This window comes from Aotus nancymaae, unplaced genomic scaffold (genome assembly GCF_030222135.1).
Source record: "Aotus nancymaae isolate 86718 unplaced genomic scaffold, 86718_ANA_hifiasm-v0.15.2.pri h1tg000016l, whole genome shotgun sequence".
Lineage (NCBI taxonomy): Eukaryota > Metazoa > Chordata > Mammalia > Primates > Aotidae > Aotus > Aotus nancymaae.
Window position 1 is genome coordinate 49,545,221 of NW_026988428.1, and position 112,489 is coordinate 49,657,709.

At 38.8% G+C, this 112,489-nt stretch overlaps 2 protein-coding genes across 4 annotated transcripts; both read right to left on the reverse strand.

Annotated features, from left to right (window-relative positions):
- Window positions 1-61,130: 61,130 nt before the first annotated feature.
- LLPH (LLP homolog, long-term synaptic facilitation factor) lies at window positions 61,131-66,750 on the reverse strand. The gene is made up of 2 exons (XM_012444967.3): window positions 66,436-66,750; window positions 61,131-61,486 (listed from the first exon to the last, which is right to left on the reverse strand). Exons 1-2 carry the CDS (start codon window positions 66,644-66,646, stop codon window positions 61,308-61,310), a joined length of 390 nt encoding a protein of 129 aa, XP_012300390.2. The 5' UTR covers window positions 66,647-66,750; the 3' UTR covers window positions 61,131-61,307.
- Window positions 66,751-72,111: 5,361 nt separating this feature from the next.
- Window positions 72,112-104,044, reverse strand: TMBIM4 (transmembrane BAX inhibitor motif containing 4). 3 transcript variants are annotated; one of them, XM_012444935.3, is made up of 8 exons: window positions 102,957-103,580; window positions 91,778-91,856; window positions 88,504-88,612; window positions 87,438-87,543; window positions 82,993-83,026; window positions 80,933-81,050; window positions 73,933-73,978; window positions 72,112-73,387 (listed from the first exon to the last, which is right to left on the reverse strand). In XM_012444935.3, the coding sequence occupies exons 2-8, from the start codon at window positions 91,800-91,802 to the stop codon at window positions 73,181-73,183; spliced, it is 645 nt and encodes a 214-aa protein (XP_012300358.2). In that variant the 5' UTR covers window positions 91,803-91,856; window positions 102,957-103,580; the 3' UTR covers window positions 72,112-73,180. The 3 variants fall into 3 exon arrangements, with proteins under 3 accessions (XP_012300358.2, XP_012300356.2, XP_012300357.2); XM_012444933.2 differs by lacking the exons at window positions 91,778-91,856; window positions 102,957-103,580 and adding an exon at window positions 103,868-104,044; XM_012444934.3 differs by lacking the exon at window positions 102,957-103,580 and having other exon boundaries at window positions 91,778-92,681.
- Window positions 104,045-112,489: the final 8,445 nt, after the last annotated feature.

Here is a 112,489-nt window from a genome sequence, read left to right on the forward strand (position 1 = left end):
TGTAACATTTTTCTCATTATGGTTTTCTAATCCTTGAGCATATTTCTTGGCATCTGACATTCTCTATATTTTGGCGTTTTCAGTTCTTATTTTTTCTCTAAAAATAAGCTCATCAGCACCACAGCCCAAGACAGTTTTATAAAATATTTTATTTACAGGTACACAGGTGCAGACATGTATATACTGAGATAAGCGTAATGCTTTGCTGAATGAATAACTCTTTCTGGCCTTCACATTTTCCTCCATTTTCTCCTTTTCCAGTGGCATAATCAGCACCTCATTCAGTGCATATCAAATTATGTCCACATTTGTTTAAAAGATCTAACCTTTCACTAAGTTCAATTATAGGTCTTTCTACAAAACAATTTGATATTCTTCAGTAAGACTGCCATCCAGATTCTAAGTTTAGTTTCCTTTGGTTGAGCTCAATATGCATTTATAGGACCTACTATGTGCCTGATTCTATTAGGTTGAGTTGGTTATTTTCACAAGCTGATTGGGTAATGAAAACCACATTGTGTTGAAGCACAAGCTGGAATGAGGACAAGATGACACTTAACTCAAGCAAAGAAGCACCAGTAGCAAGTATGAGCTGCAGATAGATAGATCACTCAGCTCCCAACATATTTGAATTTGCTTTCATGTCACAGATCATTTTCAGTTGCCTTCCTAGACACTCCACCCACAGTCCTGCCCAGAGAGCACAGTTGTTGGAAACTGTTTCCTGACACAGTGATAGTCTGTCAAACCCTGGCCCAGGATCTGACATTGCAAAATCTGCCTGCCTTTCTAAGAGGACCTGAGCAACCTATTTCTGCGAAAGCACCTGCTGAAGTAAGAAAGAAAAGCTTTAGGGCTGGATAAAAATAGATCAGTATTAGTGCTTGTCCTGAGAAGATGTAAGGATGATTGTGTGATTTTTTTTTCCCATGCTCTTCAAATTTTCCGTAGTTAAAATGTAACTTTCATAATTGGAAAAAGTAACTTTTAAAAAGTAAATAAGGAAAACCGTATCTTAAATTGGAGTGTCCTACCATTAGAAACTCTAGGATAGAGTCATTGTAACTGGTGCTATTATCAGATATTCTTATTTGTATTTTAAATTCAAATGCGTATTAAATTCAATAATGCAGCCACTTTGAAAAAGGACCCTCAACAGAATACACACGATTGCTTTTTTCTTGGATGACAAGATTTCAGGCATGAGTGAGATCGAAATGGTTTTGTTTCCTTCCTTTTCCCTCCAAGTTTTCTAAAATAAGCATGAATAACTTTTATAAATTAGAAACACACCAATAAATGTTATTATTTGGAAAGAAGATTTTAGACTCACTGAAGCCCACAGATATTTGGACTTTGCCCTAATTTATTTCTACTCTCCAAGAATTTGCCTGCTTTCAGAGTGGTAGACCATTTCTTAAAATAACATTCAATAAAGTAATTTGCTTTTATGATTTTATAATTAGATAACTTGCAAATATTCTTGATTTTTAAGTCTTTTTGGTGTTGGGATAAACTGAATTCAGGAAACTGTATAGTTAACACAATTCAATCTTGTTTGGATATGGCCTTTTAAATGAGCAAGCATCAGATTGACAATGTAGGGCTTGTGAAAATGTCTCATTACCTAGGATTATCATAATCCTGGAAATGACACATTTTTAAATTTGCAGGTTCATTTTAAGACCACAGAGAAGGCTGAAAGGAGCCTATATTTATTGTGACCAGGTGTTCCTGGTCCACTATCTTTAACAGCCAAGACCACATTGCTCTATCCCCAGAGCTCTGTTCAGGAAGGCATAAAAGGTATGAACATTTAAGAGGGCCTGGTAAAATCTTCACCTTAACTGCTCAAAGTGTACCTCATTCTAGGGGTAAAACTTAGCAGCTTCCAACTAAAGGTGAGAAGCACTGACATTTCTAAAAACAGATGTTGAAGTCAGTAAACTCAGTCTATGTCTAAAATATCATCCTACTGGACTACATAAGAGTTTATGAAATTGAATTCATTAAAACAAACAAACATGAAAAGGCAAACAAACATGAAAAGCCAAATGATAGAACTGCCAATTCTAGGCTTAGCCTGAGTGGACTCATTATAGAATTTCTTTTGTTTGTTTGTTTGTTTGTTTGTTTGTTTGTTTGAGATGGAGTCTTGCCCTGTCTCTCAGGCTGGAGTGCAGTGGCATAATCTCAACTCAATGCAGCCTCCACCTCCCGGTTCAAACAACTATTCTGCCTCAGACTCCTGAGTAGCTAGGATTACAGGCACCCACCACCATGCCCAGCCAATTTTTATATTTTAGTAGGGATGGGATTTCACCATGTTGGCCAGGCTGGTCTTAAACTCCTGACCTCGTGATCCTCCTGCCTTGGCCTCCCAAAGTACTGGGATTACAGATTGTGAACAATTTTCTCTAAACCTTCAACCATGTATCCAGTGGCACCTAAGCTCAATATAATCTAAGCATGAGCCACTGTGCCCGGCCCATTATAGAATTTCTATGTTTCCACTTAAAGACAATCTTTAACATCAAAAAACACAATTTAAGACATATAGTACTTTAAAACAATACCACTCAGAAAAAAAGGGAAAGATGCACACATCAATCTGTTTTAATATACAGGATCTGTATATATAAGCCTAAAATAGATTATACATTTTAAATGTAACTAAGGATAGTATCTTCTTCAATGGGTGCATCACTGAGAAGAAAGCTCTCTCAACACTTTATTCTATTAACAGCTTTTTTCACAAAGACTGGGGTGATCTTTAAAGATCTATTACTTTAAGCAGCAAAGTTCAGCTCAGTGAATAGCCTACTAAGGGCACACAAGCTAAGTGTTCAACACTGAGCCCTAGAGGCCACTGGTTGCTCTGCAAGGTTTTGTAATAACTGGTGAAGTCCTTGGGCCTGAGCTAGGCTCTCTCTGTGGTTTGGTTTGCTTTGCATATGCTAGAACGTGAATGGTAATGAAGCATAGTGGTTAAGGGCTGGCACTATTCTGCAGCCAGACTGCTTGTGTTCAAACACACAGGTCACCTACTTACTAGTTTGTGATCTTAAGTGGCTTATTTTAGTTCTTTTTGCCTCTATTGCCTTGCCTATAGATAAGGATAGTATTGATAACACCACTATATCATAAGGTTGGTGTAAGGTGTCAACGAAGTTAATTCATGTAAAACTCTTCAGGCAATGCCTGATACATAATAAATTATAATGTAACTATTAACTGTATTTATAAATGTAGTCAGTGTGGAGATACAAGAAGGAAGGAAGAGCAACTGCCAAAAATCATCTTCAAAAAATTACAAATGGTATGAAAATCGTCTTAGAAAAAATTACAAATGATATGCATGGTTCTAAGTTATGAAGTCTCGGAGGGTTTGTTGGTTGTGTTATTTTTTTCCCCTCTTCCATCTGGGTGAAAGTCTCCAAAAAATTTGAATAGAGACTTCTATATTATCATCCAAACTTTCCCATAAACAAAAAACAATCTCCCACAAGGCTGAGATAGCATTTTTAAAGAAATAGCAGACACTTGTGAAACATGTTCCTCCATAAAAGTAATGACCAAAACTTGGTCACAATTTCACTTAGAACCTATTGTGTTAAGAAGTGAATCTCTGGGGGACTGAATATCGATTGCTTGCCTGTGTCCAAAATATTTTTTAATCACAGACCATTGCTTGCCTGTGTCCAAAATATTTTTTAATCACAGACCGCCAGTGGGAAATGGCACAGAAGAGTAAGGAGGCTTCCCATATCTAACAAATGGGAAGCACAATGACAAGAGTCTAATTCGCAGATTTCTCAAAGGCCTTTCCAACAGCTATTATAGCAGTCAAATGAAGGGGAAGGTAACTGTGGATTATTACCTTTCACTCAACACTTTTTCCTCTGCCAAGAATTTTTTAAATGTCACAGGAATATAATTCACATGCTTCACAGATTGTGAACAATTTTCTCTAAACCTTCAACCATGTATCCAGCAGCACCTAAGTTCAATATAATCCGAGCACGACAGCAAATGGCCAACACACCATCTGTCCTGCCACTCCACCTCCCCAGGGTATGAAAGAGAGGACTCCATGCGGCACTTGACCACAGAGGCAGAAAAACAAATGCTGCTGGGAGTGGTGTGATGTGAACATGCTATAGCTCTGCCAAAACATGTGAAAAGCTGGGAGCCATAGCACAAAATGAGTGCAGTGAGAAACTCCTGTTGATGGTCATTTTATCGACTTGGCTGAATGTACAGAGGGAAAGATCCTCTTGAGCACTGCAGTGCCAGTCATTCACGAGTTGTGAAAGCTTGCCATATGCCAGGCACTGTGCTCAAAGCTTTACTGCAAGTATTATCTCATTTAATCCTATGAACCCTATTTTACACTTAAGACACGGAGGCACATGCAGGTTAAGTATTTTACGCAATGTCTCCCATTGGCAATTGTGATACTGCATTATCAATACTCAGTATGTACTTGAATAAATGAGTGAATGTGTTTCAGAGTAGGAGTCTAGTTTCTCAACACACAAAGTCACTAGGTATTCACTAGATCTGAAGGGAAAGGACACCATAAAAGGGTGAGAATCTTTGAAAATGACTCAGATCGCTTAACAAAATGGCAAAGAATCATTAAATGCATACTGCAGAGAAACATAGTGATCATCACACACCCTCCTCCTCCTTATCTTTTCTTCTGCTGTTGAATCTCCCTCAAATATATTTAAACTGACTTTTAATGGTCCTGGGTAACCATTATGATTGTGGTTTTGTTTGGAGCTAGGAGTTTATTGGTCTCCCATAAATGGTAGCAACTCTCTCACAGTAGCAGTCATCTGGTAGGAAGCCAGGCACTCCTTTGTTCATTCATTTATTCTACAAATATTCATTGAATGTCTATCAAATTCCAGGCCCTGAAGATAGGGTGGTGAACAAGATTCAGTCTTGCTTTCAGAGTCTTACAGTCTAGCAGGGAAATCTAATGGTAAACAAATAATTGATTGCCCAGGAGTTAATAAATTACAATTGACATGCATGTTATCACAAAGAGGTACATCACACAGAGAGATGTAACAGTGGTGTCAGCCCAGCCTGGAGGAGTCAAAGACTTCATTGACATGATGTTTAAGCTGAGACCTATGGAAAATGAATGCATGTTTGTTGGGAGGCATGAGGGCCAGGTAGGTTTAGGTAAAAATATTCTAAACAGAGGGAACAGCATTTGCAAAGACCTTGAAACAGGAAGAAGCTGGATGCAATATGGGTATTCATTTTAATTATTAAATAATTAACAAGTGGCTCACACCTGTAATCTCAGTAGGGAAGGTTGAAGCAGGAGTATCACTTGAACCCAGAAGTTCAAGACCAGTCTAGGTAACATAGACCTCATCTCTACAAAAAAAATGTAAAATTATCCAGGCATGTTGGCACTTCTCTGTGGTCCTAGCTACTCAGGAGGCGGAGGTGGGAGGTTTGCTTTAGCCCCAGAAGTCACATTCTAGCCTGGGCGATGGAGCAAGACCCTACCTCAAAAACAAAAAACAAAAAAACAACTAACTCTTTATTGATTGGCAATATAGTAGTATCTTCTGGAAACTGCCATATAAGATGAGCACTAAAAAGTAAGATACTACAAAATAGACCCCAAAAAGGTATTGAAACCCTAAACAATCACCATTGGCTGTGGTGCAGAAAATCTTTTGGAATTATTTGCTCTAGAAGCAACCTCTGAAGTATTCACGAGTCCACCATGAAGATCCCAAGTCCTCTCTCAGCCTCTGCCTGCCCTATTTTCCACTGTAAAGAATCCAGCATAAGAAGGCAGAGGGAAAGGGGGAGAAATAGAAAGAATCCTATCAGTCTCTGGCATTTTAAAACAAGTTATTCCCCAAACATTCATTTGATGATTATTCTGGTCTTCCAGCAAAGCGAAGCAGGGTGGCAGCTGGCCCACTGCACTTCCATGGTGCGCCCACACCACACACACTTCCTTCCCTGAATGCCTCCACCCACCTTTAACTTAGACATATGCATTTGCCAAAGTAAACAGAGATGCCTTAAAAAAAAAAAAAAAAGGATAGGAGGGAAATGCGGAGAAAGGGGAACATAAATCCCTCCAGGACTTCTTGCACTTTATGATTTACACAGCAAAATCATCTGAATGCCAACCTGACTCCTGTAGCTTTTCAAAACACATGAACATCTTGGTCCCCCAGCTTAAGTGGCCTAAAAAGCAGGCCCACCAACTGATCGCATTCAAGGTGTGTGGTCCAGAAAAGCAATCCATTGGAGGACAAAGCCCTCACCTCTTCTTTGCAAGTTCATTTGGTTTCCTCACTCATTGTTTTCTCCAGGTAATGCCTGCAACCGAAGTAGGATCAGTAAAGTAAGCAACCCCAGATAAAGCACAGGAAACATAGGAGGGAGGAAGGGAGGGAGCGGGTGGAGGGAGGTGCCCAAGAGGGAGTCAGGAGGCCTCCCTCATACTGGGACCTTAGGAAGAGTCTGATCAAACCCTCTGATGCTTCAGGTTCTGGGTAATGCATCAGAGAGCTAAAATTACTAAATTTTTACTTAGAAATGATTATGAAGCTGAATCACGGGTCACTCCGTATTTTCCTAATTTGGAATCCCTGGACACTACTCTGACTAAAACAGTCCCAATTTGGCATGGAAATGAATTAAGAGCCTCTCAGCACACATGGGTTTTTAACAATCTCAAACCTTTTTCAAGAGGCTGGGCCGGGATTTAATTTTGCCCACCTCTCTGCATAAAATCACTCAGTTTATGACTAGCTTTTAAAAGTGAATTCTGAAGAAATTATATACTAATTCAGCTTATTCTTAGTTCTGTTTTGAGTTTTAAAGCAATCCTGTTGTTAACCAAGCAAAACAGTTTTGACTTCAGCATAATAAATAAGAAAACAAAACATAAAAGCTATAGGTTGACTTCTCTTTTCTTCAGAAGATTTCCTCTCTGTCAATAGTTCTTAAAGCAGGAAAAGTCAGAGCCTCAAGGGTAATGTTCTCATTTTCATTTTGTCCTCACTCAGTTTCCACAAACACAACCACTATGTTGCCCAATGGCAGGAAACATGTTTTTTATTTTTATTTTTGGAAACCATAGTGTGAATGGTACAATGTAGAATAACTGTTTCAAAAGTATATCAAGGATGGAGCTTGTAGAATATTCTAGAACATTGGCCTGACATACATCAGCTTCCACATTTCCACTGTGCTGCTCCCAACCACTCTCTGTCCAAAATAATTCTTTTTGTCACAAAAGCCCAGTGCAAGGGAGAAAAAGAGGACTAGGGGAAGCAGGGCTGGGTGAGAAACAGGTTTATTAGAAACACACATTCAATCATCCTTCTGAGCCACTGTTGCCCTGAAGAAGCCTAAAGTCGATTTCCTTTTCACATCTTCTTAAATTGAAGTATTTTCCACAGAGTGCCATTTCAGCCCCCTCATTGTGAATATTACACAAAGATTCACACGACTTTCGGAACTTATAACAACTATAGTTCATTTCACTCTTGCAACCTTGAGCTTCTTGCATCGTCATAGTTTCCTGTTGTTCCCCCTAAGCTTTTGCTCTTCACAGAGGGACATCTCTGGGCAAAGGCACAACTTTTGCCGATAAAGTTAAATTGACCCTAGTGATACAAGGCAATTTGAACTGACAAAGAATTCAAACTAGGTAGGATAAGGAAAGGTGCTTGGAAACTAATGGCTTAGCTTTTGAATGCTCTGTTCCCAGGCTGTAATCCCGGGAGTATCAAACTTCTAGGACACTTAATATGTTGCTGATGGTGTGCTACTTCAGCAACAAACTGTTTACTACATAGAGAACAAGAGAAAAAACAATTTTCCCCGGAAGTGTTGGAGAATGTAGATATATTTAATAACATTTGATGGGGATGGAGAAAGAGCTTTTTTTTTTTTCAAGGAGAACTTTTTTTGGCACCACAAAATTAAAGGATTTTCTAACCCGGTCTTCTTTTCGTCTTTCCCAGAGAAGGAAATTGTAAAGGCCAGCCCTTGAAAAATAATATAGCAAAATCTAACTTTATTCCCCTAATCTCTTAATAATGCTGCAGCTGGCCATGATCTATTTAGCATAACACAAAAATAATGTATTTGTACCAAGCAGATTTGAAATGCTTTAAAATAATGAAAGCTATTTACTTGATTGATTAAGTTAAAGTGTTTACATAAAAGTGTCATATTTTGACATCAGTCATACAACACCACATCTGGTACTTCTAATTAAATTGTGTGAAAAGGACTACATTTTTTATTCAGTTGCAACAATATGGCTAATGGGAAGTACAAACGTATTCGTCATGCCCAGAGCCTGGGATCTGCAGTTATGGCATGTGGCTGCTAAAATCCCCAGATTTGGATTTTGCAAAGCTTTCATAGCCTCCAACACATGTTTTGCCTGAACAAAGACTGAAAAACTGAGCTCCACCTCTGTGAGTCAACCGTTACTATTTTTCCTATTTTGATTTAAACCTCTCCAAGCGCCATCAGAGAACTAAAATGTAATGAGAATTAGAATAAAGTTGTCTTAAGGAATTGGTGCTCAGAGCCCAGGTAAGGCGCTTTGTTTTGTTAAACTTTATTCCTGCAGATTAGGAAATAAACTCAAGAAACTTTAATGGGGGAATAGGGAAGTGAAACCCTATTATTCATTCAGAGCAGGAGCTCATTTGTATCATGGCGAAGTGTAGAACTCATACATACCTTAAAAATGGCCTGCTCCTTGCTGAAGCACTTGATTTAAACCACTGAGAATTTTTTCTTCCAAAGTCAGGATGAAATATTTTACATCTAGCAAATAAAGGACAAAATGGCTTGGCTAGTTAGGGCATGCTTATTTCACTTTTAATATAGACAAATAATACTTCAAAATCCTCTTTTTATTTTTTTAAGTAAAATTATGTCCATCCCATGTGCAGATTCAATTTACAGACTAAGTACACAACCAAACCTAGCCTCCCTGGGAACCATCCATTTGCTTAAGAAGGTGGAGGAGACACTGCTATATTTTCTTAAAGAGATTCCTGGCATTTTTTTCCTCCTTCGTTTCGCCTTAAAGACTACCTTGAGAAATGTTGCCCAGCAGTAAAAGGAAAATGAGTTCAAGCTTCGAAATCAGGAAATTTGGGTAGTAAAATGTACGTTATAAAGTCGATGTTGATCGAAAAATAAATCGAGCCCTTTTAAATAGGTTGTCAGCCATGAGAAGTGAAGACTATCTGACTTCCGACAGAATTTTTCAAACCTTCCTCAGGCAAAGGCTGCCTCCAAAAGGCTCAGAAGCTGCAAAAGGATACATTGGCCCAAGACGGTAAAGTATTTGAACACACATATGGGATAGGCACTTATTTACCATGTACTATGTTCAATTTAAAGAAAATAAACCCAAACGCGGGAACCATGAACAAATAGAGGGCACGGTTTTCCATAATTGCAAGGAGGCTTAGGTAATGTTCTATGCGGTGTTTGATTTAAAATGTTAAAATATTAACAGAAGTTTTCTACAGCAGAGTGTTCCTATCACAGTGAAATGACTCATAAGAATGCTAAATTCAAACCAGATGGGCACAAACATTAACTGAAAAAAAAAATCAGATATTTAGGGGTCAGCATGGGTCTTCATAAAAATGAAGACCTTGTCTGAGTTATTGAAAAATGAACTTTCAGTGATAAAAAAGAAAACAAGAGAAAATATTAGTGACTTTATTTTAATCATACAAGCCACTGTCAATTAGAAGAGCTAACATTTACAAAACTTTATACTGCCATTTTAATTTGAAAAAGATGACTATGGTGATCTTGAGACTTCAGATAAACAGGGATGTCAGTGTCTCCTCCATGGTCAGAGTCAGGGACTCATTAGTTCAGCTGTGCACCATGCTAATCATCTACCAGAATCTCCTCGCTTCCCACTGAAAAGGAACCCTCATTGAAGATTTGTGTGGTATAGAAATCTCCAACCATCAATCCGCGGCATAATGCCAGCCTTTGCTCTTCCTTCAGCAGACCACAGAGGAAAAGTCTCACTGCTGGGTCAGACACCCCACCAAATCTCCTCTGCTCTTTTGTTAAAAATATGTTTCCTTGCATTTCTTTTGTTTGTTTGTTTGTTCCTCCAGAACTTTTTACCATTTGCAGATTGTCTGCAACATGTGCTGGGTTTAAATGTGTACATACCCTACAGGAAGAAAAATATGCGGGCTCGGAATTAATATTGTTTTTGACTTATAGAGAAATTCCAGTTGTGTTTAACTTGGACTGTGGGATCCAGGAACTTTACAGAGAGGAGAAACGAATGTGTTTTGAGCAAAAATGTGTATGGGGAGTTCCCTACTGTTTTGTTGCTGGAATCTTGGACAACACAGGGAAAAATGACAAGCACATAATTTAGTCTGGCAGCCATACCACTCTGTGCTGTGAGCCTGTCAGTTCTTACTAGCTAAGTAAGGGCTGGCCTGCTTTGGTGCGAGGATGAGAGACCTCCCAGGAACAAGTAGGTACTTCAGGAAATGGTGTTTCGCATTCAGTAGGTGGCCTCTCCTCGCCGAGTCCGTGTGAATCGATGCCCCGTGTGGTGTTAGGGGGCACTGTCTGCACTGAGCTGTTTACCTTTTGTATGAAACTTAAAACCACAGACCTAACCATTTGTGGTCACCAGAGATCTTATGGCAGACTTTCTAAAAGCAGTTGTGTTAACTCCAGAATCCTGGCCGGAATCCAACTAAAGTAATTACATTCTGCCTCCCTAAAATCCCCCCTGCAGTTTCAATTGAATACAATGGTCTCAGCCTCTGTCTCAAAGTTGGGCATGATGTTAGCATTCCATGCAGGAACAGCCTGTGATTCCATGCTAAAAGAAGTGATTCCTCAGTCCTCACCAAGGTGTAGTGATGCTTAATTAATTAGTGCTCATAAAAGCCTGTGGAGAACTACAGTTTCTAAGTGCTCACAGTACGCAAAGTGGCAGGAATGTTCACATGTTCATCTGTCTGTAAGAGCCAGCAGCCAGTGTGGTCTCAGACTGCCTTCATAGAAGTAGAAATTCAGGACCAGGGAGGTAGGGTTGCATTCCATTGCCCGCTGGCCTGGAAATACACCATATCTGGAGCAGTGTGCTCAACTCTGGAGATGCATTTGAAAAGGGTACCTCATCTAGGTAGAGCAAGTCCTCAGAGACCACCAGAATGATGAAGGATCTAGAAGTGATGTCATATGAGGGATGGTTAAAGGAACTTGGGACGTTTAGCTAAAAATAAAAGAAGGAAGGAAGGAAGGCATCCATTCACCAAGATCAAATTCAAGTCTATCAGATGAAATGCCTTCCTCCAATAACTCATTTAGTCCTTACTATCTGCAGCACTAATCTGGCCCTTTTCACAGGCTCTTATTGGCTATCTCATTAATTCTGGATGTCTTTTCTTGTTCAACATGTTTCTACGATTTCCCAGAAGCAGGCGCCATGCTTGATACATCTCCGTATCTGCAGTAGTGGTAAGCAAAGCAAATTCAACTCAGTCCTTTTCAAGAGCTGTTTATTAAGAACCTGTGACATGTGTGCTGGCTGTACAAAGATGAGCAAGATAAACCTGCCATCAAGTGTGACCTCTAACTGTATGGCATAAAATTATAAAATAACAGATAAATAAAAGAAAGAAAAAATCCCACCAAATTGGAAGGTTCAGGAAATATTTTTATGAAGGAAGAATAAATACGTTTGTTAATAAGTTAACATGTCAGGGGAAGACATCTTACAGGGAAAGAGCCTTAACCCTTTCCCCACTTAGGAAAAAAAAAAGTGCAGCTCTCTGCCAGCACTCATTTAATTTTACATAAACACGCTCCTGGAGGATGAAGCAAATCTGACTGATTTTCAATGTGAAAACAAAATATAAAAACTGTTCTTGGAGTTATTTTTAAACAGAACTAACATCAGAATTGTCTGATTCATCAAAATGGTCTATTTCAGAAAAAATCAGATTAATCCTCAGCCAACAACTGTTCGAGGACGATGTTACCACGTGTAGGAATGTCACGTTTTCTAGGATTTGACATTTTCAGCAATCAAGGATTACTTTATTTTTTAAAATGAAAATACCATTACTAAAAACTGAATTCTCTAAATAGAATGATGTCTTTTGTTTCCAAAGTCGCTATAAAAGAGAGATGCAAAAATGATTAACAATGAAAGTGAGGTACTTGGTGGCAAAGTTATCTAAGGGTAAATGCTATGGCTGCAAGTGCTGCCGGTGAGTCTTCAGGGGGCAAACAGGCAGAGGGTTTAGGTGCAAGGACCTGAAAACACGGAGCAATTTCTAAGAATTAAGTAAAGATGTTTCTTGAAATAGAGGATATAGTTAGGGGAGGAAAATAAAACAAAGGGAAAGTTCAATTAGGAATATATTTTGGAGGGCTCTGAGAAATTACTAGGCTATGGTTTGAATGTGTCCCCCAGATTTTATATGTGGGAAATGAATTCCTAGAATTCATAAGTTGATGGTATTTGGAGGTAGGGCCTTTGGGAGGTAATTGAGATTAGATAAGGTCCTCAGGGTGGGGTCCCCATGATGGGACCGGTGGCTTTCTAAGAAGACAAAGAGAGCCCAAGCTGACACATGGGCTCCTACCCTCTTGCCCTGTGCACCTCTGCCATGATACAACCCCACATGAGGCTCTTGCCAGAAGCTGACCATATGCAGCCTCTCAACCTTGGACTTCCCAGCTTCTAGAACTGTAAGGAACAAATTTCTTTTCTTTATAAAGTACCCAACCTCAGGTATTCTGTTATAGGAATAGAAAACAGACTAAGATAGTGCTTTACTGCCCAGTAAAGAGCAGTTGGCTATCGAAGCGGGAGCTACTGAGATGAGCCCTCTGCCTCAGGGTGCTGCTGTGACAGGGTTGTGCCAGGCGGATGAGAGCCGAAGGCTGAAGTCCAGGTAATTTCTGGGTTAACCAGGGAGGGGGGCTTTGGTGCAAAAGATGTGGGAGTGGGAGCCCCTTTCTCCATACCGCAGGTGACCCCATACTGGTCATCATCTTGACCTTCTGTGAGTGGCATGGCTCACCCTCATTACTTTCCCTGCTGCCCACCAGCCCCACCCTGGCAGGCTAACTGCATGGTACACCCGGTGCGGGGGCGGGAGATAGGCTGAGAATTCTAAGCCTCAACCCCACCAAGTCTTGGAAATTCTAGCTCTTTCTCTCTCTGCCCCTGTAACCTGTATCAGAAGCTTAGAATAATTGCTGAGGGACTGCACCCAGAAAAGGAGGGGTGTTACTGGTGAAACTGGATTTACTCTTTAGTTGCTAGGTCTGGCTCCAAGTTCTAGGTTTCCTCGGTCCAAGTTCTAGGACCCTTAATATGAGTCACTCCTCCTGACCCTTTCCTCAGGGAGTTTGGTGAGGAAAGAACATGATTAGCATATCCTTAGAGACTGCTGTGGCCTAAGAATAGAAAAAGAGGAAATCACTGCACTGTGGGGTATTCCAGTCCCTCCACTTCATGCTTCTCTTGGGCCCAGAGACTTTTCCTTTGCAAACAGTGCAGTTCTTACATCCGGGGCATAAGAATTTTGTTCTTTCCTGCACTTTGAGGAGACTACAGTGTATTTTGCCTTAAATATATGCCCTGACATTTTACCAGCTTCACTGCATATTTCATTTCCAATACTGAGTTTAAAATAAAAATGAATTAAATAAAACCTGACTGAAATTAACGAGTTTTGTTTTGCTTAATCTTTTGTCATAAATTGTGACTAGCTCCAATGATTTCACAAATTACTCTCTCTAAATTCTTGGAAAGTGTGTTTGAGGCTGCCCTATTTTGAGATTATAGACAGTCCAAAGATACAATCTGATCAAACGTTTTACCAAGATAAGGGACAGGAGCTGGTGACAGAATAAGAGTGTTTCCAAGTGGGTTCAGGACTGGGAGGGAAAATAATCCAAAGTCATGACCTGTCTTGTACCAACACTGAAATACAACCGGCATAAGCTTCCTCTTAGAGAGTTCTGGGAACCTAGAAGGTCCTCTTACGCAAACACCTTCACTTAACAATGAGAAACATTAAAACTGAAAGAGAAATTTTCTTAAACCCTGTTAAAAGAAATAAATGTGTAGGAACAGATTATAGTCAATTTCTATAGTTTTTAAGGTTGGTTCATCAAACCTATGTTTTGTCGATCTACTAACTACAAATTCGAATGCAAGAGGGACCAATATATAAAAATTCATTCCTTTTCTGGTTCTTGAACATGCAAACACAAACACATTCAATGATAATAACAGAAGATTATTAGGATGTGTCTATTGCAAGCTGTTTGTCTTATTTCAGCCTCTTAGCATCCCTGGGAGGATGGCATTATCACTTCGTTGTAAAGATGAGGAAACTTTAGCCAAACATGTTGGCTAAAGTGACAAACTTGTAAGATGTGAAAATGTGATATGTCTGGCTTCTAAGCCTAATGTTTTCAGTTGCAACATAACTTTTTCTATGTTGATTTCTCATAATCCCTAGGTTTATATGTGAAAATTTCAGTTATTTCCATTTAAGAAATGTTTCACCCTCTGAACCATGTGAGGGTCGTTACGTGGCTTGCTACCAACTGGCCATTACAGTTAATTCACATACCTTCCAGTCTCAGTATCATCAAATCCTTCTCGAAATAAAATTATTCAAAACTCAGATCCAAGGATCTGAGGGTTTGAATAAAATTATTCAAATAATCCAAGGATTTGAATAAAATTATTCAAAATTCAGATCCAAGGATAAGGAAAAAGTGAGCAGAGGGGAGTCCATTCCGTTTCACCTTCCTCTAACTAGTTCAACACTCTTCTTTTCACTTATTTAGCTATTCCAAAGATAGTTGGTCCTGCTTAAAAACAGAGGTGCAACAACATTCCATTCAAAAAAACAGCTAGCATATCTTCTGGCATTCTTAAAAAAGAAGTTCAACCCAGAAATCCTATAAGATTCTTATCTTTTTTCTAAGGCAAGGGTCTCCCTGTGCCACCCAGGCTGGAGTGCATTGGTGCTATCTTGGCTCCCTGTAAACACCACCTCCAAGGTTCAAGTGATTCTCCTGCCTCAGCCTCCTGAGTAGCTGGGACTACAGGTGCATTCTACTACACCTGAATAATTTTTTTTTTATTTTATTTTCAGAAGATACAGGTTTTTGCCATGTTGACAGGCTAATCTCAAACTCCTGACTTCAAGTGATCCTCTCACCTCAGCCTCCTGAAGTGCTGGGATTATGGGCATGAGCCACTCACCCCGCCAATTCTATAAGATTCTATAAGTTTTCTTGTGCTTGCCAGGTGTGGTGACTCATGCCTGTAATCCTAGCACTTGGGAAGGCTGAGGCAGAGGGTCATTTAAGGCCAGGAGTTCTGGGTTACAGAGAGCTATGATCATGCCACTCACTCTAGCCTAGGCAACAGAATGAGACCTTATCTCTATTTTTTAAGAAGTGGGGTACTGGTTGAGGTGGCCTACACCTGTAATCTCAACACTTTGGAAGGCCAAGGTGGGAGGATTGCTTGAGGCCAGGAGTTTGAGACCAGCCTGGGCAACACAGCAAGACCTCGTCTCTGCTAATTTTTTTTTTAATTAGATGAGTATGGTGATGTATGCCAGCTGAGCTTAAGCCCAGGAGTTCAAAACTGCAGTGAGCTATGATCATGGCTGCATACTCCAGCCTGGGCAACAAAACAAGACCCTGTCTCAAAAAAAGAAAAAAAAAAAACTTTCTACAGTGATCATGAGAGGCAAACTTTCTTTTAAATTGAGGACAGAAGAGCAGTGACAAGGAATATAGGACTATTTTCTGATATCTTCAAGGTGTCTGAAATTTTTTAATGGAAAAATACACTGCAACGCACTCTAGTTAATCCGACCATTTGTTCTTTTAACAAATACTTACTGAGTACTTCTTTTGGATTAGACACTATCAAACTTACAATAGAGCCTCATAATTGAGATCTGAAAGCTGTACATTTCCATCCAATGATGCAAATCATCAGGTAGCTTTTTTATGCAAAAGAAAAAAGTACAAATTTTGTTGTGGAAGCTATACAGGTTGACACTAGTTGCAAGGAAGAACACACAACGTCTTATGAACTTGAAATAATGCTTCAAGCATTTCTTGCTTCCCACACAAATATATATCCGGCCACAAATGTAAACACTGTCCTCCCGCATAGTCCTGGCATTGCAAAAAGAAAGAAGCCTGAAACAAGGAGCTCTCACCTTATGGCCTCTGTATCTCAGCTCACACATGGTAACAGGACCTTTTCTGATACAGTCTAGTGAAAGTTCAATCAGCTATCCTTGACTGAGATGCATATTTTTAAATACAAAAAAATGGAAAATGTTCATAATATTTTTAATTTAGTCCTCTAGAAAGAAAATAGATTTCAATGATTGTATTATCACAATTACTATTACTGCCTTAGATATAAATAACATTTTTCTTAGAAAAAGTCAGAGTTTCTGACAAAGAAAGTGAAACTCAGATTATTTCCTTTTTTTATTTTTTTGAGACAGAATCTTGCTCTGTCACCCAGGCTGGAGTACAGTGGCACGATCTTGGCTCACTGCAGTCTCGACCTCCTGGGTTCAAGCAATTCTCATGCCTCAGCCTCCTGAGTATCTGGGACTAGAGGCACACACCACCACACCCAGTCAATTTTTTTAGTAGAGACGGGGTTTCATCATGTTGGCCAAACTGGTCTTGAAATTCTGTCCTCAGGTAATCCTCCTGCCTCAGCCTCCCAAAGTTCTGGGATCACAGGTGTGAACCACCAAGCCCAGCCCAGATTAATTAATTTACTTAATCACACAGGTGCTTTCTAAAGGGCAAAAGTAAAAAACATATACTATTGTTGGAATTGATACTACTATTTTGGGACACAGCATTCACTTCCAGAAATTTATCCTACAGATATGCTCACATAAGCATGCAAAGTATACAAAGGATGTTCATTGGTGTTAAAACAGAGAAAAACTAGAAATGAGAAACTGAGTGTCTTTTAACAGAGGATTGGTTAAATGAATTACGTTACATCCGCAAATAGAAAGTGAAAATTTGTTTTAAAAAATGATTTAGGTGGCTGGGTGTGGTGGCTCACGCCTGTAATCCCAGCACTTTGGGAGGCCGAGGTGGGCGGATCACGAGGTCAAGAGAGCGAGACCATCCTGGCCAACATGGTGAAACCCCATCTCTACTAAAAATACAAAAATTAGCCAGGTGTGGTGGTGCACACCTGTGGTCCCAGCTACTCGGGAGGCTGAGGTGGAAGAATCACTTGAACCCAGGAGGTAGAGGTTGCAGTGAGCCGAGATTGTGCCACTGCACTCCAGCCTGGCGACAGAGCAACACTCTGTCTCAAATAAATAAATAAATAAATAAATAAATAAATAAATAAATAAATAAATAAATAATGATTTAGGTCAATATGAGATGATATGGAATGACCATAATACATAAGGTCTTTTGACCCTAAGTTTAGTGTTCAATACACTATGTTGTCCACTTCGGTTAAGGTTGGGTCAGTAAAACAGAAGTTACTCTATGGAGGAAGGACTTTAATGGAGGGAAGCAGAGACTTACATAACCATTGGCAGGGTTGGGGAACAAAGGTCAGGGAAGCCATCACCCATTATCCCAGTCTGCAAGACTATGTGGGCAGTTCTCAAGAGCTCCTCGGGAGGCTGGCTCCCAGCCTGCACTAAAGCAAATGACTCTCAAAAAGCCACCACCAACTCCAGCAGCCACTTGCAGGACCAAAGCAGGTAATTAGCAGGAGCTCACACAGTAGCAACCATAGACTACTGTGCGTCTATGTGTGGTCAGCCCACGTGCCAGCCTGAAACTGCCTCTGAAGAGTAATGGTCCCTCCTCTTCTCCCTTCAGCTCTCACCAGGGGTCTCACACTGGCCCACTCAGGCCCAGAATGAAGTGGAGAGGGAGATTCTTGGAAATGTGATGCAGAGGAGACTGGGGAAGCTGGGGTGGCAAAGATGTGGATTTGACACCAGGCAGCCTATCACTCTGCCATTTACAATAGAGGTTAGCATTAGAATCCTTTGACTGGTGGCCATGGCATATTTGAAATATAATTTTACAATGAAAATTTTAATTCATAGCCAATTTCTCTAAAACAGCATCTTTAGGACATGTGCTTAATTATCTCTTGAAGGTAGAAGTCATCTCTTATTTTCAGAACTGAGAAATCAAAAAGAACTTCTGAGCTTCAAAAAATGTGCTGCCTTTTTTTCAAGTCCTTGCAGTAGAGGGAAGAATCTATAAAAAAGTTTGGCCTTTTGATTTACATAATAATAACATCAGTTAACCCTTAAACTAGTGTAGTGCTTATTTGTGCAAGTGCTGTTGCACACAAAATGTTTCATGTAATCCTTCAGCAATCCCTGAAGTAGTAGCAGCCTCATTTTACAGATAAGAAAAATCAAGGGTGAGAAATTTCCACAAGATCACACTGTAACTGTTTTGTGGAATCTAGACCTGAAGTCCAACTCACTCGAAAATCCATGTTCTAATCAACTCCAAGATCCATGTCTTCATGAATTAAAAATTCTAATAATTGTGTCCTTTATGAAATATGATTTGTGAGGCTGAGGCAGAGGGAGGAAAATGCCTTATCATGAGTTGAGGCAAGTATTTAATAAATCCTGGGTTTAAATTAAAATGTTGAATGCTTTGACATCCCCTCTAAAATATTTGCACTATTGTTATTTAAGCGTCTATATTGCCAGTCGTACCAAGTCACCGTTCTTTAAAGGTACCGTTTGCTTCAAAAGAGGCAAAATTCACAGTGCAGAAGGGTAACTAATTTTTTTTCTTTAGAGAAAAAGAAACGGAATTTCTCTAAATGTCTTGAGTACATGGTATAAGAGAAGGGACTCTAGATGGGAAAAGAATTTTCACTTTCAGGAGGAACTTGATTTTACCCACAGGCGAATAGGTGATTTTATCTGTGCCCTGAGGAGTTCTCTTCCACCTCTGCCTTTGCAGTATCTCTGCTTTGGTTTTGATGAGGTTGGGTTCCAATGGGTTACAGTTCTTGTAGTGTCTGCACAAAGCCTGCTAAGCTACAGGATTTTTATGAGTATGGACTTCAGTGCACCAGATTAGTGGCTACTTGATTGGTAATTTGATTCAAGCATAAGGCAAGTTCAAAGGGGATCAAAACTATTAGTAACCTGGTAAAATCTGGTTCTAAGAGAGCTCAAAGAGAGTTTCAAGAAGCTTTCTTGAGTTAACAGCTGTGCTAAGAATAGACCCAGGTCAGTGGTTTCCCCTGGTTGGCATATATACAATGGACCTGACTGAAAGGCTAAGCCTTAGCCATGTCACTTTGTCCCTTTGATTCTTGATAGTCTGTGTAACATTTTGACCTTCAGAACACTCCCCCCAGTAAACCTTTCCACCTTCATATTATAGCCTAAACTCAACCTCTGTTCTGCCCCATCCTCTTTTTTTGCACTTTGTCCTATGCTTCCTTTCTTCCTAAAAGGAAACGTGATGAATAACATAGTGTATAAATCTCTTAGATGCAAAAGATGGAAAATCACTCAATTTAGCGCAGGAAAAAGCAAAGATATTTAATTGGCTCATGAAAGTGAAGCCTATTCTATCATCAGACACAGTTGCATCCAGGGACTCTGATAATATTAATTACATTTGTTTTCTCTACCTTTTGACTCTGGTTTCCTCAGCATTATCTCCTTTCTTGCAAACTCTGCCCTCGTGTTGGCAAGAGAGCTGCCAGAACTCCATGCTCACAGCCCATCTTCTCAGCGACTTCAGTAGAAACAGTTTTTTTTTTTTTTTAATTAAAGTTGCTTTGTCAAAAATTATGAAATTAGGTTTACAGATCTGATTGGTTCCATGTCCACACCAAAAGCCAGGAGTGGTCCATCCCCAAAGCCAGGAGTGGAGTCAGCTCCCCACAAACTGCATGGGATAAGAATAGAGACAGGAAAGTAGGCAGCTGTCATCAGAAAAACGGGGAATAAGTGTTGAATGGATAAAACAAAAACTGATATGCACTCAAAAGATGGGATCTTTCTTACCCCAGAAGCCAAGTCTTGTGAGGCAGATATATGCACAAATAGATAATGACCAACCTTGTGCAGTCCTGCAGGTCTTCATATTACCCAAAGAAGTATATTTGTACAATAAGTATTGCCAAGAGTTTATTTTACTTCATTGCTATTTTATGAATTGCTGCTGTTTTGAGGCAGAAATACTAAAATTGATTTCTTTGTATCTAATTCCATAATAAATTATTTTAATTTTGAAAAAAAAATCTCATGCCTGATAACTATTTTTTTTTGTGACTTTAGGTCTTTGTTTTTATGCATACATGTATTTTTTACAGTTGAAATCTTGGTGGTAAACAACACTTTGCTTTCAACTTTTTTAAGTTATATAATTATAAACATCTTTCCATATTGTTATAAAAACAATCTAATGATCTGGTCCAGTGATTGCATAATATTCCCTTGAGCAAATCTCCTAAGGTTTCCTTAACCATTCTCCTATTGTGAGAAATGTAGGTGGTTTCCAAATATTTACTATTATACAATCCACTGCAATAAACATCTGTGTATATGCAGGGTTTTTTCTAAAAAATTACTTCCTTAGATTACATTTCCTAGAGTAGGATTACTGGAACAAAAAGTTAAAGTATACAAAGAGGGTTATAAACATGGGATCTGAAATCAGATATCCCTGAGTTCAAATTCCAACTTGGTCATCTATGTGACCTGAGACACGTCACCAACCCAGCTTTTCTGAATTTCCATATCCTATCTGTAAAATGGGAATAAAGATATCTATTTCCTAAGGTTGTTGAGAGGCTCATGTGGAATCATGCATATAAAGTATTTAGCATAGTACATGACACACAGTAAACACCTCCACATCTTGTCCTATGACTCTTGATGATGTATTGTCATACTGCTTCCTTAGAAAATTTTACTAATCTACACAGAAGTCTACCCAGTTTTATTACATTTGTAATAAATGTCTTATACTTGTCAATCTTACAATTTACCAATTTTGAATGGTATCACAAGGCATTTTAATTGGAAGTTTTCTGGCACTAAATAAATTAAACTTTCCCCCATGTATTTTTAAACCAATTGTTCTGAACTAAAGGACATTATCCTTTCAAACCTCAAGAAGAGGGTCACTTAGAATTAGTTGTTCTCAAGATTTTCCTAATCTTAAATACCCAAAGGACATGATGAATCTCATCCACAACAGTGACATTTTGTGGCAGAGTTTTTTTCACCTGAGGACCATATCCCTTGGATGTCATACTAGAATTGGAAAAGACATGTTTTGAATAAGTCTCTCAGTTGACTTAACTCATTCAGTTAAGAATCACTCATCTAAATAAACATATACATTTGACTGCATCAAAGGTTTAACACGGAAATATCCATACCTTTTCATCATCCTGGCTTTTCTATCTATGAATGTGATATTGGACAGTGCATGAGATTAGAGGATTTGAGAAACAGGCAATACAGAGTGGATGTGTGTGGAGGTCCCTCTCAAATGAAACCTCAGTCGTACACTTGCTCTACTTCTTAGCAACATAGAGATTCAATTCTACCATTACCCTGGTAGCTGCAACGAAAGTCAGCAAGTAATGGGGTGATAGGAGGTGCAGTGAGAGACAGAAGGCTCATCAACACTTGGTGACAGAATGATTGGTTTCCCCACACCTTCCCTGACCCAGTGATAGGAAGGAGATAACAACCATGAAGGACCATGATAGCCCCAACCTCAAAAGGCCTCTCTTCACATAGAGTCAGTGTTCTGGGCCCAGGTAGGACAGAAGGATCATTCAGTAAATAAAAACAAGCAAAACAAAAACAAAACACAGTGAAACAAGGGAGAAGTGGGAAGAGAGGCCCTATGGGAAAGGAGCGGCAGACAGCTAATTAATAAGGAAAAGTATATATATGTTGCTGTCTTCTTTGCCATCTTCAGCCCAGAAAGAGAAATCAATACTGGATTTCTAAGCTCATCAGTTGGTCTTATAATATGGACTTCCCGATGCTACTGCCACCTGCCCTCACTCAGGATGGCGAATATGTAGCCATTTCTGTAGTTCATCCACACCAAAGATCAAGCTGAGCAGCCCTTGATGTGAAAGTGATGGAGTTACTGCTTTAAACCATGATTCCTGTCTGATAACACAGCATGAAAGAAGCCTCCTAAATGACTGAGAAGAAATTTACAGCCAGTCAAACAGGTTACAGACTGAAGCAGAGTAAACTTCACCTGGGAAAGTCAGACAGGTTTCTGGCTGAAGATGGCATTAGCTTCTGAGCTTTCCCTAGACTTAATGAAAGCAATAATAAAGAAAAAAATTTCAAAGTGTATACCCACAAGTATAAAGAGAAAGAGAAAACAGTAACAACAAAAATTTGGAAGCGAGAAAGCTGTTGGACAAATGGAGAGGCATTTGGCAGACTTGAGAGCTAAAACTTAAGCCAACAACTGGGAATGCTGACGAGCAACTTGAATTACGCTAGGGACGCATAAAAGGCTTAAATATTGGTGGCACAACATCTTTGGTAGCAGGGATGAGGATGAGACTGAAAACAGAGGAACTGTTGGAAGTCTGTTTGAGAAGTAATTAATCCCTCACCAGATCCTTCTATTTCACTCCTTGCAGTTAATGAATTGCCCTTTTTCCACCCCAGCAGAAGACAGAAGGCTCAATCTCTGGAGAGTAAAACAGAGGGTCCCTAGACTGGAGGACACCAGGCTCAGTCAAGTGCAAGGACGTTATGTTGAAGACATAAGGAGTAAGAGAGAAGTTAAATTTTTTACGTTGAGATTACCCAGACTTCCTCTCCTATTGAGCTTCCAGAACCCTGAGATGTAGACAAGAGATTAGAAAAGTCTTCTCCAGTTCATGTGATTAGCCTTTGAGAAAAATCCTCAACGAAATGGCCCAGCGAGCTACTAGTCACACACTCCAAACCGCTCTCACATGCACAGAGCTTCCAATCAGCTTGGCAAAGTTCAAATATTATAAGCAGACAATAAAGATCACTAGACCTTTGAAGAAATCCTCTAATGAAAAAACAGGGGTCCACTCAAATAAGGAGAATAAAACAATGCAGGGAAACAAACTATACAGTAGAAAAAAAGTCAAAAACTGCCCTGGAGAGCCTAAGAAAGATAAAACAGTTGTGACACAAGAAAAAAAGAATGTTCAGAGAACAAAAATGGAATCCTGTATATTAAAACATAATAGCAGACATAAAAACTGAATTGAAGGAATTCAATTATATTTTTTAAAGGTCAACATTGCTAAGAACATATTTACTATTTGTCATGTCTATTAGGGTAGGGAATACCTTAAGAGTATTTATTAAATGATTATCTAGTCATTTTGAAATAATTCATTACCAAGTAGGAGTTCATGTAAAAATGCTCTAAATGTGTCCAATTACCATCAATATGTGAAAACTTATAGAGGCCAAGTGCATTGGCCCAGGCCTGTAATCCTAGCACTTTGGGAGGCCAAGGCAGGTGGATCACCTGAGATTAGGAGTTTGAGACAAGCCTGGCCAACATGGTGAAACCTCACGTCTCTACTAAAAAAAAAAAAAAAAATAGCCAGGCATAGTGGTGCATGCCTGTAGTCCCAGCTACTCAGGAGTCTGAGGCAGGAGAATTGCTTGAACCCAGGAGGCAAAAGTTGCAGTGAGTTGATGAGATCACACCATTGTACTCCAGCCTGGGTGACAGAGTGAGACCCTGTCAAGAAAGAAAGAAAGAGAGAAAGAGATAGAGGGAGGGGAGGGGAGGGGAGGGGAAGGAGAAAAGCTTACAGAAACAAGGTCATTGAATTTTAGCACTTGAAAGCATAGTTTCATACCACCAAATCTGTACCAAATACTTGGTACTTTACAATCACCACCACCTCACGTCAATTTATTGGAAGACCTACTTATGGTAGATCCGATTATTTTTTGGATTTCCTCTCCATTTCACTGATGTTAGGCACAAACATGTGATTTGTTTTGGTCAATGGAATGTGAGCTAAAGGAATAGGGGACCAGTTCCTAGCTTAGGCTTTCAAAGCCATCGCTTGTTCCACTCAGTCCTCTGGGAGCTTTTGGCTTCTGCCATGGGAAAAACATACTCCAATTCACTGTTGTTCCTCCAGCTTGGACACTAGAACCAGGCATGATAGGCAGAATTGAATTCCATTTGAACCCTAGCAAACCCATTGACACATGCGAAAAAACTACATGCTTACTGTATGTATTGCAGTCGGTTATTACATAGCAAAAGTAACTAATGAACTTACAGATTTTTCAAGGGTGCTTCCAAATTTTACTTGAAGAAAGGCCTGCCCTCCCCCCAAAAATTTCAGGCTATTTAGAAGCTATATACAGAAAAATATTCAGGCTTTATTCTCCCGTCTACGTGGCATTCATATTACTCCTCATTTTTATTTAGTTTTTATTTTATAGATACCATTTTCTGAATTGAGCATGTGTTCATACCCATTTTTAGAATCCCATTACTTACACCAGAGTATTAGCAATCTTCCAAACATGGCAGAACTAAGTGACTTAGACCAGTCTTTCCACTGACACAAACTAAAAGAGTTGGAAGTATCATCTTAAAAAGCTTCAAGAAGCTAACAAAATAGGGTTGTATTATTGAGCCAAAATTCAGGTGAAGACAAGACCCTAGAGAGGTAAGCCCAGCATTCAAAGCTGCTTTACTCTGAGAGCATTTGTTAATCCATAAGAAACAAGTTTTGAAACTAAATTGTGCTTTGAGTTGACTTCAAAGGATTGACAGGATGAAAGTAAAAGTCTGGAGCCTACCAAAGGCAAAGACTCCAATAAACTCTCTCTTATTTCAGGGTAAGGGTGACATGGAAGTAACCCAGCCTTCGCATAGATTTATACAGCTAGCCTCATCTGGGTTGTTCATGCAACTTCAAGCCTTGAAGGTGGATTATGGTGGTCCCAGATTGTTCTTGTTCCCAGGCTCATGGTTGAAGCAAAATAATGTGCTGTAGAGGAAAACTGATTTGTAGGCATCAAAGGAGTTCTACTAATACATTTTTCTAAATATGATGTCCAACACATGGCCAAAAATAACCAGATACACAAGAAAACAGGACACAGCAAATGACCACTAACAGAAATAACAGATAACAGACCCACAAATACCAAAGACATAGAAAGCATCAGATGAGGACCACAAAAGAATTATGTTTATTTTTCACAAGGAAATAAAAACCAAGCCAAAATATGTCATTGGAGAAATAGAAACTATGAAAAGTGGCAGAGCAGATTTGAATTTTTAAAAATTCCACATATTCAAAAATATAAAAATCAAGACATTAGACAAATATAGGGAACTATCTATATCAGAGTCAGGGCGGATTATGGTACTACACTTCTTCCAGGTTGACAAATTTCTGCAGCAATAATTCTGGCTCTTAAAAGAGAATTTATATAATTATTTACATTTTTCTAGCTATTTCTAATAGTTGGTGTATGAGTAAGGCCGTATCAGAGAAAAACTGTCTATGTGCCGACATGGAATGCACTCTGTTAAGTAGCAGTATCTTATCTGACTTTAGCTTGAATCTCTCTTTTTGTCTCTCAAAGAATGAATTATTTCTATTGACTGGAGTAGAAAGCCAAGTCAAAAAAATAAAACAGACATTGATCTGTTCTGTGATTTAAAGCAGCAGCTGGCAAATGTTGAGCCTCCAGATACAGTCATTTTAAGGAGCAGTTCCATTATAGGAGACTGGAACATAGTCCCCATTAGCTTTTTGAGTCTATAAGGCAATTTATTTCAGCATGTAGCAGGAGTGGATCCAGAAGAAAATTTAGAAAGAATAACAAAAAGTATACAAGGGAAGTCCAACAATATGTCTCTCCCTTTCTTACCTTTTAAAATAATAAGAATCCAGGCTGGGTGCAGTGGCTCACACCTGTAATCCCAACACTTTGGGAAGCTTGGGTGAGAGGATTACCTGAGGCCAGGAGTTTGAGACCAGCATGAGCAATATAGCAAGACCCCATTTCTAAAATAAAAAATAAATAAAATTAGCTTTCCTCATGGTGGTACACAACCGTAGTCTTAACTACTCAGGAAGCTGAGGTGGGAAGATCACTTGAGCCCAGGAGTCTGAGGTTGCAGTGAGCTATGATCACACTACTGCACTCCAGCCAGGGCAATGCAGCAAGACCCTGTCTCCAAAAAATTTACTTTTTAATGTTTTCACTAAGGGAAGAATAAGCTCCGTCATCAGAGGACCCTGCAAATTAACTTTGGCACATTGGTTTTCTCAGCCTTTGAGGGAAATAACTTCCCCATGACACAAAGCCCTGAATCAGCATCTAGGATGTAAATAATTATGAATTTTTTAAAAAATGAGCTGTGTTTAGAATATAGTAGGCATTCAATAAATATTTAGTAATATTAATAATGTATGTTCATTACTAGCAGCTTTAATCTTTGAGGTAGATACAGTTGTCAAACTAAGGCTCAGAGAGGTTAAGCAACTTGCTGAAAATCACACAGGATGTATTGGAGCAACAATTCAAAACCAGCTTGGATACAGGCTAGCACTAGACAACAATCTTCCTTATTGAATGAACTGAAGAAACTCCCCGGCTTTCCCATTCCTTTAACTCCCCTGTGAGGTGGGAAGAATCAGACTTAGCTTGTTTTTGGCATTTAGCAGCCATTAGGCATATTTTTCTCCCTGTGCTTTCTCCTTTCAAGAGTCTTAAACATTCCTAGGGACAATACAGCAATATATTGCTCTTATGATTAACTGTTTGCCGGAACAATGGCCTGGGCCCTTTTTGCGTATTTCAGGCAATTCCTCAATAGTGTTCATACTTACTTTTATGGTTTGCCATTTGAAAGATCTATTTGGAAGACTGAAAATAAAACTGCTTTTCCCACAGACTAGTTTCTGTTTCCATTTGGCAAACTCTAACACTTCTTTCTCCTCATCTTTGGAATTCAGCTGAGGTCAATATGGCTTTGCTTTTGGCCTACTCTTTACTATCTTATCTTCATCCTTGCGCGCCAGGAAGGCCAATGAGCTCATGAAAACATGGCTGCCCCAGGGAAGGATGACACAAAGACTCCTAAAGCTGATGACATTTGAGTCTGTGTCCCCATACCACATACAACGGCACTTTCCCCCCCCACAGGTCAGAGCTCCTAGTGACACTAGAGACTCCATCGCTGCTAACACCGGGCCTTGGGTGAAAGCCGTTGTCCAGGATTTCACCAGCCTGTCCTTACCTGCCACTCAACTTCCTGAATGAGTTCCCCAAACCAACTTGTAACTCAAATGATTGAAATTCCCACAGACACCCAACACCAGCTCACCCTCTCTGGACACTCTTAGGACTTTTACTTCCCTTTGATATCCAGTTACCTCAAAGAATGAGTATTTATTTCTTTGTCTGCAAGAAATAACTCTGTGTCAAGTGTCAAAGCCAGGAATGAAATAAATTCTGAATTAATGATGGGAGTCAATATCTGTAATTACAAAGAGATCAGTAAGTCTGTTGGTCGCTGCATACAAAAAGAAAGAGTGCCGTTGAGAAAGGCAAAGAGGCATCCCTGAGGCAGCACTTGTGTTTTCAAAGGGAACAAAATTACAAGCAAAACACATTCATCCCAGGAAGCTCATCTTGTTTTGCCCACAAATTGTGTGCGCCTTTAGTTTTGAGTCTTCTATGCTCCCAGTTTCTCCTCTTAATGTACCTCTGGAACTTTGGTGTCTCTCATTAATATTCTTCTGATTATAGACCCCCAGTTTTGCTTTGGTGTCAAATAGTTTTGTCATGCAACTTGAGTCTCTGATCCTCCAATCTGTCCTTCAGTTTTTGTTTGTACTCTACCACATCTTGTTTGACCACGTACCCAGTAAGAGAATATCCGCACAGTGACAGCGGAAGGTTTTGTTCAGACTTTCCACCCAAGGCAATGGTTTGTTTGGTTAAGGGATAGCTCCTCTTCCAAACAATATATCTACCACTACATTCTAAGAGTTATTCCCTACTCTAAAACCTTCAGGTTGGAGTGTGGGCTGGAATCTGAGATGGAGTGGCATTCCTATTCCAAACCATATCCATATATCTGCTCATCCTGATCTTGCTGTACGTGTTTGTGTACATAATTCCATATGGATGCATACAGAAAGTTAAAAACATTTATTTCAGTTGTTCTTTAAAAACACACAATGTATTGCACCACATTTCTCTTTCTTCCTATGAGTGTGTTTCTTTCACATGGGTATTTAGATAACCAAAAATATTCTCCTGAGTTTTCCTGAGCAATGGTATGACATATAACCACTAAACCTCATATTAGGAAAAAGTTGGCTTAAATAAGAAATTGAAAAATCTGCCTGCAAATAATACTGTAAAAGTTTACAGTCCATCCTAACCATCAAGGATATTTTCCATAACTTTAGGGTTTGATAGTAAAATATATACACACACATATGTATGTTTCTAATAACAAAGCACTAAAGTAAAATAAACCTGCTTGTCCAAATACGGTTGCGTTTCAGTCAAAGTTTTGCTTAATGTTTTGAGAAGTGCTTTGATGAAAATAAATATTCTCAGCCGTAGATTTTATGTCAGATGCTCAGGGTGCCATCTACTGGCCGACTCTGGATTGGGACAGTTTTGTTTTCGGCAGGATCCAAACTCCATGTTGCCATTGATCCACAGCTTCAATGGTGGCCCAATTTTAAGATAATGCCATCTGTGTTGATTTCTTTTTTTCACAGAAAGACATCCAGATTGCTGAGTTTTATTAGAATGAGATGGCATCTCTTTCTTGAACAGCGATCTTTCTCTTTTCTTTTTTCTTCCTTTCTTCCTTCCTTTTCTTCCTTCCTTCCTTTCTCTCTCTCTCTCTCTCTTTCTCTCTCTCTCTCTTCTTTCTTTTTCTTTCTGACAGAGTCTCACTCTGTCCACCAGACTGGAGTGCAGTGGTGCGATCATGGCTCACCACAACCTCCACCTCCTGGGTTCAAGAGATTCTCCTGCCTCAGCTTCCCGAGTAGCTGGGATTACAGGCATGCGCCACCACATCCAGCTAATTTTTGTATTTTTAATAGGGACAGAGTTTTGCCATATTGGCTAGACTGGTCTTAAACTCCTGACCTCAGGTGATCTGCCCACCTCAGCCTCCCGAAGTGCTGGGATTCCAGGCGTGAGCCACCGTGCCCCCGTTGAACAGCAATGTTTCTAATGACACGAGACCTGAGCTGCATGCTGCCCTAGTCACATCGATTGCTGTGAAACTGCAGCCAGATGCCTTGCTTTGTCTGGAACTGTTTGAGTATCAGGTTGAGGAGAGGGAGCAGGGCAGGCCAACTGTGTCTTCATGGAAATACCATCCTGGGAACATAGAACATTCCCAGTAGAATGATGCAGATGAGAAACAAGAGAAGGTGTTTGGTGTTGGGGTCAAGACGGTCATCTCTCTGAAAAGAGCAATTAAGAGTCCTCCTTTCTGCCCTTCAGGAGCTGTGAGGTTATTGCAGGCTGCAGGAGATGTGCACCTTACCCCGAGATTTTTTTTGGCAAGTTCTCTCTTGAGGTCCCTTCCTGGAGAGCAGGTCCAATGCCTTCTGCCTTCATCATCTCCCCAGTGAGTGCATGCTCTTTTTATGGTATTTAGAAGCCAAGCTTGTGTCCCCCTTCCCTTTAATGTTTTCTGCGTCTCAGGTGCAAAAGGGCTCTTGTGGACATTCCACACAACACTAATGAATCCATTTATCATCCCGCCCAGCCCCCTGTGGAGCTACTCTGAGTTCAGAGTTCCCACGGGCTCTGAACTGAGCTCTGAACCAAGCATACGGATGATCTTAACAATTAGCCTCTCTCCCCGAGAAGAATAGAAACTTGGAAAAGACCTTAGTGTTTCCAAGAGCATACAGCATAAAGTCCCAGACCCCAAAGGGAATTTTGAAGGTAAGCCCACCTCAGCCACAGTGGGAGGGTTTCAGAACTGCCCCAGCTGTTGTGGAAGCTGGGGACTGAGCAGTCATGGCCCTGTTACACAAGGGGGTCGTCCACAAATCAGGAAGTGTCGTGTACGTCTCTGTGTGGAGACCACCTGATCATACTTCTAAAATCTCCTTTTTATTAAAAAAAAATCTATGAAGAAATTATTTTCCAAGAATTAAATTAAATTCCAAACCTGATGTGTATGTTGAGGCTAGAATCCAAGATTCAGAGGAGGATAGAGTCCCTCTTCAACCAAGTATCAAGCGAGTCCCTTTGAAATGCTGATTACCTGAGGTGGCTAAAAAGATTACGTTAAAAAGTTGGTAGAAATTGGGAATTAAAGATAGTTTCTTCACCCTTTACATCAAACACAGGTTTAACTGTATGTCCTTAAAAATATTCGCATGAGGCCGGGCGCGGTGGCTCACGCCTGTAATCCCAGCACTTTGGGAGGCCGAGGCGGGCGGATCACGAGGTCAAGAGATCGAGACCATCCTGGTCAACATGTTGAAACCCCGTCTCTACTAAAAATACAAAAAATTAGCTGGGCACGGTGGTGCGTGCCTGTAATCCCAGCTACTCAGGAGGCTGAGGTAGGAGAATTGCCTGAACCCGGGAGGCGGAGGTTGCGGTGAGCCGAGATCGCGCCATTGCACTCCAGCCTGGGTAATAAGAGTGAAACTCCGTCTCAAAAAAAAAAAAAGAAAATATTCGCATGAGCCCAGCACAGTGGCATGCGCCTGTAGTCCCAGATACTTCGAAGTCCGAGGCTGGAAGATCACGTGAGCCCAGGATTTCAAGGGCAGATTGGGCAACATAGCAGGACCCCTATTCACATGACTTATGCAAAAATATGAGAAGCATACTGATCATCTTAACAATTAGTCTCTCTCTCTCTGAGAAGTAAGAATAGAAACTTGGAAAAGACCTTAGTGTTTCCAAGAGCATACAGCATAAAGTCCTAGACCCCAAAGAGAATTTTACACAACACATTCTACAAGCACAAGTGATTTAAAAAATAAAGGTTGTTCCTATTGTTTTATCTTAAAGGGCCAGTTCACTTCAATTGGCACAGAAAAGAGACCTAGAGAAAAATTAATCTGTCCTGAAAGATTTGATGATGATGAAGACACTGCTACAATTCAACTAATGCTTCACATGTCAGTAGGTAGACAGAGAATTCATTATCCAAAACTAGATGGTAGTTTTTTTGTTTGTTTGTTTTTTGAGACAGAGTTTCAGTCTTGTTGCTCAAGCTGGAGTGCAATGGTGCCATCTCGGCTCACTGCAACCTCCGCCTCCAGGGTTCAAGCAATTGCCCTGCCTCAGCCTCCCAAGTAGCTAGGACTACAGGCATGTGCACCACGCCTGGCTAATTTTTATTTTTAGTAGTGACGGGATTTCTCCTTTTTGGTCAGGCTGGTTTTGAATACCCCACCTCAGGTGATCCGCCCACCTCAGCCTCCCAAGGTGCTGGAATTACAGGCGTGAGCCACCAGGCCCAGCCGATGATGGTTTTTCTATTTAAGAAATCAGAACTAAGAAGACTTTTAGCAAACGATGTGTCTTCAATAATGCAACCAAAAATAAAGGGATTCAACACAGATTTGTGAAGCACAGAGAAAGGATGCAAGCTAAAATACTGACATCTTCTGTTGTCTCCATTCAGGATCCAAATCCAGCTCATATAATTTACAACTCTTTGACTGGATAAAGTAACATAATAGAGGTGTGAGTTTTAGTCTGGGACTTTTAAGGATGATCTTTAAAGTTTTCTAAATAAAGCTAATAATTTGAAAGTACTGTGTTTACTACAAGAAGGAGCCCAGATGATTCTAGAAGAACACCAGGAACATGGCACACCCAGGAAAAAAAAATTCCTCTATAGAGTTAGAACCTCAATCACATTTGCAGTGACAATGATGAGCTTATCTGTGCTGCAGAGAGAAACTAAGGCAATCTATTCAGTGTCTAAACTTCCTACTATTCCAAGCATCCATTGGTCTTTTTTGAAAGAAATATACCACATGTTCTGAATTTCCTGTGAGTGATTCCCTGTTATATTCTAAGGATCTGCTTCGATGTAAAGAGTACAGCAAAGGAAAAATAAGGCATGTTGAATTCAATGAAAGAAAGAAGAGTGAGGAAGGGAAAGAGAGAAGAAAATATTCAGAAAAGAAAGAGAAGGGGAAAGAAAGAAATAATCAGAGACAAGAGGAAGTAAGGGGAAGAAGGCAAAAGAGAAAAAGTGGCACAGAAAGAAAGTTGAGGGAAGGAGGAAGGAAAACAGAAAGGAAGGGAAAAGCATGAGGGAAAAAAAATCAAGAGAGAAAGATGGAAATTTCGAGAGGAAAAAAATTCCAAAAGCCAAAGGGCAGGTCAGAAGAGGAAGATTCCTAGAGAGGTTGAGGAACCGAAATAATAAAATAGTTACCCAGTCATTTAGAAACTCAGCAAGTCAGACCTGGAAGAAATATTACAGGGCATCTTGTCCAGCCCTTCTGAGTACAGATTCATAAATAGAGGCCCAGGGAGGTTAAATAACAAAATGGAAGCCACATAGATAAATACTGCTTTTGAAAAAAATTCATAGTAACAAAAGAAAGAGGTGCTTTAAAGGCAGGTTTTTTGAAAATTAAATGCCTGAGCAGCACCTCCACACCTTGCACTGATGTTGCATATTAGTCTGAGAGCTGGGAATGGACGCAGGTTAACAGGAAGTGGTCCATATCCAGAAAGACTTGAGAAGCAATCGTTATTCAGCATTGTCTGTGTCATTACTTGGCTCGAAATCAATTCCCAGTGCAACCAACAGCTCCATAATCAAATAGAAGTACAAAAACAAAGGAGCAGTAATAACAAAAATCGAACCCCTCTGGTATTTAGAAGAGAATAAGAGCTTGAACTCCAGGGTCAGGCTGCCTCCGTGTGAAACCTCCCTGAACCATGTCTGGGTGACCTTGCAAAAGCATTTGCTTTACCTCAGTTTCCTAGTCCGTGAATTGAGACAATAATATTAGGTTGGTGCAAAAGCAACTGCAGTTTTGCATTACTTTTAATGGCAAAAACCGCAATTACTTTTGCAGCAACTAGTATTTGGCACCCAATATTGTTGTGAGAATTAAATAACCTGTGTAGTGTGAGGTTTTTTAGACTTTCATTTTATGTACATGTGAAGGTTCATTACATAAACACGTGTCACATGGGTTTGTCGTGTAGATTATTTCATCACCCAGGTATTAAGCCCAGTATCCAATAGCTATCTTTTCTGCTCCTCTCCCTCCTCCCATCCTCACACCTCAAGTGGACTCGAGTGTCTTTTGTTTCCTTCTTTGTGCTCATAGGTTCTTATCTTTTTTTTTGAGATGGAGTCTTGCTCTGTTGCCCAGGCTGGAGTGCAGTGTCAGGATCTCAGCTCACTGCAACCTCTGCCTTCCAAGCTCAAGCAATTCTCCTGCCTCAGCCTCCTGAGTAGCTGGGATTACAGGCACCTGCCACCACACCAGCCACCACACCTGGCTAATTTTTGTATTTTTAGTAGAGACAGGGTTTCACTATGTTGGCCAGGCTGCTCTTGAACTCCTGACCTCAGGTGATCCACCCACCTCGGCCTCTTAAAGTGCTGGTATTACAGGCGTAAGCCACCACGCCAGACCAAGTTCTTATCATTTAGCTCCCATGTAGGGCGTTAAGCACAGTGCCTGGCTCCCCAGACACAAATAGTTCCTGATACTTGTGGCTGGGCATGGTGGCTCACGCCTGTAATCCCAGCACTTTGGGAGGCTCAAGGCGAGAGGATCAGTTGAGGCCAGGAGTTCGAGACCAGTCAGGGCAACATAATGAGACTTCATCTCTACAAAAAAAAAATTAGGCAAAACAATTGCTTGACCCCAGGAGGTAGAGGCTGCAGTGAACTGCGATTTTGCCACTGTACTCCACCCTTTGTGACAGAGCAAGATCCTGCCTAAACACACACACACACACACACACACACACACAAAGGTGAGTCAAGGCAAGTGCAGTGGCTCATGCCTGTAATCCCAGCACTTTGGGAGGCCAAGTCAGGCAGATCATTTAAGGTCTGGAGTTTGAGACCAGCCTAGCCAACATGGTGAAACATCATCTCTACTAAAAATATAAAAATTAACCAGGCATGGTGGCACACGCCTGTAGTCCCAGCTACTCAGAAGGCCGAGGCATGAGAATTGCTTGAACCCAGTAGATGGAGGTTGCAGTGAGCCAACATTGGGCCATTGCAGTCCAGCCTGAGTGACAGAATGAGACTCTGTCTCAAAAAAAAATTTAAAAATTTTTAAAAAGATGAGAAAAAATTTTAAAAAACCACACACACAGAAGGGAGAAAAATAGTCAACATGTGCCATGGCTTGAGAAAAAAAAAAAGTTTCTGATTCCTTGTTGGGTTATTTGAGCCTCAGTACCTCCCCAGCTGTGTTTAAAGCACTGAACTTACTATGTCATTTTTGTAAAATGTTTGGTTATGAAATGTCTTTGACACTTGCTATGAATGAGTAAGATGGGGTAGTATCAGGCTAGCATCAAGCCACTTGAACCTCTCTCTGAGACAGCCAGTCAGTGGGGTTTTCCCAGCACTATTTACCTATTTTTGAGACCAGTCACCAGTCCTAGTTATGAAGAATAAAGTTATTTTGGTGTTTGGACCTGCTTGGCTGCAGACCTGCTGAATGCTATTTGCTTGAAATGAAAACAGAAAGTTTAAACAAAGGCAGGGCTTATTGACTTACAAACATTCATGTTGATCTGTTGCTTCTACTATTAAAATAGCCTTCTATCCATTTCAGCCGAGGTGCTGATCCCTCTGTGACCGCTTCCCTGGCTTTCATGTCACTTCTGAGTGCTCTTTTATTACAGGAAGTGAAGTAAATCAGTGGGGAGGCTGATTAGAATCCCCGTTAGAGGCAAGTGGATAAAAATGAGATTAGGGAATGTGAGTGCATCTCTAAATCACTGCACTTGCCCAAACAAATTACTTTTAAGTATGCCTTCTCTTCAATCCAGAGCAGAGAGCTAGTGATCCAGAAAAAAAGATTCAAACTCAGAGAGATAAGCAATAGGCATCGTCTTAAACTCAGAGAGACAAGCAATAGGCATTGGCTTTTCACATTCATGCACACATGTACACACACACTCACACATGCACATAAGTACATGCATCATTTTCTTTAGGTGAGGTGCTATTTTGCCTCTGTAAAACTTCTCCGGATATCTTAAGTCTGTTTTTCAATAACATTAATTCCTATTTATGGTGTACTTTCTAAAGGCCAGGCACTGGGCTGGGATGTTACACATGTAATTTCATTTAATCTTCACAACAAGTCAGTGATATGCATATTGTTGCTTTTTTACAGATGATGAAACCAAAGCTCAGAGAATAAAAATATTAATCATAATAGTTACATTTTTTGAGTACTTACATGTACTAAGTGGTTTTACATATGCTACTTCATTTAATCTTTTTAACAATTCTGTGAGATAGATTTGTGTCCCTATTTTAGAGGTGAGGAAAGTATGGCTCATAATTATTACTAGTTTGCAATAGCTACCACTTACTGCATACTAATTGTGTATCAGGCACTGTGTCATGTCTTTTAAACATAGCACAGTCTTTTGTAATTCTTACAACTTACTAGGATAAATCTCATACTCTTCACTTTAAAAATAAGTAAATGAGGGCACAGCAAGCCAGACAACTTGCCCAGCATCATTCAACTAAGACAAAACAGAGCCAGGATTTGAATCAAGAACTGGTGATTTCAAAGCCTGAGCAACCTATGCCAGATATTATACCTATTTCATTGCTTTTCTAATTTTGCATTTATTTTTTCTTTATTTATAGGAATCTAAATGGTATAATGAAAGAACATCCAGCTCTAGAAGACATGGATTCAAAACCAGTTTAGAGGGGATCCTGCTGTTCAGATATGGAACAATTTGAACATGAAAATAAGTAATGACAGTAGTAGACTACAACCCATTTGATAAATAGGAATTCAGGAATCCACACTGATATGAATGAATAGATGAATGAACAAACAAGTGAATAAAGCAGAAGAGAAAGCTCTTCCTTAAAGTAGAAACCATGTCAAAAAAAAAATACAGCAAGAATGATTGAATTAGAAAGCTACCATTTACCCTACAAGCCAGAAAAGAGTGGGGACCAATATTTAACATCCTTAAAGAAAAGAACTTTCAACCCAGAATTTCATATCCAGCCAAACTAAGCTTTACAAGCGAAGGAAAAATTAAATCTTTTGCAAACAAACAAGTACTTAGAGACTTCACCACCACCAGGCCTGCTTTACAAGAGCTTCTGAAAGAAGCACTATACATATAAAGGAACAACCAATATCAGCCTTTCCAAAAATATATCAAAAAGCAAAGAGCATTAACACAATGAAAAATTTACACCAACTAATGGGCAAAACAGACAGCTAGCATCAAATGGCAGTATTAAACTTATATATATTCTAATTGGATAAAAAGCCAAAACCCATCGGTATGCTGCATCCAGACCCATCTCACATGCAACGATACACAAAGACTCAAAACAAAGAGAAGGAGGAAGATTTACCAACCAAACAGAAAGTAAAAATAAACAAATAAATAAAAAGCAGGAGATATAATTCTCGCCTCTGATAAAGTAGACTTTAAAGCAACAAAGATCAAAAGAGGCAAAGAAGGACATTACATTATGGCAAAAGGATCAATGTAACAAGACGAGCTAACAATTCTATAGATCAACGAGACAGAAAATTAACAAGGACATCCAGGACTTGAACTCAGACCGGAACAAGTAAACTTAATAAACATTTATAGAACTCTCCACTTCAAATACACAAAACATACATTACCACCTCACACCTATTCCATAAGTGACTACATAATTGGAAGTAAATCACTCCTCAGTAATCGCATAGCATTTCATAGGTTTAAATTAAATATTGGTTGGCTGCTTGTTTGTTATTTTCTTCCCTTATTCCTTCCTGTCTACATCATTAAATATAATTATTGGTATAAAAGAGCTTTTCAATACCTATTACTAAACTGCATTCTAGCCTGGGCAAGAAAGCAATACTCCCATTCTCTCTCTCTCTTTCACTTCCTTTTTCTTCCTCTTCTTCATTCTTTTTTTTCTTTCTTTCTTTCTTCCAAAAAAAAAAAAGAAAGCTACCATTTGGCAACCCCTAAATTATATTTAACTCTGGCAGGAAACATCAATGAATGCAAAACCAGTTGGTGAATGTGAAGTGAGGAATGAGATTTTGTATAATCTTAAAGTATCTTCCTACAAAATATTTATTAGTAACAATGGGGAAAATAACTTTACAGTAGAGAAACCAGAAAGACACCCCAATCTTAATTAAGAGATGAAAGTTAACACCACCAGTAAGAGGGGGAAAAAATCACGTCTGTCAATAAGATGCATTGAAAAGAACCCAGCATGCATGATATCTTGTCAAAAAATATATACCAGGGTCTCATGATGAGAAAACATCAGAAAAACACAAATCAAGAGACATTCTACAAAATGACAGATGTATAATCTTCAAAAATGTCGAAGTCATGAACAGATTGAGGATCTGTTCCAGAATAAAGGGTGTGGAGACATAATTGAGTGCAACTCGTGTCCCTGGATTGGATTCTTTGCTGGAAAAATCTGAAAAGTTTGAATGAGTTCTCTGAGCAAAAAATGTAGAGTTCTTTGTACCATTCTTGCAACTTCTTGTTAAATGTGGAAGTTGTAAATTTTTTTTTAATTTTTTCTTTTTGTTTATTTTATTTTATTTTTTTGTAAATCCAACCACTTTCTTTGTGACGTTGGGCAAGTCACTGGACTTCTTTGAGTTTGTTTTGCTCTGTGAAAATAGGAAAATAATTCAGTAGTTTTGCTGAAATTATGAAAATGAGACAGTATACACCAAAACACTTAGCATTTATTAAATGACTAATAAATAATAGTTTCCTTTTTCTTTTCAACCTGCTTATCTTATTACTTTGAACTTGATCTGTGGGTATCAGGTGGAATAGCATAACATGTTTTGTTTTACAAAGTGAACAAATATCAGTGTTAGAAACATTCCAGAAACTTCACTCTCAGTGCTTTATTTCGAGTGACCTTTTAATCTGCTTAGGAATTATTTCATAGGGTAGTGTTTTCCAAAATCAGTGTCAACAGATGGATTTTTGGAGGCTCAGAGAGCTCTCTGGAGTTATTTTTGTGTGTTCTCATTTAAATTATAATAACAATTAATATTCTCTTATTAGCATCATCAGATTTGAGTGATTTCAGTGTCCATATTTGTAATGTTTTTGAAATTTTCAGAGCTCACATTTACGATTGCCTAAAAACCAAATAGTTCTACTTTTATTATCATAGGTGAATGAGAAAAAGAAGTAGACTCTATAAGTAATTGTGTATTTGCACCAAGTGAAGACCACTGCTAACAAATATGGCACCTCTGCATGACTACAAAAAAGATGTACCTTACTTCTGCCTTTCAAACAAACTGTCTTGCTATAAACAATAAAGATAATAAAGTAGTAAGCTACATGTTGCTTAAAGGTGATACATGTTATGAAAAGAGAAAAGGCAGAGCAGGTTAAAGAGAATCAGGAGTACTAGATCAGCGTTGGGGAGGGACATCAGGTTGCAGTATTAAATATATTGGCCAGAGTTGGTCCCATTAGGAAGGCAACATTTGAGCAAAGACTATTAGCAGGTGAGAGAGAGATCTGGGGAAAAATATCTAAGAGCAGCAGATACAGAAAGGACAAGCATTTGAGAAAGAGAAAGCTATGTCGCTAAAGCAAGAGTATGACTAGTGTGTTTAAGGAACAGCAAGGAGTCCAGAATGGCTGGAGCAGAGTATATGAACTGTCGGACAAATAAAGTGGAGAAAAATGTTAGGGCATTGTAAGGATTTGGGCTTTTAGTTCAGATGGAATGGAGTTTTGAGTAGAAGAATAACTGGATATAAATTACATTTCAAAAGGATCATTTTGAGTAGAATATAGGTGGGCAATGTAGGAGCAAGGAGACCTATTTGGAAGCTATCTTAGTAGTCCAGATGAGAGATGACCATGGTGTAGACAAAGCTGGTAATTAGTGAGGATGCCAAGATTCTGATTCAATTCTGAAAGTAGAACCAATCACATTTGTCCAGAAATTGAATGAAGGTGAGAGGGAAAGAGAAGATTCAATGATGACACCAAGGATGTCTCCCTAAATGACTAGAAGATGGATTTTCCACTGTCATTGAAAGAAGGCTATAGGTAGAGCAATTTTGGAAGAGACATACCTGAGTTGGAGACATCTGTTAGACATTCAAGAGGACTGTGCATCTGGAGCTCAGGAGAGCTGGCCAGAGATGGAACTGTGGGTGTCCTCAGTATTTACAGCCATGACAGTAGTCAATGGAGAGGAATGCAAAGGAATGAGCCCTGGGACTCTCCAATGGTGAGTGTATGTGGGGAGGAGAAAGGGCTATAAAAGAAATTGAGAGGGAACCTCCAGTAAGGCAGGCAGAAAACCATGAGTGAGGTGTCTTGGAATCCAGATGAAGAATAGCATTATAAGTCCAACTCTCCTCAGGAAATCAAGACCATCCTGGCCAACATGGTGAAACCCTGTCTCTAGTAAAATATAAAAAATTAGCTGGGTATGGTGGTGGGCACCTGTAATCCCAGCTACTCGGGAGGCTAAGGCAGGGGAATTGCTTAAATCCAGGAGGCGGAGGTTGCAGTGAGCCGAAATTACACCACTGAACTCCAGCCTGGTGACAGAGTGAGACTCCATCTCAAAACAAACAAATAAGTCCAACTCTCCACTGGTATAGTTCAAATGTGTCCCTTCCAGTGGGATTAGGTGCCCTTATAAAGGGGCTTGACAGAGGGAGTTCATTCCCTCTTGCACTTTTACCTTCTGCCATGTGAAGACACAGTGCTCTTCCCCTCTAGATAATGAAGCCCTCATCAGTTACCAGATGCCAGTGCCTTGATTTTGGCTTCTCAGCCTCCAGAAGTATGAGAAATAAATTTCTAGTATTTATAAATCATCCAGTCTCTACAAATCACCTAAGTATTTCGTTATAGCAGCACAAATGGACTAAGAGACATTCATTAACCTGTAGTAAGAATATACATCCATGCCACTTGCCATGCAGCTTCACAGCGCCCTCCCACTGTGGACCAAGGTACTTTCCCACCCCCACACTGGGCTTGGCATGTGACTTGCTTTGGCAAGTATGAATCAAACAGAGGCTCGAAGTGGACTTGCCTAGTTTCTTTTATGTCTTGCATTCCTGGCATTTTCCTTGAAAAGAACATGTGCTGGCTATTTGCTGATTGAGGGAAAATGAAAGACTCATGGGGCATACCTGAACCCAAGCTATAGTCTAAGCCTATCTGCATCTAACCAGCAGATCTGTGAGCATAAGAAAGCAATGCTTATTTTTATAAGCCACTAAGTTTGGGCTGATTGTTATAATAATAATAAGCTTGCTGGCTTATTATTATAAGCCACTGAGCTCCTCATGCATCATTTCAGAAATAGCTAATTGTTATAACCACATGAGTCCCCAGAAACACTTACACCACCCAAAGAAAAGGAGAGCCTCCCTACCTTGATCAGAACTGACTTCACTTGATCTAAATAGATGGAACATTTCTTGCACCTACATCATGTGGCAAAAGTTTGTTCCTGCTGATGTATACGTGTGTGTGTGTGTGTGTGTGTGTGAGAGAGAGAGAGAATATTTCTCAGTCCACACTCATGGTCATGCTTTAGAACCACTGGATTAGATGACATCTAAGGTTTCTTCCAAATCTAAAATTTCACGATTCTATATCATCCAGCTCATGCCATTTGTTCTGTTTTACCTGTATATCCTCCATTCTGGCAGCTTCTGCTTCAAGTTAAGTGGAGGTCATTGTCTGCCCCCTCTGCTTTAGTGTCATTATTTCTGAGGTCCTTTGCAACTAGAAAATGCAAGATGCCTCCACCTATCCAGAGGTGTATATCACAGCCTTAAGATAAGGAGAGAAGAGATGAGTACAGAGATGGAGTACATGTGGTGTGAGTAACCCTATGGTGTGGGGAGGAGCAGTAATAATAGTTGGTGTTGGAGGATACCAGCCTTGATCCTAGACTTCCATATCAAATTGCTGCTTGCAATACATTAAGTCGGCTCTTGGAAATAGGGAAAATAGATTTGCCATTTGAATAGAGAGCACATAACAGAGGAAGAAATGTAACTATGTGGAATATTGGAAAGTCTCATTATCATGAATGTCTTATCTTGGAAATCCCTAGACAGGGCCTATCCTTAAATACAGGTGGATATTGGGAGAACAACTGCTGTGCTCTCTCTCTCTCTCTCCCTCCCTCTCTGTCTCTCTCTCTCTCTCTCTCTCTCTCTCTCACACACACACACACACACACACACATATCCTATAACTTCTGGGAAGCATACAAAGTTAATGGGATATAAATTCCATCTTTTAAGGAACTCTTGAGTCCTTTTTAAAAAAAAAATTTTTTTAGAAACAGAGTCTCTCTTTGTCTCCCAGACTAAGGTGCAGTGATGTGATCGTAGCTCACTACAGCATCAAACTCCTTGGCTCAAGCGATCTTCCAACCTCATCCTCTTGAGTAGCTGGTAGTAAAGGTGTGCACTACCACACCTGGCTAGTTTTTGAAAAAATGTTTGTAGAGAATCTCATCCCTGAATTGAGTTACAATTCATAAGGTGTCAACATAGGAAGTAGAGTAGCATTTACATTAGCCATGAAAAAATTCTGTCTAAAGAGCTTAAAGTTTACTGGATTAAAAAGGAATTTCCTTCTTTTGCTATAGAGATTATAAAATTGCTTCTTTTGTGATTTCCTTCTCTGTCTCTCCTGGAATGCTGATCTACTCCTACTTTATTCTTACTGATCCAAATCATCCTACTCCAAAGAAGCTGAGTTGAGGTGCAGACAGACCACAGACTTTGTTTTAATGTCTCACTACTATAAAAGAGTGATAAGGATCCAATAAGCACTGCTAAGTTTTTTTGAACATCTTGAGACCGTGGTCTCTTTCACTGCCAGCCTTTAATTCTAGTTCAAGCGGTGAGAATGTATGTGTGTGCACATGCAAACGCATATGTTAGAAATGCGAATACATTTTTAAAGCACAAAATAAACGTTTCAAAAGCATGCACGATATTAAGTCACTCTGGGAAGCCATATGCTTATTTCAATTTTGAGGCATTCATTCATCAGCAAGGTTTTGAAGGCTGGCTACACTGAGTGGAATACGGTCATTTAACAATGTAATCTTTGTAAGGTTCATCAATCTCATTTAAATAAATATATCAGTAAAATAGATCAATTTCAGTTAAATAAAATTATGGTACATACATATGATGGAAAGTATTTCCAACTCTGAAGCTCTTAAAAAGAATTATTTAGCCCACCTCCAAGATATGCTGTTAAGTGAAAAAAGACAGACACAACAGTATATTTAGTGAGCTACCATTTATGTAAGGGAAAAAAGGATATATATATATATGCTTATATTATAAAAGCCCAAAATGTTTCTGAAAGACTACACAGGAAACTATAACTATGGTTGCCTGCAGGAGGGTGGCCCCAGACAAGGCATGAAAGCAGAGAAATGTATTTGCAACTGTGTATTTGAATTTGTCATGCATGTATATATTTTGCCTATTCAACAACAACAAAAAAAAACCAAAATAATAAAAAAAAGAAGTCACCCTTAGTCCCATCTTTAGTAGTTATGCGGTAAACTACTCTACCACATAACTACTAAAGACAGAAATGAGGCTGGGCTTTGGGATGAGACAGGTGAAGATTTGGACCCAGGCCAGGCTTGGTGGCTCACGCCTGTAATCCCAGCACTTTGCGGGGCCAAGGCAGGAGGATCACTTGAGCTCAGGAGGTTGAGACCAGCCTGGGCAACACAGTGAGACATCCATCTCTATTTCTATTAAAAATAAAATAAAATAAATAAGTAAAATATTTGAATTCACATGTTAACTGGGAGACTTCCTGGAGATGATTTACCTTCTCTGACTATTCATCTCCTTCTTTGTAAAATGAGGAAAATGATAACCAAAAGGATTGCCTCCAGGATTAAGAAAAACAATGAATGGAAAGACCTACTAGGCACTCAGAAAACTTTAGTCCTGTTTCCTCCCTGCAGGTAGGAAGAGTACTGGTTTGGTTATATGATGTCCTTAGTAATTTTTAAAGAGTTAACTGATTGCAGCCTGTTTACAATCAAAGTTTGTAAACAAATCTTTGATAAGAAGTGCCTCCCTGTTTCACAGGGACAGATCCTGGGAGCAGGCCGCAGTGCTCAAAACCAAGATCCTGGCTGAGGCATTGCCTTCTGAGGAAGGTGGGTGTGAAGGAAAGAAGGAAAGAAAGGAAAAAGCAAACTTTTCTCTTTTTCTCAGTACATGAAATTTTACCATTAAAGTTCTCCTCTTTTATATCTTGGTGGCTGGTAAATCCCTAGCAGCCCTAATATAGATGATATTTAAACCTCATCTGCTAACACTTGCAGGGAATTAGTTTAAGCAATTAAAATCTTCCCTTTCCTCAAACACCGCCACCCATAATACAGAGAACCATGAAAGGGAAGGCCAACCAGCCTCTAGTCTAGTCCAGACTGTAACCTGATGTGATTTTAAAAGTCACTCCTTCCTCGAGACCCTTTACTGCCATCTGCCGAAAAACTTTAGGTATTAACATATAGATTGTCCCATGACTACAAGACAATGCTCTGGGATTGTGCGACACACGGCCTGCAGAACTGTGAGCAATGCCCTAAAACAAGCTTCACAGTTTTACCAAGGTCTGGCACTACTGCAGCACAGCCACCCTTGATCGGTTGCTATCCCTTCAGGCATGAGTCCCACATGAATTCTTTCCTGCCAGGACTTACCTTGGTAACTCTCGCCCATCAATGGTGCTACATGACTATTGCTCCCTTTCCCCAGAACCTCTAGAATGGAATAGCTGCAGGGCCCCTTCAGACTATTTCAAAGACCCCTTTAGGTGTCCATGACCTCCCCAGGTGAAAAAGTTTTTAAGGAGTGTGAATTCATTTTTCCATCATTGCTCGAGGCAGCACCATAAATTGTGATAGTCAGTGGGGGCCTAATGGAATGCAGCATCACATGCGAGCCCCATGGATGGGAAACAGATCTGATTAAGTGCCATCAAAACAACACAACTGGCCATTGGAAATGCTGCTGAAGTCTCAGGTGCTAAGGAGCAAGAGAGAAGAGGAGAAAGAAGTCCTATGGGGCTCATGCAGCCGGTCAGCCCCTCATCTCAAAGACAGAAATGAGGTTTGGCTTCATTCTTTTCTGTCCACTGATTGCTTTATTTCAAATTACCCTAACTACTTAGCATGGCAAATTAAGTTGAAACCCCCAAAAGTTTGCGGAGAATGTCATCTAATCTGATTAAAAGGAATAGTCCCCGTCACAAGCTAGGGAGGAAATGGAAATTACTCTGAGTGCACTGCTATTAAATAATTTGCATAGACTTGCATATGGTATACATCAGAAAAGCATATGCTCTTTAGATTTAATGAAATAATTTTCCCTCTCTAAAGACTCTTACAGTCTCTGTCCTTCCCTATCTGTCTTTTCCTCTTTCCAGCTGTCTCTTTTTGAATGTTAAAATTATTTCATGGGGAGGGTACATAGCAATGCACAAATTATATGAAATATGTTAATAATCTTCCTGCTGGCAGGGCTGGGAAGCCCTGAAACTGCATTGCCAAACTTCCCAAATGTCCCCCTTGTCAATCTCACATAATTAAAGGCTCCCTTTACAGCCTTAAAAGGTTCAGCTTGATTCATTTGGGGCTTCCATTGATGGGGGAAGGGTAGTTAAAACCAATCCTTTGGCTCTACTTTCCCAAATAATGTCTTCCTAACTCTACAGAATAGCATCTAAATCAAAATGAATATGAAAGGAAAAACTGCCATCAGGCCCATCTCACCTACATTGGTTGAGTCTATGACACTGCCATTGTGGTTGCGCACATACAATACTCAACCTTGAAAAAGTTTTGTGCCTGCTCCGCTTTTCGGGCTTCAAAACCCTAGACAAGTGTTAGCTGCTGTTAGAGCATCGCCCCTATTCTATCAATGGAAACAAGGAAGCCCAGATAGGTGAATATGATGGGCTAGTGGCTAGTGGCTAGTGGCCGGGGAAGGGAAGGGGAGGAGAGATGAAATCTATTTTTATATTCTCTATGGATAGTCACTAGTTTTTTAGTAATATTTTAGCAGATCTCATGTTCAGTTGTAATGTAGCCAACAGAGGAATTCTAGTGAATTCCCCAACAAAATTACATTAGGATCAAATGTGATCGTTATAAACACTATCCAGATGTTGGGGATGGACTGGATATAACTCTTTAAGCCCCAAATTACAGTATAATAAATGCAAGCATGGGGATCTGCCAATACATCTGAACTTCGTGTCGGAAACCAGGTCTGACCTTAATTTAACTCTGTAAGGACCTAAGAGTTTCCCCACTTGTATAGTTAGGATGCATCCAAACATCTCCAAGTTGCTATATTGTCACGAGTTTTATCACTTACTTGAAGCATGACCATATCAGATTCTGGAGTCAAGCCAATCTTAATGCAAGCATTTTATTAACACATTTAGAAAGGAAACAGAATCACAACTAGAAATAACTATTGAGGTTATGAAACAAACCTGTGAAATGAAATACAATATAATATTAAGATCACATTTGTCCTTGGTAAATCTCAGGGAGTTAAGATACTATAATAAGCACACACTAAAATATTGTACTATGTAAACCAGCAACAAAAAAATTTCATCTTCTGCCCCTGAAATTTTTTCAGTATGCAGAGTGGTTAGAAATTGATAATTTTGAGTGATAGCTCAAGATCAGGACCAAATATATCATAATTAGAATGTCAGTGGTTATAGGGAAGATAAGTATTTCAAATATTCTAGTGTCAAATATTTTAAAAGAACAGGCCCTTTTGGAAAGCTGGAATCAATAGACTAACCAATTTGTTAAGCAGTAAACTATGGGATGACTACTCTCTGCATGATATTGTGTTGTGGAAAGAAACAGAAAGTAAAAGGAAAGGTTTTAAGGACTTCCAAATACGTATCAAGTCCTTTAAAAAATATATGCTCTTTATCTGATTTTAATGTTGGATGTACCAAACCACAGAATGGTCTTTTCCTCGGAGAAACTTAAAATATAGTGCCAAAGGTATGAAATATACCACCCCCCAAAATTCAGAAGTTAAAGCATCAAACAAAATAGTAGATGTCATGGCCGGGCGCAGTGGCTCACACCTGTAATCCAACTTTGGGAGGCCAAGGCAGGCAAATCACCTTAAGTCAGGAGTTGGAGACCAGGCTGGCCAACATGGAGAAATCCCGTCTCTACTAAACACACACAAAAAAAATTAGCCAGGTGTGGTGGCACATGCCTGTAGTCCCAGCTACTCAAGAGGCTGAGGCAGGAGAATTGCTTGAACCTGGGAGGCGGAGGTTACAGTGAGCCGAGATTGCACCACTGCACTCCAGCCTGGGTGATAGAGCAAGACTCCATCTCAAATAAATAAATAAATAAAATAATAGATGTCATAAGTCAACATAACTAAAGCATTGAGGGTCTTTGTGCATCTCCTCCACCAACTTTCCAAATAAAAAAGCTATTTGTATCCATTGAAAAATATTGAAAACATATGAAAGCTGCTACCAAAAATGTGAATGCTACATCATGATTATAATTGTTTACCAGTAATATTTTAAAAATCATTCTTTTTTTTTACAAAAAGAAGTAAAAATTCATCATTATCACATTCATATGGCCTGTGAATCTCCTTTCGATTCTTCCTGCTCCCAGCCCCTTATATTTTTGTCACTTGCTATATGACATTGAGGTAGACCCAACAAAAAAAGAGTTTTTAGAAGGGAATATTGTCTCAGAATGGGAAACTTGAGTGAGCTGGTGCTGTGGGCCTCAAAATTGTCTCAGAGGAATAATCCAAGTGTCCATTGACAGATAACCTGATAAACAAAACGTGATATATACATACAATGAGATATTCCTTAGCCTTAAAAAGGAATGAAGTACTAATGCATGCTACAACATGGAAAATAGAGAACCTTGAAAACATGATGCTGAGTGAAAGAAGCCAGACACACAAGGACAAATATTCCATGATTCCCTTAATATAGGTATCCAGAGTAGTCAAATTCAGAGACAGCAAGCAGAATAGTGGAGACCGGGGGTGGAGGGAGGGGAGAATGGGGGATTATTGTTTAATGGGTACAGAGTTTCTATTGTAAATGATAAAAAAAAATTCTGGAAACAGTAGTGACAGTGGTGATGATTGCACCATGCTGTGAATGTACTTAATGCCACTGAATTGCACTCTTGGAAATCATTAAAAATATAAATTTTTATGTTTGCATATTTTACCACAATAAAATATCTACTGTTTTCTCTCAGGAAAAAGCAGTAGAAGCCAAGATGCCCTGGCAGTGACAGCCCTGGAGTGTGCGAGGAAAAGAGATTACAGAGTGTGGGTGGCGCGGGTTACCTAAGGCAGTTCCTCCCAGGGCCATTCAGTATGTGTCAAACAAAAGGGGCTGAAGATAACTGAGAATTTAGAAGTGTCTGAGCCATCTAAAGGCAATAATCCAATTAAAAAAACAAAGCAGAACACTCTACAAAGTCTCTCCAGGGGAAGGGTACCAATTTGTCACTCCTGGTATTAGACATCAATACAATGGTAGACCTACAGCAGATATTTATTATGGGCTTTCTATTTCTAAGCATATCTTACCAGAAGACGGAGGTAGAATGTGGGGAGAGAAGGAAGGAGATAAAATGAAATCAACAGCACAACCACCACCACTATTTATAGTAAGATTACTGTGTGCAAAGCCCTGGAAGTGTTCTACATGCATTTTCTTATTTATTCCTTACAACCACTACCTATTCATTATCCCATATTACAGATGCAGAAACAGAGGCAGAGTGCACAAGTCTCTCACAGCTGGAAAAGCAGAGAAGCCAGCCCACTGTCTGGCTAGAGATCACTCTAGATTCTAGCCTAGTATCCCTGTTCTCAAGGCATACAAGAAGGGTGGACCAGTGATCCTCAAACGAGACACTTTTTTCAAACACACGTTACAAGGTTAAAGAAACATATTTAAAGCTGTGAGAGTAAACAAAGTTAGCAAAGGTAAGCGTGTACCAAAAGGAGATGATGAGGCCAGAAGCTCATCTCACACCCACATGGAAGTGGAAAATGAAGGAAGAGAGCACAATGGAGACGGAGGAGTCGTTAAGGGTGGAGAACACCGAGAATGCTGATGACACCAAGTCAAAGGAAAAGAGGGTTTCAAGAATGTCAGTAATATCAAATGCTACAGAGAAAAAAGAATGGAGGCAAGGCTCTTACTACTAGTTTAGAATGCAATAAGAAACAACTCCATAATCTTGGGCTTTAAATAAACAAGGTCTAACTCTTGCTAGAGATAACTTTTCCATTACTGGTTGACTGGGGGGTTCCTCTGTGCATTGATGCTCCTTCTCTGGGACCCAGGCTCATGGGGCAATGACCATCTGCAGCATTGTCCTCCCCCATGGGAGAGAGGCCAGGAGAGTGGCTAAGGAAGGCTCAGCTCCCCTAAGCTTTGGCCTCTTTAGTGCACACGCCACTACCACTCACAGTCCATGAGGCCAAAGTCTGTCACGTAGCCACACTCACATGAAGGGGTCGGGGAAGTGGAATTCTACCATGGGCCTAAAAGGAATCAGAAATAACCTGCAATCCCAGCACTTTAGGAGGCCAAGGCGGGCAGATCTCTTGAGCCAGGAGTTCGAGATGAGTCTGGGCAACAAAGCAAGATTGCATCTCTACAAAAAATAATTAACTGGGCACAGTGGCATGTGTCTGTGGTCCCAGCTAACCCAGGAGGCTGAGGTGGGAGGATCGCTTAAGCCCAAGAGGTTGAGGCTGCAGTGGGCCATGATCACACCAGTGCCCTCCAGCCTGGGTGACAGAGTGAGACCCTGTCTCAAAAAAGAAAGAAATATTTGTTGGACGACGCTAATAACTATTACACCACCCCCAAGAGAAGTCTCAATAACAACATACCCCATAACATTTCTATTGTGCTCCACAGATTAAACACATTTCTTACCTATGTTATCTCACAGGAGCCTCACAAATGAATATCTGTTTGATTATTTCCATTTTAAAGCTGAGGATACTGGCTCAAAGAAATTAGGCTACTTGCCCAAGGTCACAAACTACAAAGTGGTAGGGCCAGGATTTGAACCCTCATTTCCTGACACTTAGTCCAGTCCAGGGCTGTTTGTTTGATGCCTCCAGGCAGACAGTTGTGGATAGATGCCAGATTGCAGTGGTTATGAAATCAACTGGAAGTGAAGAAATGGAAGAGAGTATGCTAAGAAGCTTTGATTTGGTCTTGCAGCCATGGGAAGTTTCCTAGCAGGAGAGTGACCTACTGAAAGGAATGTTTTAAAAGGCTTAAATTTTACGCCCTTCAAGGGTACCCCAGACAAACACATACTCCTGGAAGGATTACTAATTGTTTCAGCCTTTCAGGAGAGCAGTTTGGCAACACAGATAAGGAGTCTATAAACAAAAGTCCATACTCTTCTAGAACTCTTCCTCAAGAATATAATCAGATAGGGATTAGACTTAGATGTAAGATCATTAATATTACAGAGAAGTATTTTAATAGCAAAAAAAAAAAGGTTTTTTTCAGAAAAAAAATTCAGTATCCAAAAGTAGACAAACAAGAAAATGTATAGTTTATCACAAGGCAGAATGAAGGAACTTTTCAAACAACACTCTTAAAAATTTTCCAGTGGCATAGGAAAAATCCCCATGACATAAAGTTAAGAAAGCAGAATATAAAATTATACAATGTTAAAACAATTATGAAAATATACACACAGCTACACCTTATCTGGGTGGCTGGATTATGAATGATTTATTTCATTTATACTTTCCTGGGTTTTTAAATTTTCTATAACTTTTATGTGTTACTTTTATGAGAAAAAAATAATAAAAGTTATAGGCAGAAAAAGAAGTTGACAACCACACAAGATGAATTAGAAGGAAAAGAGTAGAGACAAAATAACAACAACAATCTGGCCTTTGACGGAGGGCATGGGGATGAGGGGATGTTTGTTATTGCTGTTTTGTTTTGTTTCAGTTAAAAGTTGTTATACTACCTGTGGAACAGAGAGGCACAGCCACCAATGGGAAAGGATTGGTTATTAACCACGGCAGAAATAGACCTACAGAAAATATTACTAGTCACACACTATAGTTTTATTTAGCAGCCCCTCTTTTTATACAAAAGAATATAATTAATTTTGACATTAGTCCAAATGTTATTATTTGTGTGGCTAGTTGTCACCTATTTATGGCTTTGAAAAAGATTGGTCTGTGAACACAAAGACTCCTGGGCTCCTGGACTCTGCCATGAACTACTAACATCTTGGGGAAACTGGCCTCAGTTTCCTCATCTGTTAAGAAGCACAGGTTAAAATAGGTGATCTCTAAAACGTTTTCCAGCCTTAAATGCTATGACTATTTTTGTCCATATTTATTTCATAATGAAACCAACCTCTAAGTGTATTTGTGTAAAATATTTTCAGCTAGACCACCCACCAAATCAAACTAAACTGGAATGCCTTTACATGTGCCAGTATTCTAGGTGCCATATTAAATTAAAACAGAGTTTTTTCTCCAGCATTTAACATTTTCAAAAATGGTTTGTAGACTTAAAGAAAAAGCGAGTTATAAGATTTGTGATAAGCTTTACAGTGGGACAATCTTTTTTTTTTTTTTTCAAGTCCAAAGACTGAAAGGAGCCCAGTTGAGGTGGCAGATGGGGAACACCCCTAAACACACAACCTTTTGTACACCTGTCTTGCTTTGATACAGAGTGAGGGCAAGCTTAGTTTTTTTGTTTGTTTGTTTTTAATACAACTTCCTTCCAGTAAGAAATCTGGGAGGATCCTCCAAATGTAAAATGCAACAGGATGGAAATATAAAACCAGATCCAACTGACCTGAATTTTCAAATAAAGAACAAAAGCCTTCATTTAATAAATAGGAAATATTTTTATTTTTTATTTTTATTTTCAGTAGTGATAGTTCTTGCTATAGAAAATATTTTAAAGCAGGAATCTGCAAACCTTTTCTTAAAAGGCCAAATTTTAATTTATGCTTTGCTGATTATAGGAGAATCTCTGTCACAACTATTCAGTTCTGCTTTTATAGCACAAATTATTCAAAGACAATTCATAAACAAGTGGGCCTGGCTTTGTGCCAATAAAACTTTTTTGCAAAAACAAAGGACCAGCCCTTTTGCCTACTATCTTAGTCCATTTTCAGTTGTTATAACAGAATACCTGAGACTGGATAATTTATAAAGGAAAGAGGTTTACCTACCTCATAGTTCTGGAGGCTGGAAAGTCCAAGATCAGGCTACCACATCTGGTGAGGGCCTCATGCTGCTCCAAAGCATGGCAGAAAAGAGGACAGGCAAGCAAGCCTGTGTAAAAAAAGGCAGGCTAGCTCTGTAACAACCTGCTCTTGCAGTAACTAATCCAGTCTCAGGAAAGCGAGAACTCACTCACTTGAGAATTAACCCAGCCCTTTGAGAACAGCATTAATCCCACTTAATGACCTAATCACCTTTTCAATGCCCCACCTCTCAATACCAGCACAATGGGGGCAAAATTCCCAACACATAAATTCTGTGGGACTCGCTCAAACCTAGCACCTACTCCTGTTGTAAAGCATTTTTTCTATTCATATTGCATCTAGTTATTAGGAGATAAGGGTAAAAAGGAAGTTAGAAAAACATGAGTGGAAAGACTGAGTTGGATGGGAGGAATGAGTGGGAGGGAGATAGAGAATGCAAGAAAGGTAGTGACTTGAACCCAAGGAGGAAATTAAAGTTAATATCCACACACAAGAGGCCAATGCAGAAAGAAAAAAGAGGGAAATGAAGAAAGAGAAAAAGTGATAAACAGCATTGAAGCATAAAACCAGTTTCTATTATTGTCATTGGGCTACAAAGAAAAATGCTAGGGGTAATGTATAAACAAAAAACACTTATAACTAAATTTGGTGGTATTTTAAAAAATGTTTGACTTGCAGCCTTACATCTTTTATTTTGCTGTGGCTTCTGTCTGTAATTCCAGCACTTTGGGAGGCCGAGGCAGGAGGATTGCTTGAGCCCAGGAATTTGAGATCACCTTGGGCAACATAGCAAGACCCCCGTCTCTACAAAAAAATGAAAAAAATTAGCCAGGTATGGTGTCATGCACCTGTGGTCCCAGCTACTCAGGAGGCTGAGGTAGGAGGATCACTTGAGCTGCAGGTCAAGACTGCAGTGTGATTCTGCCACTGCCCTCCAGTCTGGGTGATGGAGTGAGCCCGTCTCAAAAAAAATCAATCAATCAATCTTTTTTTTTTTAATTTAAAAAATCTGTAAGAAAAACAGACTGAAGGAGAAAGGCTAAAAGTAAAGGGATGCAAAGAAAAGGAATTTATAACAATTCCTAAAAGGAGAGCACCAAATGGGAACAGGGGCAGGACACAGTGACAGGCAGGAAAAGGAAAAGCAAAGGGTCTATTTTTCCTGTCCTCTCAGTCTCTGCTTCCTGGAACTCCAGGTGCCAAGTCGGATCTGCAACCCAGTTGACACGTGTCCAGCAATGGCTTGACAGCCATCCCTCCTCAGCCCTCCACTCATCCAAGCCCAAGAGGTCTCAGCCTACCAACCACTCGCCTTTCCAGAAATGGCTGAACATCAAATCCCTTCCTCGCACTGTGAGCTCAGTGTGTATACTGACAAGGGTGGAAAATTAAGCATAGGTCCGTTTCCTCATCCATTGGTCACACCTTAGCATTTCCTTTCAAGTGAGAATTACATGGAAAGGACCTCCAGACCTAGGAGTCCTGTAGCACTTTGGTTCTAATGACTAAAGCATACTCTTCAGTTCTGACCTTGTAAACATCATAACCTGAGGTGTGGGTGTGAGAAAGGAGAGTAAAGGCCTCGGAGCCACCGGGCAGAATCACATTTAAGACATCTCAATTAAATGGGCATTAATCTCTCTCCCTGCCCCTTTCATTTCTTTCTCTCATGCTCCATTAGTCCTCCAGAGAACTCAAACCACCTCTTTTCAATCCATATCTGGCTTTAAATAACACTCACATGCAGGAAGTTCTTCTTTACATTTAACCCAAATCCTTTCTGCTACAGTTAAAACCCATTTCCTCAGTGGAGATTTGGAACAGCTGGTTCCCATTCTCTTTATGGCAACACTTCTTAAAGATTCATAGGCATATAAAGGATGTCCATACCAACCCCACCTAAGGCATACAGCTTCCTTAAACATTTTCCAATAATAGTTTCCTATGCATTTATCAATAATCAATTGCCTAGTCTGTGGAGATTTGACTCATGGAGCAAATTTCTACAGCTCAAGGAAGACAACATCCAGTAACTCAAGGGGCAAAGGGGCATAAAGGCAATCACTTTTTACTTGAAGTATTAAATACCTGCTTTTGTGAAGACACTGCTGATTTGAAGATTGGGACAAAACAAAGACTAAAACTGAAGCAAAGTGTATATGTCTAAGGAAGGAAGCATGTGGGAATGACCAATCCTTGGCCAACTACCTACAGCTCTGCTCAAGAACATCATCTCTTTGTGTGAGCAAGGAGAGGCATTTTAGAATTTTAACAAATAGCACCCAATGTTGGTCTCTCAATAAAATTTCTGTCTTCTCCCCATCACATATCTCAAACTGTTTCTTCTCTAAAGTATTAAAAAATATATATCTGGAATAATACAAAAGATCTTCAGCTGACTTTTAGGAGCAAACAACATATGTTCTTGAACATCTGTGCTTTTCCCATGCAATTTTTTTCCCATTATTGTCTAGAGAAAACTAGTTTAGTGGAATGTTTCTCCACAGAGGCACAGGTCTGTAATACTCCCTGTTGATTACAAATAAAAGACACAAAATATTAGTTTATTAAAAGCAGCTTCAACTCTTGCTGTACAAAGCAGTTTTCTGATGGAACAGATTTATGAAGTAACAGCTGAAAGGTATGCAGATCACAAGACACATGACAAATGTACTTTATTACATGGATCAGAAATACCATATGTACTAGTAGTTACTGTACAATGATACACAGCACCCAACTAAGACTATTTAAAGGTTTTGCTGATATTGAAAACTATAGAGACAGAATGTGAGTGTTAAGAAAGTGTTTCATAAGATAGCATAATGCCAAGACAATTCATCACTTTAGGAAATTAAATACATTCTGCATATTAAAAACTTAATGTATTATAAAGCTATGCTATTCTTTAAATGAAAATTCGAAGGACTTTACTTCATTCATCTTTTTTACACGACTTTAAAACATTCATTGTTTAAAACAGATGTTTATAACATTTTTCCATACTTTATAGTGGAACTTAATGGAATGAGTACCAGACCTAACATTAACAAAATTAAGGAGATTTCATATATTTTATTTCCACCAAAAAAGATAATTAAGTCTACAGTTATGTAGTGCCAAAAAACTATGTAGAGCAAAACAAGCATGATACGTTTCAAACATGACAATTTCTTATGAGGGATTTTTTTTGGCTGAAAAGAACTTTAACAGCTTTCAACCCAAATTTCAAGAACAGTTGGCCCTCTGTATCTATGAATTCTGCATTTGTGGCTTCGTCCTGATATAAAAATATTCAAAAGAAAAATACAGATGCATCTGTACTGAACATGTACAGACTTTTTCTTATCATTATTCCCTAAATAATACAGTATAACAACTATTTACATAGCATTTTCATTGTATTATTATAAACAGTCTAGAGATAATTTAAAGTACAGTCATGCATTGCATGACACTTCAGTCAATATAGACAGTGGCTCCATAAGATTACAGTGGAGCTGAAAAATTCCTATGGCCCAGTGACACTGCAGTCATCTTAACATCATAGCACAATGCATTACTCACATATTTGTGGTGATGCTGGTGTAAACAAACCTATAGTGCTGTCAGTCATATAAAGGTATAGCACAGAGTTATATACAGTTCATAATACTTAATAATTACTATCTTTATGTATTTACTATACTTTTTAGTTATTTTAGAGGGTACTCCTTCTACTTATTTAAAGAAAAAGTTGGCTATAAACAGCCTCAGGCAGGTCCTTCAGGAGGTATTACACAAGAAGGTGTTGATCTCATAGGAGGTGGCAGCTCCATGCCTGTTATTGTCCCTGAAGACCTTGCAGTGGGACAAGATGTGGAGGGGAAAGACAGTGTAGATGGAGGCTAATGTGTCTGTGTCTTAGTTTTTAACTAAAAAGCTTAAAAAGTTAAAAAAAAAATTATGGAAATAGAAAAACGTTTATAAGAATATAAAATATTTGTGTACAGCTGTACAATGTATTTGTGTTGTAAGCTAAGTATTATGAAAAAGGGTTATACAGTTTAAAAAATTAAAACATTTATAAAGTAAAAATGTTACAGGAAGCTAAAGTTAATTTACCATTGAAGAAAGTTTTTTATAAGTTTCGTGTAGCCTAAGTGCACAGTGTATCTAAAGTCTACAGCAGTATACAGTCATGTTCTAGGCCTTTGCGTTCACTCACCACTCACTCACTAACTCACTCCAAGCACCGACTGGCAACCACTATTCCTGATAGGTGCCCTATATAGGTGTACCATTTTTATATTTTATACTGCATTTTAAATGTACCTTTTCTATGTTTAGTTAACAAATACTTCCCATTGTGGAACAATTGTCTACGGTACTCAGTACAGTAACTTGCTGGAAAGATTTGTAGCCTAGGAGCAATAGGCTATACCACATAGCCTAAGTGTAGTAGGCTATACCATCTAGATTTGTGTAAGTACACTCTATGATGTTCACACAATGATTAAGAATATTACCCAACGACACACTTCTCAGAAAACATCCCGGTCATTAAGTGACATATGACTGTACATGAGAAGATGGGCATAGGTTATATGCAAATATTTCACTATTTTATGTAAGCGGTTTGAGCATCTGTGGACTTTGGTATCTGTGGAAGGTCCTGGCACCAATCCCCCATGGATTCTGAGGGATTACTGTACAATGTTTGAATCTATTTTGCTACATTCCAACCAAATGGTTCTCCACCTTAGAGTGACACCCCAAGGCACCCAAGGTGCCCATTTCAGCTCCCAAAATCTTGGTTAGAAGGTGCTTCCTTAAATCAAATAAAAGTCTGTCTCTCTGTAGCTTTCCATCATAGGTATTCATTCTATGCTCTAGGACAGACAGCCATGCTCACTACTTAACAGTTGCATGACTTTGGGCAAATTTAGTTAATCTTTTCAAACTGTTTTCTCATCTGAAAATAGGGATAATAAGCGTATTGATCCCACAGTGTTTGAAGGATTAAATAATACATGCAAAGCATTTAAGAAAGTATGCATTCTCTAAAAGTTGGCTGTTATTTTTATTGCTTGCCTACCAAATTAACCTTATTTGGCAACACATTGTATTTTTTCCTGAGCTCTAAAATAAGTGCAAAAGACCCTTGGCATTCAACTGCAGGAAATTTAGGGTTCTTTTTGTAAGCAGACCCAAAAGTGGCCCTGGGCCTCCTAGCTGCCTGACAGTCCCCTGGGGACAGCAGAGTGACCTCTGACCTGGTATAAGTACTTAACAGTCCCACCTCACCCCTAAACATTTCCTTGTAAAACTGGTATGTGTCTACTGCAACAGTGTTTTTATTAATATATGCAGATAAATAGAGGGAAAAAGATGTATATTTTGTGTCTAGCACAAACTTGAATCACTTTGCCAGATGGCTTCAGAAGTTAGTCACTTAACTAGTAAGATTAACCAACAGTAGCATCTGCATTTCTATTGCAGTATTTATAAATGTGGCAATGCCTTAGATTCCTTTCAATGTTATGTTGTGGTCAGCATTTTCCTAAACTACACATTGCTGCCCCTCACCATCACCACCAGTCTATTTCAGATATTTGATTCTATTTTTCTTCTCCAACTCAAGCCATATCCCAGACATATGGATCCAAGTTTTGAAAACATCCAAATTTCCTAATAAGCAAATGCATACTGCTGCATCCTTATTTGATGTAGCATGTGAATTACATAGTGGGAGGAGATATCTATACTAATGTGACAGTAGAAAACAGGATGTAGTCAAAACCACTACTTGATTCTACCTTAGAGCTTCAACTGCAGTTTGCATTTCTTCTCTGATTAGTACCTTGGGCACTATTATCATGGCCTACCCCTTCCCCTTTTGTATTGGTCAGCCCATTCCTGATGAAGTGTCACCTAGGGAAATCCAGGCTGCCTTAGGCCTAGAGATTTGAGGATTCTATAACTCATTATTAAACTTAAACCTGCTCTTTATCTGATCCCGAGGTCACATGAACCCAGAGGCCACATGAATCCAATCTACCATAGGTTGACCCAAAAATAGGTATTCTATCCTACAATCACCTTTCTCTTCAGCAAGAATTTGCACATCCTTGAAAGGCAGAATGGCATTGTTAGAGCCACACTGCCTAAATTTGAATCCCAGATTTCAGTTTTAGTTGTATGGTCTGTGTGCCTCAGTTTCCCCATGTGTGAACAGAGATTAAAGTAGTACCAAACTCAGGTAACATTAGTACCAAACTCATGAGATTGTTGGGTAAATGAGTTAATACTTGAAGCAGTTTTGATCATCTTTAAACGATATTTTGATTTCAGACTTCTTAACAAAGTGTTACATTCAATCCCTAAGGTGACTTGGCTCACTCAATCTAATTCCAAAATGATTTGGTGCTTAGCTTGAGCTCCATCTTGTGGCTTTACAGCAATTCTCTGGTAAATGTCAGTCAAAAAGATGACAAATTTCAAAAAGACAAGCTAATTATTTAAAAGACAAAAGGACTATGCTATACTTCTCAATTTGTAATTCTTAAAAATAAAGTGACAAAGATGTGATCATACCCCTGCACTAATTTTGAAATGCCAGTCTAAATTTCCTGCCAATATTTGGTGGGGAGAATCTTGGCAGTGTTCAGGAACTCAGTGCCTTAGAGGCTACTCACAACACTGTGTAAGTAAACTTCTCTTCAGTAGTCACCTTTCCAGATATGAGACTCCAGAACCTGATTCCAAAATGTTCTTTGGTAATGGTGTTTTGATTTTTGATTTTGTTAACTTTTAAGTTAAATCCTGAATGGCCAAACTTCATGACTGGACACACTGAAGTGAAAATCCTAACATCGGAGAGGCCCTAGATGAAAGCTCAAAGCTATTATCAATACAATCAAATTAGAGGTTATCAGCCTCAGAAAACATGAACTTAGCCCTGGCGCTGGTCTCTACTTCAACTTAAAGAAAAACTAGTTAGAAAATACCTGACAATGCTTTCAAAATGTAAATCAGTGCCAAGTGTGTAATATCACTAACGTAGATTTTGAGAGGGAGCTATGCTCTTCTTGCCTAGGCTGGAGTGCAATGGCACAGTCCTGACTCACTGCAACCTCCGCATCCCGAGATCAAGCAATTCTCCTGCCTCAGCCTCCTGAGTAGCTGAGATTACAGGTGCCTGCCACCATGCCCAGCTAATTCTGTATTTTTAGTAGAGACAGGGTTTCACCATGTTGGTCAGGCTACTCTCGAACTCCTGACCTCAGGTGGTCCACCCACCTCGGCCTCCCAAAGTGCTAGAATTTAGTGCCCGGTCCCCTTTTTAAAAATAATAAAAAATGTCTACATTAGGCTGGGTGTGGTGGCTTATGCTTGTAATCCCAGCACTTTGGGAGGTTGAGACGGGTGGATTACCTGAGTCCAAGAGTTTGAGACCAGCCTGGGCAACATGGCAAAACCCTCTCTACAAAAATATAAAAATTAGCTTGGCATGGTGGCACCGCCTTAGTCCCAGCTACTCGGGAGGCTGAGGTGGGAGGACTGCTTGAGCCTGGGAGATAGATGTTGCAGCAAGCCAAGATTGTGCTAATCACTCCAGCCTGGGTGACAGAGTGAGGCCCCATGTCAAAAAAAAAAAGGGTAAATAATTCAGCTAGTATATTTAGGCTGGTATTATCAGTGACTTAACTGGATGTTTATAATTTTTTATTTTATGAATAAAAATGTACATATCTGCTTTTCCCTCACAAATGCTATTGTTATTCATACCTATACCAAAAGGCCACAAAGGCCATGAATGACATCTTTCAACTCACATCTTTCTTAGCTGTTAAGAAATTTTAAGCATTTAAAATTATCTATCAACTTTTCAATAAACGAGAAAAATGAGAAAAGTCTACTGTATTTAAATAATTCCAATAATTATTTTAAATAACTTAATTTAAATAATTTAAATAATTATTTAATTTAAATAATTCCAGTAATTTTACTGGCATTAAATTTTATAAAATGTTGAAATTTTCTGAAACATTTGGGTCATGTTTTCTTTAAGTCTATATCGTGCCCCAGTTTAGCAGTGTGCTTGGCACAAAGTTTGTGACCTCATGACCAAGTGGTCTTATTCTAATATATTTCACATTTTACTTGAGTTTTCCTGGGAAGTTAACATCCCCTTCTAAGCAGATACACAGTTCTCGGCCTCATGAGAACAGAAATCTTACCTTATTCAGTCTGTCCCTAGCATCTGGAAAGTTTCTGGCACACACTAGGCACTCAGTAATTGGTTGTTGCAGTTAACAGATTGCTTAACTAAAAGTAAATTTAAATAAGAGTGAATTTAGCAAACTATAATAAGACAGATTTAACTAAAACACATTTTTCAGGAAGCCAGTTTCATAGAGTAAAAGTTAAACACGTTTCTTTACCACTGGATTCCTGTAGGACTATTCTATTCCTCAACTAAAATCTTTTGTAAATCTTCAAGTAGCATTTCCCAAACTGATGTGAACCCAATTTTTTTTTTTTAACCAAGCATCCAGAGAAACTAATTCTGAAGAACACACTCTGAGAAATGCTGCATTATACTACATTAGGCTACACAACATTAACACTGAAGAACATTAAATCAGTTTCCATGAAAAACTTGAAATGTTCTAATTTCCTAAAAAATAATACTGATTTGTATATGTTAATACTCTACCTAAAATTAAGACAAGAAAAAATTTAAATGAAGAATCTGGTCATCTCTAGGACTAAAAAAGCTTAAGCATATATGAAAGAAAAAAAATCAAACTTTAAGATCTACACGCAAAATATCTTTTATTCTGTGGAATCAAAGCTCCACACAAGTACTTTGTAAGATCCACTAATTTTTTTTTTTTTTGAGATGGAGTCTTGCTCTGTTGTCCAGGCTGGGCTGGACTGTGGAATGTGGAGCGCGATCTTGGCTCACTGTAACCTCTGCCTCCTGGGTTCAAGGGATTCTCCTGCCTCAGCCTCACAAGTAGCTGGGTGTACAGGTGCACGCCACCATGCCCAACTAATTTTCTAATTTTTGTAGAGACAGGGTTTCACCATATTAGCCAGGCTGGGTCAGGAACTCCTGACCTCATGATCTGCTCACCTCGGCCTTCCAAAGTGCTGGGATTACAGGTGTGAGCCACCACCCTTGGCCAAATGTTGTATTTTTAAATGATATGATTCCATAACAGCGTTCTTTAAATATAAGTTCACAAAAATTTGTCATTACATCATGTTTTATCTTTACTGACTATAATTACTAGTTGTAATAACAATTCTAACCACATTAATACCTGACAGAACTTTGAGGCCTGATAATAACTGGTATTGGGTAGCATCTAATTAAAATATCAGTAGAGCCTGGATGTATGAAACAAAGTATTTTATTCAAGTTCCCAAAACAAACTTGAGGAGTTACAAGGCCAAGTTAAAATAGGAAAGCAAATAGTTTTCATTTGGTGGGAGCTGAAATCAAAGTATATATGTGTATACATTCTAATCCATCATCTGTCCCATGTGGCATTTTCCAAGGTTTTAAGAGTCTACCAGGCCAAACCCTTTGCCACTTTCACTGCTTTTGCTTTACTTTTCCCCTTTCTTCTCTCTCGCTTTGCCTTCAGCTTTTTTCTTTGCCTTTGGTTCATCCATATTGGGTACTGCCCATTCTGGTCTAGAAGAGTCTTTTTGTTTCTCTTAATATCAGTCTCCATTTTCATGTCATCTGCATTAAAAGATGAAAAAACTATTAACACTATGTATGAAAAAAACCACCTTGTGAAAGCATATTAATGCACTGAGAACATTAGAACTGAAGGTAGTCCAAATATAGAGAAGAAAAAAGCTCTCTAAAGAATGTTGGCATGACTGTCCTTCCTTAGAATAGTAAAGTTAAATAGAAAACATTTAGGATGTATGGCTCTGAGTTACTGCATTAGTAGATACATGCTTCTGAACACATGTGAGTTACAAGAACATTTCTCACATTAAGTGATTCATTGAGTTAAGAAAGTAAGTGCACCCATACTTCTAAGGGATATATCTTAGATGTAATGAATTGATTAGGAATGACTGGCCATTTCTTATGAACTTCAACTAAATTCTAATGACCTGAGAACAAACTTCTATTGAACTTGATGGAGTAGTCAGCACCAGGGCTGTGATGGAAGAGACAGGCAGTCAACAGAGAAGAAAGACCTGGACACATCCTGGGGCTTGCATACTTTTCCTAGCTAGATAACACTCAGAGATCCAGCTCTACTGATAGAAGGCTTGACAGGAAGCTCAGTGCAAGCATGCTGTGATATACCTATCACCTTCTCCACTGTGAAAGACAAGCCCAGAGTCTCTCATGGGAACTCCTTACCAGGATACACAAGGTCTTCTACTATCTCGACTACCTGGTATTATATTAGATATTCATCATTGTTTCCACAGTATCTAGAATAGTGTCTGGTATATAACAGCCACTCCGTAACTACTTGCTGAATGACAATTTAAGGTTCTGTTCTAGGTTCTGGGCATAGAGTGGTCCATATGAGCTCCTAGCCCTCACGGAGTTTACAATGTTCTGTTGAGGGAAGAATAACAAAGCAAACAGAAAGAAAACCTCAGCCAGGTATGGTATCTGTAGGCATCTGTAGTCCCAGCGATTCGGGAGACTGGGTGGGAGGATCACTTGAGGCCAAGAGTTCAAGGTTGTTGTGTGCATGGTCATGCCTATGAATAGCCACTATACTCCAGCCTGGGCAACAAAGTGAGATCCTGTCTCTAAAAAATAAATAAATAAAACTTAAAAGAAAAAATTTCAGCCTGTTTAAGTGGTTTTTTAAAGAATCACTGGAAGCAGATTAAGAAAGAACTGGTAGGCGTTGGTAAACACATGTTAAGATAACAAGGTTTTAAAGCATGGCAGTGATATAATCTGATTTGCCTTCTGAAAAGATCATACTGGTGGATATGTGGAAGATAAATGAGAATGGAACAAGAGCAGAAGAGAGAAGTAAAAAGGTTCCTATCATAGTAAAGGCAAGAGATGATGGCCATCTCAATCAAGGTGAAAGCAGGAGAAAAATGGATATAGATTTCTAATGTGTTTTTGGTATAATCAGTAAGACTTGGTAATAGTTTAGGTGTAGAGAATAAAGGAAAGAAGAATCAAGGATGTCTACTAGGTTTATGGCTTAAGAAATTAGGTGGGCAGTTGAAAGAGGAGAAATAAGGAGAAACATAAACTTGAAGGTAGAGATGAAAACCAAACTGATAACACATAGATCACTAAATGGGGAGACTCCCACAGTCTCAGTCCCATCTCCCTTTAGCTCTTAAAATATTCAAGAACAAGGGCATCCAGACATTCCCCAGGCAGGACATAAGAGAATCTCTCTCTAGGGATGATGAGAAAAAAAAAAAAAAGACTTAACAGATGCTGATATAAGAGATCTACCTCCAAATAAAGCCTCCTGGAGCCAATCCAATTCTTCTATACATCTAACAGTTGACAGACCCTCTCCCACACACTGTCTCCCTCCAGCTTCCAATCACCTTTTAGTGCCCTACTTTTAAATACAAACAACAACTACTGATCACTAGACATGTGAGAAAAGCCTCTGGTATGAAAGACAGACACAAAAGTAAAGGAATGGAAGGGCTTGGGAGGAAATTCCAAGAGGAAAGACAGACAATACCTAGACACATATATACAAATTTCAAAAGCAAAGTGTAATTAATACCCTTAGGAAAATCAGAGAAGAAATATGCCCATTTAGAATACAGAGCTGATGACTCAAGGGTCATTTACAAAACACAAAGAAAGAATACAAAGCTATGAAAAAGGAACAGTAAAAAAAAAAAAGAAAGGAAAGAAAAACTTTTAGAAATTGAAAACATAAGAGGAAAAAACAAATACAAGGTCAAAGAAATTAGAGAGTATAACAAAAGAAATAGAAAACAGGAGAGAAAAGAAAACAGAGGATCAATCCAAAAGAATCAAGAGTGCATGGGCATGTTAAGAGTTCTTTATATAGGCCAGGCACGGTGGCTTGCGCCTGTAATCCCAGCCCTTTGGGAGGCCAAGGTGGGTGGATCACAAGGTCAAGAGATCAAGACCATCTTGGCCAACATGGTGAAACCCCGTCTCTACTAAAAATACAAAAATTAGCTGGCCGTTTGGGATGCACCTGTGGTCCCAGCTACCCGGGAAGCTGAGGCGGAAGAATCGCTTGAACCCCAGAGGCAGAGGTTGCAGTGAGCCGAGACTGCCCCACCCACTGTGCGCCAGTCTGGCGACAGAGCAAGACTCCATCTCAAAAAAAAAAAAAAAAAGAGTTCTTTATATGGATCTAGAACATATAAAGAACTCTTAACCACCCAATAATAAAAACACAAACAACGTAATTAAAAAATGAGGCAAAAGACTTGAGTAGACTTTTCTCCAAAAAAGACACACAAATGGTCAAAAAGCATATGAAAAAATATTTGGCTGGGCACAGTGGCTCATGCCTGTAATCTCAGCACTTTGGGAGGCCGAGGCAGGTGAACCACTTGAGGTCAGGAGTTCAAGACCAGCCTGACTAACATGGTGAAACCCCATCTCACTAAAAATGCAACAATCAGCTGAACATGGTGGCATATCCTATAATACCAGCTACTTGGGAGGCTGAGACAGGAGAATTGTTTGAACCTGAGAGGCAGAGGTAGCAGTGAGCTGAGATCATGCCACTGCATTCCAGCCTGGGTGACAGCAAAACTCCATCTCAAAAGAAAAATGTTTAAATATTTATTCAACATCATTAGTCATTAGGGAACTTCAAATAAAAGTCACAATAAGAATCTATTTCATACCCACTAAGATGGCTATAATCCAAAAATGGAAAGCGAGTATTAGTGAGGATATGAAGAAACTGAAATACTCAAACACTGTAGGTGGGAATGTAAAATGGTGTGGCTAATGTGGAAAACATTAAACAAAGAATTATCATATGATCCAGCAATTCCACTTGTAAATATACACATAAAAGAACCAAAAACAGGTATTCAAACAAAAACTTGTGCACCTGAATGTTCACAGCAGCACTATTCACAATAGCCATAAAGGGAAAGAAATCCAAATGCCCAGCAACTGATGAACAGATATGAAATGTGGCAATGGACTATTATTTAGCCTCAAAAAGAAAGGAAGTACTGATATACGTATGCTACAATGTGGGTGACCTTCAAAAGCATCATGCTAAGTGAGATAAGCCACGTTACATTACATGGTTCCATTTATAAGAAATATTCAAAACAGGTAAATCCACACACAAAAAGGGCACATTAGTGGTTGCCAGAGGCTGGGGGATGGGAGAAGGAGATAGACCCTTTAATAGGCATTAAGTTTCCTTTTGGGGTGATGAAAGTGTTTTGGAACTAGAGGTGGTGGTTGCACAACACATGAATGTACTAAATACCATTGAACTGTACACTTTAAAATGGTTAATTTTATGTTATGTGAATTTTGCCTTAACAACAACTAAAAAGAACCAATGGGAAGGGGTGATATGTATGTAAGAAAACGAAAACAGCAAGTGAAGGGAAGTCTCAAGTACAGCAGAAATAAAGCAGCAGATTGAGAGAACCTGAGATCAAGGGAGAAATTTTTCTTTCTATCTTTTGACATTGAACATCCCAAAACACATCTATGCTGTTGGCAATGACCCATGGAGAAGAATGACAACACAGATGCATGAGTACAGCCCCTGAGAATCTAAGCAGGGAGAGGATTCAGAACACAAGTGGAGAAACTGGTCTTGGAGAGAACATTAATAAAAAAGGGAAAACAGACTATATATTCAAATTCTTACAGAATTTGAATTTGGGTAGTGGAAAGATGAGGGTATTTCTGTTGGTTGGCCCCTTTTCTCACAGAAGTATGTTTTTTGTATTTTTTCTTTGTATAGAGTGGGAGAATAATGAAATGGGAAGAAGAAAAAGTTAAAACCAGCCATTTTTAAAGGGGAAAAAAAACTAAGGTTGGGAGACTGAGAAATATTGCTCTCTTCTTTCAGCATAAGATGTCAAATAAATATATTTCTATTTGAAAGTCTGGATATTATAAATGCTTAGTTTGCTGCCAAACTGATGCGTAAATGTGGGAAAAGCAGCATTATATATATCCTCCAACTTTATGATTAAGACACAAAGGTTTCTAGAATCTGTCAAAATGAAATAGTGAAACCCTGTGATTCAGGGTAATAGTATAAGGGCACAGGACTCATAGAATGGGAATCAGATCTTACAAAGAGTAAAATGAAGACACTGTATGCTGCCTAGGCTCTGGGTGAACTGTGTACCCTTCCAACCAGAGTGTGTCTAGATTTGTCTAGTCCTGTAGAACTGTTTATTCCTGAGATATGGAGGCTATTGTATAAGCACCAAAGACCCACTCCAAACAATCCAAAACATACCTATATACATGAACAGACTTGACAGAATTATTTTTTTTAATGACGTGCAGAGGGGCTGGGGACTGTGGTTCATGCCTGTAATCCCAGTGCTTTGGAAGGCTGAGGTGGAAGAATCTGCTTCAGCTCAGGAATTCAAGGCTACAGTGAGCTATAATCCAACCACTAGGTAACTGGGGTGAGGGGAGGGGGGAGGGGAGAGGAGAGAGAGAGAGAAGAGAAATACACTCACCTTTTTCATCTTTTACCTCACATTGCATTTTCTCTTGGCAATGTTTGGGTTTGGGTACCACCACAGTTGCTATCTCTTGAACATCTTTCATTAAAACATCACCATCTAGTTTGAGAATACTTTTAAGCCTGCTGAGCTCCTTTGGGGCATTCTTTTTTCTCTTTTCAGCGCGCATCTTTCTTTTCCACTTGCTCCGTAAGCTTTTAGCCATGTTTTACCTGAAATTAACAAAAATACATATTCAAAAGCAAATCTTTACTATAAAAAAAAACAGAAGGCAAATCCTTGGAAAACCAGACCAACAGGTAACTCTACAAAACAAATGAAAAGTAAACTCTTCAATATGTTCACTTTTTATGACTTAACATACAACTTATGTGAAGATCAACATGGTACATATAGTCATTAAATATCAATTAAGATATCAAATCAAACTCCTTGTGGTCATAAGCAAATTACAAATCAAACCAATTCTGAAAGCACCTTGAATTTCTTTACAAAATACAGAAATTCAATTTCCCCAGAATGCAAGAGTGTCATCACCTTACATTTATGCAACAGCTTACAAATTACAAAGCGATTTTTATAAACACTTCACCCCCATCTTCATTATCCATCCTCTCAAGCCAACCTAACAACTTTATAAACTTACCTATTCCTACTCTTTTTTCTTTCCACTCAATTTCAGCCCTAAATCCTCCACAAGGTGCTCAGTGTGATCTTTTAAAAACTTAAGAGCATTAACTGCCTTTCTTTGAATTATTTAAAGACCTCCTCCCTCATATATTCAAGACCTACAAGGTCATTTGTGAGCTGTCCCCTTCAACTCTGTATGTCCTCCTTCAACTCTATTTCATCTCATATATTCAAGACCTACATATATTCAAGACCTACATCTATTTCATCTCATATATTCAAGACCTCCCTCATATATTCAAGACCTACAAGGTCATTTGTGAGCTGTCCCCTTCAACTCTATATGTCCTCCTTCAACTCTATTTCATCTCATTCTCCTTCTCCATCTCCATCCCCGCAGGCTCCAACTGCATCTGAAAAATGTCCAAACTATCTCCGCGTCAGTGCCTTCGTGCTTGCTGTCCCTATGCCTGGCAACTGCTCTTCTCAAGCCTTGCTCCTTCATTCAATGCCTCAGAAAGGACTCCTCTGACCTCCGTAAGCTCCCTTCCGTGCTTAATAGGTGCTATAACTTGAAACTACTGTTTCCTGTCACGCCCCCCACCCTCTCCCCGGACTGTAGACTCCACGAAGGTAGAGGGAAAGAAGGCCTTGTTCACCGCTGGATCCCCTAGTGCACAGAATTTTGCATACTTGTTGAACAAATGCCTAACATTTGTTGAACGCCGGCATTCCCTTGTCTACATAATTTAACACTTTGGAGGGGCTAGGAAAGCGGGCGGTAAACAACCTTGAGGGCCGAAGTTAACCTCAGCGAGAGTGAACGCAGGGGAAGGCTCCATTTTACCCAGTGCACTCGGAAGCCGGAGGGCCCCCAAGAGCACTGGGAACCCTAGCCCTGAATCGCCGGACCGGAGCCCAAATATAGCCCAGCGAGCGTCAAGAAACGAAATTCTCCAGGGGTGGCGGAATCAAGCCCCAAGTTCCATGTCCCACTGGACCAGTGAGGAACAGAACTCACCTGAGAAACGAGCACACACGCCAAAGGAACTCGCCGACCGGAAGTTTTTACACTTCCGTCTTCCGGGCAGAACCGACCCGGGGCGTACGCACTGCACGCTGGGAGCCAAACTGTCTCAAGAAGCCTCGAGAGGCGGGATTTTGAAAGCCGGACGCTGACGAGCTTCCGACTTTGGTGTGAGCGTAGACCTGGAAACTTGGTCCGTCCTATACAGGTGTAGAAGTCGGATTTGGAAAGTGCAGAAGCGTGTCCCGGTCAAGGTTAGGTCACAGGTAGTTGCTTTCCGGACGTGGGTAGGGTAGCTCCGAGACTCTTAACATAGTGAACCTGGTCAGGGGACCCTACTTATCAGATAGGGAGCCCGGAGCCGACCTTAAGATCTGGCCTTACCGCTTACATGATACTCATCCAACTCTTCCTAGGTCAGGTGTTCTTCCAGAGGCCGTATTAAGATCATCTTTATTTGCAGTCTGTGAATTTTCTCATCTCGGGTGATGGCTTTACGGATGTACACATATGTCAAACCGTATCAAATTGCACACTTTAAATATGTGCAACTTATTGCACGTCAGTTATACTCAAAGCTGTTACCAAAAACAAAAAGCGAGCTTTTCCCACCCCAGAGAAGAATTTAAAGGGTAAAATGATCAAAGGATTTCAGTTCTGTCAGTGTTTACCTGTCTGATCACTTACATATCAGACACAATACTAAGCCTAGGACGATTGTCTTAGCTCACGAAGAATACTTACTTTACAAATATTTCTAATGGCATAGGCTTTGGAACCATATAGGTCTGTGTTGTATTCTTCCAACACTTGTGAACGATATGGATGAGTAATATCATAAGAGCCTGAATTTCCTTGTCCCTAAAGTGAAGATAATACAACCTAATTGATGCTAGGTAGGTAATAAGAGTTCAACAAATGGTACCCTTTTTACATTATAGTTTGAAACGTGTAGCTACACAGTACTATTTATTAGCAGTGTTTCTAGAGATTTACAACATATACCCAAAAAACAGGAAAGGAATTGTCTTTAATTATGGCCTGGTAAATTCCTGCTGGTTGCTAGAAAAGAGAGTTCTGAGACAATCCATGGGTACCTTTTTTCTTTACATTTGTGTCCTTTATGAAGCCGTGCATAGTATGGAAATTACTGAATTCAGAATATAGCAAGGTTAAACAGGCTGAAAACGACTTAGAATATTTGATACCAAAAAAAAAAAAGGAAGCATGGTTAAGAAATCAGGTTTCTTTAAATAAGATTTCATTCTTATAAAGCAAGTGAATTTCTATTTTACAAGTAAACCGTATACTGTACCTTGTCTTTCAAATAAGAAGTTAGCTACCTCACCCAAAAATGTATGTGCACAATGTATTTTAGAGAAAGCTCACTTTCTGATAGTCCGTATTTACTGTATCTTGTTACATACCAGGCCAAGACTTTTGAATAAACACTTGGCACCAGAAAAAAATAATTTACCTATTATGAAAATGTCATATTGTTAAAATACATACCACGATTTAGCATTACAAATGCTTTAAAAAGCTGAATCATGGGCCAGGCATAGTGGCTCACACCTGTAATCCCAGCATTTTGGGAGTCCAAGGAGGGCAGATCACGAGGTCAGGAGTCCGAGACCAGCCTGGCCAACATGGTGAAACCCCCGCTCTACTAAAAATACAAAAATTAGCCAGGTGTGGCGTCATGCACCTGTAATCCCAGCTACTCAGGAGGCTGAGTTAAGAGAATCACTTGAACCCGGAGGCAGAGATTGCAGTGAGCCGAGATCACGCCACACTCAAGTCTGGGTGACAGAGCAAGACTCCATCCCCCATCACCAAAAAAGCTGAATCAGGTACATTATTGAAAAAAATACCCTTTTACCCCTTTTTACTTATGTCCCTCACCAGTTATATAAAAGCAGTTCTAGAAAAGTGGCCTTAGTATATTTAAAAGTCTAATTCATGCCTTTGAGTGTGCACTCTATTATAGGCACTATGCTCAATTTGCAAACATGAAGGAAACTAAACTACTCTTTTCAGGAAACTATATCCCCTAATGGACAAACAATGCTTAAGGGGCCAACTAGACATTGCAGAGGCTCCTCACAGAGCTGAAAGGTGATATATATATATATATATATCTAGAGGCACAGTGGGTGGCCCTGAATACCTTACAGGAAGCAGACTGATTTTCTCATTGAAAAGGTATGCTACATGATGGAGAACAGTGAGGCTCCTGCAGTCAGTCCTCTCCCATGGAATCCCTGATCTGCACAATCATTTAGTAAGGAACAGGAAGACTTCTGGGATTCAGATAGTGACCCCATGTTGCCCATTCCCTAGATGATGGGAACTTCAAGACAACGCTCTAGAAAGATGCAAGGTAAAAGCAAAAAGTATCTAAGTTCCCAGCTGCTCCAAAAAAAAGGCCTGCCGCTGGCTGTTGACCACTAATCCCCAAAAATGCATCAGGTGGACTGAAGCCAGGTCTGAGAAGAAATGAAGGCAGGTATACACAGCCTACTCCATCTCTTTTCCCAAATTACATTCAAGATATACAGACGTTCTCAGCTACTACTCTTTCTTCATTTTCCTCCTATCTCTTAGCTGTTCTTCCTTTGGCCCTTGCACACTGACTTGCCTGTTGCTCTGTCCAAGTCCTGCTAATTCCACTTTCTTAATATTTCTGGAGTCTGCATATTTTCACCTTTACTGAATGCAATGCTTTAAAATGGTCTAGGTATATTCCCTACTTAGAACTCATACCTATGCACAGTGGGACACATACAGGGACTTACCATAGCAGCATTAATTATGAGAGTGAAAAAGGAAGAACCACATAAAATTCATTGACAGATCATGGGAATAAACCAATGGTTCATTTATAAAATATAGTATTTTATACCAAAGGTTTTCAAACTTCTTGGTCTTGGGATCCCTTTATACTCTTAATAATTATATTGATCATATCAGAAATTAAAATGATTTTTTTGGAAATGTAAGTCATTTAGAAAGGATAAATTTATTACATGTTAACATTCTTGTGGAAAATAACTTTTCTAAAAATGATGTAGTGAAAATGGCATTGTTTTACATTTTTAAAATGTCAGATCTACTTTTGCTTATACAGAATCTTTAGTCACATATCAGTCCATTTAGCCTTTGAGTTGAAAATAATAGTATTAATACCATCAGTTGACATTAATTAAGCACTTAGTTTATTTGCTATCTCTCTCTCATTTAATCCTTATGACAGCCCAATAAACTAGGCATTATTATTATTATTCCCATTATGAAGATGAGGCAAAAGACTTAAGGATAAATAACTCGATAAATGTTACATAAGCAGCTGGTTGGATTGCAAGGATTCTAATCTAGATGCTCTTACCCACCATGCTATGTTAAACTTGACTGCATTGCATCATGCACTTGAGACTTCAACAGTTAATTAATGATAATAGGGTTAAATTTACATCTAAAAATCATGCAAGGTTAAATCAATACTACTAATTTATTTCAACTTAATAGCTGGGAAATGCTTAGGGGGTATGATGGGCTGAGTTGTAGCCCCCACCAAATTCACATAAAGAAATCCTAATCCCAGCACCTCAGAATGTGACTGTATTTGGAGATAGGTCTTTAAAGAGAAATTATGGAAAAATGAGGTCTTCGGGGTGGGCCCTAATCCAGTATGACTGTTGTCCTCATAAGAAATTTGGGCACAGACAAGTAGAGAGGGAAGACCATGTAAAGACAGGGAGAAGACAGCCATCTATAAATCAAAGAGAAAGGCCTCAAAAGAAACCAACCCTGCTAACACCTTGTTATTGGACTTTTAGCTTCCAGAAGTATGGGAAAATAAATTTCTTGCTGAAGCCACTCAAGCTGTGGTGCTTTGTTATGGCAGTCTAACAAACTAGTACAATGAGGGAATTTGAGAAAATTTCATTGGTTACTGGTACACTGACCTAACATGTTGTGTGGACCAACACAAATGAAACCATAAGACACTATTTCACAAATATTTTTATTTTGAAATACATATACTTAATGGCTGATGACCCAGTATCTTTGGTGTCCTCTAACCACATTAGCGTTCTGTAATTTCAAAATGAAATCTATACTTTAAAAAACAAATAATTAATGTCAAATTTTGTCATAATATCTGACTTTCAGGCAGACTTTTAATTTTAGTACAACTTAAAATGTCATTAGCATTCTAATATGATTTTAATACAATACTGAATAATTCTCTGTGGAATTTATCTTTTATATATATTTCCTTTTAAATCAGATGAAAATCTCCAAGCAAAAAGAGATTTATAGTTTTTTTTTTTCTTTTTTTTGAGATGGAGTTTTGTTCTTGTTGCCCAGGCTGGAGTGTGGAGTGCAATGGTGTGATTTCAGCTCACCACAACCGCCGCCTCCCGGATTCAAGCAATTCTCCTGCCTCAGCCTCCTGAGTGGCTGGGATTACAGGCATGCACCACCACCCCCGGATAATTTTGTATTTTTAGTAGAAACAGGGTTTCACCATGTTGATCAGGCTGGTCTCGAACTCCCGACCTCAGGTGATCCACCCACCTCGGCCTCCCAAAGTGCTAGGATTACAGTTGTGAGCCACCTCTCCTGGTGGAGATTTACAGTTTATAATGGTAAAGACACTACTACTTCAGAATCAAAGCCAAATCAGTATTACTTAATAATTCAGGGAAAATTTAGATAAAATCACTAGACAAAGGTAAACTGATATTCTTATCTACTCATAAAATTATCTTTGAATTGTAAATAAACAGCTATGCATGACTAATTTAGGAAGAAATACATTTTTAATAGAATTTTGATAGCTCTTAACTGACATCCTAAAGGATTGAGAGATGAAGTATCATAAAGAATAGTAAGATTTTAAAGCTCTCAGAGTAACACAGGATACAAATAAAGACTGTAACAGTACTTAATCATTGTCTGAAACTTCATTACTTAATGAAAGTTTCTATATACTGCTCCAATTACTTTTTTAATCCTTTTTTTCTCACTAAAAAAAATTTTTTTTATTCTTCAGTTGAGCCGAGATGCTTTTAATTACTTTTTATTAACTGCTTCCAGAAACCGTAACAGGTGCAGGAATAGATTGATGATGTCCAAGTAGAGGCTGATAGCAGCTAATATGTATTCTTCAGGTGACAGTTTATGCATCAGTGAGTGTGTGTCATAGATGATGAATCCACAGAAAAGAAGGGCTCCTGCAGCAGCTAAGACCAACTCCACTGTCTCACTATAAAAAAATAACTATAGGGAAGGCATTAGAGAAATATGATGATATTTGAGAACAGTACTAAGAAGACTTAAGTTACTTCCTCTAATGATTTACTGCTACATTACACATTTGACAATGGGTGCACAACTTTGAATACAAATGTTAAAAGCAGAAAAAGGCAAGGCAGGTCCAAACTTGCTTCTGTTGGATGGAAGGATGAATGAATGGATATATTCCTTTAAACTAAATTACCCACTTTGAAAAACAGCATTCCAAATATAAATTATTTTAAAATACATTTATTTTTTAACAATTAAATGTGCCATTGGAGCTTGGCAGTTATAAGAGGGCCTCTTTCTATATAATTTAATTCATTTATTCATTCATCTTTCTTTCAACTAATAATAATGACCGACACAAGACCTTGATTTTTTAAAGGGATAATTCTAGAAACAAATGTTCTGGATAATTATAACTAAATGTCCTATCATAAAAGTACCTTTTATAGCTTTTTGAGGTTATTTATATTGGCACAGCCAGAATTATATTTCAAGTTAACCATTACAACATAACTTACCTTGAAGAATCCTGACAAGCACAAAATCCACAAAAAAGTAAACAGCCTATAAAAATAAAAGTTTAGTAATTTAGAATATTGTTCCTTACAAAAAAACTTTGTAAACCCATTTAACACTTTCTGAAAAAAACATATCCATCCAGACTTTTTGCCAAAGAAAAACTAAAATGTAAAAATTTGTAAACATACAATGAATATAATGCCCATTTTGGATTTTTTAAAAAGAAATTTAAAAAACAGCTATTTCTTCAACATTTGTCTTCATGGTATACAAACCTAGTTAACGGTATAATTTGTGAAGTTTTTAATTAGAGCACAAAATATAGATAAAAGCAGAAATATTACAAGTATTTTAATTTGGAGATTTACAAAAACTTTTAGAAAATAAATAAACAAATGAAATATGACTGTACTTTTAAGCCAAGTAATAACAAGTTATCCTGTGAACATGCACATCTATTAAAGTTCACGATGTACTTTCCATTTTATTCTTATGTATTATAGAATTCAATCAATGGACACATCTGACACTGCTATAATTCTATGAGTTACAATTCAATTGTTATATATAGAGAGTATAAATTATATGAGAAACGACATCTAAGAAGTCAGTCTTTTGTTATCAAATATGGGGCATATCAGCTGCTTCAGGTCACAAGGAATTACAGAGGCCAAATTTATCCTCCCTCTTTAAATAAAACCAGACAAAATATATGAAACAACAGTTTTTAGACACTAGACAGCAAATAGCACAGGACAGGGGTTCCTGATATAAGGGATACAAAGAAAGTGAAGTCTATATTTGCCCCAGCTACAGTTTCCAGGCCACTGTGTAGGGATAAGAACCCATACAGACATTTATGGTCTCCTCTGAGTTGAGCAGACAAGAATTCAGAGGTCAGGGAAGCCAAGGTGGCTAGAATTTGTAGGGCAGAGTACCAGAAAAAAGAACTATCCACTAAGAGTGAGCACTCTGGTGTATGCAAAGGGTTCTCCTAGCTAAGATCTGATTGATACATGCATGTGAGGAGGTGACCAAAGCTGGAGAAAGAACCAATCATCAGAGTTCACATAGAGTTCACATAGGACTGGGAATAGTTTGCATTCACACCAGCCAAAGCAGAAAGACCTAAGACATGCACTGAGCAGTACTCTGAAGGGTACTGTCTCAGCAATACTCTTAGGGCCAAATGAGCCCCTGAACTAAAAGCTGTTCTAGACCTGCCTAACAGAGCCTCAAAAGGTTTACTTTCCAAGGAACTTAACTGCATCCTAGGAGAACAAAGCCAAATATATTTAAAGTTAATATAACAAAATTCAGCACCCAACCATGTAAAATTTATAATGACCAGCATCCAATAAAAATTATAAAGGCATGCAAAAGAATGAAGGAAATATGACCCATAACAAGGAGAAGAAACAATCAACAGAAACAAATCCAGAAATGACACAATGATAGAATAAGTAGATAATGACATTAAAAATGTATTCCCTAGTTCAAGGAGATCAAGGAAAGAATGATCATGAGGAGAGAAATGGAAGATACTATTTTTTTTTTCAAAAGACACAAATTGAACTGAACTTTAATTAATTAAAATACAAAATATGAAATAAAAATGCTCTGGAATTAATAGACACTGAAGATTACTAAATTTGAAAACAGCAAAAAACAAAAAAAGAACAGAACAGAACATCAGTGAATTAGGGGACAACATTAAGAAGTGTAACATATATGTAACTGGGGTTTCAAGCAAAGGAGAAAGAAGGGGAGATAGAAAAATATTTAAAGAAATAATGGCCCAAAATGTCCAGATTTGAGGTGGGCACAGTGGTGTGTGCCTGTAATCCCAGCTACTCAGGAGGCTGAGGTGGAGGGATCACTTGAGCTAAGGAGTTCAAGTCCAGCCTAGGCAACACAGCCAATACCCCATCTCTTAAACAAATTCCTTTTCCAAATTTGATGAAACCTTTACATTGTCAGATACAAGAAACAGAAGAAGAAAAGTGGAAAGGAAGAGAACCATACCAAGAAATATTATAATCAAATCACTGAAAACCAGTGATAAAGAAAAAATGGTAAAAGTAGCGAGGGTGGGGGAGGGAAACATATATAAAGAAATAATAAAAAAGATGGTAGACTTCTTGTCAGAAACTACATAAACCAGAGGAATGACATCTTTAAGATATTGAAAGCAAGAAAAAAACCCAAAACCTAGAATTATAACTGTCAAAAATAAAGTCAAAATAAAGATTGTTTTTTCAGACACAAAAGGTGACCAACAGACGATAAGCAATGTTAAGAATTCCCTCAAATGATATTAGATGGAAATTCAGATTTACATAAAGAGATGAAGAAGAGTAGAAATGGCAAATACATTGGTGAACATAAAAGACTTCTATTTTTTAACTCCTTTTAAAAGATAATATAATTTTTAGACCAAAAATAATAATGTATTATGGAGTTTATAACATGTGGAACTAAAAGTTATGGCAACAATGGCATAAAGGTAGGGAAAAGGAGATACAAGTATACATGAAATGGCATATTATTTGAGGATAGACTGTAATAATTTAAAGTCATGTATTATAAAACCTAGAAGAACCCCTAATTATAAGAAGTATAGCTAATAAGCCAATAAAGGAGATAAACATGACCATCTTAATAATCACACCAAATGTAAATGAACTAAATACACCAACTAAAAGCAGAGATGGTCAGATTGAATTTTTGAAAACCAAGATCCAACTATGATTTCTACAAAAAAAAAAAAAAACCTTTAAATATAAAGACACAAATAAAAATAAAAGGATGGAAAAAGATATACCATGCTAACATTGCTAACACAAATTAAGAAGAAAGCTGAGGTGGCTACATTAATAACAAAGTAGATTTTAGAGCAATGATATTAGAGCTTAGGAAGGTCACTTCATAATGATAAAGGGGTCAGTTCACCAAGAGTACCTAACAATCCTAAATGTTTCTGCATCTAACAATGGAGTTTAATATGATGCAAAATTATAGAATTTACATGAGAAATAGACCAATCTATGCTTGTAGTATTAATTGATAAAACAAGTACATAGAAAATTAGTAAGCAAACAGAAGACAACATTATTAACCAACTTTACCTAATTGACATTTATCAAATACTCCATCCAACAGCAGCAAATACACATTCTTGTCTAGTGTACAAAGAACGTTTACCAAGATACCATTAAAAAAAAAAATGCAAAAGGACTGAACTCATACAAAATAAGTTATCTCACAATAACAGAATTATTTATTGTAATGCTATTTGGTGAACTGAAGGTAGGATATGATTCTAGTCCTCAGCTATCTCTCTGAAATGGCCCTAAAATTTTTCAGGATACATCTGGGATACCTAAGTGGGAATGAGATATCATGCTAACTCACAATATAGATCCTTCAGGACTGAAAGGGACTTAGGATTTGCTTTTTCATTCTTAAACACTAGGGAAACTCCAAAGCTCCTGTACCATGGGGTATGGAGAAGGTGATATTAAGAACTTAAAGCATCCAAGATATTACCCTACTTGCAGGCTAACAAGTTAGTCTGGCACAGTCTCATGGATCCATCAAGCTCCTAGGTCTGAGGATAAAGGACAGTTTATAGTAATAACAGTAGTATCAGCATTTTAATGACAGAGCCCAGTTTGTATAGGGTGATGCCAAGAAGGCCACATGACACCTACACACACAGTGGGTTGTGTTACAAGACAGGAACTTTGAATTTAGGGAAGCAAGTCTTTTTTATAATGTAAAGTAAACATGGTTGCCCTCTGCTCCAGCAAGCACTATTTCTATCTTCCCAGGCTGTTCACTATTGAAAAAAAAAAAAAAAACCTTAAAAAGATTGTCTGGAACAAAGGGCAGTCAGCACATCATTCACAGGATATTCAGAAATACATGAGACCCATGAAAAAATCCTCTCCCATTCTTGTAGGCTTCTAATAAGACATTAGGATAGGGCTGCCAGAGGTCTCTGGACATTAATTTACTCTGTTATTCACTAACTGGATAAGATCCTACATTTCAGCGTGATCAGACACTACTGACAATACATATTAAAACAGATATCTTTTCTCCTCTACGACATCCAAGTTGAAACCTGACACTAAAACTTAGGCTCCCTGGTTAAGCAACATGTTCCCCCGAGGAACCTAAATGTACACACACTAAAAGGGTTATTTAGAGTCACAGGTTCCATTTGGTAAGCTTTTGGTAAGAAATTCAGCCTAAGACTTGTCAGTTTATAACAGCATTCTCTATACATACTGTAACAGGTAAAGATTTGAAAGTTATGTCCTACAAATAATCTGCCTAAGTTGTTACTCCACTCTACTTTGACTTACATCTCATTAAATATTTAAACATCAAAGACAGCAAACTTTCTAAGAATATAGATAAGATATGCCATGGATATAGTGCTGATTTTGCCATTCTAACAACTCCATCTATAGGAGTGACAAATAAATCCTATCCTCTTCCCTCTCAACAAGAAGCACAGAATAAGAAGTAACCTACAAACAGTGATGTCCCAGTAAACTGACTTTCTGGGAAAGAAAATGAGCCCTGATTTGTAGTGCTTCCTAATTTCTGTGGTGTACATACATCCTCCATGGCCTATTTTAAGCTTCCAACAGTTTAACAACTGGCAAGTTTAAATCATAACTGGCAAGATGCTTCTTACAAGGTGGCACAAGCCAATTCTAGCACTCCAATGACCAGCTGCCATAGTTATCATATGTAGTTCTGATATTTAATTCCTTTTGTGGCAGAATTACTACAGGATAATAATGATGTTGTAAAAACATCACAGCTTTAAGTCAATCTATGAGGCACTGCCACCACTGCCAATACTACGATACATTTAACACATATTTCTTCAGTGCCTACTATATCCCATAAACAGGTCAGAAGGAACAGCCTATAAACTTTTTGAAGAAAATATTTTCATATAAAATCTTTTCCTTCAGTCTTTATATCCCATTTTGGCACTTAGCTTCCACAATCACTTAGGCTTTGACACTTCACAGTAAAGTAGTTTTATTTAAAATGCAATAAAGTGCTACTCTTAAGTAGCTGAATCTATGGCATACTGACTAAAGTGTAATTATTATTAGGATTTTGCTAGAAAGTCATTATGTGGCAATATCCAGTAACAGATAGCAGTACATGTGATTCAGTGGAGAACAAGAGCAGAAGTGAAGTGTTAAGGTTTTAAATGGGTATACTGTGATCAAGTCCATTTTCCTATCACCCAGCTGCTTGGTGGTAAAGAGGCTGGAAACTGCTAAGACTGGAGAATAGAGAGACTGGTTGTAGTAATACAGCTAAGAGACAATTTTGAAAGAGTTCTGTTTCCAGTATTACAGTAAACAAGAACTATTTCAGACTAATTACCGCCCCGTTCCACCCTGAAAAACTACTAACATGATGCATAAAAGAGAAAACAAAGAATACCTTCTTAAAAACATCAAATAACAGTCAAGATAGAATGGAATTGCCAAGTCAGAATCTAGGTAAAAGTGGAAACCCAAAGAAGTAATCATGGTACTATAGCTGAATTTACCCAACTACAAGAAAAGTCATCAATGCACTAAACAGGGGTAAACTGAGGGGTAGGGGCAGAGAAGAACTATCCCTGGGAAATTGCCACCACAAGCTATCCCTTTTCGGATTTGTAGTCTAAATGAGTAACATCTGGGTGGTTGGGAAAGCATCATAAGCCATGAATTTAGTTTCAAGTAGACCCAATTCAATAGTTTTCCCAGATGCCAGGTGAAAACCCAATTACTGTAGGGAAAACTGCACCTTCAACTGAGGCCTCAAAGAAATTCAAAAAATAATTTTTCAAGGACAGTTACGTAGTCAAAAATAACCGAACACACAAAGAAAATACTGTAAGAATTATCAGAAATGGCACACACGCACACTCAGAAATACCTGGTCTCAGATCTATATGATCATCGTAATGTCATTTGTATCAATAAATGTAAAGTTATTGTGAGGAGGCTTAAATATAAGGCAGGTTTACCAGAAAAGGATTTGAAAGATGATACTGGAATGAATGAAAGGGAAGGAACAGCTGGAGACTGAGTTGGGAAGAGGAAGTAGAACAAACTTTTCATCATATATGCCACACAAATATATATGAAACATCCTTCCAAAAAAGGAAAAGGAAATAGAAAATATTACCTCTCCCTAAATCAAACTCCATTCTAATAAAACTATTTAAGTAGTCTGCACAACTGTCAGTGTTGGCTAACCAACTGTATTTGATCTCTATAGAGACTTCTGGTGTTCTGGATTACCAGAATAAAAGGGGTAAGGGAGGAAAGAAAGTTTAGCAAGAGCAGACTTTTGTAAATAGTGTTGTAACAGGAAAAAGAAAAAGAAGACTGTGTGCCAACAGGAAGCCACTGTGAGCTTAGAAAAGAGTCCATGCATTCCTACCAGGTGAGGGCAACGCAGTACCATAATCCTAATATAAAAAGGATCAGTCTGTATATTTGTTTGAAGAAGAATACAGGTTAATCTAGATGGATCAAAAGGTTTTAAATTTCATGCAGACCCTTTCAATATCTGTACTAATTACAGTGCTTTTTTCACAAAGATGTGGATGGTCTTGGTAAGATTTATGCTAAGACAGACTGAAATTTCAGTAAATTCCATAATGTTCATAAAGCATACAAGCTTAAACTCTCTGGAAAGCTGATTTTTTTAAAAAAAATTCACTTCCCTTTCACTACAGAAGAGAAGCAAGTAACTCAAAGCCACTTTCCATTTCTGTGTATGTTCTGGGAGAGTAAGGCCCGGCCCTAGTATTCAAAGAGATGATTTCTTATTACCCTCCATTTTAAAAGACAGTACCCAAAGATAACAGACAGTACCCAAAGATAACAGTGTAGCACTTTCCTCAAAACCACCTATAATAATTAAAGACATCTATTATATCCAAGAATATATATAACTTACCCTGCTCCTAATTTGTTGAAATCCCTCTTAGCTTGCAGAGTATACACAGTCAAACCAAAAAATACTCCAGTAGTCAGTATGTAAGCTTGCAGAATAATATGTACATCATAGAAAGTAACTGTAAAATTAAAACACTGATTAACATGCAAATAAGCATGCTCAATATAAAACAGCTTTTTCTGGCATTTTACAGAAATGCTTCATTTTCTCCTGTACTTTATGCCAACAAAAACAATTATGAAAAGGTTTCTTATCCATCCTTGAATACATGGGTACCATGAAACCACATCCATAATGCAATTAACAGTTTCCAAAAAATTCATTCATACAAAATTGGGGGGTCACATTATTACCAAATTAATGAAATGACTAGAAAGCTCTTACGCCTGTAGACAGGAGTTTTAGGGATATGGTAGAGTGATTCTCACCTATCTCTGTCCCAGTCGCAGTTTACCACCATCTGTGGTAATTGTCCACTATGGTTTCAATATCAGTAGGGATGATTCTGGGTTTCCTGACAGACTGGGAATTTCTGGACAGTAGCAGCAATTCCAGCAATCACCTGGTTATACTTTTTTTTCTTGCCCAAATCAAGGCAATTGGGCAAGAAAAATATTGGGGCTGTCTAGGGTTGCCTACCATTCACTTACCCTGCAGAAGACAGAAATCAACCACTAACTTCTTTATATCTAATGTGTATTATCTTGGAGTACACTATTGTGGGGTTTACTGAATATATGCCAAATTCCTTTCTGTAATTTTAGAATAACCATCCAGTCAATTATGGCTATTATAATAAAACTCCTTAACATTTTAACAAATTGCAAAGTTATAACCTCTTGGAGGTTAACTGCTTTGAACCCAAAGCCATTTAAGTAATTTTTAATTTTTCAGAGATTAATTATTCATTTTCTTGCTATCCCTAAATGCTACATGATTGGAATTTCTCTATTTATGCCATTACAGGATTAGGAAGGTGAACAGGAAAAAGATAAGACATTAAGTAAATTTTGCTTCTTGTCAGTAATTTAAGTATATGATTAGGTTGAAAAGATATTGCAATTATTGAGGAAAATAATGTTCTCAGATTATCCCATCTATGTTTTTCTATCCCAAATTCCAATAATCCTGAAATGAATCTCTCTCCTACATTCTATGTACATAGTAGAGGCTGGAGAAGGGAGAGATGGATTTGATAACCTTAATAGCAAGTAACATTAATAATAAGTAAATATTAATAATACTGCCTATGTTGAGAAGCCACAATCCTATTTATTATTTATTACTATGTATTTATATTGATTATTTTAAAATGAGAGATTACAAAAAAATACAGATTAAACAAAACTGGCATAGAAAGATTAAAAAACCTAATGGCAAAACAGGAAGAGTTAAATATATTAACTTATTAACTATAGGGTAAACAACTTGCTGTTATTGAGAGTAATAATTAACTCTGACCTTTTTGGTACTCAAGGTTAACCATTTGGAAACAATCAGAATTTTTATTCTTAATTTATTGAATTTTTTTACTTGAGATATTATATAGGGTACATCAAGTAATTATAACAGACATGGCCTTCAAAGACATGTTGAACATGAAATACAGAGCAAAAACAACCACTGTTTCTTGCAGTGCTGTTTGAAACAATAAGAGGATATAACATTAAAGCATAGTTCAGCACAGGCAAGTTAAAGGAGTTAAGCTCATATGATCAAAGTATATGGTTCAAAATACATGTTCTCAGTTACTTTAAGATACTTTTACATTAGGGAAAAGATTAGCTATAGTTGTCTTATTTTTATAAATAAGTCAAGAAATGAAATAATGTTCTCCATTCCTTTTATTTTTCTTTTCCACTTCTTCTAAGCTCAGCTGAAATATATAAAGGATAAATATCTAACTTTTGCTTATACTTTAGGAATTCTTCGTCCTATGCTATATTTCTGAAATATGATATTCCATGATGTTAGACTTCAGCCCCAAATACCTTTTTACCTGAAAGATTTATCTACATTAAAAAATTATTATAACATATAGAAGTGCAATTACGGCTTACCAACAACTGCCACAGTTAGAGCTTCCAATAGCGTCTAATGAAAAGAAACTGAAATTAATGACTGTAAAATTTACACTATCTCATGTACATTTTCTAATTTCTAGCAGTTTAATGTGATCCCATATGAATGATCTCATTTTAGCTTCAAAGCAGCCCTGTGAAGTATACGGGGCAGTTAGTAAACCTACATAATGAAAATGAGATCTCAGTTTACTAAGTGAGAATATTTAGATTCTAATTGTGATACCAAGACTCTTTAAGCTAATCTCATATCTGTAACAGGAAGACTATAAATATAGAACATTCTACTTTTCTTACTCTGTAATATAAATAAAAACAAAATTGCAAATTATGTGCCCATTTATAAAACCTCAATACCTCACACAAACATAGGAAGAATAAAATATTTAGGTAGTACTTTGGTGTGGGAGTCTTGAAAGTATTTCCCAATATTCATTCTCTCTTTCTTCCCTAATAACAATTTTTACCTGGACACATGGCAGTTCAGATTTTACTGCATTTTTTCAGTCTCCTGGGCAGCTAGGTCTGACTATGTAATGATATTCTAGCCAATTTAATGTGACTAAGAGAGGTATACAACTTCTGGATTGTGCTCTAAAAGCAAAGACTTGCTCTCCCTTTTCTCTTCTCATTTGTATTAATAACTGAATGCTTTGTGGATATGGGAGTTATCTATCATATACCATGCAACTCTCTAGGAATGCCCTGACCATAGCACAAGCATGGGCCCTTATCACCTTCACTAAATTGTCATTCAAATTTTTACATGAGAAATAAACTATTTTGTTTAAGCCACTGTTATTTTGTCACAGTTTAAGCCATGTCAGAAGTAGCAGAACTATTTAGTATCCTAAATAAAAGACTTGGCGTTAATGAGTCTTGTCCTCTAGCCTCTCTTTCCCCTTAATTATAGTATCTTTATTTTGTCTTATATGCTTACTCTAGATAGATTTTATCAACCATCTGATAGACCATATCACAAAGACAAAGTCAGAAATAACGGCAGTGGCTGTATAATCATAATCCTGGTAGAAGCATCCCCTGTACTCCACCGTACCTGGTATCAGGAAAACCATCAGTACCAGAGCAAAAATGGTATTAGAAATTGTACACAGACGTGGAGGCAATGGAACTGCTGTCACATTTTAATGATTTTAGTAGTGCCAGTAAAAGGGTAGCAAAAGATAGAAATTTTTTTCTGGACTGGGCACAGTGGCTCACTCACACCTGTAATCCCAGTACTCGGAGAGGCTAAGGCAGGTGGATTGTTTGAGTCCAGGAGTTTGAGACCAGCCTAGGTAACATAGCAAAACCCCATCTCTACTAAAAATACAAATAATGAGCTAGGCGTGGTGACATGTACCTATATTGCCAGCTACTCAGGAGGCTGGGAGGTGGGAGGATCACTTAAGCCCAGGAAGCAGAGGTTGCAGTGAGCCAAGATCGCGCCACTGCACTCCAGCCTGGGCGACAGAGAGACCCTGTCTCCAAAAAAAAGAAAAAAGAAGAGAAAATTTGCGGGGGGGGGGCGGCGCGCAACATGATTACACTATTTTCTCGCTATTTGTGACAAGATTTTAGGAAAGAAATCCCACCCACATTCAAGTATCTGAAGGAAACAGGATGGTATAAATAGGCATAAACAGGAGTAAAGATAAGACTAGGAAAATATGATAATGCCCCCTTTAAAACATATATACACATGCTTCTCAAGTTATAATGGGGTTACATGCTAATACACCCACTGTAAGTTGAAAATATCACAAGTCAAAAATACAGCCCAGATTGTCTTTGGTTAAAGAATCACCAATGCTTAAAGTCTGAAATTTCATGGTTGCATATTGCTTTGACACCATCATAAAACCGAAAAATCTTAAGTTGAATGATTTTAAGTTGAGGAATATCTATCTATCTATCTATCTATCTATCTATCTATCTATCTATCTATCTATCTGTCTATCTAATCTGCCTATATGTGTGTGTGTGTACATCCATGCATACACACACTCCTACTACCTTCTTTCTTATCCTGCTGCAGCAGGACCAAAAAAAACCCTAATGTTAAAGGTCCCTGAGTAATTTGAGGAAATGTATTTTACATACTTATTTGTTAAACCAGTTTTAGCTATGGGCATGATGAACAGATTAAACAATCAGTGACTCTCTTGCCTATAAGCATTTGGTTGATGCTTTTCTAGTGGGACCTTTCCCTGCTGGGCAAAAGTTGACCCACACCCTCTTCCCACACAGAAATCAGTCTTTCTGAGAGAAGGCTATATGTAGATGTGAAGAGGAATTCTATATGGCCTTCTTTCTTTTTATACTTCCTCTCTCCTGAGACATAGTTGACTAGGCCAGGAGTTGGCTCTGATGCAATGTCTGGCAACCCATATATTGACTAACAACCTACAATGTGACCTGTGCCAACAACCAACTATACTAATCAGATTCAATCTCTCTCTCTCCTTCCTTCCTTTTCCTTCCTTCCTCCCTTTTCCTTCCTTCCTCCCTCCCTTCCTCCTCCCCCCGACTTTCTTTTTGAGACAGGGTCTCACTCTGTCACTGAGGCTGGAGGGCAGTGGTGCAATCTCAGCTCACTGCAACCTCCACCTCCCAGTTCAAGTGATCCTCCTACCTCAGCCTCCCGAGTAGCTGGGACTACAAGCACATGCCATAACATCTAGCTAATTTTTGTATTTTTTGCAGAGACAATGTATCGCTATGTTGCCTGGACTGGTCCTTAACTCCTGGACTCAAGCAGTACGCCTGCCCCAGCCTCTCAAAGTGTGGGGATCACAGGCATAAGCCACCACATCCAGCCCAGATTCTTTCTGACCCAGGAATCTGAACTCAGAGATTGAAGCAATGGCAGTGGGAGCTAAAGCTAAATTACTCTATGGGGGCAAAAATTAATTATCTTTAATTTATATATGACCCATTGTTTGGGAAACGGAAAACAACGTGTAAGGACAACTGAGGTAGAGAAGAGATGTAATAGAACAAGGGAGAGGAGAACACAAACTCTTGTCACTGAATTTCCTATGATATCATCATTTCTAGAACCTTCCTCCAGTTACCCAGTTCATCTTCCTTTAAGATTTGGGTTGGTGGGTTCTCAAGAGCTTACATCCTTAAACTCCTTGTTACTTGCGATAACTTGAGTTAGGACTGACAATCTTGCAAACAAAAGAGCTTAAGGTTTAAATGAATATAATCTTTCCTATAACTGAAACCTGCAAAGTCATCAGCTTTTCTTTATCATTTTAACACAAACTCATTATCAGAATTCACAAACTTTTTTAAAGCATTTTAATATAATCAACAGCTTTTTCACTTGTATTTGACAAGTATTCTTTTTTGTTTGTCTGAAATGGGGTCTCACTCTGTCATCCAGGCTAGAGTGCAGTCATGTGATCTCAGCTTACTGGAGCCTCCACCCCCCCAAACCCCCACCTCCGTTTAAGTGATCCTCCCACCTCAGCCTCCTGGGTAGCTGGGATTACAGGTGCACACCATCATGCCCAGCTAATTTTTGTATTTTTTTGTAGAGATGGGATCTCACTATGTTGCCCAGGCTGGTCTCAAACTCCTGGACTCCAGTGATTCACACGCCTTAGCCTCCCAGAGTGCTGGGATTACAGGCATGAGCCACTACGCCCAGCCAAGTATTCTTAATATTAGTTTGGAATGTTTTGAAGTAAGTTTTTAGGTTAAAATATAGTCATACTGGATATGAGAAGAGGCAAAATAATTTTTTAAATAGGTAACTGGAGCCTTATCCAGTTATTCTAGTCATATTCTAAGACTGAATTTTCATAAGTGGTAGTCTGGGTTTTAATTTTCACAAATATCTCAACACATATGACTCTTAAAGTTGGGTTCTCCCAAGTATAATTTTGAAAAAAGTTAGTAGTGCACATAATTTGAGCAAAATGGTTCTTCAAAAGACCAGAGGGGTAAGATAATAACACAGAAGAGTTAATCATAATGAATTTAAATTCTATGAAATTAAAGCCACAAATTTTTCCCAAAAAAATCACAGAATATTAGAAGTAGAGGTTTCACAAGGATTTATCTATTTTAATATTCTCATTTTACATATGAAAAAACTTAGGCACAGAAAGGCTAAATGCCTTGCCAAGTGTCACATAATCGGATAGCAGCAAAGCCAGGTCCTCTGATTCCAATTCAGTATTTTTTCCACTACATGCTAATATTAATAGAATAACCTTTGAAACTAATAAACTGTTAAAAGTTTTAAAAGACTATCAAATTACAAGTAATTTCCTAAAGTACTCTAAAAAAAAACTCATTAATATTTTTCTGCCATTGTTATATATGTATTATATATGCATTTAATTAAATAAGAATATTCAAAACTCAGGAATAATTGTTAAAGGAATAGAGAAAGTCAAAGTACTCACAAATCCAAAAAGCAGGTACAGGTTAAGGGGATACTTATGTCTGTTTAAATTCAATGCAAAAATCAAACCCAGAGATCCGAGGGCAAACAGCAAAATTAAGGCAGGACTGAAAGACATAATATTGTTTCAAGTTAAAAAAAATAGCATGAGCAGTATTATCCAATTTAATAACATTTATCTAATTTATATGTTTATGAAAGTACAGGAGAAAAACTCTGGAATGAGCCACACCACACTATCAAATTATTTTACATCTGGAAAATTTGAGGGGTACAAGGTAGAAAGGAGCCTCAGGACAAAGAAAAGAGTCCAAAATGAATGGGGGAGACTTTTACTTTTTACTGTATAAACTTCTATCATATTTGAATAATGTTTGCAATTAGTATACTAATAAGAGACAATAAAGAAATTAAATAATAACAACTACTTTTTTAGGGTATTTGCCATATGGCTGTAATTTAAATTAAAGAATTATACCTCAAACAGCAAACTAATAGTTCGAGACTCCACTTTGGTGGAGGGGAAGGGAAGAGAAATTCTCTACTTCTATGAAAATATTCGTTAGTTCTCCTTTCCTTTAATGTAGCAAAACTGTATTATTTTTAGCAATGGAAATAATTATGTTGGAGGTCAGACTTTAATCAGGAATGAATCACGTGGCGGTCTTTTGAAAACTTCTTGGTGAAATTATCCTAGTCATGAGCGAAAACTAAAATGAACGCACATTTATTATTCAAGCACTGTCTTAGGCTTTGAGCACAGGGACTATAGTCTAATAAAGTTTTTAAAAATTAAGATGTTTAAAAATGGTGTGCAGTAAAAATTCTTAATACTATTCCAGGAGATGAGAGTTTACTGAAGCTAAAAAGTTCAGAGGTAAATACCATGTTGTGGAATATTTTTCTTTATCAAAAACAAAACTAATCAGGCTTGTAAGAGTTAGTTAATGAACTTTTTTATATTTTAACCTCAAAAGTTAATAGAAAAAAGTGGATTTTGTTTATAATATGCCTTTTTGATCATATACAATGTCTGAAAATGATTCATTATCATCTCATTACCTTACCTGTCATGTACAAATGTCCGTATAGACTCAAAGTATAAAAAAACTGTTGAAGCCATTGTAGTTAAGAGAACTTGCAGAGAAAGGATGCTGTAGACTTTTCTTAGAAAGGCTAAAAGAGGAAAAAAAGATATATATGATTATTTTCTTAAGCATTTATCGTAGAACAGTAAAATCAAATTTCCTCTTTTTAAAAAATTAAGTTTTTTACATGTATTCTTTCCTAATTTTCATCCTCATAATGTAATCTGCAACTAAAACTAGGCAAGACTAGAAAGCTTCCAAAATAATTTAAAAATTGTAAGAGATAGCTAACCTTCCCTCCAAAAAGGATGAGCCTAAAAAAATTAGTGGGTCAGAATGTAAATGTTTTCATCAAAATGGAAAATGTATTAAATGCCTAACTGTACACAACAGCATATAACATAGCAGAAGTCTAAAAGCAGAACATTTTAAAAGAATGATTATATCTTGAATCTGAAAAGGAAAAATAGAAAGCATATAAACATAAATTTTTTAAAATCTTCATTTCCAAAACAGTAAAAATGTTTCCCCCAACTGAAACTTATCCTTAAAAGGCAAATAACATATAAACTTACTTTCACTCATCTACTATAATTTCTCATTTATAGTACTCCTGCCTCCAGTTTCTATACAATAGAAAATTCTTACTTTCATATTTTGTTATCAATACCCAGAAATCACCTCTAAGAATTAATGGTTAAATGCTTATTATTAAAGTCTTCTGATATACAGTGATGCAAATAATACAATGAACTTCCAAGAACTCACCTTCAGAAATGAAACATTAGTAACACTTCCCACCTTCTCTCTCTGACATCCCTCTCCCCTCATACTTCTGGCTAACTACAAATCATCTTTCAAGGTTCAGCCTTCTTCAGTCCCCCATTCCGAATTGGATGTTTCTCCTTCATGCTCCTGAGGAACCCTAAACATACCCCAATCACTTTATGATTGATAAATCTACTTGTCATTCACCCCCATTAAAGTGTAAAGACCGAAAACTCCCTAATAATCGGGAACAAGCCTAATTCATTTCCATACTCCTACCACTCAGCCTAGTGAATAGCACTGAATAAACAGTGGTTAAATTTTATTTGCTTTTAGATAAATTTTCATTGAATTAATGAAGGGTGAATTTTACTAGTCAGGGAAAAGAAAAAGTAACATTCTGAAATGAAACAGAATAATGGAGCCACTACTTCGAGTGCTGTCCTTAGGCAGGCAATAAAAATCACGCTGAGGGCCGGGTGCAGTGGCTCACGCGTGTAATCACAGCACTTTGGGAGGCCGAGGCAGGTGGATCACGAGGTTAAGAGATCGAGACCATCCTGGTCAACATGGTGAAACCCCGTCTCTACTAAAGATACAAAAAATTAGCTGGGCATGGTGGCACGTGCCTGTAATCCCAGCTACACAGGAGGCTGAGGCAGGAGAATTGCCTGAACCCAGGAGGCGGAGGTTGCAGTGAGCCGAGATCGCGCCATTGCACTCCAGCCTGGGTAAGGAGAGCGAAACTCTGTCTCAAAAAAAAAAAAAAAAAAAAAAAAAAACCACGTTGAATGACTCTTACCCAACAAAAGAAAATGTGATGTTGTCTCTTGCCTATCATGGCAATGCTCATGGTAAATGAGCATTAGATGGTGGATGTTCCTTTTGAAAAATATTCCTACTAAAGACCTGGTTTCCCAAAGAAGGGTGAAGTGCTTTGATCGCATGTCAGCCAATTATCAAGTTAATAAAAATAAAATAAATCTTTCACAAGAATAAGGGAATTTCCGTGAATACTAAGGATTTAATCATCAAAATGCCCAAATATTAAATCTTAATTAATTTTTCCCTCTGGCACTCTTTCCAAAATCTAGAGTGAGTTTTTCCTAATGTCTTAAACAGATTTTATTAGACACATAATTTAACCAATGACTCACAAGAACCCTGAGTGTGCATTGTATTTTGGCCTAGAGATAAATAGTGCTCAACTCCACAGCAGATCTATGACTTACTTTCTTAAACAGGCCCTGATATCTGCATGCTCTGGGAGGTCATTTCTATCTTTTTCATAAAAGCAGAGTAAAGAATATACTACTGGCATGGACAATGTTATCTGGGCTATCTTTCTACAAATTTAATTGTTGAACCAAAGGTCAAGCCATTACACCTGCAAGGGATTTTCTGGACTATGAGAAAAAAAAATCATATTCTTTACACTACAGCCTCCATGTCCTGTACTCAAGTCATCCTCCAGCCTCAGCCTCCCAAGTAGCTGGGAATACAGGCCCACAACACCACACCAAGATGTGTGTGTGTGTGTGTGTGTGTGTGTGTAAAAGAGAGAGAGAAAGAGACAGGGTCTCACTTTGTCCCAGGCTTAAGTGCAGTGGCATGATCACAGTTCATGGCAGCCCCAACTTCCAGGGCTCATGCAATTCTCCTACCAGCCTCCCCAGTAGCTAGGACTACAGGCACCTGCCACTACACCCAGCTAATTTTTTTCTATATTTTGTAGAAATGGGGTTTCACCACGTTGCCAGGCTGGTCTTGAACTCCTGGGCTCAAGTGATCCACCCACCTTGGCCTCCCAAAGTGTTGGGATTACAGGCATCAGCCACTGTGACTGGCCCTGGAATGTATTCTTTACTTTTGATACCCTATTATGTACTTCATGTAACTCAAAGCCAACCCATATGATACATATTCTCAATTAAGCAGTGAAAATTAATGTTATTTCTTATCATTTTGTAAAACTGTATACAGCTCAAAACAGTGTGCACATTAAGATCTAATGTTTATTTGCATATGTGTATATGTACACAAGTACATATGAAATAAAAGACTAGAACAATATATATCTAGGTGTTTGTATTCTCCGAGCAGTAATACTAAAGATAATTTTCATGTTCAGTTATTTGCCAATCTGTGTTTTTTAGATACCAGCAATATGTATTACTATTGCAATTAAAAACATTTTAAAGAAACTTGTGCTAAGCCTTTAAATTCATACTAAAAAAATTATCCTTATGCATATATTCCAGACCACAACTTTTTCTATATTCTGGTATCATAAGCCAAATCCCAGGCAAAAGCAGTACTGACACCCATTGTGAATAATATAAAAAGTAGCAAAGGACATGCATATACAGCTCTCAGGAAAATTTTAAAAAGATTCAATATGAAAAGAAAACTAGTCACACAGCAAGATTTTCCAATTTTTGTTGAATACTGATTTCTCCCCTTCTATTTGACATCTCAAACTTACCATGGCTAAAATCGGAGCTCTTCATTTATCCAAATTTGCTGTTCTCCCAGTCTTCTCATCGAAAACCAGCACCAACATCCTCCAAGCCAAACATAGAAGTCATCTTTGATTACCCCCTCCCTGTTCCCAATCTGTCAGCAACTACTGTAGTTCTACTTTTGAAAGTGCAACATATCTGCCTCTTTTGGTTTCCTTTGCTACCTCTTTAGTCAATGTGCCTGATCTCTCACCTGGACCCCTGGAAGAACCTTCTAATTGGTCCCCATGCTTTCACTCTTGTCCCACCTATTTCTCCACACACACTTGTCAAAGTGATCTTTTTGAAAAGTAAACCATTATCATGTGACTCTGCTTAAATACTTAAATAATCATTTCACTTAAAATGTAAAAGCTTTCATAGGGCCTGCAAGATCCTACATGATGTAGTACCTTTCCAATCTCATCTCACAGCACTGTCCCTCACCATGCTTTGCCCACATTAGTTATCTTCCTGCTTCAGGGCCTTTGCACTTGCTGTTTCCTCTACTTGGAATGCCCTTATCCTTCTTTACATGCAGTGGTGGTTTAAGATATGTCACAATTCTTTGATACTCCCTTCAAGTGAGTCCTAACAAAAAGAATGATGCAAAAGTGGCAGTGTGTTACTTCTAAGACCAAGTCATAAATGGTATTATGGCTTCCAAATCCTGCTCTTTCTTAGATCATTTCCTTTGGGACAGTGTTTCTCAACCTTGTTTTCATTATTCCTCACCTGAGTAGCCTTTTGGATATTTTATTCCTAATAGGCCCCTCAATAAAATTTTAATGCCACAAATATACTATATACCTGTTTATGTACCATCACCCTTTGGAAGGATATATGTCACTATAAAATCTTAAGTTTTTAGATCTTTAGATCCCTCTAAAGAACCAATTGTCAATTAATGGGGTCAATAGCACTCCATTAAGAATGCATACTCTAGGGAAGGTCAGCTATGTTGTAAGGAAATTCAGGGAGCCCTATGGAAAAACACATGTGGTAGGAAAGTAAGGTCTCCTGCCAACAGCCAGTGAGAAACTGAGGCCTCCTATGAATAGCCCTGTGAGTAACCTGTCAGGAAGCACACCCTTCATCTCCAGTCAAGCCTCCAGATGACCAGCACTAGCCAATATCTGGACCACAACCTAGGACAAACCCTGAACTAAAACTACACAGATTCTTGACTCTCAGAAACTGAGATAATCTGTATTCATTTAAACCACTAAGGTTCGGAGTATTTGTGACACAAACAGAATTAATATTTCTCTTGGTTCCTGGAAGTGGGGTGCTGTCATACCAAATACCTAAAATATGGGAGAGAGCCTTTGGAATCAGGCAATAGATGGAAGCTGGCAGATCTGTGAGGTGAAGGCTAAAAGAGCCTTGAAGAAACTGTTTTATAGAAAGTTAATGCCTTTGAGGCTGCTGCAGGTGAGGGCTTAAAGGAAAGTAGGTAAAATTTTGTACAAACTGGAGGCAAGAGAAATCTTATTATATACTGATAAAAAGTTGAGCAACACTGTTAGCTACGGTTACATCAAAGGTAGAAATTGTGCTTAATGAAGAGGGCGATCAAACTACGGAGATTTCCAGAGTGTTGAAAGTATCTTCTGGCTTCTTGCTGTTTATACTAAAATGTAAGAGAAGAGATACACAGCTAAAGGAAGAATTGTTAAAACAAAAAGAGGAAAGGCTTCTGACTCAAGGGACAACAAGAAAATACATAAAGAGTATAACTGTAAAATCCTTAGTTAAGACCTCACAAATATCCAAAATTGTGCCTCAAAAAAAACCAAACAATAGGGCTTTTGAGAAGCTTAAGGAAGCTGTCACTCAGTCTCAGCCAAAGTTCATGCTAAGACATTTTTGGGTGTGGCTTTTATTACTGAATGAAATAAAACCCGGTAAGAATCACAGGACACCTACAAACTTTTCTGAAGAATTACATTGGCAAAAATACCACCTCATATTACCCACCACCAGATGTTGAATATGGCAGTAGAGATGATTTGTCTTTTTAGTTTAAAAGTCTTTGAGGGGAGCTGTACTTAAGGAACTACTCCCAAGGAACTATACCCAGTGAGTTTCATCAACACCTAGGGTTGATTTAAATGATAAGATTCTAGACTTTGAGATGATGCTATACTAGGGTATTTTGGAGGATCTTAATTTGCATATGGACGACAGATAAATAATTTGTGACCAGAGGGGAAGACTGTGGTGGTTTAAAATACGGCTAGATTATTCGGCACTAGCTTCAAAAGGTGGAACCTAAATCCCCTCCCCTTGAGTAAGGACTAGACTTAGTGACTTGCTTCCAGTGAACAGAATAAGGATATGTGTGATTCCATGACTAGGTCATAAAAGGCATTGAGGCTTCTTCCTTGCTCTCCCATGGACTGCTTGCTCTGGAAAAAGTCAGCTGCCATGTCATGAGGACACTCAAGCAGCCCTATGAAGAGGTTCATATGGTAAGGAACTGAGGCCTCCAGTCAATAGCCATGGGAGCAAAATTTCCCGAAAGCAGATCCTCCAGCCTAGTCAAGCCTTCAGGTGACTGCAGTCCTGGCCAGCATCCTGACTTGAGCCTCATGAAAGACCCCAAATCAGAACCACCTAGGTAAGACCCTCCCAAATTCCTGACACTCAGAAACTGTGTGTAATAAATACTTGCTGTGTTAAGCCACTAAATTTGGGGATAATTTGTTACAAAGCAATAGATAGCTAATCTGCCTGGCTAACTCCTTCTCATACAATCCACCTGCCATCTCCCTTAAGAGTTCTTCCTCTGGCCATTTCTTAACTAAAATAGCTGCCACCCTAAACTCTAGTTTCTACTCTCACCTCTGTTTCTTTTCTTCAGAGAACTTATTATAGCTAGAGGGTTATTTATTTGCTTACCTCTTTAGGGTCTGTCTTTCCTACTGCCCTACCCAAATGACAACTCTGGAGGACTGAGACACTGTCTGGTCACCACTATATCCCTAACATTTAAGACAGTGCTGAATCAAGTTTTGTAAACAAAGGAAAATGCTCACCTTCACTAATATAGTTAAAAGAAACACAAATTAAAACATGAATATATTTTTCACCTACCAAAAGAGTCAGCAAAGTATGGCCCATGGGCCAAAGCCAGCCCATTACCTGGTTTTGTAACTGAAATTTTATTGGGACACAATCACCCTCACTTACTTATGTATCCTCTACAACTGCTTTTGCACAATAGCAGAGTTGAGGAGCTGGAACAGAGATCTTATGGCCCAGAAAGCTGAACATATTTCCTATCTGGCCTTTTGTAGAAAATGTTCATCACCCCTAATCTACCAGATTGTCAAAGATGAAAAAGTCTGATGATATTCAGTGTTGGTGAGGGTGCAGAAGGTATCCTCATATATTATTTGCTGAAGGTACAATCTCTCCGGAGAACTGATTGAATCAATCAAATTTAAAATGCACATGCTCTTCTGACTCTATAATTTCACTTCCAAAAATTTACAGTAAAGTCATAATGTAGAAATTTACAGATACAGAAGGATGTTCCCTGAAGCACTATTTGAAGGAATAAAAAAAAAAAAGGTAACAACCATCAAGTGGGGATGGTTAAATAAATTATGGTATAGACATACCATGAAAGACTACTGCAGAATAAACTAGCTTAGCAGACTATTATATATGGCACATATATTACAATAGACTAGTTATATATACTAGTTTAATCAGCACTATAAAAGTGTGCTTAAGTTAGAGACTACAACACTCAGAAATTCATTCTCACATAATTTTTTGTAGCTTCACGATTTGTTGTTTTCCACCAATGGACCTTGACATTTTAGATGTACAGTATTCAAAATGTATCTTTCATAAAAAGTATACATTACAAGCAGCTAATTTGCTTTTTTTTTTTTTTGAGTAGAGCATTTTTAACCTTTTAAGTGGTAACGCACCAACGACAAAAGAGAATCACTTATTTACTACCAGTGTAGTCAGCTTAAGTTACCAACCTAGTGATAAGGACTCCTACATAAAATGCTCCTACCTAATTTAAATATTTGTGAGTGAACAGACGCTGAGTATCTGGCATTGCAATCAGCACTGTTATAGTGATGTGAGGTACACAGAAGCACATCAAGAATAAAATTAATGCTTTCCTTAAAACAGTCTATAGGCCAGGTGCATTAGCTCATGCCTGTAATCCCAGTGCTTTGGGAGGCCAACGTTGGAGGAGTATTCAAAATAAAATAACTGCCTAACCCTTAAAACAACCTGGTATAATCGGAAGGACAGCAATTATGCCTCGTTTACAGATAAGGAATCTAAGAATCAGAAAGGCAAAGTACCCTGCCTCTCTACATTGCTATCAACCAGGACTGTGTTTAACTTTCAGACCCTTAAATCCAGAGCTCTTTCTACTGCACTGTGCTATTCCCCAACATCACTAAGAAAATGGCCATTCTTCTCACTATAATGTATGTATAATGTCATTCTCACCTTTCCATGCCTCATCACAAATTCTGTCTCCCCCAACTCCACCACATGAATTCCCTTCACAAACAATAGTTCTCTCTTGTCTGCCTTTTCAAGGTTTCAGTTACCCACAGTCAACTACAGTCTGGAAATACCACCTACAATAAGATATTTTGAGAGAGAAAGAGAAACTAATTCATATAACTATTATTATAGCATATTGTTATATTTGTTCTATCTTATTAATAGTTATTGTATTAACACAATATGGAACGTACCTGCCACAGAAAAAGAGAGACAACTGTATGCAAACCCAGCCCTCCACTGGGATTTTACTTCCTCTTACAGCTCTCGTAGATTATTCCATCCAATCAGTTCACATTGTGAAGTGATTATATGAACTGGGTCATTCCTGTCATACTCAACTAAATAAGAGTTGAGGGGCCAGGGAGAAAACTCATTTGGGGTGAATAGCCTGGTTTTACCTAGCAGCTGCTGAAACAACCTGCTGTGACTATCAGAGTAGTTGCTTGCCAGTTCCCAGAGGCTTCTCTAGTGCCAGTGAAGGTTCTTGCAAAGCAATATGTAACATTGTTCTTTCTAATAAAATCCGCAACTTTTTCTTTGTTCCTCAGACGTACTGCAAACCACCCCGAACTGCATGTATACCCCAAGTTGCAATTTTTTTTATTCCCAAACAAAATGTTTAATTTACAGCTTTGTCTCTGTTTTATTTTGTCTTCAGCAACACACTCTTGATTCCTTCCCAAAACTCCCTCCAAACTTGGCACTTTAGAATTTAATTAAGCTGCTATCATAGTTTGGCTAGTGGCCAATTTAACTAATGCCTTAAGAACAGTGACCGTGACTTCCAAAATTTTTATTTACCTCACTGTCTTTACAGTAGATGCTTCATTAGTAGCATCTAGAAAGGGGTTGTCCAAAAAATATATTTATTAAATGTATGTTAATGATTCAAACGTTTCCTTAATGGCAATGCCTTGAGTCACCAAGGCCTCTAATGAGTGCCTTCTATTCATACACCAGATACCACCTCTACAGTCATTTACTTTCCTGCAATGGCTGCCATTTTCTATCTCTGTCCTTCCCTAAAGTGACCTATTCTCTCTCTTCCTCATTTCTGGGACTAGCAGGGACTATCTTTCTCCTTGGGGTATCTATGAGTTAGATAGTTCTCATGTACTCCTTAGTACTTGCAGTCCTAGTTGTTAATTACTCTAATGTATCAATCACATTGTCACTGTTCATTTTACAGTTGGATGGTGTATTAGTCTGTTCTCATGCTGCTATAAAGAACTGCCCCAGACTGGGTAATTTATAAAGGAAAGATGTTTAATTGACTCCCATTTCTACAGCAGCGGGGGTGGGGGCCCTCAGTAAAGTTACAATCACAGCAGAAGGGGAAGCAAGCATGTCCTTCTTTTCATGGCAGCAGAAAGGGGAAGTGTCAAGCAAAAAGGGGAAAAGCTCCTTATAAAACCATCAGATCTAGTGAGAACTCACTCACTATCACAAGAACAGCATGAGTGTAACCACCCCTGTGATTAAATTACCTCCCACTTGGTCCCTCTCACAACATATGAGGATGATGGGAACTACAATTCAAGGTGTGATTTGGGTGGGGACACAGAACCAAATCCTATCAGATAGAATCTGAGAATACCTTATTGGTTTAAGAGACGTATCCTTTAGAAAGCTGAGCTTCAACACAAATTCTCAAACTCTTCCAAAAATCTGAAGAGAAGGGAACCCTTCAAACTCATTTTACAAAGCCAGCATTACCCTGATACCAAAGCCAAAGACACTACAAGAAAACTACAGGGCAATGTCCCTGATGAATACTGATGCAAAAATCCTCAACGATATACTACCAAACAGAATTCAATAGCACATTAAAAGGATTATAGATCATCACCAAGCACCATTTATTCCTGGACTGTGAGGATGGTTCAATACATGAAAATTACTCAATGTATCAGCACATATACAGAATGTTGGGGGAAAAAGACACATGATCATCTCAACTGATGCAGAAAAGCTTTTGACAAAATTCCACAACCTTCATGATAAAAACACTCAATAAAGTAGAAACTGAAAGAAACTACCTCAGTATAATAAAAGTCATTATTCCACAGTAGCAGTTCTATGCAAACCTACCCCAAATTCCAAGAAAGCTGAGAGACTGAAGAAAGAGGCAGGCAAATCTATTTTCTTAGAAAGAAACATTTAAGGCCAGGTGCAGTGGCTCATGCCTGTAATCCCAGCACTTTGGGAGGCTGAGGTGGGCGGATCACAAGGTCAGGAGATCAAGACCATCCTGGCCAACATGATGAAACCTTGTCTCTACTAAAAACACAAAAAAATTAGCTGGGCATGGTGGCTGGCACCTGTAATCCCAGCTACTCAGGAAGCTGAGGCCAAAAATAGCTTGAACCCAGGACACGAAGGTTGCAGTGAGCCGAGATCACACCACTGCACTCCAGCCTGGGACAGAGGGAGATTCCATCTCATGGAATATAACAGAGCTCCAATAATAAATAAATCCTCATATATATGATACTTTTTTTTTTTTTTGAGACACAGTCTCACTCTGTTGCCCAGGCTGGAGTGCAGTGGCACAATCATAGGTTGCTGCAGCCTCAACTTCCCAAGCTCAGGTGACTTCTCCCACTTTGGTCTCCCAAAATGCTGGGATTGTAGGTGTGAGCTACTGCACCCAACCTTGTGTATCTTTAGTGGGGTGTCTGTTCAAGTCTTTTGCAGATAAATATTTGTCTTCTTATTGTTGAGTTTTAAGAGTTTTCGTGTATTTTGGATAACAGTCCTTAATTAGGTATACCTTTTGCAAATATTTTCTCTCAGTACATATTCTGTCTTATTCTCTTGACTTTCTTCACTTTAAAATCAGGCTTTATTTTGTTATTGAATGGTAGGATTTCTTTTTTTCTTTTCTTTTTTTGAGACGAAGTCTCCCTCTGTCACTCAGGCTGGAGTGCAGTGGCCTAATCTCGGCTCACTGCAGCCTCTACCTCCCAGGTTCAAGCGATTCTCCTGCCTCAGCCTCCTGAATAGCTGGGATTACAGGTGCATGCCACCACACCTGGCTAATTTTTGTATTTTTAGTAGAGACAGGATTTTACCATGTTGGTCAGGCTGGTCTCGAACTCCTGACCTTGTGATCCGCCTGCCTCAGCCTCCCAAAGTGCTGGGATTACAGGTGTGAGCCATTGTACCCAATCAGAATTTCTTTACGTATTCTGGATATTAGCCCCTTACAGGATATATGATTTGCAAATATTTTCACCCATTTTATAGGCCTTTTTGCTGTTGATTGTGTTCTTGATACACAGAAGTTTTAAATTTTGATGTAGTCCAATTTATCTATTTTTACTTTTGTTGCCTGTTTTTCATGTCATGTCCAAGAAATCCATTACCAAATCCAACGTCCTCCTATTTTTTTTTAAGAGTTTCATAGTTTTAGGTCTTACATTTAAGTCTTTGATCTTTTTTGAGGTAATTTTTGTATATGGTGTAAGGTTGTTTAATTTCATTCTTTTGCATGTAGATATTCAATTTTCCCAACACCATTTGTTGAACAGACTGCCCTTTTCTCATTTGATTGGCTGGGCGCAGCGGCTTATGCCTGAAATCCTGGCACTTTGGATCACTTGAGCCTAGGAGTTTGAGATCAGCTTGAGCAACGTGGCAAAACCCCGTCTCTTCTAAAAACACACAAAAAATTAGCTAGGCATGATGGCATGTGCCTGTAGTTCCAGCTACTCAGGAGGCTGAGGTGGGAGGATCGTCTGCGCCTGGGACATTGAGGCTGCAGTGAGCCGTGATTGTACCACTGCACTCCAGTCTGAGAGTGATACTTTGTCTTGAAAAAAAAAAAAGAAAAAGGAAGAAAAAATAAGAAGAACAAGAACAAGAAACAACAAAACAAAAACAACAGATGGCAAATAAGTATATGAAAAGATGTTCAATATTATAAATCATTAGAGAATTACCAGTTAAAGCAATAAGGAGATGCCACTACACACCTGTTAAATGGCCAAAATCCAAAACACTGACATCATCCAATGCTGGCGAGTATGTGGAACCAACAAGAACTCTCATTCATTGCTGGTGGAAGTGCAAAATAGCACAGCCACTTTGTAAGATAGTTTGGTGATATCTTATGAAACTAAACATGCTCTTACTATACAACACAGCAATTGTGCTGCTTGGTATTTACCCAAATGAGTTGAAAACTTAGGTCCACACAAAAACCTGCACGTGGACATTTACACAACAGCTTTATTGACAAAACTTGAAGCAGCCAAGATTTCCTTCAGTAGGTGAAGGAATAAACTGTAGTACATCCAAACAATGGAATATATTTAGCGTTAAAGAAAAATGAGCTATCAAGCCATGCAAAGACATGTAGAAAACCTTAAATGCATATTATAAGTGAAAAAGGCCAATCTGAAAGGTTATATAATGATTCCAACTATACGGTATTCAGGAAAAGACAAAACTATGTAGACAATACAAGATCAGCAGGAAGGGAGGGATGAATGGGCAGACCACAGAGGAATTTTTTTTAAGGCAGTGAGACTATTCTGTATGATACTATAATGGTGGATACATCTCATTAAACATTTGTCAAACTCATAGACTGTACAACACTAAAAGCGAATCTTAATGTAAATTATGGTCTTTGAGTAATAATGAGGTATCAGTCTGGGTTCACTGATTTTAACAAACATACCATTCTGGTACAGAACATTATTAGTGCAAGAGGCTTGGGATGAAGCAGAAAGGGTATATAAGAACTCCGTTCTTTCTGCTAAATTTTGCTATGAACCTAAAATTGCTTTAAAAAAAAATAAAGGCTGGCCGGGCGCGGTGGCTCAAGTCTGTAATCCCAGCACTTTGGGAGGCCGAGGTGGGTGGATCACGAGGTCAAGAGATCGAGACCATCCTGGTCAACACGGTGAAACCCCATCTCTACTAAAAACACAAAAAATTAGCTGGGCATGGTGGCGCGTGCCTGTAATCCCAGCTACTCAGGAGGCTGAGGCAGGAGAATTGCCTGAACCCAGGAGGCGGAGGTTGCAGTGAGCCGAGATCGCGCCATTGCACTCCAGCCTGGGTAACAAGAGCGAAACTCCGTCTCAAAAAAAAAAATAAATAAAGGCTTTTCTTTTTTTTCAATTGGACAAAGGAGTTGAATAACATTTCTCCAAGGAAGAGGTATAAATGCCCCACAAGCATATTTTTAAAATGTGCAACATCATTAAATCATTAGAGAAATGCAAATCAAAACCTAAAGGACGTATCACCTCACACTCATTTGATGGCTACTTTCATTTTAAAAAATAAAAGAACAGAATGTGTTGGCAAGGATGTAGAAAAAGGTGAATCCTTGTGCACTGTTGCTGAGAATGTAAAACGATGTAACACCTATCAAAAACAGGATGGCAGTTCCTTAAATAATTAAAAATAGAACTACTACACAATCCAATGATTCCACTTCTGGGTATATATTCAAAAGAATTAAAGCAGGGTTTTGAAGAGGTATGTGCACACCTATATTCATGACAGCATTATTCAAAACAGTCAAGAAGTAGAAGCAACACAAATGTCCATCAATGGATGAATAAACAAAATTTGGTATATACATACAAAGTAATATTACTGCCTTAAAAAGGAAATTCTGCAGCCAGGTGCAGTAATTCATGCCTATAATCCCAGTACTTTGGGAGGCTAAGGTGGGAGTTCAGGAGTTCAAGATTGGCCTGGGCAACACGGTGAAACGCGTCTCTACCAAAAATACAAACTAGCCAGGCATGGTGACCTGCACTTGTAGTCCCAGCTACTTGGGAGGCTGAGGTGGGAGGATCACCTGAGCCCAGAAGGTAGAGGCTGCAGTGAGCAGTGATCTCACCACTGCACTCCACCCTGGGTGACAGAGTAAGACCCTGTCTCAAAAAAAAGGAAATTCTGACATTGCCACAATATGGATGTATGAAGACATTACGCTACTTGAAATAAGCCAATCACAAAAAACAAATACAGTAGCCAAATTCGGAGAGAGAGAAAGTGAAATGATGGTTCCAGGGACTGGGGGAAGGAAGGAACAGGGAGTCGTTTAATAGGTATAGAGTTTCCGTTTTGTAAGATTAAAATCTGGATGTCAGATGCTGTATAAGTTTAGTCTAAAGCTATCCCTTTATTTTAAGTTCGGCCTAGGGTTTCTCCATATACAGTGAACTATAACCTAATTGAATATGTAAATAGGAAGTAATCTATGCTTGAACCAATCACTGAGTTTCAGCCAATCAAAGACGGCCAAGTGTTCAAACCATGTTCAAATAGGGCAAAAGCCAAGCTGTAAACAATCAACTGTTTCTGTGCCTCCTGACTTCTATTTTCTGTACATCATTTTACTTTTTCTCTCCATCATTTTACTTTTTCTCTCCATAATCTCCCACCAGCGGCAGCCCCCGTCACTCTGAACCTATTCTGGTTCCGGGACCTGCCCAATTCCAAATCATTCTTTGCTCAAACAAACTCTGTTAAATTTAATGTGTCTAAACTTTTTCTTTTAACAGTGTAGAACCAGGTGAATGTACTTACACTACTGAACTGTACACTTAAAAATAGTTAAGATGGTAAATTTTATGTTACCTCTATTTTACCGCAACTTTTTAAAAAAGCTGAGCTCACTTGCCAAAATAATTTCAAAATTCAATTCCAAAAATATAAATGCTAGGCACCAAGATTCTTGGCGCATCAGAACTATTTTCTTCTTTCCTTTTCCAGAACAAGTTCTAGGCACCAAAATTGTTAGCACATCATCTTTCCTTTTCCAGAAAAAGTCCCAGCGGCCTGGAACAGGCTGAAAGTCGGGCTGCTTAGGTGATCAAATGGCCAAACTAGAGCAGGCGATGACTTCCATTTAGATGAAGCTCAGCATTTTAAATTCAAAAATTTCTGCCCACTGGCTACTATGTAATAACTTTAACAGCATTTTGACTGACTTAGTAAGCTTCTGTGTCCAGCAACTTGCTCAATAACACTCAATGCATTCTGGGCCCTGCGGAGAGGAAATAGAGCAGGCAGGGAGCTTCCAGCCCAGCACAGGACGGTAAATATAAACCTGTAATACCGAACCCCACTGAACAAAAACATCAGGCCTTGGATTCCACTCCTGTGTACGTCACAGTGATCCATCAACTCAGTTCCACCACGTTTCTTTTCACTTCAAGATGCCAAATTAAGGCTGCGACGGCTTCTGTCAGCCCCTTCCTACACCGCGGCGCCCGCTGGGGATCCGGAGCGCACAGGGAGGAACCGCAGGCCTCCTGGGTCTGTAGCGGTCCCACAACCCCTAGGAAGGAAGGGAGGGAGCGCCTCTCCCGACTCCCGGAGGAGGGCGCCCGTTCTCTGGTCCCCGGGGAAGGAGAGCCGGGTGCTCAACGAGTGCTCCCCGTGAGTACTGGGAGGTGGCGGCTCGCCCTCTGAAACCGGAAATCCGCCCCTAAAGGCCGAGCAGAACGGACGAGCGGCTGAGAGGCACTGGGGAGGGGACAACGTACCCATTCGGATGTGCACGCTGGCGGAGGCCACGCTGCTGCCATAGTTGAAGTCGTCCTCGATTGAGGAGCAAGGGTACCGGGGATCGGGATCGGCCATGGCGGCAACAGCACCCCTACCCACCCCGGCCGAGCCCAGGACACTCAACTGACCGCAACCGCCTCCTACCCACTTCCGCGAAGAAGAGCCCAGCCCCAACAAGCCGAGCGACGCCGGCGGGCGAACCCCGAGCGAATCGATTGTCTCGCCTCAAAAATTCCATCTGGGAGGAAAAAGAGGGGATAGCTCCGGGTTAGGAAGGAAGAGAAAACGGTTTACGTTCCCAGCGCCATCTGAAGTGAAACTTTTCTCGGATTGTTCTCAACATACTTTTTAAGCCCTCTCACCTGGGAGAGTTGCTAAAGTGATAGAAGCCGTGTCCCAGTCACCCATCCACTCAACAAATACCCATCTCGTTCACCCACTCTTTCAATAATCACACTGAGGATGCACTTTTACTTCTGTTATTTTTAATAATAATACTTACATTTATTGAGCACTTTCTATAAACCAGGCTTTCTGAATGAAGTAATATTTAATCCTGAAAGGCAAGTAGGAGCCAACCAGAGAAAGTAGTGATGTAGTCTGGTTCTCAAGGGACCAACGTCTGCAAAAGGGGGGACGCGGGAGCTCAGCCGGTATAGGGGACAGGGGGCAAAGAATGAGGCTGGATAGCTAAATAAAGGCCAGATCATTCCTATGCAAAAGTGGAATACATTGGAGAGGGCCATGACCAGAGGCAGAGAAAAGGGGATAAAGTTGTACTTAAGAGAGAGATGACAGTAGCAAATACAATGGATTAGAGTGAATATTTATGATATTGTTGTCATTCCAATATAAAGAGATGTAGACATACCCAGAGTAGTGTCATCCTAGGGTCCCTTGGAATTGTTTTCATGAGTTTACTTTGATCTACCCACATTGCCCAGTCCTGACCTTAACCACAGCACCCAAACACTTAGCAAGTGGAATTTAGAACAGTTGTGGAACAGTCTGTTCTGAAACTAAATCCTTAAACTTGACGTTCTCAGAAGCTTTTGCCAAAAGAACTAACGTCGCTTCCATAATGACAAGAAAAAAAAAACTTTATCTTTTATGACTTTACAAACATTTTACAAGCATATCATTTATATTTGTTTTTGTTGGTTTGTTTGGGACAGAGTCTCAGTCTGTCGCCCAGGCTGGAGTGCAGTGGCGCTATCTCAGCTCACAGCAGCCTCGACCTCCTGAGGTCAGGTGACAACGCCCAGCTAATTTTTTGTATTTTTTGTAGAGACAGAATTTCTCTATGTTGCCCGTGCTGGTCTCGAACCTGGACTCAAGTGATATGCCCACCTTGGCTTCCCAAAGTGCTGAGATTTTAGGTGTGAGCCACTGTTCTTGCCCCCTCATTTTAATTTGTTGAATGGATAGGTGAATGGGACATGACCTCTATCACTTTAGCTTCTCTCCAGGTGAGAGGAATTAAAAAGCTTGTTGAGAAAAATCTGAGAAAAGTTTCACTTCAGATGACACTGGGAATGCAATCCATTTTCTCTCCCATCCTAACCTGAAGCCATCCCCCTCTTACTCTGCTCCACCATAATAATAGAATTTATTAAGAGGACAAACTGGAGCTGAACTAGAAACCCAACTTTGTATTGGCTAAAAACAGCATCAGCAAAGTTTGATCCTCTACCTTTTACCAGTTACAAAAAATAAATTCCAGATAGATTGTGGATCTAAATGTGAAAAGGAAAGCAATAAAACTTAAAGAAAAGGACATAGGAGACTATGATTTGGATGAAAGCAAATATATCTAAAACTGGATACAAAATAGCACTTAACTTCAAAGCAAAAGATTGACAAATCAAATTACATTAAAATTAGGAATTTCTAGTAAGCAAAATATACCATAAGAGAGTGAAAAGGAAGCCATAGAGTAGGGGAAGATACCTGCTATACATGTAACCTGCATAAGGCTCCTTTTCAGAATATAAAAACAGTTGTTACAAATCTGGACCAAAAAAGACAGTCAATAGAGGAATAGACAAAAGACTGGAACAAGAACCTAACACACACACACACACACACACACACACACACACACACACACACACAGCCAAGTAGGCTAATAAACATATGAAAAGATGATCAGAGAAATGTAAATAAATGCCAAAATGAGATACCTTTAAGCACCCACCAAATGATTAAAATTAAGAGACTGATAATATCAAGTGTTGACAAGACTGGATTATATAGAACTCAAACAAGAGCTGACTTCAAAGGTCAGAAGGACCTTCACTTGGTTTAATGCTCAGCTGTCACCATTTTGAAATTCTTAATAATTTGGCCTTTGAATGTGTGTTTTGTAAGTGAAGTCTCAAAGTACAATGGAAAATGAACATGTATAGAAGAGGTATGCACAATGTGGATGTCCACTGTTTCCTGCCAATCATTTGCATTTAAGCATTTAGGATGCCCCATGAGCACAGAAGTCTGTTGGACCTGCAATATATGGAAGTTAAGCTAGACTCAAAGCTAGTAAAAGATAAGCATGTCACACCTGAGACTTAGTAAAGGGAAGGGAAGGCACTGACAGCCCCAAGAGGCCTAGCTTTCCTTACCGAAGAGAACTTTGAATGCAGAAAGAAGGCTATGATGTTTTAAGAAATGTGAATGACCAAAGAATCTTTTCACATCTTTGTTGTTGGTGGTGTTTGTGATAAGGTCTTGTTCTGTTGCCCAGGTTGGAGGGCAGTGGTACAATTATAGCTCACTGTCTCACTGCAGCCTCGAACTCCTGGGCTCAAGGGCTCCCCCTATCTTAGCCTCCTGAGTAGCTAAGACTACAGGTGCATGCCACCATGCCCAACTAATTTTTTAAATTTTTTGAGATGGGGTTTTGCTGTGTTTCCCAGGCTGGTCTTGAGCTCCTGGCCTTAAGCAATCCTCCAGCCTTGGCCTCATAAAGTGCTGGTATTACAAGCTGTCACATCCTTTTTTACTTGTGTTCTTTCCCTGTAAATGTCAACCACTTGCACTCAAAATGAAGACAGAGAAAAAAAGGGAAAGATATGGCAATCATATATCCTTTTTTTTGAGGCTATCCTTTGCAATAAGCTGAAAGTAAAGAGTGTTGGTATAGTTTGCATGTATCAAGAGGTGAAATAAAAATAATTGATTTAGTTTTGAGTGATTTTTCCGTAGTTATTGTAAGAATAAAATAAATATGTACAAGCTATGAAATACAAATTGTGTTATTTTGGTGATTCCACATACGCATTAAATGCCCTTCTAAATTTGTATTTAAAACTAGCATTGCAAAATATAAAGATCAATGGCAAAATTTGTGCTAATAATTTTTAATGATTTCTTTTTTTACTACACTAAATAGCAAGTAAAAAAAATCATGGCAAGTCAAGAGATTGCAAAAGAAATGAAAAATCTTTATATTTAAGTATCTTTAATAGGGCTTTTTCCTGCTTTTTGAACAAGAGGGCCTACATTTTTACTTCTTGCTGGGCCCCACAAATTATGTAGATGAAACAATACCTTTGGAAAATTGGCAGTATGTACCAAAGTTGAAGATACACTGCAAGTTCTATGACTCAGCAATTCTACCCCTAGGTAGAGTATATGTCCAACAGAAATGCATGCACATGTTTACAAAAGACATATCCTAAGCAAAAAGAACAAAGCTGGAGGCATCATGCTGTGTGACTTCAAACTATACTGCAAGACTACAGTAATCAAAACAGCATGGTACTTGTAAGGCCAGTCATCTTGCTGGGAGCTCGGACACACCCCCTTCCCTCTCTGGGAGCTCGGACACACCCACCCCCCTCACACTCACACAGCCTAGCCCTCCCTTAAAGAACCCTGCCAAAATGCAAAAAAAGTCTTGTAAATCTACCCAATAGCATTTGAGTCTTAAGCTACCCAATAGCAGTTGAGTCTTGTAAATCTACCCAATAGCATTCAAACCCTGCCTACCTGCCAATAGCAAGCTTGCCTGCTCCCTATAAAACCCCACGTCTGAGAGGAGTCCATGAGAATTCTCCAGCCCCTCCTGTCAGACCGCAGAACCTCGCCTGGGAGCTGAATAAATTCGCATTGGATCTTCTTGTGCTGGCCTCAGTTTCTTCATTTTAAACTGGGCAAGAACCCAAGGACCCTTACAGTACTGGTACCAAAACAGAGATATAGACCAATAGAACAGAACAGAGGCCTCAGCCTCCCAAATTGCTGAGATTACAGATGTAAGCCATAGTGCCTGGTTACATGTTATTTTCATTAGGTCACTTTGATGAAAGCCTAAGACACATTCAATCTTCACTTTTTAAAATTACTAAGTAGACAAGTAGACGGGTGTGGTAGTTTATACCTGTAATCTCAGCATTTTGTGAGACTAAGGTGGGAGGATCGCTTGAGCCCAGGAGTTTGAGACCAGCTTAAGCAACATAGCAGGACCCCATCTCTAACAAAAAAATTGTTTTAATAAAATAAAATAACCAAGTAATGTGTACTACAAATGTCTTCACCCCATTACCGATCTTTACTCTAGGGTAAGGTTATAGGTTATAATTAAGGTAAGAGATGAAGCTCAAATATGAGATAGGTTCTTGATCTTTGTTTGAAATTACTTCCCAAACCAGAAAATATCCTTGATCCCACAAGCTTGAGTGTTCTTTGAACATCCATCCCTAGGGATGCTGTATAAATAGCTACTACCAAGATACTTGTCTAATATATATTAAGAGCTGTTGTCTGCCTCATCTGTTTTCTCCCTCATCCATTTCTAGATGTCTAAAGATTTATGCCTGTGCTTAGCTGGAACTTGGCCACTGATATTATTGTGTATCTGTGACATTGTAACCATGGCCTTCAGCATTTCCTTGGCATCTCCATTTGTTAATCTTTGCAGTTCACTGCTCTCTTCTTTCCAGCTGGGATGAAAACCAGAATGATGGTTTCTTCTGGTATCCAAAACTTGGTGGCAGGGGGATGTTGGAGAGGATCCCACAGCAAAGGACTATGTCGCATAGTGGAACAGTTTTGTGACTTAACCATAGCCCTCTCTTTTCCAGAAAATATGTATGCTGGGAGTGGGTGGGTAGGATGGGGTTGAAGTATCTGGGTCTACATGGGTTCTAGTCCAGTTTCTTGCACATTTAGGACTTCAGACTGCTTCTGCTGATGCTTCTGCCCTTGCTTTCAGAATCTTTCTCTACCAACGTTTATTTTCTCTCAGAAGCTCAGCTGCCTCTCTCTGCAATCTGGTTTTCATATACGTCTCACATCCCACCAGATATAGTGTATACATTTGAACTCGAGGTTTAGACAGGGTTTAGTTTCCTTCCCATAGGTTTTATAGGCGCTCAACAAATCAGAGAGTATTACCAAATGCCTGCTTAGTGTGTCAGCTAGGATGTGTTTGGCATCAAATAACAAGATTCCTGGCTTAAAAAGGAAACTTATCTCATATAATTATAAGACCACAAGCAGGACAGGCTCCAGGAATAGAATAAATGAACTGCTCAATGACATTAGCAAGGACTTGGTTTTTCCTCTCCGTAGGTTTTTCCTCTCATTATTCCCAGGACTTGTTTCATTCTAATATTGATGTCCATGTAGTTGCAAAATGGTTCCCGGCCATGGCCAGAGCTACCACATACCATATCCAGAAGAGAGATATCTGAAGGAAATACGATTCCCCAACTCATAAATTATTGGACCAATTTCAGTCATATCTCAGCCCCAATCTGAGTGCATGGATCATGGCAATTTTAATTATGGAGATCTGAGTAGACCTTAGTCATGTGGGAAGGGCAAACCAGGCAAGGGAGTGTCAAGTGCAACAGCTCCAATGTGGGGCTCTCCCTTGTGTGTTCAAGGACCAGCAAGGAGATACTGTGGCTTTAACAGAATGAACAGGAAACAAGATCAGAGGGCAAAGCAGCAGAGTGGGAAGGGGAGAAAGAATGCAGGTTATATAAAGAGTTTGACTTTTATTGACTGAAATTAGGAGCCATTGCTGGCTTGTGAACAAAGGAAAGACACAATCCGATAGGATTTAAAAGAGTCAATCCAACTGCAGTGTTGGAAGCCACCACTAGTTCAGAGGCTACTATAACAATCCAGACAATGTTTGATGGTGGCTCAAACCAGAATGGCAGCAGTGGGGGTAGGGAAAAGTGATTAGATTCTAGATACATTTGGAATAGCCTTGACAGGATTTGCTGGTAGATTGAACATGGGGTCACACTGGTAGCTGCGAACCAGTAGAGGAGTCAAGGATGACTCTACAGTTCTTCTTCTTTTTTAAAATATATATATATATTTTATTGCACTTTAGGTTCTGGGGTACATGTGCAGAACCTGCAGGATTGTTGCATAGGTACCTACATGGCAATGTGGTTTGCTGCCTCCATCCTCCTGTCACCTATATTTGGCATTTCTCCCCATGTTATCCCTCCCCAACCTCCCTACTCCCAGCTGTCCCTCCCCTGTTTCCCCCCAACAGACCCCAGTGTGATGCTCCGTCCCTGTGTCCATTTGTTCTCACTGCTCAACACCTGCCTATGAGTGAGTACATGCAGTGTTTGATTTTCTGTTCTTGTGTCAGTTTGCTGAGAATGATGATTTCCAGATTCATCCATGTCCCTACAAAGGACATGAACTCATCGTGTTTTATGGCTGCATAGTATTCCATGGTGTATATGTACCACATTTTCCTTGTCCAGTCTATCATCGATGGGCATTTGGGTTGGTTCCAGGTCTTTGCTATTGTAAACAGTGCCACAATGAATATACGTGTGCATGTGTCTTTATAACAGAACAATTTATAATCCTTTGGGTGTATACCCAGTAATGAGATTGCTGGGTCAAATGGAATTTCTATTTCTAGGTCCGTGAGGAATTGGCACATTGTCTTCCACAATGTTTGAACTAATTTACACTCCCACCTACAGTGTAAAAGTGTTCCTATTTCTCCACATCCTCTCCAGCATCTGTTTTCGCCAGATTTTTTAATGATTGCCATTCCAACTGGCATGAGATGGTATCTCAATGTGATTTGGATTGCATTTCTCTAATGACCAGTGATGATGAGCATTTTTTCATGTTTATTGGCCTCATTATGTCTTCTTTGGAAAAGTGTTTGTTCATGTCCTTTGCCTGCTTTTGAAGGGGTTTGTTTTTTTCTTGTAAATCTGTTTTAGTTCTTTGTAGATTCTGGATATTAGCCCTACGTCAGATGGGTAGATTGCAAAAATTTTTCCCATTCTGTTGGCTGCAGGTTCACTCTAATGATTGTTTCTTTTGTTGCACAGAAGCTCTGGAGTTTAATTAGATCCCATTTGTCTATTTTGGCTTTTGTTGCCAATGCTTTTGGTGTTTTAGTCATGAAGTCCTTGCCTATGCCCATGTCCTGAATGGTTTTGCCTAGGTTTTCTTCTAGGGTTTTTATGGTGTTAGGTCTGATGTTTAAATCTTTAATCCATCTGGAGTTAATTTTAGTGTAAGGTGTCAGGAAGGGGTCCAGTTTCTGCTTTCTGCACATGGCTAGCCAGTTTTCCCAACACCATTTATTAAACAGGGAATCCCTTCCCCATTGCTTGTTTTTGTCAGGTTTGTCAAAGATCGGATGGTTGTAGATGTGTGATGTTGCCTCCGAGGCCTCTGTTCTGTTCCATTGGTCTATATCTCTGTTTTGGCACCAGTACCATGCTGTTTTGATTACTGTAGTCTTGTAGTATAGTTTGAAGTCACATAGCATGATGCCTCCAGCTTTGTTCTTTTTGCTTAGGATTGTCTCGGCTATGAGGGCTCTCTTTTGGTTCCATATGAAGTTTAAGGTGTTTTTTTTCCAGTTCTGTGAAGAGGGTCATAGGTAGCTTGATGGGGATAGCATTGAATCTATAAATTACTTTGGACAGTATGGCCATTTTCACAATGTTGATTCTTCCTAACCATAAGCATGGAATGCTTTTCCATCTGTTTGTGTCCTCTTATTTCCTTGAGCAATGGTTTGTAGTTCTCCTTAAAGAGATCCTTTATATCCTTTATTAGTTGTATTCCTAGGTATTTGATTCTCTTTGTAGCAATTATGAATGGCAGTTCGTTCTCGATTTGGCTCTCTTTAAGTCTGTTATTGGTGTATAGGAATGCTTGTGATTTCTGCACATTGATTTTGTATCCTGAGACTTTGCTGAAGTTGCTTATAAGTTTCAGGAGATTTTGGGCTGAGATGATGGGGTCTTCTAAATATACAATCATGCTGTCTACAAGTAGAGACAATTTCACTTCCTCCTTTCCTAATTGAATACCCTTTATTTCTTTATCTGGCCTGATTGCTCTGGCTAGAACTTCCAATACTATATTGAATAGGAGTGGTGAAAGAAGGCATCCTTTTCTAGTGCCAGATTTCAAAGGGAATGCTTTCAGTTTTTGCCCATTCAGTATGATATTAGCTGTGGGTTTGTCATAAATAGCTTTTATTACTTTGAGATAACTTCCATTGATACCTAGTTTATGGGGAGTTTTTAACATAAAGGGATGTTGAATTTTATCAAAGGCCTTCTCTGCATCTATTGAGATAATCA

What these genes read in the sequence shown, in the direction of transcription:
- LLPH (XM_012444967.3), bottom strand. Translation starts at nt 66,646, where the DNA reads ATGGCTAAAAGCTTACGGAGCAAGTGGAAAAGAAAGATGCGCGCTGAA. An exon ending in TGAGGTAAAAGATGAAAAAG is followed by an intron (nt 61,487 to 66,435) that starts GTGAGTGTATTT and finishes CTTTTAATGCAG; the next exon opens with ATGACATGAAAATGGAGACT.
- TMBIM4 (XM_012444933.2), bottom strand. Translation starts at nt 103,964, where the DNA reads ATGGCCGATCCCGATCCCCGGTACCCTTGCTCCTCAATCGAGGACGAC. An exon ending in TGTACCTGCTTTTTGGATTT is followed by an intron (nt 83,027 to 87,437) that starts GTGAGTACTTTG and finishes TCTTTTCATTAG; the next exon opens with ACGCTATTGGAAGCTCTAAC. An exon ending in TCTAACTGTGGCAGTTGTTG is followed by an intron (nt 81,051 to 82,992) that starts GTAAGCCGTAAT and finishes TTAATTTTACAG; the next exon opens with TTACTTTCTATGATGTACAT.